Genomic DNA, 144,179 nt, shown 5'->3' on the forward strand with positions numbered 1-144,179 from the left:
CAACTTCAGCGTTTATTGTTTGTAGTATTTTCGCTGATGTTTATTCTGACTAGTGTGAGCTGATACCACTTTGTGGTTGGATTTGCATGCGTCTCATAATTCCTTGAAATTGAACTTTCTGGCATGTCCTTTTTTTCTTCAAACTGTGAGTACAGCTTACCTCTTCAAATAGTTTTCGTGAAGTATGTTTGACATTTAGAAATATTTTGGCCATTACCTCCCTCAAGACATTTTGAAGGCAGGTTTCATTCACAGCCCTCCAGTACTGGTGCATATGAAGTGACCCTTAGCACAGGTTTTAAAGCTGCTGTTGCAAGTAACGGCCAGAGGGCGGCAGCATTTCTCCTTTTCCCAATCTGGTAACTAGGGAAACAGACCATCCTGGCAGTGGTGTTCCTCGGTGATATATTAGAGTGGAATGTGCCCCCGAAAGCTGATGTCTCCTTACTTATGTTTGTTTTATAAATTGAATTTATATATTTTTTAATTGGAGTCATATTCCATTGTGTACATGGACCACTTCTTCTTTGTGCATGCCTCTGTTGATGGACATTTTCGTAGCTTCCAAGTGTTGGCTATGGTAAATATTGCTGGAGTGTAGGATTGCCAGCCTGTGTCTTTTTTTTTTGTGGTATGTGGGCCTCTCACTGCTGTGGAACCTCCCATTGCAGAGCACACGCTCCGGACGCGCAGGCCCAGCAGCCATAGCTCACGGGACCAGCCGCTCCGCGGCATGTGGGATCTTCCTGAACCGGGGCATGAACCCGTGTCCCCTGCATTGGCAGGTGGACTCTCAAACACTGCGCCACCAGTGAAGCCCAGCCTGTGTCTTTTTGATTCTCATGCCCTCAGGTGATACACCCAGCAGTGGGTATGTTTGATTGAATGGTAGCTCAGTATTTACCTTTACAAGGCACCTGATTTTTTTTGCTTTCATTACTGGCTCTTACCATGTCCCACGTTGAACCAAGGGTAGGCATTTCTCCAAAACCCCTTCAGCATTTACTGTTTGCAGAATTTTTGTTGATGACCATTCTGACTGGTGTGAGCTGATAGGTTTTTGTAATTTGGATTTGCATATCTTTAATTATTCCTAATGTTCAGCATTTTTCCATGCCTTTTTCCATTTCTGGTACAGAAAAACAGAAAAAAACGGAGAGTACAATTAACCTCTTGAAATTGTTTTCTTGGATGGTTGCCCTCTTTTGAATTTTTGGGTCAATGTTCGACCCCAGGATTGTTTTTGAGGGCAGGTGTCATTCACAGGCCTGCAATGAGTGCGAATACTTTGTGACCCTTAGCACTGGGTTTAAAGCTGCTGCTGTGGGAAATGGCCACAAGGCGGCAGCATTTCTCCATTGCCAAACCTGGTTACTAGGGCAGCAGAGCCTTTCTGGGGCCAATGGAATACAGAAGAAGGCATCGTTGAAGTCTAATACAGAATACCATGTCCTGGTGGATGGTAGAATGACCAGCAGGGTGTAGGAATTAGGAACTACTGGATGTATATCCTCGGTGGCTTCACTGAGTGTCCTGACATCCTTTACCAGGTCCCCAGCAGCCCACGGGGCTCTCGTGGTCAGGGCAATGCCAGGTTATGGAGCTCCCCTGTGCAACTTCCCATCAGCCCACGGGGCTCTCATGGTCACGCCACTCCCAGGTTATGGAGCTCACCTGTGCAACTACCCATCAGCCCACGGGGCTCTCATGGTCACGCCACTCCCAGGTTATGGAGCTCACCTGTGCAACTACCCAGCAGCCCATGGGGTCTCATGATCAGGCCCCTCCCAGGATATGGAGCTCCCCTGAGCAGATACCACGGCAGGGCTGGGCACACAGGCACCGTGCACATAGCCCTCATTGCAGAGCACCCCAGATCGCCTGTCACTCAGAGCTGACACAGAGCACCTCAGAGCAGGACTTGAGCTAACAAACAGCAGCTCCGAAAGGTCTGTGACCCTGGGCATCACTCTGTGCGGCCTCCCTCTGCCTGGTCTTCCAGAGACTTCCACTGCAGCCGGGACACCAGGCCTCTATCTCCAACCATCACCCCTCCTCTCCCTGACTCCTCGGTTCCTCTCATTAGGAGAGGGTCTTCTTGAAGTTGTCTCCCACTCATGGGCCAGATAAAATGATTAGAAAACAAGCCAGAGCTGCAGCTCCTTATGTATCCTGACTCTCAGGAGCCCACACCTGTTCCTTGGACCTGGCCGGTTCAGCGAGGTCCATTTTCTGCAATGTGAGCCCCTGAGGGGTGAGGATTGGCTGACCTGGGCAGCCTGACCATGCCGGCCAGCCCTCCCCAGGTGTTCCTGTGTTGAGGTCAATATGAACACCACTCCAGGCAGCAAGAGCCCCTGCAGCTGTGCCTGATGCCATATTCTCTGCCCCGTCATCAGTCTCGGGGCTGTGCTGGTGGGAGGGAGTGAGGGGCCACAGCTTTGTGGGTGGCCCGGTGTGAGTGGGGCTCTGCTGGACTTTCTGCAGGAATTGCCAGGCTGCCAACTGCTAAAGAAGAGGATGTGTCACCCATACCTTACACTGGAATTTCTCCCCGGGCAGAGGTGAGGAAGGAAAAAAGCAGTGGGGGCCGGGACAGGAGGTGTATCTCAGGCAGGGAAATGGAAAGCATCCAGAAGAGCGCCCTGGCTGGGACCAACCTGGCTGGCCTCCAGGCACCAAGTCAGCCTGCGTGCTCTCGCTGGTGTGGCCCAACGGCCCTTCGTCTAGGCTTTCAGGTCAATGTACATATTCAGGTGTTTTACCTGGGAAGGGTGGGAACAGTTCAGCAGCAGCTGGCCTGGGGCTCAGCTCACGTTTACTCACAGACGCCTCGGCACGGTCCCCCAGCTTTGCAATGAGGACGCTCCTTGCGTGGGGGCTGCTGGCTGCATGGGAGGTGATTCCCCACCTGTAACCAACTTCAGATTTGTTTACCGCTGGAGCAAGTGCCCTGATAGGGTTTTCCTCTCTATAACTGGTGGGTTCTGTGTTTTGTTTTTTTTTTTGGTTCAAGGTAGATTTCATTCGTCTTTTATGTATTTATAGATATAAGCATGGAAATAATTCATTCATATAAATACATCTGTGTGAAGGGAAGAACTTTTTCTGTTTTATTTTAAAAATTTATTTATTTTTAAAAATTTTGAAATTTTATTTATTTATTTACACAGCAGGTTATTATTAGTTATCTATTTTATACATATACATGTATACAGGTCAATCCCAATCTCCCAACTCATCCCACCACCACCACCACATGGCTTCCTCCCCTTGGTGTCCATACGTTTGTTCTCTGCCTCTGTGTCTCTATTTCTGCCCTGCAAACCGGTTCATCTGTACCATTTTTCTAGGTTCCACATATATGCATTAATATACAATAGTTGTTTTTCTCTTTCTGACTTCCTTCACTCTGTATGACAGTCTCTAGATCCATCGACGTCTCTACAAATGACCCAGTTTCATTCCTTTGTATGGCTGAGTAATATTCCATTTTATATATGTACCACATGTTTATCCATTCGACTATCTGTGGGCATTTAGGTTGCTTCCATTACCTGGCTATGGTGAATAGTGCTGCAACGAACATTGTGGTGAATGTGTCTTTTTGATTTATGGTTTTCTCTGGGTATATGCCCAGAAGTGGGATTGCTGGATCATATGGTAATTCTATTTTTACTTTTTTAAGGAACCTCCATACTGTTCTCCATAGTGACTGTATCAATTTACATTCCCACCAATAGTGGAAGAGGGTTCCTTTTGTCCACACCCTCCCCAGCATTTGTTGTTTGTAGAATTTCTGATGATGCCCATTCTAACAGGTGTGAGGTGATAGCTCATTGTAGTTTTGATTTGCATTACTTTAATAATTAGTGATGTTGAGCAGCTTTTCATGTGCATCTTGGCCATGTCTGTGTGTTCTTTGAAGAAATATCTATTTAGATCGTCTACCCATTTTTATATTGGTTTGTTGGTTTTTTTTACTATGAAGCTGCATGAGCTGTTTATATATACTGGAGATTAAACGTTTGTCCATTGATTCGTTTGCAAATATTTCCTCCCATTCTGAGGGTTGCCTTTTTCCATTCCCGTTTTTTAACAAAAGAAAGAAAGAAAGAAAAAGAAGCAGAACACAAATGTGTGTAAAATATGCCTCTTGAAACTGTCGTTTTGAAATATGGAAGTCTGTTGAATATTTTGGTCGATATACGACTCCAGGATTTGTTTTCAGGGCAGGTGTCATTTACAGGCCTGCAATTATCTTGAATATCAACTGACCATTAGCCCTGGGATGAAAGCTGCTGTTGTGTGAAACGGCCACAAGGTGGCAGCAGTTCTCCTTTACCAAACCTGGTTACTAGGGCAACAGAGCCTCAATGGAAGTCGTGTTCTAGGTTGTAATTTAGAATGGAATGTGCCAGGAAGAAGCCCCTTAAGTTTGTCTCACTACTTCTTGTTCGCTTTCTTAATTTGATTTTTATTTTTTTATCACAGCAAGTTTGATTACAATGTTTGGCTTGTTGTAGGTGTGCAAGATGTGGTTCTTTTACACATATGTCTGTTCTTCCTGGGGTCCTTTCCCCATGTATGTTATGACAGGATGTTGAGTAGTCTTCTCTTGGTATTCCGTGGGTGTTTGGTGATTATATATTTCACCTGTGTTTGTATATGTCTGTTAACCCCAATATCCTAATGTATCCAATCCTCACACTTTCCCATTGGTGATCCATAAGTTTGTTTAATGAATCTGTGATTGCCCTTCTCCGTGGAAATATCTTCACTGGTATCAATTTTTCGGTAACACCTATAAGTGATATCAATAGATATGTGTCTTTCTCTTTCTGACTTACTACAAGTCACGTGATTAGCTCTAGACTCATCTACGGTGCAGCAGATGGCATTGTGTCCTTTTTTTCCTTGGCTAATATTCTGTCTGTACATGTACCAGTTCTTCTTTGTCCACTCATCTGTTGATGGACTTTTTGGCTGCTTCCATGTCATGGCTATTGTAATGCTGCGGCAATGCACATTTGCCTGCCTGTGTCTTTCCAATTCTGTCTTCTTAGGTTATAGGCCCAGGAGTGGGCCTGCTGGATCATATGGTAGCAAAATGTTTACCTTGTAGAGGCACCTCCATTCTGTTCTCAGTAGTGGCTCTTACCAGGTCACGTCCCACTTAAAGTTGAGGTTATGCTCTTCTCCCCAACAACTTCAGCGTTTATTGTTTGTAGTATTTTCGCTGATGTTTATTCTGACTAGTGTGAGCTGATACCACTTTGTGGTTGGATTTGCATGCGTCTCATAATTCCTTGAAATTGAACTTTCTGGCATGTCCTTTTTTTCTTCAAACTGTGAGTACAGCTTACCTCTTCAAATAGTTTTCGTGAAGTATGTTTGACATTTAGAAATATTTTGGCCATTACCTCCCTCAAGACATTTTGAAGGCAGGTTTCATTCACAGCCCTCCAGTACTGGTGCATATGAAGTGACCCTTAGCACAGGTTTTAAAGCTGCTGTTGCAAGTAACGGCCAGAGGGCGGCAGCATTTCTCCTTTTCCCAATCTGGTAACTAGGGAAACAGACCATCCTGGCAGTGGTGTTCCTCGGTGATATATTAGAGTGGAATGTGCCCCCGAAAGCTGATGTCTCCTTACTTATGTTTGTTTTATAAATTGAATTTATATATTTTTTAATTGGAGTCATATTCCATTGTGTACATGGACCACTTCTTCTTTGTGCATGCCTCTGTTGATGGACATTTTCGTAGCTTCCAAGTGTTGGCTATGGTAAATATTGCTGGAGTGTAGGATTGCCAGCCTGTGTCTTTTTTTTTTGTGGTATGTGGGCCTCTCACTGCCGTGGAACCTCCCATTGCAGAGCACACGCTCCGGACGCGCAGGCCCAGCAGCCATAGCTCACGGGACCAGCCGCTCCGCGGCATGTGGGATCTTCCTGAACCGGGGCATGAACCCGTGTCCCCTGCATTGGCAGGTGGACTCTCAAACACTGCGCCACCAGTGAAGCCCAGCCTGTGTCTTTTTGATTCTCATGCCCTCAGGTGATACACCCAGCAGTGGGTATGTTTGATTGAATGGTAGCTCAGTATTTACCTTTACAAGGCACCTGATTTTTTTTGCTTTCATTACTGGCTCTTACCATGTCCCACGTTGAACCAAGGGTAGGCATTTCTCCAAAACCCCTTCAGCATTTACTGTTTGCAGAATTTTTGTTGATGACCATTCTGACTGGTGTGAGCTGATAGGTTTTTGTAATTTGGATTTGCATATCTTTAATTATTCCTAATGTTCAGCATTTTTCCATGCCTTTTTCCATTTCTGGTACAGAAAAACAGAAAAAAACGGAGAGTACAATTAACCTCTTGAAATTGTTTTCTTGGATGGTTGCCCTCTTTTGAATTTTTGGGTCAATGTTCGACCCCAGGATTGTTTTCGAGGGCAGGTGTCATTCATAGGCCTGCAATGAGTGCGAATACTTTGTGACCCTTAGCACTGGGTTTAAAGCTGCTGCTGTGGGAAATGGCCACAAGGCGGCAGCATTTCTCCATTGCCAAACCTGGTTACTAGGGCAGCAGAGCCTTTCTGGGGCCAATGGAATACAGAAGAAGGCATCGTTGAAGTCTAATACAGAATACCATGTCCTGGTGGATGGTAGAATGACCAGCAGGGTGTAGGAATTAGGAACTACTGGATGTATATCCTCGGTGGCTTCACTGAGTGTCCTGACCTCCTTTACCAGGTCCCCAGCAGCCCACGGGGCTCTCGTGGTCAGGGCAATGCCAGGTTATGGAGCTCCCCTGTGCAACTTCCCATCAGCCCACGGGGCTCTCATGGTCACGCCACTCCCAGGTTATGGAGCTCACCTGTGCAACTACCCATCAGCCCACGGGGCTCTCATGGTCACGCCACTCCCAGGTTATGGAGCTCACCTGTGCAACTACCCAGCAGCCCATGGGGTCTCATGATCAGGCCCCTCCCAGGATATGGAGCTCCCCTGAGCAGATACCACGGCAGGGCTGGGCACACAGGCACCGTGCACATAGCCCTCATTGCAGAGCACCCCAGATCGCCTGTCACTCAGAGCTGACACAGAGCACCTCAGAGCAGGACTTGAGCTAACAAACAGCAGCTCCGAAAGGTCTGTGACCCTGGGCATCACTCTGTGCGGCCTCCCTCTGCCTGGTCTTCCAGAGACTTCCACTGCAGCCGGGACACCAGGCCTCTATCTCCAACCATCACCCCTCCTCTCCCTGACTCCTCGGTTCCTCTCATTAGGAGAGGGTCTTCTTGAAGTTGTCTCCCACTCATGGGCCAGATAAAATGATTAGAAAACAAGCCAGAGCTGCAGCTCCTTATGTATCCTGACTCTCAGGAGCCCACACCTGTTCCTTGGACCTGGCCGGTTCAGCGAGGTCCATTTTCTGCAATGTGAGCCCCTGAGGGGTGAGGATTGGCTGACCTGGGCAGCCTGACCATGCCGGCCAGCCCTCCCCAGGTGTTCCTGTGTTGAGGTCAATATGAACACCACTCCAGGCAGCAAGAGCCCCTGCAGCTGTGCCTGATGCCATATTCTCTGCCCCGTCATCAGTCTCGGGGCTGTGCTGGTGGGAGGGAGTGAGGGGCCACAGCTTTGTGGGTGGCCCGGTGTGAGTGGGGCTCTGCTGGACTTTCTGCAGGAATTGCCAGGCTGCCAACTGCTAAAGAAGAGGATGTGTCACCCATACCTTACACTGGAATTTCTCCCCGGGCAGAGGTGAGGAAGGAAAAAAGCAGTGGGGGCCGGGACAGGAGGTGTATCTCAGGCAGGGAAATGGAAAGCATCCAGAAGAGCGCCCTGGCTGGGACCAACCTGGCTGGCCTCCAGGCACCAAGTCAGCCTGCGTGCTGTCGCTGGTGTGGCCCAACGGCCCTTCGTCTAGGCTTTCAGGTCAATGTACATATTCAGGTGTTTTACCTGGGAAGGGTGGGAACAGTTCAGCAGCAGCTGGCCTGGGGCTCAGCTCACGTTTACTCACAGACGCCTCGGCACGGTCCCCCAGCTTTGCAATGAGGACGCTCCTTGCGTGGGGGCTGCTGGCTGCATGGGAGGTGATTCCCCACCTGTAACCAACTTCAGATTTGTTTACCGCTGGAGCAAGTGCCCTGATAGGGTTTTCCTCTCTATAACTGGTGGGTTCTGTGTTTTGTTTTTTTTTTTGGTTCAAGGTAGATTTCATTCGTCTTTTATGTATTTATAGATATAAGCATGGAAATAATTCATTCATATAAATACATCTGTGTGAAGGGAAGAACTTTTTCTGTTTTATTTTAAAAATTTATTTATTTTTAAAAATTTTGAAATTTTATTTATTTATTTACACAGCAGGTTATTATTAGTTATCTATTTTATACATATACATGTATACAGGTCAATCCCAATCTCCCAACTCATCCCACCACCACCACCACATGGCTTCCTCCCCTTGGTGTCCATACGTTTGTTCTCTGCCTCTGTGTCTCTATTTCTGCCCTGCAAACCGGTTCATCTGTACCATTTTTCTAGGTTCCACATATATGCATTAATATACAATAGTTGTTTTTCTCTTTCTGACTTCCTTCACTCTGTATGACAGTCTCTAGATCCATCGACGTCTCTACAAATGACCCAGTTTCATTCCTTTGTATGGCTGAGTAATATTCCATTTTATATATGTACCACATGTTTATCCATTCGACTATCTGTGGGCATTTAGGTTGCTTCCATTACCTGGCTATGGTGAATAGTGCTGCAACGAACTTTGTGGTGAATGTGTCTTTTTGATTTATGGTTTTCTCTGGGTATATGCCCAGAAGTGGGATTGCTGGATCATATGGTAATTCTATTTTTACTTTTTTAAGGAACCTCCATACTGTTCTCCATAGTGACTGTATCAATTTACATTCCCACCAATAGTGGAAGAGGGTTCCTTTTGTCCACACCCTCCCCAGCATTTGTTGTTTGTAGAATTTCTGATGATGCCCATTCTAACAGGTGTGAGGTGATAGCTCATTGTAGTTTTGATTTGCATTACTTTAATAATTAGTGATGTTGAGCAGCTTTTCATGTGCATCTTGGCCATGTCTGTGTGTTCTTTGAAGAAATATCTATTTAGATCGTCTACCCATTTTTATATTGGTTTGTTGTTTTTTTTTACTATGAAGCTGCATGAGCTGTTTATATATACTGGAGATTAAACGTTTGTCCATTGATTCGTTTGCAAATATTTCCTCCCATTCGGAGGGTTGCCTTTTTCCATTCCCGTTTTTTAACAAAAGAAAGAAAGAAAGAAAAAGAAGCAGAACACAAATGTGTGTAAAATATGCCTCTTGAAACTGTCGTTTTGAAATATGGAAGTCTGTTGAATATTTTGGTCGATATACGACTCCAGGATTTGTTTTCAGGGCAGGTGTCATTTACAGGCCTGCAATTATCTTGAATATCAACTGACCATTAGCCCTGGGATGAAAGCTGCTGTTGTGTGAAACGGCCACAAGGTGGCAGCAGTTCTCCTTTACCAAACCTGGTTACTAGGGCAACAGAGCCTCAATGGAAGTCGTGTTCTAGGTTGTAATTTAGAATGGAATGTGCCAGGAAAAAGCCCCTTAAGTTTGTCTCACTACTTCTTGTTCGCTTTTTTAATTTGATTTTTATTTTTTTATCACGGCAAGTTTGATTACAATGTTTGGCTTGTTGTAGGTGTGCAAGATGTGGTTCTTTTACACATATACATATGTCTGTTCTTCCTGGGGTCCTTTCCCCATGTATGTTATGACAGGATGTTGAGTAGTCTTCTCTTGGTATTCCGTGGGTGTTTGGTGATTATATATTTCACCTGTGTTTGTATATGTCTGTTAACCCCAATATCCTAATGTATCCAATCCTCACACTTTCCCTTTGGTGATCCATAAGTTTGTTTAATGAATCTGTGATTGCCCTTCTCCGTGGAAATATCTTCACTGGTATCAATTTTTCGGTAACACCTATAAGTGATATCAATAGATATGTGTCTTTCTCTTTCTGACTTACTACAAGTCACGTGATTAGCTCTAGACTCATCTACGGTGCAGCAGATGGCATTGTGTCCTTTTTTTCCTTGGCTAATATTCTGTCTGTACATGTACCAGTTCTTCTTTGTCCACTCATCTGTTGATGGACTTTTTGGCTGCTTCCATGTCATGGCTATTGTAATGCTGCGGCAATGCACATTTGCCTGCCTGTGTCTTTCCAATTCTGTCTTCTTAGGTTATAGGCCCAGGAGTGGGCCTGCTGGATCATATGGTAGCAAAATGTTTACCTTGTAGAGGCACCTCCATTCTGTTCTCAGTAGTGGCTCTTACCAGGTCACGTCCCACTTAAAGTTGAGGTTATGCTCTTCTCCCCAACAACTTCAGCGTTTATTGTTTGTAGTATTTTCGCTGATGTTTATTCTGACTAGTGTGAGCTGATACCACTTTGTGGTTGGACTTGCATGCGTCTCATAATTCCTTGAAATTGAACTTTCTGGCATGTCCTTTTTTTCTTCAAACTGTGAGTACAGCTTACCTCTTCAAATAGTTTTCGTGAAGTATGTTTGACATTTAGAAATATTTTGGCCATTACCTCCCTCAAGACATTTTGAGGGCAGGTTTCATTCACAGCCCTCCAGTACTGGTGCATATGAAGTGACCCTTAGCACAGGTTTTAAAGCTGCTGTTGCAAGTAACGGCCAGAGGGCGGCAGCATTTTTCCTTTTCCCAATCTGGTAACTAGGGAAACAGACCATCCTGGCAGTGGTGTTCCTCGGTGATATATTAGAGTGGAATGTGCCCCCAAAAGCTGATGTCTCCTTACTTATGTTTGTTTTATAAATTGAATTTATGTATTTTTTAATTGGAGTCATATTCCATTGTGTACATGGACCACTTCTTCTTTGTGCATTCCTCTGTTGATGGACATTTTCGTAGCTTCCAAGTGTTGGCTATGGTAAATATTGCTGGAGTGCAGGATTGCCAGGCTGTGTCTTTTTTTGTGGTATGTGGGCCTCTCACTGCCGTGGAACCTCCCATTGCAGTGCACACGCTCCGGACGCGCAGGCCCAGCAGCCATAGCTCACGGGACAAGCCGCTCCGCGGCATGTGGGATCTTCCTGAACCGGGGCATGAACCCGTGTCCCCTGCATTGGCAGGTGGACTCTCAAACACTGCGCCACCAGTGAAGCCCAGCCTGTGTCTTTTTGATTCTCATGCCCTCAGGTGATAGGCCCAGCAGTGGGTATGTTTGATTGAATGGTAGCTCAGTATTTACCTTTACAAGGCACCTGATTTTTTTGCTTTCATTACTGGCTCTTACCATGTCCCACGTTGAACCAAGGGTAGGCATTTCTCCAAAACCCCTTCAGCATTTATTGTTTGCAGAATTTTTGTCGATGACCATTCTGACTGGTGTGAGCTGATAGGTTTTTGTAATTTGGATTTGCATATCTTTAATTATTCCTAATGTTCAGCATTTTTCCATGCCTTTTTCCATTTCTGGTACAGAAAAACAGAAAAAAACGGAGAGTACAATTAACCTCTTGAAATTGTCTTCTTGGATGGTTGCCCTCTTTTGAATTTTTGGGTCAATGTTCGACCCCAGGATTGTTTTTGAGGGCAGGTGTCATTCACAGGCCTGCAATGAGTGCGAATACTTTGTGACCCTTAGCACTGGGTTTAAAGCTGCTGTTGTGGGAAATGGCCACAAGGCGGCAGCATTTCTCCATTGCCAAACCTGGTTACTAGGGCAGCAGAGCCTTTCTGGGGCCAATGGAATACAGAAGAAGGCATCGTTGAAGTCTAATACAGAATACCATGTCCTGGTGGATGGTAGAATGACCAGCAGGGTGTAGGAATTAGGAACTACTGGATGTATATCCTCGGTGGCTTCACTGAGTGTCCTGACCTCCTTTACCAGGTCCCCAGCAGCCCACGGGGCTCTCGTGGTCAGGGCAATGCCAGGTTATGGAGCTCCCCTGTGCAACTTCCCATCAGCCCACGGGGCTCTCATGGTCACGCCACTCCCAGGTTATGGAGCTCACCTGTGCAACTACCCATCAGCCCACGAGGCTCTCATGGTCACGCCACTCCCAGGTTATGGAGCTCACCTGTGCAACTACCCAGCAGCCCATGGGGTCTCGTGATCAGGCCCCTCCCAGGATATGGAGCTCCCCTGAGCAGATACCACGGCAGGGCTGGGCACACAGGCACCGTGCACATAGCCCTCATTGCAGAGCACCCCAGATGGCCTGTCACTCAGAGCTGACACAGAGCACCTCAGAGCAGGACTTGATGTAACAAACAGCAGCTCCGAAAGGTCTGTGACCCTGGGCATCACTCTGTGCGGCCTCCCTCTGCCTGGTCTTCCAGAGACTTCCACTGCAGCCGGGACACCAGGCCTCTATCTCCAACCATCACCCCTCCTCTCCCTGACTCCTCGGTTCCTCTCATTAGGAGAGGGTCTTCTTGAAGTTGTCTCCCACTCATGGGCCAGATAAAATGATTAGAAAACAAGCCAGAGCTGCAGCCCCTTATGTATCCTGACTCTCAGGAGCCCACACCTGTTCCTTGGACCTGGCCGGTTCAGCGAGGTCCATTTTCTGCAATGTGAGCCCCTGAGGGGTGAGGATTGGCTGACCTGGGCAGCCTGACCATGCCGGCCAGCCCTCCCCAGGTGTTCCTGTGTTGAGGTCAATATGAACATCACTCCAGGCAGCAAGAACCCCTGCAGCTGTGCCTGATGCCATATTCTCTGCCCCGTCATCAGTCTCGGGGCTGTGCTGGTGGGAGGGAGTGAGGGGCCACAGCTTTGTGGGTGGCCCGGTGTGAGTGGGGCTCTGCTGGACTTTCTGCAGGAATTGCCAGGCTGCCAACTGCTAAAGAAGAGGATGTGTCACCCATACCTTACACTGGAATTTCTCCCCGGGCAGAGGTGAGGAAGGAAAAAAGCAGTGGGGGCCGGGACAGGAGGTGTATCTCAGGCAGGGAAATGGAAAGCATCCAGAAGAGCGCCCTGGCTGGGACCAACCTGGCTGGCCTCCAGGCACCAAGTCAGCCTGCGTGCTGTCGCTGGTGTGGCCCAACGGCCCTTCGTCTAGGCTTTCAGGTCCTTGTACATATTCAGGTGTTTTACCTGGGAAGGGTGGGAACAGTTCAGCAGCAGCTGGCCTGGGGCTCAGCTCACGTTTACTCACAGACGCCTCGGCACGGTCCCCCAGCTTTGCAATGAGGACGCTCCTTGCGTGGGGGCTGCTGGCTGCATGGGAGGTGATTCCCCACCTGTAACCAACTTCAGATTTGTTTACCGCTGGAGCAAGTGCCCTGATAGGGTTTTCCTCTCTATAACTGGTGGGTTCTGTGTTTTGTTTTTTTTTTTTGGTTCAAGGTAGATTTCATTCGTCTTTTATGTATTTATAGATATAAGCATGGAAATAATTCATTCATATAAATACATCTGTGTGAAGGGAAGAACTTTTTCTGTTTTATTTTAAAAATTTATTTATTTTTAAAAATTTTGAAATTTTATTTATTTATTTACACAGCAGGTTATTATTAGTTATCTATTTTATACATATACATGTATACAGGTCAATCCCAATCTCCCAACTCATCCCACCACCACCACCACATGGCTTCCTCCCCTTGGTGTCCATACGTTTGTTCTCTGCCTCTGTGTCTCTATTTCTGCCCTGCAAACCGGTTCATCTGTACCATTTTTCTAGGTTCCACATATATGCATTAATATACAATAGTTGTTTTTCTCTTTCTGACTTCCTTCACTCTGTATGACAGTCTCTAGATCCATCGACGTCTCTACAAATGACCCAGTTTCATTCCTTTGTATGGCTGAGTAATATTCCATTTTATATATGTACCACATGTTTATCCATTCGACTATCTGTGGGCATTTAGGTTGCTTCCATTACCTGGCTATGGTGAATAGTGCTGCAACGAACTTTGTGGTGAATGTGTCTTTTTGATTTATGGTTTTCTCTGGGTATATGCCCAGAAGTGGGATTGCTGGATCATATGGTAATTCTATTTTTACTTTTTTAAGGAACCTCCATACTGTTCTCCATAGTGACTGTATCAATTTACATTCCCACCAATAGTGGAAGAGGGTTCCTTTTGTCCACACCCTCCCCAGCATTTGTTGTTTGTAGAATTTCTGATGATGCCCATTCTAACAGGTGTGAGGTGATAGCTCATTGTAGTTTTGATTTGCATTACTTTAATAATTAGTGATGTTGAGCAGCTTTTCATGTGCATCTTGGCCATGTCTGTGTGTTCTTTGAAGAAATATCTATTTAGATCGTCTACCCATTTTTATATTGGTTTGTTGGTTTTTTTTACTATGAAGCTGCATGAGCTGTTTATATATACTGGAGATTAAACGTTTGTCCATTGATTCGTTTGCAAATATTTCCTCCCATTCGGAGGGTTGCCTTTTTCCATTCCCGTTTTTTAACAAAAGAAAGAAAGAAAGAAAAAGAAGCAGAACACAAATGTGTGTAAAATATGCCTCTTGAAACTGTCGTTTTGAAATATGGAAGTCTGTTGAATATTTTGGTCGATATACGACTCCAGGATTTGTTTTCAGGGCAGGTGTCATTTACAGGCCTGCAATTATCTTGAATATCAACTGACCATTAGCCCTGGGATGAAAGCTGCTGTTGTGTGAAACGGCCACAAGGTGGCAGCAGTTCTCCTTTACCAAACCTGGTTACTAGGGCAACAGAGCCTCAATGGAAGTCGTGTTCTAGGTTGTAATTTAGAATGGAATGTGCCAGGAAAAAGCCCCTTAAGTTTGTCTCACTACTTCTTGTTCGCTTTTTTAATTTGATTTTTATTTTTTTATCACGGCAAGTTTGATTACAATGTTTGGCTTGTTGTAGGTGTGCAAGATGTGGTTCTTTTACACATATACATATGTCTGTTCTTCCTGGGGTCCTTTCCCCATGTATGTTATGACAGGATGTTGAGTAGTCTTCTCTTGGTATTCCGTGGGTGTTTGGTGATTATATATTTCACCTGTGTTTGTATATGTCTGTTAACCCCAATATCCTAATGTATCCAATCCTCACACTTTCCCTTTGGTGATCCATAAGTTTGTTTAATGAATCTGTGATTGCCCTTCTCCGTGGAAATATCTTCACTGGTATCAATTTTTCGGTAACACCTATAAGTGATATCAATAGATATGTGTCTTTCTCTTTCTGACTTACTACAAGTCACGTGATTAGCTCTAGACTCATCTACGGTGCAGCAGATGGCATTGTGTCCTTTTTTTCCTTGGCTAATATTCTGTCTGTACATGTACCAGTTCTTCTTTGTCCACTCATCTGTTGATGGACTTTTTGGCTGCTTCCATGTCATGGCTATTGTAATGCTGCGGCAATGCACATTTGCCTGCCTGTGTCTTTCCAATTCTGTCTTCTTAGGTTATAGGCCCAGGAGTGGGCCTGCTGGATCATATGGTAGCAAAATGTTTACCTTGTAGAGGCACCTCCATTCTGTTCTCAGTAGTGGCTCTTACCAGGTCACGTCCCACTTAAAGTTGAGGTTATGCTCTTCTCCCCAACAACTTCAGCGTTTATTGTTTGTAGTATTTTCGCTGATGTTTATTCTGACTAGTGTGAGCTGATACCACTTTGTGGTTGGACTTGCATGCGTCTCATAATTCCTTGAAATTGAACTTTCTGGCATGTCCTTTTTTTCTTCAAACTGTGAGTACAGCTTACCTCTTCAAATAGTTTTCGTGAAGTATGTTTGACATTTAGAAATATTTTGGCCATTACCTCCCTCAAGACATTTTGAGGGCAGGTTTCATTCACAGCCCTCCAGTACTGGTGCATATGAAGTGACCCTTAGCACAGGTTTTAAAGCTGCTGTTGCAAGTAACGGCCAGAGGGCGGCAGCATTTTTCCTTTTCCCAATCTGGTAACTAGGGAAACAGACCATCCTGGCAGTGGTGTTCCTCGGTGATATATTAGAGTGGAATGTGCCCCCAAAAGCTGATGTCTCCTTACTTATGTTTGTTTTATAAATTGAATTTATGTATTTTTTAATTGGAGTCATATTCCATTGTGTACATGGACCACTTCTTCTTTGTGCATTCCTCTGTTGATGGACATTTTCGTAGCTTCCAAGTGTTGGCTATGGTAAATATTGCTGGAGTGCAGGATTGCCAGGCTGTGTCTTTTTTTGTGGTATGTGGGCCTCTCACTGCCGTGGAACCTCCCATTGCAGTGCACACGCTCCGGACGCGCAGGCCCAGCAGCCATAGCTCACGGGACAAGCCGCTCCGCGGCATGTGGGATCTTCCTGAACCGGGGCATGAACCCGTGTCCCCTGCATTGGCAGGTGGACTCTCAAACACTGCGCCACCAGTGAAGCCCAGCCTGTGTCTTTTTGATTCTCATGCCCTCAGGTGATAGGCCCAGCAGTGGGTATGTTTGATTGAATGGTAGCTCAGTATTTACCTTTACAAGGCACCTGATTTTTTTGCTTTCATTACTGGCTCTTACCATGTCCCACGTTGAACCAAGGGTAGGCATTTCTCCAAAACCCCTTCAGCATTTATTGTTTGCAGAATTTTTGTCGATGACCATTCTGACTGGTGTGAGCTGATAGGTTTTTGTAATTTGGATTTGCATATCTTTAATTATTCCTAATGTTCAGCATTTTTCCATGCCTTTTTCCATTTCTGGTACAGAAAAACAGAAAAAAACGGAGAGTACAATTAACCTCTTGAAATTGTCTTCTTGGATGGTTGCCCTCTTTTGAATTTTTGGGTCAATGTTCGACCCCAGGATTGTTTTTGAGGGCAGGTGTCATTCACAGGCCTGCAATGAGTGCGAATACTTTGTGACCCTTAGCACTGGGTTTAAAGCTGCTGTTGTGGGAAATGGCCACAAGGCGGCAGCATTTCTCCATTGCCAAACCTGGTTACTAGGGCAGCAGAGCCTTTCTGGGGCCAATGGAATACAGAAGAAGGCATCGTTGAAGTCTAATACAGAATACCATGTCCTGGTGGATGGTAGAATGACCAGCAGGGTGTAGGAATTAGGAACTACTGGATGTATATCCTCGGTGGCTTCACTGAGTGTCCTGACCTCCTTTACCAGGTCCCCAGCAGCCCACGGGGCTCTCGTGGTCAGGGCAATGCCAGGTTATGGAGCTCCCCTGTGCAACTTCCCATCAGCCCACGGGGCTCTCATGGTCACGCCACTCCCAGGTTATGGAGCTCACCTGTGCAACTACCCATCAGCCCACGAGGCTCTCATGGTCACGCCACTCCCAGGTTATGGAGCTCACCTGTGCAACTACCCAGCAGCCCATGGGGTCTCGTGATCAGGCCCCTCCCAGGATATGGAGCTCCCCTGAGCAGATACCACGGCAGGGCTGGGCACACAGGCACCGTGCACATAGCCCTCATTGCAGAGCACCCCAGATCGCCTGTCACTCAGAGCTGACACAGAGCACCTCAGAGCAGGACTTGAGCTAACAAACAGCAGCTCCGAAAGGTCTGTGACCCTGGGCATCACTCTGTGCGGCCTCCCTCTGCCTGGTCTTCCAGAGACTTCCACTGCAGCCGGGACACCAGGCCTCTATCTCCAACCATCACCCCTCCTCTCCCTGACTCCTCGGTTCCTCTCATTAGGAGAGGGTCTTCTTGAAGTTGTCTCCCACTCATGGGCCAGATAAAATGATTAGAAAACAAGCCAGAGCTGCAGCCCCTTATGTATCCTGACTCTCAGGAGCCCACACCTGTTCCTTGGACCTGGCCGGTTCAGCGAGGTCCATTTTCTGCAATGTGAGCCCCTGAGGGGTGAGGATTGGCTGACCTGGGCAGCCTGACCATGCCGGCCAGCCCTCCCCAGGTGTTCCTGTGTTGAGGTCAATATGAACATCACTCCAGGCAGCAAGAACCCCTGCAGCTGTGCCTGATGCCATATTCTCTGCCCCGTCATCAGTCTCGGGGCTGTGCTGGTGGGAGGGAGTGAGGGGCCACAGCTTTGTGGGTGGCCCGGTGTGAGTGGGGCTCTGCTGGACTTTCTGCAGGAATTGCCAGGCTGCCAACTGCTAAAGAAGAGGATGTGTCACCCATACCTTACACTGGAATTTCTCCCCGGGCAGAGGTGAGGAAGGAAAAAAGCAGTGGGGGCTGGGACAGGAGGTGTATCTCAGGCAGGGAAATGGAAAGCATCCAGAAGAGCGCCCTGGCTGGGACCAACCTGGCTGGCCTCCAGGCACCAAGTCAGCCTGCGTGCTGTCGCTGGTGTGGCCCAACGGCCCTTCGTCTAGGCTTTCAGGTCCTTGTACATATTCAGGTGTTTTACCTGGGAAGGGTGGGAACAGTTCAGCAGCAGCTGGCCTGGGGCTCAGCTCACGTTTACTCACAGACGCCTCGGCACGGTCCCCCAGCTTTGCAATGAGGACGCTCCTTGCGTGGGGGCTGCTGGCTGCATGGGAGGTGATTCCCCACCTGTAACCAACTTCAGATTTGTTTACCGCTGGAGCAAGTGCCCTGATAGGGTTTTCCTCTCTATAACTGGTGGGTTCTGTGTTTTGTTTTTTTTTTTTTGGTTCAAGGTAGATTTCATTCGTCTTTTATGTATTTATAGATATAAGCATGGAAATAATTCATTCATATAAATACATCTGTGTGAAGGGAAGAACTTTTTCTGTTTTATTTTAAAAATTTATTTATTTTTAAAAATTTTGAAATTTTATTTATTTATTTACACAGCAGGTTATTATTAGTTATCTATTTTATACATATACATGTATACAGGTCAATCCCAATCTCCCAACTCATCCCACCACCACCACCACATGGCTTCCTCCCCTTGGTGTCCATACGTTTGTTCTCTGCCTCTGTGTCTCTATTTCTGCCCTGCAAACCGGTTCATCTGTACCATTTTTCTAGGTTCCACATATATGCATTAATATACAATAGTTGTTTTTCTCTTTCTGACTTCCTTCACTCTGTATGACAGTCTCTAGATCCATCGACGTCTCTACAAATGACCCAGTTTCATTCCTTTGTATGGCTGAGTAATATTCCATTTTATATATGTACCACATGTTTATCCATTCGACTATCTGTGGGCATTTAGGTTGCTTCCATTACCTGGCTATGGTGAATAGTGCTGCAACGAACATTGTGGTGAATGTGTCTTTTTGATTTATGGTTTTCTCTGGGTATATGCCCAGAAGTGGGATTGCTGGATCATATGGTAATTCTATTTTTACTTTTTTAAGGAACCTCCATACTGTTCTCCATAGTGACTGTATCAATTTACATTCCCACCAATAGTGGAAGAGGGTTCCTTTTGTCCACACCCTCCCCAGCATTTGTTGTTTGTAGAATTTCTGATGATGCCCATTCTAACAGGTGTGAGGTGATAGCTCATTGTAGTTTTGATTTGCATTACTTTAATAATTAGTGATGTTGAGCAGCTTTTCATGTGCATCTTGGCCATGTCTGTGTGTTCTTTGAAGAAATATCTATTTAGATCGTCTACCCATTTTTATATTGGTTTGTTGTTTTTTTTTACTATGAAGCTGCATGAGCTGTTTATATATACTGGAGATTAAACGTTTGTCCATTGATTCGTTTGCAAATATTTCCTCCCATTCGGAGGGTTGCCTTTTTCCATTCCCGTTTTTTAACAAAAGAAAGAAAGAAAGAAAAAGAAGCAGAACACAAATGTGTGTAAAATATGCCTCTTGAAACTGTCGTTTTGAAATATGGAAGTCTGTTGAATATTTTGGTCGATATACGACTCCAGGATTTGTTTTCAGGGCAGGTGTCATTTACAGGCCTGCAATTATCTTGAATATCAACTGACCATTAGCCCTGGGATGAAAGCTGCTGTTGTGTGAAACGGCCACAAGGTGGCAGCAGTTCTCCTTTACCAAACCTGGTTACTAGGGCAACAGAGCCTCAATGGAAGTCGTGTTCTAGGTTGTAATTTAGAATGGAATGTGCCAGGAAAAAGCCCCTTAAGTTTGTCTCACTACTTCTTGTTCGCTTTTTTAATTTGATTTTTATTTTTTTATCACGGCAAGTTTGATTACAATGTTTGGCTTGTTGTAGGTGTGCAAGATGTGGTTCTTTTACACATATACATATGTCTGTTCTTCCTGGGGTCCTTTCCCCATGTATGTTATGACAGGATGTTGAGTAGTCTTCTCTTGGTATTCCGTGGGTGTTTGGTGATTATATATTTCACCTGTGTTTGTATATGTCTGTTAACCCCAATATCCTAATGTATCCAATCCTCACACTTTCCCTTTGGTGATCCATAAGTTTGTTTAATGAATCTGTGATTGCCCTTCTCCGTGGAAATATCTTCACTGGTATCAATTTTTCGGTAACACCTATAAGTGATATCAATAGATATGTGTCTTTCTCTTTCTGACTTACTACAAGTCACGTGATTAGCTCTAGACTCATCTACGGTGCAGCAGATGGCATTGTGTCCTTTTTTTCCTTGGCTAATATTCTGTCTGTACATGTACCAGTTCTTCTTTGTCCACTCATCTGTTGATGGACTTTTTGGCTGCTTCCATGTCATGGCTATTGTAATGCTGCGGCAATGCACATTTGCCTGCCTGTGTCTTTCCAATTCTGTCTTCTTAGGTTATAGGCCCAGGAGTGGGCCTGCTGGATCATATGGTAGCAAAATGTTTACCTTGTAGAGGCACCTCCATTCTGTTCTCAGTAGTGGCTCTTACCAGGTCACGTCCCACTTAAAGTTGAGGTTATGCTCTTCTCCCCAACAACTTCAGCGTTTATTGTTTGTAGTATTTTCGCTGATGTTTATTCTGACTAGTGTGAGCTGATACCACTTTGTGGTTGGACTTGCATGCGTCTCATAATTCCTTGAAATTGAACTTTCTGGCATGTCCTTTTTTTCTTCAAACTGTGAGTACAGCTTACCTCTTCAAATAGTTTTCGTGAAGTATGTTTGACATTTAGAAATATTTTGGCCATTACCTCCCTCAAGACATTTTGAGGGCAGGTTTCATTCACAGCCCTCCAGTACTGGTGCATATGAAGTGACCCTTAGCACAGGTTTTAAAGCTGCTGTTGCAAGTAACGGCCAGAGGGCGGCAGCATTTTTCCTTTTCCCAATCTGGTAACTAGGGAAACAGACCATCCTGGCAGTGGTGTTCCTCGGTGATATATTAGAGTGGAATGTGCCCCCAAAAGCTGATGTCTCCTTACTTATGTTTGTTTTATAAATTGAATTTATGTATTTTTTAATTGGAGTCATATTCCATTGTGTACATGGACCACTTCTTCTTTGTGCATTCCTCTGTTGATGGACATTTTCGTAGCTTCCAAGTGTTGGCTATGGTAAATATTGCTGGAGTGCAGGATTGCCAGGCTGTGTCTTTTTTTGTGGTATGTGGGCCTCTCACTGCCGTGGAACCTCCCATTGCAGTGCACACGCTCCGGACGCGCAGGCCCAGCAGCCATAGCTCACGGGACAAGCCGCTCCGCGGCATGTGGGATCTTCCTGAACCGGGGCATGAACCCGTGTCCCCTGCATTGGCAGGTGGACTCTCAAACACTGCGCCACCAGTGAAGCCCAGCCTGTGTCTTTTTGATTCTCATGCCCTCAGGTGATAGGCCCAGCAGTGGGTATGTTTGATTGAATGGTAGCTCAGTATTTACCTTTACAAGGCACCTGATTTTTTTGCTTTCATTACTGGCTCTTACCATGTCCCACGTTGAACCAAGGGTAGGCATTTCTCCAAAACCCCTTCAGCATTTATTGTTTGCAGAATTTTTGTCGATGACCATTCTGACTGGTGTGAGCTGATAGGTTTTTGTAATTTGGATTTGCATATCTTTAATTATTCCTAATGTTCAGCATTTTTCCATGCCTTTTTCCATTTCTGGTACAGAAAAACAGAAAAAAACGGAGAGTACAATTAACCTCTTGAAATTGTCTTCTTGGATGGTTGCCCTCTTTTGAATTTTTGGGTCAATGTTCGACCCCAGGATTGTTTTTGAGGGCAGGTGTCATTCACAGGCCTGCAATGAGTGCGAATACTTTGTGACCCTTAGCACTGGGTTTAAAGCTGCTGTTGTGGGAAATGGCCACAAGGCGGCAGCATTTCTCCATTGCCAAACCTGGTTACTAGGGCAGCAGAGCCTTTCTGGGGCCAATGGAATACAGAAGAAGGCATCGTTGAAGTCTAATACAGAATACCATGTCCTGGTGGATGGTAGAATGACCAGCAGGGTGTAGGAATTAGGAACTACTGGATGTATATCCTCGGTGGCTTCACTGAGTGTCCTGACCTCCTTTACCAGGTCCCCAGCAGCCCACGGGGCTCTCGTGGTCAGGGCAATGCCAGGTTATGGAGCTCCCCTGTGCAACTTCCCATCAGCCCACGGGGCTCTCATGGTCACGCCACTCCCAGGTTATGGAGCTCACCTGTGCAACTACCCATCAGCCCACGAGGCTCTCATGGTCACGCCACTCCCAGGTTATGGAGCTCACCTGTGCAACTACCCAGCAGCCCATGGGGTCTCGTGATCAGGCCCCTCCCAGGATATGGAGCTCCCCTGATCAGATACCACGGCAGGGCTGGGCACACAGGCACCGTGCACATAGCCCTCATTGCAGAGCACCCCAGATGGCCTGTCACTCAGAGCTGACACAGAGCACCTCAGAGCAGGACTTGAGCTAACAAACAGCAGCTCCGAAAGGTCTGTGACCCTGGGCATCACTCTGTGCGGCCTCCCTCTGCCTGGTCTTCCAGAGACTTCCACTGCAGCCGGGACACCAGGCCTCTATCTCCAACCATCACCCCTCCTCTCCCTGACTCCTCGGTTCCTCTCATTAGGAGAGGGTCTTCTTGAAGTTGTCTCCCACTCATGGGCCAGATAAAATGATTAGAAAACAAGCCAGAGCTGCAGCCCCTTATGTATCCTGACTCTCAGGAGCCCACACCTGTTCCTTGGACCTGGCCGGTTCAGCGAGGTCCATTTTCTGCAATGTGAGCCCCTGAGGGGTGAGGATTGGCTGACCTGGGCAGCCTGACCATGCCGGCCAGCCCTCCCCAGGTGTTCCTGTGTTGAGGTCAATATGAACATCACTCCAGGCAGCAAGAACCCCTGCAGCTGTGCCTGATGCCATATTCTCTGCCCCGTCATCAGTCTCGGGGCTGTGCTGGTGGGAGGGAGTGAGGGGCCACAGCTTTGTGGGTGGCCCGGTGTGAGTGGGGCTCTGCTGGACTTTCTGCAGGAATTGCCAGGCTGCCAACTGCTAAAGAAGAGGATGTGTCACCCATACCTTACACTGGAATTTCTCCCCGGGCAGAGGTGAGGAAGGAAAAAAGCAGTGGGGGCTGGGACAGGAGGTGTATCTCAGGCAGGGAAATGGAAAGCATCCAGAAGAGCGCCCTGGCTGGGACCAACCTGGCTGGCCTCCAGGCACCAAGTCAGCCTGCGTGCTGTCGCTGGTGTGGCCCAACGGCCCTTCGTCTAGGCTTTCAGGTCCTTGTACATATTCAGGTGTTTTACCTGGGAAGGGTGGGAACAGTTCAGCAGCAGCTGGCCTGGGGCTCAGCTCACGTTTACTCACAGACGCCTCGGCACGGTCCCCCAGCTTTGCAATGAGGACGCTCCTTGCGTGGGGGCTGCTGGCTGCATGGGAGGTGATTCCCCACCTGTAACCAACTTCAGATTTGTTTACCGCTGGAGCAAGTGCCCTGATAGGGTTTTCCTCTCTATAACTGGTGGGTTCTGTGTTTTGTTTTTTTTTTTTGGTTCAAGGTAGATTTCATTCGTCTTTTATGTATTTATAGATATAAGCATGGAAATAATTCATTCATATAAATACATCTGTGTGAAGGGAAGAACTTTTTCTGTTTTATTTTAAAAATTTATTTATTTTTAAAAATTTTGAAATTTTATTTATTTATTTACACAGCAGGTTATTATTAGTTATCTATTTTATACATATACATGTATACAGGTCAATCCCAATCTCCCAACTCATCCCACCACCACCACCACATGGCTTCCTCCCCTTGGTGTCCATACGTTTGTTCTCTGCCTCTGTGTCTCTATTTCTGCCCTGCAAACCGGTTCATCTGTACCATTTTTCTAGGTTCCACATATATGCATTAATATACAATAGTTGTTTTTCTCTTTCTGACTTCCTTCACTCTGTATGACAGTCTCTAGATCCATCGACGTCTCTACAAATGACCCAGTTTCATTCCTTTGTATGGCTGAGTAATATTCCATTTTATATATGTACCACATGTTTATCCATTCGACTATCTGTGGGCATTTAGGTTGCTTCCATTACCTGGCTATGGTGAATAGTGCTGCAACGAACATTGTGGTGAATGTGTCTTTTTGATTTATGGTTTTCTCTGGGTATATGCCCAGAAGTGGGATTGCTGGATCATATGGTAATTCTATTTTTACTTTTTTAAGGAACCTCCATACTGTTCTCCATAGTGACTGTATCAATTTACATTCCCACCAATAGTGGAAGAGGGTTCCTTTTGTCCACACCCTCCCCAGCATTTGTTGTTTGTAGAATTTCTGATGATGCCCATTCTAACAGGTGTGAGGTGATAGCTCATTGTAGTTTTGATTTGCATTACTTTAATAATTAGTGATGTTGAGCAGCTTTTCATGTGCATCTTGGCCATGTCTGTGTGTTCTTTGAAGAAATATCTATTTAGATCGTCTACCCATTTTTATATTGGTTTGTTGTTTTTTTTTACTATGAAGCTGCATGAGCTGTTTATATATACTGGAGATTAAACGTTTGTCCATTGATTCGTTTGCAAATATTTCCTCCCATTCGGAGGGTTGCCTTTTTCCATTCCCGTTTTTTAACAAAAGAAAGAAAGAAAGAAAAAGAAGCAGAACACAAATGTGTGTAAAATATGCCTCTTGAAACTGTCGTTTTGAAATATGGAAGTCTGTTGAATATTTTGGTCGATATACGACTCCAGGATTTGTTTTCAGGGCAGGTGTCATTTACAGGCCTGCAATTATCTTGAATATCAACTGACCATTAGCCCTGGGATGAAAGCTGCTGTTGTGTGAAACGGCCACAAGGTGGCAGCAGTTCTCCTTTACCAAACCTGGTTACTAGGGCAACAGAGCCTCAATGGAAGTCGTGTTCTAGGTTGTAATTTAGAATGGAATGTGCCAGGAAAAAGCCCCTTAAGTTTGTCTCACTACTTCTTGTTCGCTTTCTGAATTTGATTTTTATTTTTTTATCACGGCAAGTTTGATTACAATGTTTGGCTTGTTGTAGGTGTGCAAGATGTGGTTCTTTTACACATATACATATGTCTGTTCTTCCTGGGGTCCTTTCCCCATGTATGTTATGACAGGATGTTGAGTAGTCTTCTCTTGGTATTCCGTGGGTGTTTGGTGATTATATATTTCACCTGTGTTTGTATATGTCTGTTAACCCCAATATCCTAATGTATCCAATCCTCACACTTTCCCTTTGGTGATCCATAAGTTTGTTTAATGAATCTGTGATTGCCCTTCTCCGTGGAAATATCTTCACTGGTATCAATTTTTCGGTAACACCTATAAGTGATATCAATAGATATGTGTCTTTCTCTTTCTGACTTACTACAAGTCACGTGATTAGCTCTAGACTCATCTACGGTGCAGCAGATGGCATTGTGTCCTTTTTTTCCTTGGCTAATATTCTGTCTGTACATGTACCAGTTCTTCTTTGTCCACTCATCTGTTGATGGACTTTTTGGCTGCTTCCATGTCATGGCTATTGTAATGCTGCGGCAATGCACATTTGCCTGCCTGTGTCTTTCCAATTCTGTCTTCTTAGGTTATAGGCCCAGGAGTGGGCCTGCTGGATCATATGGTAGCAAAATGTTTACCTTGTAGAGGCACCTCCATTCTGTTCTCAGTAGTGGCTCTTACCAGGTCACGTCCCACTTAAAGTTGAGGTTATGCTCTTCTCCCCAACAACTTCAGCGTTTATTGTTTGTAGTATTTTCGCTGATGTTTATTCTGACTAGTGTGAGCTGATACCACTTTGTGGTTGGACTTGCATGCGTCTCATAATTCCTTGAAATTGAACTTTCTGGCATGTCCTTTTTTTCTTCAAACTGTGAGTACAGCTTACCTCTTCAAATAGTTTTCGTGAAGTATGTTTGACATTTAGAAATATTTTGGCCATTACCTCCCTCAAGACATTTTGAGGGCAGGTTTCATTCACAGCCCTCCAGTACTGGTGCATATGAAGTGACCCTTAGCACAGGTTTTAAAGCTGCTGTTGCAAGTAACGGCCAGAGGGCGGCAGCATTTTTCCTTTTCCCAATCTGGTAACTAGGGAAACAGACCATCCTGGCAGTGGTGTTCCTCGGTGATATATTAGAGTGGAATGTGCCCCCAAAAGCTGATGTCTCCTTACTTATGTTTGTTTTATAAATTGAATTTATGTATTTTTTAATTGGAGTCATATTCCATTGTGTACATGGACCACTTCTTCTTTGTGCATGCCTCTGTTGATGGACATTTTCGTAGCTTCCAAGTGTTGGCTATGGTAAATATTGCTGGAGTGCAGGATTGCCAGGCTGTGTCTTTTTTTGTGGTATGTGGGCCTCTCACTGCCGTGGAACCTCCCATTGCAGTGCACACGCTCCGGACGCGCAGGCCCAGCAGCCATAGCTCACGGGACAAGCCGCTCCGCGGCATGTGGGATCTTCCTGAACCGGGGCATGAACCCGTGTCCCCTGCATTGGCAGGTGGACTCTCAAACACTGCGCCACCAGTGAAGCCCAGCCTGTGTCTTTTTGATTCTCATGCCCTCAGGTGATAGGCCCAGCAGTGGGTATGTTTGATTGAATGGTAGCTCAGTATTTACCTTTACAAGGCACCTGATTTTTTTGCTTTCATTACTGGCTCTTACCATGTCCCACGTTGAACCAAGGGTAGGCATTTCTCCAAAACCCCTTCAGCATTTATTGTTTGCAGAATTTTTGTCGATGACCATTCTGACTGGTGTGAGCTGATAGGTTTTTGTAATTTGGATTTGCATATCTTTAATTATTCCTAATGTTCAGCATTTTTCCATGCCTTTTTCCATTTCTGGTACAGAAAAACAGAAAAAAACGGAGAGTACAATTAACCTCTTGAAATTGTCTTCTTGGATGGTTGCCCTCTTTTGAATTTTTGGGTCAATGTTCGACCCCAGGATTGTTTTTGAGGGCAGGTGTCATTCACAGGCCTGCAATGAGTGCGAATACTTTGTGACCCTTAGCACTGGGTTTAAAGCTGCTGTTGTGGGAAATGGCCACAAGGCGGCAGCATTTCTCCATTGCCAAACCTGGTTACTAGGGCAGCAGAGCCTTTCTGGGGCCAATGGAATACAGAAGAAGGCATCGTTGAAGTCTAATACAGAATACCATGTCCTGGTGGATGGTAGAATGACCAGCAGGGTGTAGGAATTAGGAACTACTGGATGTATATCCTCGGTGGCTTCACTGAGTGTCCTGACCTCCTTTACCAGGTCCCCAGCAGCCCACGGGGCTCTCGTGGTCAGGGCAATGCCAGGTTATGGAGCTCCCCTGTGCAACTTCCCATCAGCCCACGGGGCTCTCATGGTCACGCCACTCCCAGGTTATGGAGCTCACCTGTGCAACTACCCATCAGCCCACGAGGCTCTCATGGTCACGCCACTCCCAGGTTATGGAGCTCACCTGTGCAACTACCCAGCAGCCCATGGGGTCTCGTGATCAGGCCCCTCCCAGGATATGGAGCTCCCCTGAGCAGATACCACGGCAGGGCTGGGCACACAGGCACCGTGCACATAGCCCTCATTGCAGAGCACCCCAGATGGCCTGTCACTCAGAGCTGACACAGAGCACCTCAGAGCAGGACTTGATGTAACAAACAGCAGCTCCGAAAGGTCTGTGACCCTGGGCATCACTCTGTGCGGCCTCCCTCTGCCTGGTCTTCCAGAGACTTCCACTGCAGCCGGGACACCAGGCCTCTATCTCCAACCATCACCCCTCCTCTCCCTGACTCCTCGGTTCCTCTCATTAGGAGAGGGTCTTCTTGAAGTTGTCTCCCACTCATGGGCCAGATAAAATGATTAGAAAACAAGCCAGAGCTGCAGCCCCTTATGTATCCTGACTCTCAGGAGCCCACACCTGTTCCTTGGACCTGGCCGGTTCAGCGAGGTCCATTTTCTGCAATGTGAGCCCCTGAGGGGTGAGGATTGGCTGACCTGGGCAGCCTGACCATGCCGGCCAGCCCTCCCCAGGTGTTCCTGTGTTGAGGTCAATATGAACATCACTCCAGGCAGCAAGAACCCCTGCAGCTGTGCCTGATGCCATATTCTCTGCCCCGTCATCAGTCTCGGGGCTGTGCTGGTGGGAGGGAGTGAGGGGCCACAGCTTTGTGGGTGGCCCGGTGTGAGTGGGGCTCTGCTGGACTTTCTGCAGGAATTGCCAGGCTGCCAACTGCTAAAGAAGAGGATGTGTCACCCATACCTTACACTGGAATTTCTCCCCGGGCAGAGGTGAGGAAGGAAAAAAGCAGTGGGGGCCGGGACAGGAGGTGTATCTCAGGCAGGGAAATGGAAAGCATCCAGAAGAGCGCCCTGGCTGGGACCAACCTGGCTGGCCTCCAGGCACCAAGTCAGCCTGCGTGCTGTCGCTGGTGTGGCCCAACGGCCCTTCGTCTAGGCTTTCAGGTCCTTGTACATATTCAGGTGTTTTACCTGGGAAGGGTGGGAACAGTTCAGCAGCAGCTGGCCTGGGGCTCAGCTCACGTTTACTCACAGACGCCTCGGCACGGTCCCCCAGCTTTGCAATGAGGACGCTCCTTGCGTGGGGGCTGCTGGCTGCATGGGAGGTGATTCCCCACCTGTAACCAACTTCAGATTTGTTTACCGCTGGAGCAAGTGCCCTGATAGGGTTTTCCTCTCTATAACTGGTGGGTTCTGTGTTTTGTTTTTTTTTTTTGGTTCAAGGTAGATTTCATTCGTCTTTTATGTATTTATAGATATAAGCATGGAAATAATTCATTCATATAAATACATCTGTGTGAAGGGAAGAACTTTTTCTGTTTTATTTTAAAAATTTATTTATTTTTAAAAATTTTGAAATTTTATTTATTTATTTACACAGCAGGTTATTATTAGTTATCTATTTTATACATATACATGTATACAGGTCAATCCCAATCTCCCAACTCATCCCACCACCACCACCACATGGCTTCCTCCCCTTGGTGTCCATACGTTTGTTCTCTGCCTCTGTGTCTCTATTTCTGCCCTGCAAACCGGTTCATCTGTACCATTTTTCTAGGTTCCACATATATGCATTAATATACAATAGTTGTTTTTCTCTTTCTGACTTCCTTCACTCTGTATGACAGTCTCTAGATCCATCGACGTCTCTACAAATGACCCAGTTTCATTCCTTTGTATGGCTGAGTAATATTCCATTTTATATATGTACCACATGTTTATCCATTCGACTATCTGTGGGCATTTAGGTTGCTTCCATTACCTGGCTATGGTGAATAGTGCTGCAACGAACTTTGTGGTGAATGTGTCTTTTTGATTTATGGTTTTCTCTGGGTATATGCCCAGAAGTGGGATTGCTGGATCATATGGTAATTCTATTTTTACTTTTTTAAGGAACCTCCATACTGTTCTCCATAGTGACTGTATCAATTTACATTCCCACCAATAGTGGAAGAGGGTTCCTTTTGTCCACACCCTCCCCAGCATTTGTTGTTTGTAGAATTTCTGATGATGCCCATTCTAACAGGTGTGAGGTGATAGCTCATTGTAGTTTTGATTTGCATTACTTTAATAATTAGTGATGTTGAGCAGCTTTTCATGTGCATCTTGGCCATGTCTGTGTGTTCTTTGAAGAAATATCTATTTAGATCGTCTACCCATTTTTATATTGGTTTGTTGGTTTTTTTTACTATGAAGCTGCATGAGCTGTTTATATATACTGGAGATTAAACGTTTGTCCATTGATTCGTTTGCAAATATTTCCTCCCATTCGGAGGGTTGCCTTTTTCCATTCCCGTTTTTTAACAAAAGAAAGAAAGAAAGAAAAAGAAGCAGAACACAAATGTGTGTAAAATATGCCTCTTGAAACTGTCGTTTTGAAATATGGAAGTCTGTTGAATATTTTGGTCGATATACGACTCCAGGATTTGTTTTCAGGGCAGGTGTCATTTACAGGCCTGCAATTATCTTGAATATCAACTGACCATTAGCCCTGGGATGAAAGCTGCTGTTGTGTGAAACGGCCACAAGGTGGCAGCAGTTCTCCTTTACCAAACCTGGTTACTAGGGCAACAGAGCCTCAATGGAAGTCGTGTTCTAGGTTGTAATTTAGAATGGAATGTGCCAGGAAGAAGCCCCTTAAGTTTGTCTCACTACTTCTTGTTCGCTTTCTTAATTTGATTTTTATTTTTTTATCACGGCAAGTTTGATTACAATGTTTGGCTTGTTGTAGGTGTGCAAGATGTGGTTCTTTTACACATATGTCTGTTCTTCCTGGGGTCCTTTCCCCATGTACGTTATGACAGGATGTTGAGTAGTCTTCTCTTGGTATTCCGTGGGTGTTTGGTGATTATATATTTCACCTGTGTTTGTATATGTCTGTTAACCCCAATATCCTAATGTATCCAATCCTCACACTTTCCCATTGGTGATCCATAAGTTTGTTTAATGAACCTGTGATTGCCCTTCTCCGTGGAAATATCTTCACTGGTATCAATTTTTCGGTAACACCTATAAGTGATATCAATAGATATGTGTCTTTCTCTTTCTGACTTACTACAAGTCACGTGATTAGCTCTAGACTCATCTACGGTGCAGCAGATGGCATTGTGTCCTTTTTTTCCTTGGCTAATATTCTGTCTGTACATGTACCAGTTCTTCTTTGTCCACTCATCTGTTGATGGACTTTTTGGCTGCTTCCATGTCATGGCTATTGTAATGCTGCGGCAATGCACATTTGCCTGCCTGTGTCTTTCCAATTCTGTCTTCTTAGGTTATAGGCCCAGGAGTGGGCCTGCTGGATCATATGGTAGCAAAATGTTTACCTTGTAGAGGCACCTCCATTCTGTTCTCAGTAGTGGCTCTTACCAGGTCACGTCCCACTTAAAGTTGAGGTTATGCTCTTCTCCCCAACAACTTCAGCGTTTATTGTTTGTAGTATTTTCGCTGATGTTTATTCTGACTAGTGTGAGCTGATACCACTTTGTGGTTGGACTTGCATGCGTCTCATAATTCCTTGAAATTGAACTTTCTGGCATGTCCTTTTTTTCTTCAAACTGTGAGTACAGCTTACCTCTTCAAATAGTTTTCGTGAAGTATGTTTGACATTTAGAAATATTTTGGCCATTACCTCCCTCAAGACATTTTGAGGGCAGGTTTCATTCACAGCCCTCCAGTACTGGTGCATATGAAGTGACCCTTAGCACAGGTTTTAAAGCTGCTGTTGCAAGTAGCGGCCAGAGGGCGGCAGCATTTTTCCTTTTCCCAATCTGGTAACTAGGGAAACAGACCATCCTGGCAGTGGTGTTCCTCGGTGATATATTAGAGTGGAATGTGCCCCCAAAAGCTGATGTCTCCTTACTTATGTTTGTTTTATAAATTGAATTTATGTATTTTTTAATTGGAGTCATATTCCATTGTGTACATGGACCACTTCTTCTTTGTGCATTCCTCTGTTGATGGACATTTTCGTAGCTTCCAAGTGTTGGCTATGGTAAATATTGCTGGAGTGCAGGATTGCCAGGCTGTGTCTTTTTTTGTGGTATGTGGGCCTCTCACTGCCGTGGAACCTCCCATTGCAGTGCACACGCTCCGGACGCGCAGGCCCAGCAGCCATAGCTCACGGGACAAGCCGCTCCGCGGCATGTGGGATCTTCCTGAACCGGGGCATGAACCCGTGTCCCCTGCATTGGCAGGTGGACTCTCAAACACTGCGCCACCAGTGAAGCCCAGCCTGTGTCTTTTTGATTCTCATGCCCTCAGGTGATAGGCCCAGCAGTGGGTATGTTTGATTGAATGGTAGCTCAGTATTTACCTTTACAAGGCACCTGATTTTTTTGCTTTCATTACTGGCTCTTACCATGTCCCACGTTGAACCAAGGGTAGGCATTTCTCCAAAACCCCTTCAGCATTTATTGTTTGCAGAATTTTTGTCGATGACCATTCTGACTGGTGTGAGCTGATAGGTTTTTGTAATTTGGATTTGCATATCTTTAATTATTCCTAATGTTCAGCATTTTTCCATGCCTTTTTCCATTTCTGGTACAGAAAAACAGAAAAAAACGGAGAGTACAATTAACCTCTTGAAATTGTCTTCTTGGATGGTTGCCCTCTTTTGAATTTTTGGGTCAATGTTCGACCCCAGGATTGTTTTTGAGGGCAGGTGTCATTCACAGGCCTGCAATGAGTGCGAATACTTTGTGACCCTTAGCACTGGGTTTAAAGCTGCTGTTGTGGGAAATGGCCACAAGGCGGCAGCATTTCTCCATTGCCAAACCTGGTTACTAGGGCAGCAGAGCCTTTCTGGGGCCAATGGAATACAGAAGAAGGCATCGTTGAAGTCTAATACAGAATACCATGTCCTGGTGGATGGTAGAATGACCAGCAGGGTGTAGGAATTAGGAACTACTGGATGTATATCCTCGGTGGCTTCACTGAGTGTCCTGACCTCCTTTACCAGGTCCCCAGCAGCCCACGGGGCTCTCGTGGTCAGGGCAATGCCAGGTTATGGAGCTCCCCTGTGCAACTTCCCATCAGCCCACGGGGCTCTCATGGTCACGCCACTCCCAGGTTATGGAGCTCACCTGTGCAACTACCCATCAGCCCACGAGGCTCTCATGGTCACGCCACTCCCAGGTTATGGAGCTCACCTGTGCAACTACCCAGCAGCCCATGGGGTCTCGTGATCAGGCCCCTCCCAGGATATGGAGCTCCCCTGAGCAGATACCACGGCAGGGCTGGGCACACAGGCACCGTGCACATAGCCCTCATTGCAGAGCACCCCAGATGGCCTGTCACTCAGAGCTGACACAGAGCACCTCAGAGCAGGACTTGATGTAACAAACAGCAGCTCCGAAAGGTCTGTGACCCTGGGCATCACTCTGTGCGGCCTCCCTCTGCCTGGTCTTCCAGAGACTTCCACTGCAGCCGGGACACCAGGCCTCTATCTCCAACCATCACCCCTCCTCTCCCTGACTCCTCGGTTCCTCTCATTAGGAGAGGGTCTTCTTGAAGTTGTCTCCCACTCATGGGCCAGATAAAATGATTAGAAAACAAGCCAGAGCTGCAGCCCCTTATGTATCCTGACTCTCAGGAGCCCACACCTGTTCCTTGGACCTGGCCGGTTCAGCGAGGTCCATTTTCTGCAATGTGAGCCCCTGAGGGGTGAGGATTGGCTGACCTGGGCAGCCTGACCATGCCGGCCAGCCCTCCCCAGGTGTTCCTGTGTTGAGGTCAATATGAACATCACTCCAGGCAGCAAGAACCCCTGCAGCTGTGCCTGATGCCATATTCTCTGCCCCGTCATCAGTCTCGGGGCTGTGCTGGTGGGAGGGAGTGAGGGGCCACAGCTTTGTGGGTGGCCCGGTGTGAGTGGGGCTCTGCTGGACTTTCTGCAGGAATTGCCAGGCTGCCAACTGCTAAAGAAGAGGATGTGTCACCCATACCTTACACTGGAATTTCTCCCCGGGCAGAGGTGAGGAAGGAAAAAAGCAGTGGGGGCCGGGACAGGAGGTGTATCTCAGGCAGGGAAATGGAAAGCATCCAGAAGAGCGCCCTGGCTGGGACCAACCTGGCTGGCCTCCAGGCACCAAGTCAGCCTGCGTGCTGTCGCTGGTGTGGCCCAACGGCCCTTCGTCTAGGCTTTCAGGTCCTTGTACATATTCAGGTGTTTTACCTGGGAAGGGTGGGAACAGTTCAGCAGCAGCTGGCCTGGGGCTCAGCTCACGTTTACTCACAGACGCCTCGGCACGGTCCCCCAGCTTTGCAATGAGGACGCTCCTTGCGTGGGGGCTGCTGGCTGCATGGGAGGTGATTCCCCACCTGTAACCAACTTCAGATTTGTTTACCGCTGGAGCAAGTGCCCTGATAGGGTTTTCCTCTCTATAACTGGTGGGTTCTGTGTTTTGTTTTTTTTTTTTGGTTCAAGGTAGATTTCATTCGTCTTTTATGTATTTATAGATATAAGCATGGAAATAATTCATTCATATAAATACATCTGTGTGAAGGGAAGAACTTTTTCTGTTTTATTTTAAAAATTTATTTATTTTTAAAAATTTTGAAATTTTATTTATTTATTTACACAGCAGGTTATTATTAGTTATCTATTTTATACATATACATGTATACAGGTCAATCCCAATCTCCCAACTCATCCCACCACCACCACCACATGGCTTCCTCCCCTTGGTGTCCATACGTTTGTTCTCTGCCTCTGTGTCTCTATTTCTGCCCTGCAAACCGGTTCATCTGTACCATTTTTCTAGGTTCCACATATATGCATTAATATACAATAGTTGTTTTTCTCTTTCTGACTTCCTTCACTCTGTATGACAGTCTCTAGATCCATCGACGTCTCTACAAATGACCCAGTTTCATTCCTTTGTATGGCTGAGTAATATTCCATTTTATATATGTACCACATGTTTATCCATTCGACTATCTGTGGGCATTTAGGTTGCTTCCATTACCTGGCTATGGTGAATAGTGCTGCAACGAACTTTGTGGTGAATGTGTCTTTTTGATTTATGGTTTTCTCTGGGTATATGCCCAGAAGTGGGATTGCTGGATCATATGGTAATTCTATTTTTACTTTTTTAAGGAACCTCCATACTGTTCTCCATAGTGACTGTATCAATTTACATTCCCACCAATAGTGGAAGAGGGTTCCTTTTGTCCACACCCTCCCCAGCATTTGTTGTTTGTAGAATTTCTGATGATGCCCATTCTAACAGGTGTGAGGTGATAGCTCATTGTAGTTTTGATTTGCATTACTTTAATAATTAGTGATGTTGAGCAGCTTTTCATGTGCATCTTGGCCATGTCTGTGTGTTCTTTGAAGAAATATCTATTTAGATCGTCTACCCATTTTTATATTGGTTTGTTGGTTTTTTTTACTATGAAGCTGCATGAGCTGTTTATATATACTGGAGATTAAACGTTTGTCCATTGATTCGTTTGCAAATATTTCCTCCCATTCGGAGGGTTGCCTTTTTCCATTCCCGTTTTTTAACAAAAGAAAGAAAGAAAGAAAAAGAAGCAGAACACAAATGTGTGTAAAATATGCCTCTTGAAACTGTCGTTTTGAAATATGGAAGTCTGTTGAATATTTTGGTCGATATACGACTCCAGGATTTGTTTTCAGGGCAGGTGTCATTTACAGGCCTGCAATTATCTTGAATATCAACTGACCATTAGCCCTGGGATGAAAGCTGCTGTTGTGTGAAACGGCCACAAGGTGGCAGCAGTTCTCCTTTACCAAACCTGGTTACTAGGGCAACAGAGCCTCAATGGAAGTCGTGTTCTAGGTTGTAATTTAGAATGGAATGTGCCAGGAAGAAGCCCCTTAAGTTTGTCTCACTACTTCTTGTTCGCTTTCTTAATTTGATTTTTATTTTTTTATCACGGCAAGTTTGATTACAATGTTTGGCTTGTTGTAGGTGTGCAAGATGTGGTTCTTTTACACATATGTCTGTTCTTCCTGGGGTCCTTTCCCCATGTACGTTATGACAGGATGTTGAGTAGTCTTCTCTTGGTATTCCGTGGGTGTTTGGTGATTATATATTTCACCTGTGTTTGTATATGTCTGTTAACCCCAATATCCTAATGTATCCAATCCTCACACTTTCCCATTGGTGATCCATAAGTTTGTTTAATGAATCTGTGATTGCCCTTCTCCGTGGAAATATCTTCACTGGTATCAATTTTTCGGTAACACCTATAAGTGATATCAATAGATATGTGTCTTTCTCTTTCTGACTTACTACAAGTCACGTGATTAGCTCTAGACTCATCTACGGTGCAGCAGATGGCATTGTGTCCTTTTTTTCCTTGGCTAATATTCTGTCTGTACATGTACCAGTTCTTCTTTGTCCACTCATCTGTTGATGGACTTTTTGGCTGCTTCCATGTCATGGCTATTGTAATGCTGCGGCAATGCACATTTGCCTGCCTGTGTCTTTCCAATTCTGTCTTCTTAGGTTATAGGCCCAGGAGTGGGCCTGCTGGATCATATGGTAGCAAAATGTTTACCTTGTAGAGGCACCTCCATTCTGTTCTCAGTAGTGGCTCTTACCAGGTCACGTCCCACTTAAAGTTGAGGTTATGCTCTTCTCCCCAACAACTTCAGCGTTTATTGTTTGTAGTATTTTCGCTGATGTTTATTCTGACTAGTGTGAGCTGATACCACTTTGTGGTTGGACTTGCATGCGTCTCATAATTCCTTGAAATTGAACTTTCTGGCATGTCCTTTTTTTCTTCAAACTGTGAGTACAGCTTACCTCTTCAAATAGTTTTCGTGAAGTATGTTTGACATTTAGAAATATTTTGGCCATTACCTCCCTCAAGACATTTTGAGGGCAGGTTTCATTCACAGCCCTCCAGTACTGGTGCATATGAAGTGACCCTTAGCACAGGTTTTAAAGCTGCTGTTGCAAGTAACGGCCAGAGGGCGGCAGCATTTTTCCTTTTCCCAATCTGGTAACTAGGGAAACAGACCATCCTGGCAGTGGTGTTCCTCGGTGATATATTAGAGTGGAATGTGCCCCCAAAAGCTGATGTCTCCTTACTTATGTTTGTTTTATAAATTGAATTTATGTATTTTTTAATTGGAGTCATATTCCATTGTGTACATGGACCACTTCTTCTTTGTGCATTCCTCTGTTGATGGACATTTTCGTAGCTTCCAAGTGTTGGCTATGGTAAATATTGCTGGAGTGCAGGATTGCCAGGCTGTGTCTTTTTTTGTGGTATGTGGGCCTCTCACTGCCGTGGAACCTCCCATTGCAGTGCACACGCTCCGGACGCGCAGGCCCAGCAGCCATAGCTCACGGGACAAGCCGCTCCGCGGCATGTGGGATCTTCCTGAACCGGGGCATGAACCCGTGTCCCCTGCATTGGCAGGTGGACTCTCAAACACTGCGCCACCAGTGAAGCCCAGCCTGTGTCTTTTTGATTCTCATGCCCTCAGGTGATAGGCCCAGCAGTGGGTATGTTTGATTGAATGGTAGCTCAGTATTTACCTTTACAAGGCACCTGATTTTTTTGCTTTCATTACTGGCTCTTACCATGTCCCACGTTGAACCAAGGGTAGGCATTTCTCCAAAACCCCTTCAGCATTTATTGTTTGCAGAATTTTTGTCGATGACCATTCTGACTGGTGTGAGCTGATAGGTTTTTGTAATTTGGATTTGCATATCTTTAATTATTCCTAATGTTCAGCATTTTTCCATGCCTTTTTCCATTTCTGGTACAGAAAAACAGAAAAAAACGGAGAGTACAATTAACCTCTTGAAATTGTCTTCTTGGATGGTTGCCCTCTTTTGAATTTTTGGGTCAATGTTCGACCCCAGGATTGTTTTTGAGGGCAGGTGTCATTCACAGGCCTGCAATGAGTGCGAATACTTTGTGACCCTTAGCACTGGGTTTAAAGCTGCTGTTGTGGGAAATGGCCACAAGGCGGCAGCATTTCTCCATTGCCAAACCTGGTTACTAGGGCAGCAGAGCCTTTCTGGGGCCAATGGAATACAGAAGAAGGCATCGTTGAAGTCTAATACAGAATACCATGTCCTGGTGGATGGTAGAATGACCAGCAGGGTGTAGGAATTAGGAACTACTGGATGTATATCCTCGGTGGCTTCACTGAGTGTCCTGACCTCCTTTACCAGGTCCCCAGCAGCCCACGGGGCTCTCGTGGTCAGGGCAATGCCAGGTTATGGAGCTCCCCTGTGCAACTTCCCATCAGCCCACGGGGCTCTCATGGTCACGCCACTCCCAGGTTATGGAGCTCACCTGTGCAACTACCCATCAGCCCACGAGGCTCTCATGGTCACGCCACTCCCAGGTTATGGAGCTCACCTGTGCAACTACCCAGCAGCCCATGGGGTCTCGTGATCAGGCCCCTCCCAGGATATGGAGCTCCCCTGAGCAGATACCACGGCAGGGCTGGGCACACAGGCACCGTGCACATAGCCCTCATTGCAGAGCACCCCAGATGGCCTGTCACTCAGAGCTGACACAGAGCACCTCAGAGCAGGACTTGATGTAACAAACAGCAGCTCCGAAAGGTCTGTGACCCTGGGCATCACTCTGTGCGGCCTCCCTCTGCCTGGTCTTCCAGAGACTTCCACTGCAGCCGGGACACCAGGCCTCTATCTCCAACCATCACCCCTCCTCTCCCTGACTCCTCGGTTCCTCTCATTAGGAGAGGGTCTTCTTGAAGTTGTCTCCCACTCATGGGCCAGATAAAATGATTAGAAAACAAGCCAGAGCTGCAGCCCCTTATGTATCCTGACTCTCAGGAGCCCACACCTGTTCCTTGGACCTGGCCGGTTCAGCGAGGTCCATTTTCTGCAATGTGAGCCCCTGAGGGGTGAGGATTGGCTGACCTGGGCAGCCTGACCATGCCGGCCAGCCCTCCCCAGGTGTTCCTGTGTTGAGGTCAATATGAACATCACTCCAGGCAGCAAGAACCCCTGCAGCTGTGCCTGATGCCATATTCTCTGCCCCGTCATCAGTCTCGGGGCTGTGCTGGTGGGAGGGAGTGAGGGGCCACAGCTTTGTGGGTGGCCCGGTGTGAGTGGGGCTCTGCTGGACTTTCTGCAGGAATTGCCAGGCTGCCAACTGCTAAAGAAGAGGATGTGTCACCCATACCTTACACTGGAATTTCTCCCCGGGCAGAGGTGAGGAAGGAAAAAAGCAGTGGGGGCCGGGACAGGAGGTGTATCTCAGGCAGGGAAATGGAAAGCATCCAGAAGAGCGCCCTGGCTGGGACCAACCTGGCTGGCCTCCAGGCACCAAGTCAGCCTGCGTGCTGTCGCTGGTGTGGCCCAACGGCCCTTCGTCTAGGCTTTCAGGTCCTTGTACATATTCAGGTGTTTTACCTGGGAAGGGTGGGAACAGTTCAGCAGCAGCTGGCCTGGGGCTCAGCTCACGTTTACTCACAGACGCCTCGGCACGGTCCCCCAGCTTTGCAATGAGGACGCTCCTTGCGTGGGGGCTGCTGGCTGCATGGGAGGTGATTCCCCACCTGTAACCAACTTCAGATTTGTTTACCGCTGGAGCAAGTGCCCTGATAGGGTTTTCCTCTCTATAACTGGTGGGTTCTGTGTTTTGTTTTTTTTTTTTGGTTCAAGGTAGATTTCATTCGTCTTTTATGTATTTATAGATATAAGCATGGAAATAATTCATTCATATAAATACATCTGTGTGAAGGGAAGAACTTTTTCTGTTTTATTTTAAAAATTTATTTATTTTTAAAAATTTTGAAATTTTATTTATTTATTTACACAGCAGGTTATTATTAGTTATCTATTTTATACATATACATGTATACAGGTCAATCCCAATCTCCCAACTCATCCCACCACCACCACCACATGGCTTCCTCCCCTTGGTGTCCATACGTTTGTTCTCTGCCTCTGTGTCTCTATTTCTGCCCTGCAAACCGGTTCATCTGTACCATTTTTCTAGGTTCCACATATATGCATTAATATACAATAGTTGTTTTTCTCTTTCTGACTTCCTTCACTCTGTATGACAGTCTCTAGATCCATCGACGTCTCTACAAATGACCCAGTTTCATTCCTTTGTATGGCTGAGTAATATTCCATTTTATATATGTACCACATGTTTATCCATTCGACTATCTGTGGGCATTTAGGTTGCTTCCATTACCTGGCTATGGTGAATAGTGCTGCAACGAACTTTGTGGTGAATGTGTCTTTTTGATTTATGGTTTTCTCTGGGTATATGCCCAGAAGTGGGATTGCTGGATCATATGGTAATTCTATTTTTACTTTTTTAAGGAACCTCCATACTGTTCTCCATAGTGACTGTATCAATTTACATTCCCACCAATAGTGGAAGAGGGTTCCTTTTGTCCACACCCTCCCCAGCATTTGTTGTTTGTAGAATTTCTGATGATGCCCATTCTAACAGGTGTGAGGTGATAGCTCATTGTAGTTTTGATTTGCATTACTTTAATAATTAGTGATGTTGAGCAGCTTTTCATGTGCATCTTGGCCATGTCTGTGTGTTCTTTGAAGAAATATCTATTTAGATCGTCTACCCATTTTTATATTGGTTTGTTGGTTTTTTTTACTATGAAGCTGCATGAGCTGTTTATATATACTGGAGATTAAACGTTTGTCCATTGATTCGTTTGCAAATATTTCCTCCCATTCGGAGGGTTGCCTTTTTCCATTCCCGTTTTTTAACAAAAGAAAGAAAGAAAGAAAAAGAAGCAGAACACAAATGTGTGTAAAATATGCCTCTTGAAACTGTCGTTTTGAAATATGGAAGTCTGTTGAATATTTTGGTCGATATACGACTCCAGGATTTGTTTTCAGGGCAGGTGTCATTTACAGGCCTGCAATTATCTTGAATATCAACTGACCATTAGCCCTGGGATGAAAGCTGCTGTTGTGTGAAACGGCCACAAGGTGGCAGCAGTTCTCCTTTACCAAACCTGGTTACTAGGGCAACAGAGCCTCAATGGAAGTCGTGTTCTAGGTTGTAATTTAGAATGGAATGTGCCAGGAAGAAGCCCCTTAAGTTTGTCTCACTACTTCTTGTTCGCTTTCTTAATTTGATTTTTATTTTTTTATCACGGCAAGTTTGATTACAATGTTTGGCTTGTTGTAGGTGTGCAAGATGTGGTTCTTTTACACATATGTCTGTTCTTCCTGGGGTCCTTTCCCCATGTACGTTATGACAGGATGTTGAGTAGTCTTCTCTTGGTATTCCGTGGGTGTTTGGTGATTATATATTTCACCTGTGTTTGTATATGTCTGTTAACCCCAATATCCTAATGTATCCAATCCTCACACTTTCCCATTGGTGATCCATAAGTTTGTTTAATGAATCTGTGATTGCCCTTCTCCGTGGAAATATCTTCACTGGTATCAATTTTTCGGTAACACCTATAAGTGATATCAATAGATATGTGTCTTTCTCTTTCTGACTTACTACAAGTCACGTGATTAGCTCTAGACTCATCTACGGTGCAGCAGATGGCATTGTGTCCTTTTTTTCCTTGGCTAATATTCTGTCTGTACATGTACCAGTTCTTCTTTGTCCACTCATCTGTTGATGGACTTTTTGGCTGCTTCCATGTCATGGCTATTGTAATGCTGCGGCAATGCACATTTGCCTGCCTGTGTCTTTCCAATTCTGTCTTCTTAGGTTATAGGCCCAGGAGTGGGCCTGCTGGATCATATGGTAGCAAAATGTTTACCTTGTAGAGGCACCTCCATTCTGTTCTCAGTAGTGGCTCTTACCAGGTCACGTCCCACTTAAAGTTGAGGTTATGCTCTTCTCCCCAACAACTTCAGCGTTTATTGTTTGTAGTATTTTCGCTGATGTTTATTCTGACTAGTGTGAGCTGATACCACTTTGTGGTTGGACTTGCATGCGTCTCATAATTCCTTGAAATTGAACTTTCTGGCATGTCCTTTTTTTCTTCAAACTGTGAGTACAGCTTACCTCTTCAAATAGTTTTCGTGAAGTATGTTTGACATTTAGAAATATTTTGGCCATTACCTCCCTCAAGACATTTTGAGGGCAGGTTTCATTCACAGCCCTCCAGTACTGGTGCATATGAAGTGACCCTTAGCACAGGTTTTAAAGCTGCTGTTGCAAGTAACGGCCAGAGGGCGGCAGCATTTTTCCTTTTCCCAATCTGGTAACTAGGGAAACAGACCATCCTGGCAGTGGTGTTCCTCGGTGATATATTAGAGTGGAATGTGCCCCCAAAAGCTGATGTCTCCTTACTTATGTTTGTTTTATAAATTGAATTTATGTATTTTTTAATTGGAGTCATATTCCATTGTGTACATGGACCACTTCTTCTTTGTGCATTCCTCTGTTGATGGACATTTTCGTAGCTTCCAAGTGTTGGCTATGGTAAATATTGCTGGAGTGCAGGATTGCCAGGCTGTGTCTTTTTTTGTGGTATGTGGGCCTCTCACTGCCGTGGAACCTCCCATTGCAGTGCACACGCTCCGGACGCGCAGGCCCAGCAGCCATAGCTCACGGGACAAGCCGCTCCGCGGCATGTGGGATCTTCCTGAACCGGGGCATGAACCCGTGTCCCCTGCATTGGCAGGTGGACTCTCAAACACTGCGCCACCAGTGAAGCCCAGCCTGTGTCTTTTTGATTCTCATGCCCTCAGGTGATAGGCCCAGCAGTGGGTATGTTTGATTGAATGGTAGCTCAGTATTTACCTTTACAAGGCACCTGATTTTTTTGCTTTCATTACTGGCTCTTACCATGTCCCACGTTGAACCAAGGGTAGGCATTTCTCCAAAACCCCTTCAGCATTTATTGTTTGCAGAATTTTTGTCGATGACCATTCTGACTGGTGTGAGCTGATAGGTTTTTGTAATTTGGATTTGCATATCTTTAATTATTCCTAATGTTCAGCATTTTTCCATGCCTTTTTCCATTTCTGGTACAGAAAAACAGAAAAAAACGGAGAGTACAATTAACCTCTTGAAATTGTCTTCTTGGATGGTTGCCCTCTTTTGAATTTTTGGGTCAATGTTCGACCCCAGGATTGTTTTTGAGGGCAGGTGTCATTCACAGGCCTGCAATGAGTGCGAATACTTTGTGACCCTTAGCACTGGGTTTAAAGCTGCTGTTGTGGGAAATGGCCACAAGGCGGCAGCATTTCTCCATTGCCAAACCTGGTTACTAGGGCAGCAGAGCCTTTCTGGGGCCAATGGAATACAGAAGAAGGCATCGTTGAAGTCTAATACAGAATACCATGTCCTGGTGGATGGTAGAATGACCAGCAGGGTGTAGGAATTAGGAACTACTGGATGTATATCCTCGGTGGCTTCACTGAGTGTCCTGACCTCCTTTACCAGGTCCCCAGCAGCCCACGGGGCTCTCGTGGTCAGGGCAATGCCAGGTTATGGAGCTCCCCTGTGCAACTTCCCATCAGCCCACGGGGCTCTCATGGTCACGCCACTCCCAGGTTATGGAGCTCACCTGTGCAACTACCCATCAGCCCACGAGGCTCTCATGGTCACGCCACTCCCAGGTTATGGAGCTCACCTGTGCAACTACCCAGCAGCCCATGGGGTCTCGTGATCAGGCCCCTCCCAGGATATGGAGCTCCCCTGAGAAGATACCACGGCAGGGCTGGGCACACAGGCACCGTGCACATAGCCCTCATTGCAGAGCACCCCAGATGGCCTGTCACTCAGAGCTGACACAGAGCACCTCAGAGCAGGACTTGATGTAACAAACAGCAGCTCCGAAAGGTCTGTGACCCTGGGCATCACTCTGTGCGGCCTCCCTCTGCCTGGTCTTCCAGAGACTTCCACTGCAGCCGGGACACCAGGCCTCTATCTCCAACCATCACCCCTCCTCTCCCTGACTCCTCGGTTCCTCTCATTAGGAGAGGGTCTTCTTGAAGTTGTCTCCCACTCATGGGCCAGATAAAATGATTAGAAAACAAGCCAGAGCTGCAGCCCCTTATGTATCCTGACTCTCAGGAGCCCACACCTGTTCCTTGGACCTGGCCGGTTCAGCGAGGTCCATTTTCTGCAATGTGAGCCCCTGAGGGGTGAGGATTGGCTGACCTGGGCAGCCTGACCATGCCGGCCAGCCCTCCCCAGGTGTTCCTGTGTTGAGGTCAATATGAACATCACTCCAGGCAGCAAGAACCCCTGCAGCTGTGCCTGATGCCATATTCTCTGCCCCGTCATCAGTCTCGGGGCTGTGCTGGTGGGAGGGAGTGAGGGGCCACAGCTTTGTGGGTGGCCCGGTGTGAGTGGGGCTCTGCTGGACTTTCTGCAGGAATTGCCAGGCTGCCAACTGCTAAAGAAGAGGATGTGTCACCCATACCTTACACTGGAATTTCTCCCCGGGCAGAGGTGAGGAAGGAAAAAAGCAGTGGGGGCCGGGACAGGAGGTGTATCTCAGGCAGGGAAATGGAAAGCATCCAGAAGAGCGCCCTGGCTGGGACCAACCTGGCTGGCCTCCAGGCACCAAGTCAGCCTGCGTGCTGTCGCTGGTGTGGCCCAACGGCCCTTCGTCTAGGCTTTCAGGTCCTTGTACATATTCAGGTGTTTTACCTGGGAAGGGTGGGAACAGTTCAGCAGCAGCTGGCCTGGGGCTCAGCTCACGTTTACTCACAGACGCCTCGGCACGGTCCCCCAGCTTTGCAATGAGGACGCTCCTTGCGTGGGGGCTGCTGGCTGCATGGGAGGTGATTCCCCACCTGTAACCAACTTCAGATTTGTTTACCGCTGGAGCAAGTGCCCTGATAGGGTTTTCCTCTCTATAACTGGTGGGTTCTGTGTTTTGTTTTTTTTTTTTGGTTCAAGGTAGATTTCATTCGTCTTTTATGTATTTATAGATATAAGCATGGAAATAATTCATTCATATAAATACATCTGTGTGAAGGGAAGAACTTTTTCTGTTTTATTTTAAAAATTTATTTATTTTTAAAAATTTTGAAATTTTATTTATTTATTTACACAGCAGGTTATTATTAGTTATCTATTTTATACATATACATGTATACAGGTCAATCCCAATCTCCCAACTCATCCCACCACCACCACCACATGGCTTCCTCCCCTTGGTGTCCATACGTTTGTTCTCTGCCTCTGTGTCTCTATTTCTGCCCTGCAAACCGGTTCATCTGTACCATTTTTCTAGGTTCCACATATATGCATTAATATACAATAGTTGTTTTTCTCTTTCTGACTTCCTTCACTCTGTATGACAGTCTCTAGATCCATCGACGTCTCTACAAATGACCCAGTTTCATTCCTTTGTATGGCTGAGTAATATTCCATTTTATATATGTACCACATGTTTATCCATTCGACTATCTGTGGGCATTTAGGTTGCTTCCATTACCTGGCTATGGTGAATAGTGCTGCAACGAACTTTGTGGTGAATGTGTCTTTTTGATTTATGGTTTTCTCTGGGTATATGCCCAGAAGTGGGATTGCTGGATCATATGGTAATTCTATTTTTACTTTTTTAAGGAACCTCCATACTGTTCTCCATAGTGACTGTATCAATTTACATTCCCACCAATAGTGGAAGAGGGTTCCTTTTGTCCACACCCTCCCCAGCATTTGTTGTTTGTAGAATTTCTGATGATGCCCATTCTAACAGGTGTGAGGTGATAGCTCATTGTAGTTTTGATTTGCATTACTTTAATAATTAGTGATGTTGAGCAGCTTTTCATGTGCATCTTGGCCATGTCTGTGTGTTCTTTGAAGAAATATCTATTTAGATCGTCTACCCATTTTTATATTGGTTTGTTGGTTTTTTTTACTATGAAGCTGCATGAGCTGTTTATATATACTGGAGATTAAACGTTTGTCCATTGATTCGTTTGCAAATATTTCCTCCCATTCGGAGGGTTGCCTTTTTCCATTCCCGTTTTTTAACAAAAGAAAGAAAGAAAGAAAAAGAAGCAGAACACAAATGTGTGTAAAATATGCCTCTTGAAACTGTCGTTTTGAAATATGGAAGTCTGTTGAATATTTTGGTCGATATACGACTCCAGGATTTGTTTTCAGGGCAGGTGTCATTTACAGGCCTGCAATTATCTTGAATATCAACTGACCATTAGCCCTGGGATGAAAGCTGCTGTTGTGTGAAACGGCCACAAGGTGGCAGCAGTTCTCCTTTACCAAACCTGGTTACTAGGGCAACAGAGCCTCAATGGAAGTCGTGTTCTAGGTTGTAATTTAGAATGGAATGTGCCAGGAAGAAGCCCCTTAAGTTTGTCTCACTACTTCTTGTTCGCTTTCTTAATTTGATTTTTATTTTTTTATCACGGCAAGTTTGATTACAATGTTTGGCTTGTTGTAGGTGTGCAAGATGTGGTTCTTTTACACATATGTCTGTTCTTCCTGGGGTCCTTTCCCCATGTACGTTATGACAGGATGTTGAGTAGTCTTCTCTTGGTATTCCGTGGGTGTTTGGTGATTATATATTTCACCTGTGTTTGTATATGTCTGTTAACCCCAATATCCTAATGTATCCAATCCTCACACTTTCCCATTGGTGATCCATAAGTTTGTTTAATGAACCTGTGATTGCCCTTCTCCGTGGAAATATCTTCACTGGTATCAATTTTTCGGTAACACCTATAAGTGATATCAATAGATATGTGTCTTTCTCTTTCTGACTTACTACAAGTCACGTGATTAGCTCTAGACTCATCTACGGTGCAGCAGATGGCATTGTGTCCTTTTTTTCCTTGGCTAATATTCTGTCTGTACATGTACCAGTTCTTCTTTGTCCACTCATCTGTTGATGGACTTTTTGGCTGCTTCCATGTCATGGCTATTGTAATGCTGCGGCAATGCACATTTGCCTGCCTGTGTCTTTCCAATTCTGTCTTCTTAGGTTATAGGCCCAGGAGTGGGCCTGCTGGATCATATGGTAGCAAAATGTTTACCTTGTAGAGGCACCTCCATTCTGTTCTCAGTAGTGGCTCTTACCAGGTCACGTCCCACTTAAAGTTGAGGTTATGCTCTTCTCCCCAACAACTTCAGCGTTTATTGTTTGTAGTATTTTCGCTGATGTTTATTCTGACTAGTGTGAGCTGATACCACTTTGTGGTTGGACTTGCATGCGTCTCATAATTCCTTGAAATTGAACTTTCTGGCATGTCCTTTTTTTCTTCAAACTGTGAGTACAGCTTACCTCTTCAAATAGTTTTCGTGAAGTATGTTTGACATTTAGAAATATTTTGGCCATTACCTCCCTCAAGACATTTTGAGGGCAGGTTTCATTCACAGCCCTCCAGTACTGGTGCATATGAAGTGACCCTTAGCACAGGTTTTAAAGCTGCTGTTGCAAGTAGCGGCCAGAGGGCGGCAGCATTTTTCCTTTTCCCAATCTGGTAACTAGGGAAACAGACCATCCTGGCAGTGGTGTTCCTCGGTGATATATTAGAGTGGAATGTGCCCCCAAAAGCTGATGTCTCCTTACTTATGTTTGTTTTATAAATTGAATTTATGTATTTTTTAATTGGAGTCATATTCCATTGTGTACATGGACCACTTCTTCTTTGTGCATTCCTCTGTTGATGGACATTTTCGTAGCTTCCAAGTGTTGGCTATGGTAAATATTGCTGGAGTGCAGGATTGCCAGGCTGTGTCTTTTTTTGTGGTATGTGGGCCTCTCACTGCCGTGGAACCTCCCATTGCAGTGCACACGCTCCGGACGCGCAGGCCCAGCAGCCATAGCTCACGGGACAAGCCGCTCCGCGGCATGTGGGATCTTCCTGAACCGGGGCATGAACCCGTGTCCCCTGCATTGGCAGGTGGACTCTCAAACACTGCGCCACCAGTGAAGCCCAGCCTGTGTCTTTTTGATTCTCATGCCCTCAGGTGATAGGCCCAGCAGTGGGTATGTTTGATTGAATGGTAGCTCAGTATTTACCTTTACAAGGCACCTGATTTTTTTGCTTTCATTACTGGCTCTTACCATGTCCCACGTTGAACCAAGGGTAGGCATTTCTCCAAAACCCCTTCAGCATTTATTGTTTGCAGAATTTTTGTCGATGACCATTCTGACTGGTGTGAGCTGATAGGTTTTTGTAATTTGGATTTGCATATCTTTAATTATTCCTAATGTTCAGCATTTTTCCATGCCTTTTTCCATTTCTGGTACAGAAAAACAGAAAAAAACGGAGAGTACAATTAACCTCTTGAAATTGTCTTCTTGGATGGTTGCCCTCTTTTGAATTTTTGGGTCAATGTTCGACCCCAGGATTGTTTTTGAGGGCAGGTGTCATTCACAGGCCTGCAATGAGTGCGAATACTTTGTGACCCTTAGCACTGGGTTTAAAGCTGCTGTTGTGGGAAATGGCCACAAGGCGGCAGCATTTCTCCATTGCCAAACCTGGTTACTAGGGCAGCAGAGCCTTTCTGGGGCCAATGGAATACAGAAGAAGGCATCGTTGAAGTCTAATACAGAATACCATGTCCTGGTGGATGGTAGAATGACCAGCAGGGTGTAGGAATTAGGAACTACTGGATGTATATCCTCGGTGGCTTCACTGAGTGTCCTGACCTCCTTTACCAGGTCCCCAGCAGCCCACGGGGCTCTCGTGGTCAGGGCAATGCCAGGTTATGGAGCTCCCCTGTGCAACTTCCCATCAGCCCACGGGGCTCTCATGGTCACGCCACTCCCAGGTTATGGAGCTCACCTGTGCAACTACCCATCAGCCCACGAGGCTCTCATGGTCACGCCACTCCCAGGTTATGGAGCTCACCTGTGCAACTACCCAGCAGCCCATGGGGTCTCGTGATCAGGCCCCTCCCAGGATATGGAGCTCCCCTGAGCAGATACCACGGCAGGGCTGGGCACACAGGCACCGTGCACATAGCCCTCATTGCAGAGCACCCCAGATGGCCTGTCACTCAGAGCTGACACAGAGCACCTCAGAGCAGGACTTGATGTAACAAACAGCAGCTCCGAAAGGTCTGTGACCCTGGGCATCACTCTGTGCGGCCTCCCTCTGCCTGGTCTTCCAGAGACTTCCACTGCAGCCGGGACACCAGGCCTCTATCTCCAACCATCACCCCTCCTCTCCCTGACTCCTCGGTTCCTCTCATTAGGAGAGGGTCTTCTTGAAGTTGTCTCCCACTCATGGGCCAGATAAAATGATTAGAAAACAAGCCAGAGCTGCAGCCCCTTATGTATCCTGACTCTCAGGAGCCCACACCTGTTCCTTGGACCTGGCCGGTTCAGCGAGGTCCATTTTCTGCAATGTGAGCCCCTGAGGGGTGAGGATTGGCTGACCTGGGCAGCCTGACCATGCCGGCCAGCCCTCCCCAGGTGTTCCTGTGTTGAGGTCAATATGAACATCACTCCAGGCAGCAAGAACCCCTGCAGCTGTGCCTGATGCCATATTCTCTGCCCCGTCATCAGTCTCGGGGCTGTGCTGGTGGGAGGGAGTGAGGGGCCACAGCTTTGTGGGTGGCCCGGTGTGAGTGGGGCTCTGCTGGACTTTCTGCAGGAATTGCCAGGCTGCCAACTGCTAAAGAAGAGGATGTGTCACCCATACCTTACACTGGAATTTCTCCCCGGGCAGAGGTGAGGAAGGAAAAAAGCAGTGGGGGCCGGGACAGGAGGTGTATCTCAGGCAGGGAAATGGAAAGCATCCAGAAGAGCGCCCTGGCTGGGACCAACCTGGCTGGCCTCCAGGCACCAAGTCAGCCTGCGTGCTGTCGCTGGTGTGGCCCAACGGCCCTTCGTCTAAGCTTTCAGGTCCTTGTACATATTCAGGTGTTTTACCTGGGAAGGGTGGGAACAGTTCAGCAGCAGCTGGCCTGGGGCTCAGCTCACGTTTACTCACAGACGCCTCGGCACGGTCCCCCAGCTTTGCAATGAGGACGCTCCTTGCGTGGGGGCTGCTGGCTGCATGGGAGGTGATTCCCCACCTGTAACCAACTTCAGATTTGTTTACCGCTGGAGCAAGTGCCCTGATAGGGTTTTCCTCTCTATAACTGGTGGGTTCTGTGTTTTGTTTTTTTTTTTTTGGTTCAAGGTAGATTTCATTCGTCTTTTATGTATTTATAGATATAAGCATGGAAATAATTCATTCATATAAATACATCTGTGTGAAGGGAAGAACTTTTTCTGTTTTATTTTAAAAATTTATTTATTTTTAAAAATTTTGAAATTTTATTTATTTATTTACACAGCAGGTTATTATTAGTTATCTATTTTATACATATACATGTATACAGGTCAATCCCAATCTCCCAACTCATCCCACCACCACCACCACATGGCTTCCTCCCCTTGGTGTCCATACGTTTGTTCTCTGCCTCTGTGTCTCTATTTCTGCCCTGCAAACCGGTTCATCTGTACCATTTTTCTAGGTTCCACATATATGCATTAATATACAATAGTTGTTTTTCTCTTTCTGACTTCCTTCACTCTGTATGACAGTCTCTAGATCCATCGACGTCTCTACAAATGACCCAGTTTCATTCCTTTGTATGGCTGAGTAATATTCCATTTTATATATGTACCACATGTTTATCCATTCGACTATCTGTGGGCATTTAGGTTGCTTCCATTACCTGGCTATGGTGAATAGTGCTGCAACGAACATTGTGGTGAATGTGTCTTTTTGATTTATGGTTTTCTCTGGGTATATGCCCAGAAGTGGGATTGCTGGATCATATGGTAATTCTATTTTTACTTTTTTAAGGAACCTCCATACTGTTCTCCATAGTGACTGTATCAATTTACATTCCCACCAATAGTGGAAGAGGGTTCCTTTTGTCCACACCCTCCCCAGCATTTGTTGTTTGTAGAATTTCTGATGATGCCCATTCTAACAGGTGTGAGGTGATAGCTCATTGTAGTTTTGATTTGCATTACTTTAATAATTAGTGATGTTGAGCAGCTTTTCATGTGCATCTTGGCCATGTCTGTGTGTTCTTTGAAGAAATATCTATTTAGATCGTCTACCCATTTTTATATTGGTTTGTTGGTTTTTTTTACTATGAAGCTGCATGAGCTGTTTATATATACTGGAGATTAAACGTTTGTCCATTGATTCGTTTGCAAATATTTCCTCCCATTCGGAGGGTTGCCTTTTTCCATTCCCGTTTTTTAACAAAAGAAAGAAAGAAAGAAAAAGAAGCAGAACACAAATGTGTGTAAAATATGCCTCTTGAAACTGTCGTTTTGAAATATGGAAGTCTGTTGAATATTTTGGTCGATATACGACTCCAGGATTTGTTTTCAGGGCAGGTGTCATTTACAGGCCTGCAATTATCTTGAATATCAACTGACCATTAGCCCTGGGATGAAAGCTGCTGTTGTGTGAAACGGCCACAAGGTGGCAGCAGTTCTCCTTTACCAAACCTGGTTACTAGGGCAACAGAGCCTCAATGGAAGTCGTGTTCTAGGTTGTAATTTAGAATGGAATGTGCCAGGAAGAAGCCCCTTAAGTTTGTCTCACTACTTCTTGTTCGCTTTCTTAATTTGATTTTTATTTTTTTATCACGGCAAGTTTGATTACAATGTTTGGCTTGTTGTAGGTGTGCAAGATGTGGTTCTTTTACACATATGTCTGTTCTTCCTGGGGTCCTTTCCCCATGTACGTTATGACAGGATGTTGAGTAGTCTTCTCTTGGTATTCCGTGGGTGTTTGGTGATTATATATTTCACCTGTGTTTGTATATGTCTGTTAACCCCAATATCCTAATGTATCCAATCCTCACACTTTCCCATTGGTGATCCATAAGTTTGTTTAATGAACCTGTGATTGCCCTTCTCCGTGGAAATATCTTCACTGGTATCAATTTTTCGGTAACACCTATAAGTGATATCAATAGATATGTGTCTTTCTCTTTCTGACTTACTACAAGTCACGTGATTAGCTCTAGACTCATCTACGGTGCAGCAGATGGCATTGTGTCCTTTTTTTCCTTGGCTAATATTCTGTCTGTACATGTACCAGTTCTTCTTTGTCCACTCATCTGTTGATGGACTTTTTGGCTGCTTCCATGTCATGGCTATTGTAATGCTGCGGCAATGCACATTTGCCTGCCTGTGTCTTTCCAATTCTGTCTTCTTAGGTTATAGGCCCAGGAGTGGGCCTGCTGGATCATATGGTAGCAAAATGTTTACCTTGTAGAGGCACCTCCATTCTGTTCTCAGTAGTGGCTCTTACCAGGTCACGTCCCACTTAAAGTTGAGGTTATGCTCTTCTCCCCAACAACTTCAGCGTTTATTGTTTGTAGTATTTTCGCTGATGTTTATTCTGACTAGTGTGAGCTGATACCACTTTGTGGTTGGACTTGCATGCGTCTCATAATTCCTTGAAATTGAACTTTCTGGCATGTCCTTTTTTTCTTCAAACTGTGAGTACAGCTTACCTCTTCAAATAGTTTTCGTGAAGTATGTTTGACATTTAGAAATATTTTGGCCATTACCTCCCTCAAGACATTTTGAGGGCAGGTTTCATTCACAGCCCTCCAGTACTGGTGCATATGAAGTGACCCTTAGCACAGGTTTTAAAGCTGCTGTTGCAAGTAACGGCCAGAGGGCGGCAGCATTTTTCCTTTTCCCAATCTGGTAACTAGGGAAACAGACCATCCTGGCAGCGGTGTTCCTCGGTGATATATTAGAGTGGAATGTGCCCCCAAAAGCTGATGTCTCCTTACTTATGTTTGTTTTATAAATTGAATTTATGTATTTTTTAATTGGAGTCATATTCCATTGTGTACATGGACCACTTCTTCTTTGTGCATGCCTCTGTTGATGGACATTTTCGTAGCTTCCAAGTGTTGGCTATGGTAAATATTGCTGGAGTGCAGGATTGCCAGGCTGTGTCTTTTTTTGTGGTATGTGGGCCTCTCACTGCCGTGGAACCTCCCATTGCAGTGCACACGCTCCGGACGCGCAGGCCCAGCAGCCATAGCTCACGGGACAAGCCGCTCCGCGGCATGTGGGATCTTCCTGAACCGGGGCATGAACCCGTGTCCCCTGCATTGGCAGGTGGACTCTCAAACACTGCGCCACCAGTGAAGCCCAGCCTGTGTCTTTTTGATTCTCATGCCCTCAGGTGATAGGCCCAGCAGTGGGTATGTTTGATTGAATGGTAGCTCAGTATTTACCTTTACAAGGCACCTGATTTTTTTGCTTTCATTACTGGCTCTTACCATGTCCCACGTTGAACCAAGGGTAGGCATTTCTCCAAAACCCCTTCAGCATTTATTGTTTGCAGAATTTTTGTCGATGACCATTCTGACTGGTGTGAGCTGATAGGTTTTTGTAATTTGGATTTGCATATCTTTAATTATTCCTAATGTTCAGCATTTTTCCATGCCTTTTTCCATTTCTGGTACAGAAAAACAGAAAAAAACGGAGAGTACAATTAACCTCTTGAAATTGTCTTCTTGGATGGTTGCCCTCTTTTGAATTTTTGGGTCAATGTTCGACCCCAGGATTGTTTTTGAGGGCAGGTGTCATTCACAGGCCTGCAATGAGTGCGAATACTTTGTGACCCTTAGCACTGGGTTTAAAGCTGCTGTTGTGGGAAATGGCCACAAGGCGGCAGCATTTCTCCATTGCCAAACCTGGTTACTAGGGCAGCAGAGCCTTTCTGGGGCCAATGGAATACAGAAGAAGGCATCGTTGAAGTCTAATACAGAATACCATGTCCTGGTGGATGGTAGAATGACCAGCAGGGTGTAGGAATTAGGAACTACTGGATGTATATCCTCGGTGGCTTCACTGAGTGTCCTGACCTCCTTTACCAGGTCCCCAGCAGCCCACGGGGCTCTCGTGGTCAGGGCAATGCCAGGTTATGGAGCTCCCCTGTGCAACTTCCCATCAGCCCACGGGGCTCTCATGGTCACGCCACTCCCAGGTTATGGAGCTCACCTGTGCAACTACCCATCAGCCCACGAGGCTCTCATGGTCACGCCACTCCCAGGTTATGGAGCTCACCTGTGCAACTACCCAGCAGCCCATGGGGTCTCGTGATCAGGCCCCTCCCAGGATATGGAGCTCCCCTGAGCAGATACCACGGCAGGGCTGGGCACACAGGCACCGTGCACATAGCCCTCATTGCAGAGCACCCCAGATGGCCTGTCACTCAGAGCTGACACAGAGCACCTCAGAGCAGGACTTGATGTAACAAACAGCAGCTCCGAAAGGTCTGTGACCCTGGGCATCACTCTGTGCGGCCTCCCTCTGCCTGGTCTTCCAGAGACTTCCACTGCAGCCGGGACACCAGGCCTCTATCTCCAACCATCACCCCTCCTCTCCCTGACTCCTCGGTTCCTCTCATTAGGAGAGGGTCTTCTTGAAGTTGTCTCCCACTCATGGGCCAGATAAAATGATTAGAAAACAAGCCAGAGCTGCAGCCCCTTATGTATCCTGACTCTCAGGAGCCCACACCTGTTCCTTGGACCTGGCCGGTTCAGCGAGGTCCATTTTCTGCAATGTGAGCCCCTGAGGGGTGAGGATTGGCTGACCTGGGCAGCCTGACCATGCCGGCCAGCCCTCCCCAGGTGTTCCTGTGTTGAGGTCAATATGAACATCACTCCAGGCAGCAAGAACCCCTGCAGCTGTGCCTGATGCCATATTCTCTGCCCCGTCATCAGTCTCGGGGCTGTGCTGGTGGGAGGGAGTGAGGGGCCACAGCTTTGTGGGTGGCCCGGTGTGAGTGGGGCTCTGCTGGACTTTCTGCAGGAATTGCCAGGCTGCCAACTGCTAAAGAAGAGGATGTGTCACCCATACCTTACACTGGAATTTCTCCCCGGGCAGAGGTGAGGAAGGAAAAAAGCAGTGGGGGCCGGGACAGGAGGTGTATCTCAGGCAGGGAAATGGAAAGCATCCAGAAGAGCGCCCTGGCTGGGACCAACCTGGCTGGCCTCCAGGCACCAAGTCAGCCTGCGTGCTGTCGCTGGTGTGGCCCAACGGCCCTTCGTCTAAGCTTTCAGGTCCTTGTACATATTCAGGTGTTTTACCTGGGAAGGGTGGGAACAGTTCAGCAGCAGCTGGCCTGGGGCTCAGCTCACGTTTACTCACAGACGCCTCGGCACGGTCCCCCAGCTTTGCAATGAGGACGCTCCTTGCGTGGGGGCTGCTGGCTGCATGGGAGGTGATTCCCCACCTGTAACCAACTTCAGATTTGTTTACCGCTGGAGCAAGTGCCCTGATAGGGTTTTCCTCTCTATAACTGGTGGGTTCTGTGTTTTGTTTTTTTTTTTTTTGGTTCAAGGTAGATTTCATTCGTCTTTTATGTATTTATAGATATAAGCATGGAAATAATTCATTCATATAAATACATCTGTGTGAAGGGAAGAACTTTTTCTGTTTTATTTTAAAAATTTATTTATTTTTAAAAATTTTGAAATTTTATTTATTTATTTACACAGCAGGTTATTATTAGTTATCTATTTTATACATATACATGTATACAGGTCAATCCCAATCTCCCAACTCATCCCACCACCACCACCACATGGCTTCCTCCCCTTGGTGTCCATACGTTTGTTCTCTGCCTCTGTGTCTCTATTTCTGCCCTGCAAACCGGTTCATCTGTACCATTTTTCTAGGTTCCACATATATGCATTAATATACAATAGTTGTTTTTCTCTTTCTGACTTCCTTCACTCTGTATGACAGTCTCTAGATCCATCGACGTCTCTACAAATGACCCAGTTTCATTCCTTTGTATGGCTGAGTAATATTCCATTTTATATATGTACCACATGTTTATCCATTCGACTATCTGTGGGCATTTAGGTTGCTTCCATTACCTGGCTATGGTGAATAGTGCTGCAACGAACATTGTGGTGAATGTGTCTTTTTGATTTATGGTTTTCTCTGGGTATATGCCCAGAAGTGGGATTGCTGGATCATATGGTAATTCTATTTTTACTTTTTTAAGGAACCTCCATACTGTTCTCCATAGTGACTGTATCAATTTACATTCCCACCAATAGTGGAAGAGGGTTCCTTTTGTCCACACCCTCCCCAGCATTTGTTGTTTGTAGAATTTCTGATGATGCCCATTCTAACAGGTGTGAGGTGATAGCTCATTGTAGTTTTGATTTGCATTACTTTAATAATTAGTGATGTTGAGCAGCTTTTCATGTGCATCTTGGCCATGTCTGTGTGTTCTTTGAAGAAATATCTATTTAGATCGTCTACCCATTTTTATATTGGTTTGTTGGTTTTTTTTACTATGAAGCTGCATGAGCTGTTTATATATACTGGAGATTAAACGTTTGTCCATTGATTCGTTTGCAAATATTTCCTCCCATTCGGAGGGTTGCCTTTTTCCATTCCCGTTTTTTAACAAAAGAAAGAAAGAAAGAAAAAGAAGCAGAACACAAATGTGTGTAAAATATGCCTCTTGAAACTGTCGTTTTGAAATATGGAAGTCTGTTGAATATTTTGGTCGATATACGACTCCAGGATTTGTTTTCAGGGCAGGTGTCATTTACAGGCCTGCAATTATCTTGAATATCAACTGACCATTAGCCCTGGGATGAAAGCTGCTGTTGTGTGAAACGGCCACAAGGTGGCAGCAGTTCTCCTTTACCAAACCTGGTTACTAGGGCAACAGAGCCTCAATGGAAGTCGTGTTCTAGGTTGTAATTTAGAATGGAATGTGCCAGGAAGAAGCCCCTTAAGTTTGTCTCACTACTTCTTGTTCGCTTTCTTAATTTGATTTTTATTTTTTTATCACGGCAAGTTTGATTACAATGTTTGGCTTGTTGTAGGTGTGCAAGATGTGGTTCTTTTACACATATGTCTGTTCTTCCTGGGGTCCTTTCCCCATGTACGTTATGACAGGATGTTGAGTAGTCTTCTCTTGGTATTCCGTGGGTGTTTGGTGATTATATATTTCACCTGTGTTTGTATATGTCTGTTAACCCCAATATCCTAATGTATCCAATCCTCACACTTTCCCATTGGTGATCCATAAGTTTGTTTAATGAACCTGTGATTGCCCTTCTCCGTGGAAATATCTTCACTGGTATCAATTTTTCGGTAACACCTATAAGTGATATCAATAGATATGTGTCTTTCTCTTTCTGACTTACTACAAGTCACGTGATTAGCTCTAGACTCATCTACGGTGCAGCAGATGGCATTGTGTCCTTTTTTTCCTTGGCTAATATTCTGTCTGTACATGTACCAGTTCTTCTTTGTCCACTCATCTGTTGATGGACTTTTTGGCTGCTTCCATGTCATGGCTATTGTAATGCTGCGGCAATGCACATTTGCCTGCCTGTGTCTTTCCAATTCTGTCTTCTTAGGTTATAGGCCCAGGAGTGGGCCTGCTGGATCATATGGTAGCAAAATGTTTACCTTGTAGAGGCACCTCCATTCTGTTCTCAGTAGTGGCTCTTACCAGGTCACGTCCCACTTAAAGTTGAGGTTATGCTCTTCTCCCCAACAACTTCAGCGTTTATTGTTTGTAGTATTTTCGCTGATGTTTATTCTGACTAGTGTGAGCTGATACCACTTTGTGGTTGGACTTGCATGCGTCTCATAATTCCTTGAAATTGAACTTTCTGGCATGTCCTTTTTTTCTTCAAACTGTGAGTACAGCTTACCTCTTCAAATAGTTTTCGTGAAGTATGTTTGACATTTAGAAATATTTTGGCCATTACCTCCCTCAAGACATTTTGAGGGCAGGTTTCATTCACAGCCCTCCAGTACTGGTGCATATGAAGTGACCCTTAGCACAGGTTTTAAAGCTGCTGTTGCAAGTAGCGGCCAGAGGGCGGCAGCATTTTTCCTTTTCCCAATCTGGTAACTAGGGAAACAGACCATCCTGGCAGTGGTGTTCCTCGGTGATATATTAGAGTGGAATGTGCCCCCAAAAGCTGATGTCTCCTTACTTATGTTTGTTTTATAAATTGAATTTATGTATTTTTTAATTGGAGTCATATTCCATTGTGTACATGGACCACTTCTTCTTTGTGCATGCCTCTGTTGATGGACATTTTCGTAGCTTCCAAGTGTTGGCTATGGTAAATATTGCTGGAGTGCAGGATTGCCAGGCTGTGTCTTTTTTTGTGGTATGTGGGCCTCTCACTGCCGTGGAACCTCCCATTGCAGTGCACACGCTCCGGACGCGCAGGCCCAGCAGCCATAGCTCACGGGACAAGCCGCTCCGCGGCATGTGGGATCTTCCTGAACCGGGGCATGAACCCGTGTCCCCTGCATTGGCAGGTGGACTCTCAAACACTGCGCCACCAGTGAAGCCCAGCCTGTGTCTTTTTGATTCTCATGCCCTCAGGTGATAGGCCCAGCAGTGGGTATGTTTGATTGAATGGTAGCTCAGTATTTACCTTTACAAGGCACCTGATTTTTTTGCTTTCATTACTGGCTCTTACCATGTCCCACGTTGAACCAAGGGTAGGCATTTCTCCAAAACCCCTTCAGCATTTATTGTTTGCAGAATTTTTGTCGATGACCATTCTGACTGGTGTGAGCTGATAGGTTTTTGTAATTTGGATTTGCATATCTTTAATTATTCCTAATGTTCAGCATTTTTCCATGCCTTTTTCCATTTCTGGTACAGAAAAACAGAAAAAAACGGAGAGTACAATTAACCTCTTGAAATTGTCTTCTTGGATGGTTGCCCTCTTTTGAATTTTTGGGTCAATGTTCGACCCCAGGATTGTTTTTGAGGGCAGGTGTCATTCACAGGCCTGCAATGAGTGCGAATACTTTGTGACCCTTAGCACTGGGTTTAAAGCTGCTGTTGTGGGAAATGGCCACGAGGCGGCAGCATTTCTCCATTGCCAAACCTGGTTACTAGGGCAGCAGAGCCTTTCTGGGGCCAATGGAATACAGAAGAAGGCATCGTTGAAGTCTAATACAGAATACCATGTCCTGGTGGATGGTAGAATGACCAGCAGGGTGTAGGAATTAGGAACTACTGGATGTATATCCTCGGTGGCTTCACTGAGTGTCCTGACCTCCTTTACCAGGTCCCCAGCAGCCCACGGGGCTCTCGTGGTCAGGGCAATGCCAGGTTATGGAGCTCCCCTGTGCAACTTCCCATCAGCCCACGGGGCTCTCATGGTCACGCCACTCCCAGGTTATGGAGCTCACCTGTGCAACTACCCATCAGCCCACGAGGCTCTCATGGTCACGCCACTCCCAGGTTATGGAGCTCACCTGTGCAACTACCCAGCAGCCCATGGGGTCTCGTGATCAGGCCCCTCCCAGGATATGGAGCTCCCCTGAGCAGATACCACGGCAGGGCTGGGCACACAGGCACCGTGCACATAGCCCTCATTGCAGAGCACCCCAGATGGCCTGTCACTCAGAGCTGACACAGAGCACCTCAGAGCAGGACTTGATGTAACAAACAGCAGCTCCGAAAGGTCTGTGACCCTGGGCATCACTCTGTGCGGCCTCCCTCTGCCTGGTCTTCCAGAGACTTCCACTGCAGCCGGGACACCAGGCCTCTATCTCCAACCATCACCCCTCCTCTCCCTGACTCCTCGGTTCCTCTCATTAGGAGAGGGTCTTCTTGAAGTTGTCTCCCACTCATGGGCCAGATAAAATGATTAGAAAACAAGCCAGAGCTGCAGCCCCTTATGTATCCTGACTCTCAGGAGCCCACACCTGTTCCTTGGACCTGGCCGGTTCAGCGAGGTCCATTTTCTGCAATGTGAGCCCCTGAGGGGTGAGGATTGGCTGACCTGGGCAGCCTGACCATGCCGGCCAGCCCTCCCCAGGTGTTCCTGTGTTGAGGTCAATATGAACATCACTCCAGGCAGCAAGAACCCCTGCAGCTGTGCCTGATGCCATATTCTCTGCCCCGTCATCAGTCTCGGGGCTGTGCTGGTGGGAGGGAGTGAGGGGCCACAGCTTTGTGGGTGGCCCGGTGTGAGTGGGGCTCTGCTGGACTTTCTGCAGGAATTGCCAGGCTGCCAACTGCTAAAGAAGAGGATGTGTCACCCATACCTTACACTGGAATTTCTCCCCGGGCAGAGGTGAGGAAGGAAAAAAGCAGTGGGGGCCGGGACAGGAGGTGTATCTCAGGCAGGGAAATGGAAAGCATCCAGAAGAGCGCCCTGGCTGGGACCAACCTGGCTGGCCTCCAGGCACCAAGTCAGCCTGCGTGCTGTCGCTGGTGTGGCCCAACGGCCCTTCGTCTAAGCTTTCAGGTCCTTGTACATATTCAGGTGTTTTACCTGGGAAGGGTGGGAACAGTTCAGCAGCAGCTGGCCTGGGGCTCAGCTCACGTTTACTCACAGACGCCTCGGCACGGTCCCCCAGCTTTGCAATGAGGACGCTCCTTGCGTGGGGGCTGCTGGCTGCATGGGAGGTGATTCCCCACCTGTAACCAACTTCAGATTTGTTTACCGCTGGAGCAAGTGCCCTGATAGGGTTTTCCTCTCTATAACTGGTGGGTTCTGTGTTTTGTTTTTTTTTTTTTTGGTTCAAGGTAGATTTCATTCGTCTTTTATGTATTTATAGATATAAGCATGGAAATAATTCATTCATATAAATACATCTGTGTGAAGGGAAGAACTTTTTCTGTTTTATTTTAAAAATTTATTTATTTTTAAAAATTTTGAAATTTTATTTATTTATTTACACAGCAGGTTATTATTAGTTATCTATTTTATACATATACATGTATACAGGTCAATCCCAATCTCCCAACTCATCCCACCACCACCACCACATGGCTTCCTCCCCTTGGTGTCCATACGTTTGTTCTCTGCCTCTGTGTCTCTATTTCTGCCCTGCAAACCGGTTCATCTGTACCATTTTTCTAGGTTCCACATATATGCATTAATATACAATAGTTGTTTTTCTCTTTCTGACTTCCTTCACTCTGTATGACAGTCTCTAGATCCATCGACGTCTCTACAAATGACCCAGTTTCATTCCTTTGTATGGCTGAGTAATATTCCATTTTATATATGTACCACATGTTTATCCATTCGACTATCTGTGGGCATTTAGGTTGCTTCCATTACCTGGCTATGGTGAATAGTGCTGCAACGAACATTGTGGTGAATGTGTCTTTTTGATTTATGGTTTTCTCTGGGTATATGCCCAGAAGTGGGATTGCTGGATCATATGGTAATTCTATTTTTACTTTTTTAAGGAACCTCCATACTGTTCTCCATAGTGACTGTATCAATTTACATTCCCACCAATAGTGGAAGAGGGTTCCTTTTGTCCACACCCTCCCCAGCATTTGTTGTTTGTAGAATTTCTGATGATGCCCATTCTAACAGGTGTGAGGTGATAGCTCATTGTAGTTTTGATTTGCATTACTTTAATAATTAGTGATGTTGAGCAGCTTTTCATGTGCATCTTGGCCATGTCTGTGTGTTCTTTGAAGAAATATCTATTTAGATCGTCTACCCATTTTTATATTGGTTTGTTGGTTTTTTTTACTATGAAGCTGCATGAGCTGTTTATATATACTGGAGATTAAACGTTTGTCCATTGATTCGTTTGCAAATATTTCCTCCCATTCGGAGGGTTGCCTTTTTCCATTCCCGTTTTTTAACAAAAGAAAGAAAGAAAGAAAAAGAAGCAGAACACAAATGTGTGTAAAATATGCCTCTTGAAACTGTCGTTTTGAAATATGGAAGTCTGTTGAATATTTTGGTCGATATACGACTCCAGGATTTGTTTTCAGGGCAGGTGTCATTTACAGGCCTGCAATTATCTTGAATATCAACTGACCATTAGCCCTGGGATGAAAGCTGCTGTTGTGTGAAACGGCCACAAGGTGGCAGCAGTTCTCCTTTACCAAACCTGGTTACTAGGGCAACAGAGCCTCAATGGAAGTCGTGTTCTAGGTTGTAATTTAGAATGGAATGTGCCAGGAAGAAGCCCCTTAAGTTTGTCTCACTACTTCTTGTTCGCTTTCTTAATTTGATTTTTATTTTTTTATCACGGCAAGTTTGATTACAATGTTTGGCTTGTTGTAGGTGTGCAAGATGTGGTTCTTTTACACATATGTCTGTTCTTCCTGGGGTCCTTTCCCCATGTACGTTATGACAGGATGTTGAGTAGTCTTCTCTTGGTATTCCGTGGGTGTTTGGTGATTATATATTTCACCTGTGTTTGTATATGTCTGTTAACCCCAATATCCTAATGTATCCAATCCTCACACTTTCCCATTGGTGATCCATAAGTTTGTTTAATGAACCTGTGATTGCCCTTCTCCGTGGAAATATCTTCACTGGTATCAATTTTTCGGTAACACCTATAAGTGATATCAATAGATATGTGTCTTTCTCTTTCTGACTTACTACAAGTCACGTGATTAGCTCTAGACTCATCTACGGTGCAGCAGATGGCATTGTGTCCTTTTTTTCCTTGGCTAATATTCTGTCTGTACATGTACCAGTTCTTCTTTGTCCACTCATCTGTTGATGGACTTTTTGGCTGCTTCCATGTCATGGCTATTGTAATGCTGCGGCAATGCACATTTGCCTGCCTGTGTCTTTCCAATTCTGTCTTCTTAGGTTATAGGCCCAGGAGTGGGCCTGCTGGATCATATGGTAGCAAAATGTTTACCTTGTAGAGGCACCTCCATTCTGTTCTCAGTAGTGGCTCTTACCAGGTCACGTCCCACTTAAAGTTGAGGTTATGCTCTTCTCCCCAACAACTTCAGCGTTTATTGTTTGTAGTATTTTCGCTGATGTTTATTCTGACTAGTGTGAGCTGATACCACTTTGTGGTTGGACTTGCATGCGTCTCATAATTCCTTGAAATTGAACTTTCTGGCATGTCCTTTTTTTCTTCAAACTGTGAGTACAGCTTACCTCTTCAAATAGTTTTCGTGAAGTATGTTTGACATTTAGAAATATTTTGGCCATTACCTCCCTCAAGACATTTTGAGGGCAGGTTTCATTCACAGCCCTCCAGTACTGGTGCATATGAAGTGACCCTTAGCACAGGTTTTAAAGCTGCTGTTGCAAGTAGCGGCCAGAGGGCGGCAGCATTTTTCCTTTTCCCAATCTGGTAACTAGGGAAACAGACCATCCTGGCAGCGGTGTTCCTCGGTGATATATTAGAGTGGAATGTGCCCCCAAAAGCTGATGTCTCCTTACTTATGTTTGTTTTATAAATTGAATTTATGTATTTTTTAATTGGAGTCATATTCCATTGTGTACATGGACCACTTCTTCTTTGTGCATGCCTCTGTTGATGGACATTTTCGTAGCTTCCAAGTGTTGGCTATGGTAAATATTGCTGGAGTGCAGGATTGCCAGGCTGTGTCTTTTTTTGTGGTATGTGGGCCTCTCACTGCCGTGGAACCTCCCATTGCAGTGCACACGCTCCGGACGCGCAGGCCCAGCAGCCATAGCTCACGGGACAAGCCGCTCCGCGGCATGTGGGATCTTCCTGAACCGGGGCATGAACCCGTGTCCCCTGCATTGGCAGGTGGACTCTCAAACACTGCGCCACCAGTGAAGCCCAGCCTGTGTCTTTTTGATTCTCATGCCCTCAGGTGATAGGCCCAGCAGTGGGTATGTTTGATTGAATGGTAGCTCAGTATTTACCTTTACAAGGCACCTGATTTTTTTGCTTTCATTACTGGCTCTTACCATGTCCCACGTTGAACCAAGGGTAGGCATTTCTCCAAAACCCCTTCAGCATTTATTGTTTGCAGAATTTTTGTCGATGACCATTCTGACTGGTGTGAGCTGATAGGTTTTTGTAATTTGGATTTGCATATCTTTAATTATTCCTAATGTTCAGCATTTTTCCATGCCTTTTTCCATTTCTGGTACAGAAAAACAGAAAAAAACGGAGAGTACAATTAACCTCTTGAAATTGTCTTCTTGGATGGTTGCCCTCTTTTGAATTTTTGGGTCAATGTTCGACCCCAGGATTGTTTTTGAGGGCAGGTGTCATTCACAGGCCTGCAATGAGTGCGAATACTTTGTGACCCTTAGCACTGGGTTTAAAGCTGCTGTTGTGGGAAATGGCCACGAGGCGGCAGCATTTCTCCATTGCCAAACCTGGTTACTAGGGCAGCAGAGCCTTTCTGGGGCCAATGGAATACAGAAGAAGGCATCGTTGAAGTCTAATACAGAATACCATGTCCTGGTGGATGGTAGAATGACCAGCAGGGTGTAGGAATTAGGAACTACTGGATGTATATCCTCGGTGGCTTCACTGAGTGTCCTGACCTCCTTTACCAGGTCCCCAGCAGCCCACGGGGCTCTCGTGGTCAGGGCAATGCCAGGTTATGGAGCTCCCCTGTGCAACTTCCCATCAGCCCACGGGGCTCTCATGGTCACGCCACTCCCAGGTTATGGAGCTCACCTGTGCAACTACCCATCAGCCCACGAGGCTCTCATGGTCACGCCACTCCCAGGTTATGGAGCTCACCTGTGCAACTACCCAGCAGCCCATGGGGTCTCGTGATCAGGCCCCTCCCAGGATATGGAGCTCCCCTGAGCAGATACCACGGCAGGGCTGGGCACACAGGCACCGTGCACATAGCCCTCATTGCAGAGCACCCCAGATGGCCTGTCACTCAGAGCTGACACAGAGCACCTCAGAGCAGGACTTGATGTAACAAACAGCAGCTCCGAAAGGTCTGTGACCCTGGGCATCACTCTGTGCGGCCTCCCTCTGCCTGGTCTTCCAGAGACTTCCACTGCAGCCGGGACACCAGGCCTCTATCTCCAACCATCACCCCTCCTCTCCCTGACTCCTCGGTTCCTCTCATTAGGAGAGGGTCTTCTTGAAGTTGTCTCCCACTCATGGGCCAGATAAAATGATTAGAAAACAAGCCAGAGCTGCAGCCCCTTATGTATCCTGACTCTCAGGAGCCCACACCTGTTCCTTGGACCTGGCCGGTTCAGCGAGGTCCATTTTCTGCAATGTGAGCCCCTGAGGGGTGAGGATTGGCTGACCTGGGCAGCCTGACCATGCCGGCCAGCCCTCCCCAGGTGTTCCTGTGTTGAGGTCAATATGAACATCACTCCAGGCAGCAAGAACCCGTGCAGCTGTGCCTGATGCCATATTCTCTGCCCCGTCATCAGTCTCGGGGCTGTGCTGGTGGGAGGGAGTGAGGGGCCACAGCTTTGTGGGTGGCCCGGTGTGAGTGGGGCTCTGCTGGACTTTCTGCAGGAATTGCCAGGCTGCCAACTGCTAAAGAAGAGGATGTGTCACCCATACCTTACACTGGAATTTCTCCCCGGGCAGAGGTGAGGAAGGAAAAAAGCAGTGGGGGCCGGGACAGGAGGTGTATCTCAGGCAGGGAAATGGAAAGCATCCAGAAGAGCGCCCTGGCTGGGACCAACCTGGCTGGCCTCCAGGCACCAAGTCAGCCTGCGTGCTGTCGCTGGTGTGGCCCAACGGCCCTTCGTCTAGGCTTTCAGGTCCTTGTACATATTCAGGTGTTTTACCTGGGAAGGGTGGGAACAGTTCAGCAGCAGCTGGCCTGGGGCTCAGCTCACGTTTACTCACAGACGCCTCGGCACGGTCCCCCAGCTTTGCAATGAGGACGCTCCTTGCGTGGGGGCTGCTGGCTGCATGGGAGGTGATTCCCCACCTGTAACCAACTTCAGATTTGTTTACCGCTGGAGCAAGTGCCCTGATAGGGTTTTCCTCTCTATAACTGGTGGGTTCTGTGTTTTGTTTTTTTTTTTTTGGTTCAAGGTAGATTTCATTCGTCTTTTATGTATTTATAGATATAAGCATGGAAATAATTCATTCATATAAATACATCTGTGTGAAGGGAAGAACTTTTTCTGTTTTATTTTAAAAATTTATTTATTTTTAAAAATTTTGAAATTTTATTTATTTATTTACACAGCAGGTTATTATTAGTTATCTATTTTATACATATACATGTATACAGGTCAATCCCAATCTCCCAACTCATCCCACCACCACCACCACATGGCTTCCTCCCCTTGGTGTCCATACGTTTGTTCTCTGCCTCTGTGTCTCTATTTCTGCCCTGCAAACCGGTTCATCTGTACCATTTTTCTAGGTTCCACATATATGCATTAATATACAATAGTTGTTTTTCTCTTTCTGACTTCCTTCACTCTGTATGACAGTCTCTAGATCCATCGACGTCTCTACAAATGACCCAGTTTCATTCCTTTGTATGGCTGAGTAATATTCCATTTTATATATGTACCACATGTTTATCCATTCGACTATCTGTGGGCATTTAGGTTGCTTCCATTACCTGGCTATGGTGAATAGTGCTGCAACGAACATTGTGGTGAATGTGTCTTTTTGATTTATGGTTTTCTCTGGGTATATGCCCAGAAGTGGGATTGCTGGATCATATGGTAATTCTATTTTTACTTTTTTAAGGAACCTCCATACTGTTCTCCATAGTGACTGTATCAATTTACATTCCCACCAATAGTGGAAGAGGGTTCCTTTTGTCCACACCCTCCCCAGCATTTGTTGTTTGTAGAATTTCTGATGATGCCCATTCTAACAGGTGTGAGGTGATAGCTCATTGTAGTTTTGATTTGCATTACTTTAATAATTAGTGATGTTGAGCAGCTTTTCATGTGCATCTTGGCCATGTCTGTGTGTTCTTTGAAGAAATATCTATTTAGATCGTCTACCCATTTTTATATTGGTTTGTTGGTTTTTTTTACTATGAAGCTGCATGAGCTGTTTATATATACTGGAGATTAAACGTTTGTCCATTGATTCGTTTGCAAATATTTCCTCCCATTCGGAGGGTTGCCTTTTTCCATTCCCGTTTTTTAACAAAAGAAAGAAAGAAAGAAAAAGAAGCAGAACACAAATGTGTGTAAAATATGCCTCTTGAAACTGTCGTTTTGAAATATGGAAGTCTGTTGAATATTTTGGTCGATATACGACTCCAGGATTTGTTTTCAGGGCAGGTGTCATTTACAGGCCTGCAATTATCTTGAATATCAACTGACCATTAGCCCTGGGATGAAAGCTGCTGTTGTGTGAAACGGCCACAAGGTGGCAGCAGTTCTCCTTTACCAAACCTGGTTACTAGGGCAACAGAGCCTCAATGGAAGTCGTGTTCTAGGTTGTAATTTAGAATGGAATGTGCCAGGAAGAAGCCCCTTAAGTTTGTCTCACTACTTCTTGTTCGCTTTCTTAATTTGATTTTTATTTTTTTATCACGGCAAGTTTGATTACAATGTTTGGCTTGTTGTAGGTGTGCAAGATGTGGTTCTTTTACACATATGTCTGTTCTTCCTGGGGTCCTTTCCCCATGTACGTTATGACAGGATGTTGAGTAGTCTTCTCTTGGTATTCCGTGGGTGTTTGGTGATTATATATTTCACCTGTGTTTGTATATGTCTGTTAACCCCAATATCCTAATGTATCCAATCCTCACACTTTCCCATTGGTGATCCATAAGTTTGTTTAATGAACCTGTGATTGCCCTTCTCCGTGGAAATATCTTCACTGGTATCAATTTTTCGGTAACACCTATAAGTGATATCAATAGATATGTGTCTTTCTCTTTCTGACTTACTACAAGTCACGTGATTAGCTCTAGACTCATCTACGGTGCAGCAGATGGCATTGTGTCCTTTTTTTCCTTGGCTAATATTCTGTCTGTACATGTACCAGTTCTTCTTTGTCCACTCATCTGTTGATGGACTTTTTGGCTGCTTCCATGTCATGGCTATTGTAATGCTGCGGCAATGCACATTTGCCTGCCTGTGTCTTTCCAATTCTGTCTTCTTAGGTTATAGGCCCAGGAGTGGGCCTGCTGGATCATATGGTAGCAAAATGTTTACCTTGTAGAGGCACCTCCATTCTGTTCTCAGTAGTGGCTCTTACCAGGTCACGTCCCACTTAAAGTTGAGGTTATGCTCTTCTCCCCAACAACTTCAGCGTTTATTGTTTGTAGTATTTTCGCTGATGTTTATTCTGACTAGTGTGAGCTGATACCACTTTGTGGTTGGACTTGCATGCGTCTCATAATTCCTTGAAATTGAACTTTCTGGCATGTCCTTTTTTTCTTCAAACTGTGAGTACAGCTTACCTCTTCAAATAGTTTTCGTGAAGTATGTTTGACATTTAGAAATATTTTGGCCATTACCTCCCTCAAGACATTTTGAGGGCAGGTTTCATTCACAGCCCTCCAGTACTGGTGCATATGAAGTGACCCTTAGCACAGGTTTTAAAGCTGCTGTTGCAAGTAGCGGCCAGAGGGCGGCAGCATTTTTCCTTTTCCCAATCTGGTAACTAGGGAAACAGACCATCCTGGCAGCGGTGTTCCTCGGTGATATATTAGAGTGGAATGTGCCCCCAAAAGCTGATGTCTCCTTACTTATGTTTGTTTTATAAATTGAATTTATGTATTTTTTAATTGGAGTCATATTCCATTGTGTACATGGACCACTTCTTCTTTGTGCATGCCTCTGTTGATGGACATTTTCGTAGCTTCCAAGTGTTGGCTATGGTAAATATTGCTGGAGTGCAGGATTGCCAGGCTGTGTCTTTTTTTGTGGTATGTGGGCCTCTCACTGCCGTGGAACCTCCCATTGCAGTGCACACGCTCCGGACGCGCAGGCCCAGCAGCCATAGCTCACGGGACAAGCCGCTCCGCGGCATGTGGGATCTTCCTGAACCGGGGCATGAACCCGTGTCCCCTGCATTGGCAGGTGGACTCTCAAACACTGTGCCACCAGTGAAGCCCAGCCTGTGTCTTTTTGATTCTCATGCCCTCAGGTGATAGGCCCAGCAGTGGGTATGTTTGATTGAATGGTAGCTCAGTATTTACCTTTACAAGGCACCTGATTTTTTTGCTTTCATTACTGGCTCTTACCATGTCCCACGTTGAACCAAGGGTAGGCATTTCTCCAAAACCCCTTCAGCATTTATTGTTTGCAGAATTTTTGTCGATGACCATTCTGACTGGTGTGAGCTGATAGGTTTTTGTAATTTGGATTTGCATATCTTTAATTATTCCTAATGTTCAGCATTTTTCCATGCCTTTTTCCATTTCTGGTACAGAAAAACAGAAAAAAACGGAGAGTACAATTAACCTCTTGAAATTGTCTTCTTGGATGGTTGCCCTCTTTTGAATTTTTGGGTCAATGTTCGACCCCAGGATTGTTTTTGAGGGCAGGTGTCATTCACAGGCCTGCAATGAGTGCGAATACTTTGTGACCCTTAGCACTGGGTTTAAAGCTGCTGTTGTGGGAAATGGCCACGAGGCGGCAGCATTTCTCCATTGCCAAACCTGGTTACTAGGGCAGCAGAGCCTTTCTGGGGCCAATGGAATACAGAAGAAGGCATCGTTGAAGTCTAATACAGAATACCATGTCCTGGTGGATGGTAGAATGACCAGCAGGGTGTAGGAATTAGGAACTACTGGATGTATATCCTCGGTGGCTTCACTGAGTGTCCTGACCTCCTTTACCAGGTCCCCAGCAGCCCACGGGGCTCTCGTGGTCAGGGCAATGCCAGGTTATGGAGCTCCCCTGTGCAACTTCCCATCAGCCCACGGGGCTCTCATGGTCACGCCACTCCCAGGTTATGGAGCTCACCTGTGCAACTACCCATCAGCCCACGAGGCTCTCATGGTCACGCCACTCCCAGGTTATGGAGCTCACCTGTGCAACTACCCAGCAGCCCATGGGGTCTCGTGATCAGGCCCCTCCCAGGATATGGAGCTCCCCTGAGCAGATACCACGGCAGGGCTGGGCACACAGGCACCGTGCACATAGCCCTCATTGCAGAGCACCCCAGATGGCCTGTCACTCAGAGCTGACACAGAGCACCTCAGAGCAGGACTTGATGTAACAAACAGCAGCTCCGAAAGGTCTGTGACCCTGGGCATCACTCTGTGCGGCCTCCCTCTGCCTGGTCTTCCAGAGACTTCCACTGCAGCCGGGACACCAGGCCTCTATCTCCAACCATCACCCCTCCTCTCCCTGACTCCTCGGTTCCTCTCATTAGGAGAGGGTCTTCTTGAAGTTGTCTCCCACTCATGGGCCAGATAAAATGATTAGAAAACAAGCCAGAGCTGCAGCCCCTTATGTATCCTGACTCTCAGGAGCCCACACCTGTTCCTTGGACCTGGCCGGTTCAGCGAGGTCCATTTTCTGCAATGTGAGCCCCTGAGGGGTGAGGATTGGCTGACCTGGGCAGCCTGACCATGCCGGCCAGCCCTCCCCAGGTGTTCCTGTGTTGAGGTCAATATGAACATCACTCCAGGCAGCAAGAACCCCTGCAGCTGTGCCTGATGCCATATTCTCTGCCCCGTCATCAGTCTCGGGGCTGTGCTGGTGGGAGGGAGTGAGGGGCCACAGCTTTGTGGGTGGCCCGGTGTGAGTGGGGCTCTGCTGGACTTTCTGCAGGAATTGCCAGGCTGCCAACTGCTAAAGAAGAGGATGTGTCACCCATACCTTACACTGGAATTTCTCCCCGGGCAGAGGTGAGGAAGGAAAAAAGCAGTGGGGGCCGGGACAGGAGGTGTATCTCAGGCAGGGAAATGGAAAGCATCCAGAAGAGCGCCCTGGCTGGGACCAACCTGGCTGGCCTCCAGGCACCAAGTCAGCCTGCGTGCTGTCGCTGGTGTGGCCCAACGGCCCTTCGTCTAGGCTTTCAGGTCCTTGTACATATTCAGGTGTTTTACCTGGGAAGGGTGGGAACAGTTCAGCAGCAGCTGGCCTGGGGCTCAGCTCACGTTTACTCACAGACGCCTCGGCACGGTCCCCCAGCTTTGCAATGAGGACGCTCCTTGCGTGGGGGCTGCTGGCTGCATGGGAGGTGATTCCCCACCTGTAACCAACTTCAGATTTGTTTACCGCTGGAGCAAGTGCCCTGATAGGGTTTTCCTCTCTATAACTGGTGGGTTCTGTGTTTTGTTTTTTTTTTTTTGGTTCAAGGTAGATTTCATTCGTCTTTTATGTATTTATAGATATAAGCATGGAAATAATTCATTCATATAAATACATCTGTGTGAAGGGAAGAACTTTTTCTGTTTTATTTTAAAAATTTATTTTTAAAAATTTTGAAATTTTATTTATTTATTTACACAGCAGGTTATTATTAGTTATCTATTTTATACATATACATGTATACAGGTCAATCCCAATCTCCCAACTCATCCCACCACCACCACCACATGGCTTCCTCCCCTTGGTGTCCATACGTTTGTTCTCTGCCTCTGTGTCTCTATTTCTGCCCTGCAAACCGGTTCATCTGTACCATTTTTCTAGGTTCCACATATATGCATTAATATACAATAGTTGTTTTTCTCTTTCTGACTTCCTTCACTCTGTATGACAGTCTCTAGATCCATCGACGTCTCTACAAATGACCCAGTTTCATTCCTTTGTATGGCTGAGTAATATTCCATTTTATATATGTACCACATGTTTATCCATTCGACTATCTGTGGGCATTTAGGTTGCTTCCATTACCTGGCTATGGTGAATAGTGCTGCAACGAACATTGTGGTGAATGTGTCTTTTTGATTTATGGTTTTCTCTGGGTATATGCCCAGAAGTGGGATTGCTGGATCATATGGTAATTCTATTTTTACTTTTTTAAGGAACCTCCATACTGTTCTCCATAGTGACTGTATCAATTTACATTCCCACCAATAGTGGAAGAGGGTTCCTTTTGTCCACACCCTCCCCAGCATTTGTTGTTTGTAGAATTTCTGATGATGCCCATTCTAACAGGTGTGAGGTGATAGCTCATTGTAGTTTTGATTTGCATTACTTTAATAATTAGTGATGTTGAGCAGCTTTTCATGTGCATCTTGGCCATGTCTGTGTGTTCTTTGAAGAAATATCTATTTAGATCGTCTACCCATTTTTATATTGGTTTGTTGGTTTTTTTTACTATGAAGCTGCATGAGCTGTTTATATATACTGGAGATTAAACGTTTGTCCATTGATTCGTTTGCAAATATTTCCTCCCATTCGGAGGGTTGCCTTTTTCCATTCCCGTTTTTTAACAAAAGAAAGAAAGAAAGAAAAAGAAGCAGAACACAAATGTGTGTAAAATATGCCTCTTGAAACTGTCGTTTTGAAATATGGAAGTCTGTTGAATATTTTGGTCGATATACGACTCCAGGATTTGTTTTCAGGGCAGGTGTCATTTACAGGCCTGCAATTATCTTGAATATCAACTGACCATTAGCCCTGGGATGAAAGCTGCTGTTGTGTGAAACGGCCACAAGGTGGCAGCAGTTCTCCTTTACCAAACCTGGTTACTAGGGCAACAGAGCCTCAATGGAAGTCGTGTTCTAGGTTGTAATTTAGAATGGAATGTGCCAGGAAGAAGCCCCTTAAGTTTGTCTCACTACTTCTTGTTCGCTTTCTTAATTTGATTTTTATTTTTTTATCACGGCAAGTTTGATTACAATGTTTGGCTTGTTGTAGGTGTGCAAGATGTGGTTCTTTTACACATATGTCTGTTCTTCCTGGGGTCCTTTCCCCATGTACGTTATGACAGGATGTTGAGTAGTCTTCTCTTGGTATTCCGTGGGTGTTTGGTGATTATATATTTCACCTGTGTTTGTATATGTCTGTTAACCCCAATATCCTAATGTATCCAATCCTCACACTTTCCCATTGGTGATCCATAAGTTTGTTTAATGAACCTGTGATTGCCCTTCTCCGTGGAAATATCTTCACTGGTATCAATTTTTCGGTAACACCTATAAGTGATATCAATAGATATGTGTCTTTCTCTTTCTGACTTACTACAAGTCACGTGATTAGCTCTAGACTCATCTACGGTGCAGCAGATGGCATTGTGTCCTTTTTTTCCTTGGCTAATATTCTGTCTGTACATGTACCAGTTCTTCTTTGTCCACTCATCTGTTGATGGACTTTTTGGCTGCTTCCATGTCATGGCTATTGTAATGCTGCGGCAATGCACATTTGCCTGCCTGTGTCTTTCCAATTCTGTCTTCTTAGGTTATAGGCCCAGGAGTGGGCCTGCTGGATCATATGGTAGCAAAATGTTTACCTTGTAGAGGCACCTCCATTCTGTTCTCAGTAGTGGCTCTTACCAGGTCACGTCCCACTTAAAGTTGAGGTTATGCTCTTCTCCCCAACAACTTCAGCGTTTATTGTTTGTAGTATTTTCGCTGATGTTTATTCTGACTAGTGTGAGCTGATACCACTTTGTGGTTGGACTTGCATGCGTCTCATAATTCCTTGAAATTGAACTTTCTGGCATGTCCTTTTTTTCTTCAAACTGTGAGTACAGCTTACCTCTTCAAATAGTTTTCGTGAAGTATGTTTGACATTTAGAAATATTTTGGCCATTACCTCCCTCAAGACATTTTGAGGGCAGGTTTCATTCACAGCCCTCCAGTACTGGTGCATATGAAGTGACCCTTAGCACAGGTTTTAAAGCTGCTGTTGCAAGTAGCGGCCAGAGGGCGGCAGCATTTTTCCTTTTCCCAATCTGGTAACTAGGGAAACAGACCATCCTGGCAGCGGTGTTCCTCGGTGATATATTAGAGTGGAATGTGCCCCCAAAAGCTGATGTCTCCTTACTTATGTTTGTTTTATAAATTGAATTTATGTATTTTTTAATTGGAGTCATATTCCATTGTGTACATGGACCACTTCTTCTTTGTGCATGCCTCTGTTGATGGACATTTTCGTAGCTTCCAAGTGTTGGCTATGGTAAATATTGCTGGAGTGCAGGATTGCCAGGCTGTGTCTTTTTTTGTGGTATGTGGGCCTCTCACTGCCGTGGAACCTCCCATTGCAGTGCACACGCTCCGGACGCGCAGGCCCAGCAGCCATAGCTCACGGGACAAGCCGCTCCGCGGCATGTGGGATCTTCCTGAACCGGGGCATGAACCCGTGTCCCCTGCATTGGCAGGTGGACTCTCAAACACTGTGCCACCAGTGAAGCCCAGCCTGTGTCTTTTTGATTCTCATGCCCTCAGGTGATAGGCCCAGCAGTGGGTATGTTTGATTGAATGGTAGCTCAGTATTTACCTTTACAAGGCACCTGATTTTTTTGCTTTCATTACTGGCTCTTACCATGTCCCACGTTGAACCAAGGGTAGGCATTTCTCCAAAACCCCTTCAGCATTTATTGTTTGCAGAATTTTTGTCGATGACCATTCTGACTGGTGTGAGCTGATAGGTTTTTGTAATTTGGATTTGCATATCTTTAATTATTCCTAATGTTCAGCATTTTTCCATGCCTTTTTCCATTTCTGGTACAGAAAAACAGAAAAAAACGGAGAGTACAATTAACCTCTTGAAATTGTCTTCTTGGATGGTTGCCCTCTTTTGAATTTTTGGGTCAATGTTCGACCCCAGGATTGTTTTTGAGGGCAGGTGTCATTCACAGGCCTGCAATGAGTGCGAATACTTTGTGACCCTTAGCACTGGGTTTAAAGCTGCTGTTGTGGGAAATGGCCACGAGGCGGCAGCATTTCTCCATTGCCAAACCTGGTTACTAGGGCAGCAGAGCCTTTCTGGGGCCAATGGAATACAGAAGAAGGCATCGTTGAAGTCTAATACAGAATACCATGTCCTGGTGGATGGTAGAATGACCAGCAGGGTGTAGGAATTAGGAACTACTGGATGTATATCCTCGGTGGCTTCACTGAGTGTCCTGACCTCCTTTACCAGGTCCCCAGCAGCCCACGGGGCTCTCGTGGTCAGGGCAATGCCAGGTTATGGAGCTCCCCTGTGCAACTTCCCATCAGCCCACGGGGCTCTCATGGTCACGCCACTCCCAGGTTATGGAGCTCACCTGTGCAACTACCCATCAGCCCACGAGGCTCTCATGGTCACGCCACTCCCAGGTTATGGAGCTCACCTGTGCAACTACCCAGCAGCCCATGGGGTCTCGTGATCAGGCCCCTCCCAGGATATGGAGCTCCCCTGAGCAGATACCACGGCAGGGCTGGGCACACAGGCACCGTGCACATAGCCCTCATTGCAGAGCACCCCAGATGGCCTGTCACTCAGAGCTGACACAGAGCACCTCAGAGCAGGACTTGATGTAACAAACAGCAGCTCCGAAAGGTCTGTGACCCTGGGCATCACTCTGTGCGGCCTCCCTCTGCCTGGTCTTCCAGAGACTTCCACTGCAGCCGGGACACCAGGCCTCTATCTCCAACCATCACCCCTCCTCTCCCTGACTCCTCGGTTCCTCTCATTAGGAGAGGGTCTTCTTGAAGTTGTCTCCCACTCATGGGCCAGATAAAATGATTAGAAAACAAGCCAGAGCTGCAGCCCCTTATGTATCCTGACTCTCAGGAGCCCACACCTGTTCCTTGGACCTGGCCGGTTCAGCGAGGTCCATTTTCTGCAATGTGAGCCCCTGAGGGGTGAGGATTGGCTGACCTGGGCAGCCTGACCATGCCGGCCAGCCCTCCCCAGGTGTTCCTGTGTTGAGGTCAATATGAACATCACTCCAGGCAGCAAGAACCCCTGCAGCTGTGCCTGATGCCATATTCTCTGCCCCGTCATCAGTCTCGGGGCTGTGCTGGTGGGAGGGAGTGAGGGGCCACAGCTTTGTGGGTGGCCCGGTGTGAGTGGGGCTCTGCTGGACTTTCTGCAGGAATTGCCAGGCTGCCAACTGCTAAAGAAGAGGATGTGTCACCCATACCTTACACTGGAATTTCTCCCCGGGCAGAGGTGAGGAAGGAAAAAAGCAGTGGGGGCCGGGACAGGAGGTGTATCTCAGGCAGGGAAATGGAAAGCATCCAGAAGAGCGCCCTGGCTGGGACCAACCTGGCTGGCCTCCAGGCACCAAGTCAGCCTGCGTGCTGTCGCTGGTGTGGCCCAACGGCCCTTCGTCTAGGCTTTCAGGTCCTTGTACATATTCAGGTGTTTTACCTGGGAAGGGTGGGAACAGTTCAGCAGCAGCTGGCCTGGGGCTCAGCTCACGTTTACTCACAGACGCCTCGGCACGGTCCCCCAGCTTTGCAATGAGGACGCTCCTTGCGTGGGGGCTGCTGGCTGCATGGGAGGTGATTCCCCACCTGTAACCAACTTCAGATTTGTTTACCGCTGGAGCAAGTGCCCTGATAGGGTTTTCCTCTCTATAACTGGTGGGTTCTGTGTTTTGTTTTTTTTTTTTTGGTTCAAGGTAGATTTCATTCGTCTTTTATGTATTTATAGATATAAGCATGGAAATAATTCATTCATATAAATACATCTGTGTGAAGGGAAGAACTTTTTCTGTTTTATTTTAAAAATTTATTTTTAAAAATTTTGAAATTTTATTTATTTATTTACACAGCAGGTTATTATTAGTTATCTATTTTATACATATACATGTATACAGGTCAATCCCAATCTCCCAACTCATCCCACCACCACCACCACATGGCTTCCTCCCCTTGGTGTCCATACGTTTGTTCTCTGCCTCTGTGTCTCTATTTCTGCCCTGCAAACCGGTTCATCTGTACCATTTTTCTAGGTTCCACATATATGCATTAATATACAATAGTTGTTTTTCTCTTTCTGACTTCCTTCACTCTGTATGACAGTCTCTAGATCCATCGACGTCTCTACAAATGACCCAGTTTCATTCCTTTGTATGGCTGAGTAATATTCCATTTTATATATGTACCACATGTTTATCCATTCGACTATCTGTGGGCATTTAGGTTGCTTCCATTACCTGGCTATGGTGAATAGTGCTGCAACGAACTTTGTGGTGAATGTGTCTTTTTGATTTATGGTTTTCTCTGGGTATATGCCCAGAAGTGGGATTGCTGGATCATATGGTAATTCTATTTTTACTTTTTTAAGGAACCTCCATACTGTTCTCCATAGTGACTGTATCAATTTACATTCCCACCAATAGTGGAAGAGGGTTCCTTTTGTCCACACCCTCCCCAGCATTTGTTGTTTGTAGAATTTCTGATGATGCCCATTCTAACAGGTGTGAGGTGATAGCTCATTGTAGTTTTGATTTGCATTACTTTAATAATTAGTGATGTTGAGCAGCTTTTCATGTGCATCTTGGCCATGTCTGTGTGTTCTTTGAAGAAATATCTATTTAGATCGTCTACCCATTTTTATATTGGTTTGTTGGTTTTTTTTACTATGAAGCTGCATGAGCTGTTTATATATACTGGAGATTAAACGTTTGTCCATTGATTCGTTTGCAAATATTTCCTCCCATTCGGAGGGTTGCCTTTTTCCATTCCCGTTTTTTAACAAAAGAAAGAAAGAAAGAAAAAGAAGCAGAACACAAATGTGTGTAAAATATGCCTCTTGAAACTGTCGTTTTGAAATATGGAAGTCTGTTGAATATTTTGGTCGATATACGACTCCAGGATTTGTTTTCAGGGCAGGTGTCATTTACAGGCCTGCAATTATCTTGAATATCAACTGACCATTAGCCCTGGGATGAAAGCTGCTGTTGTGTGAAACGGCCACAAGGTGGCAGCAGTTCTCCTTTACCAAACCTGGTTACTAGGGCAACAGAGCCTCAATGGAAGTCGTGTTCTAGGTTGTAATTTAGAATGGAATGTGCCAGGAAAAAGCCCCTTAAGTTTGTCTCACTACTTCTTGTTCGCTTTCTTAATTTGATTTTTATTTTTTTATCACGGCAAGTTTGATTACAATGTTTGGCTTGTTGTAGGTGTGCAAGATGTGGTTCTTTTACACATATGTCTGTTCTTCCTGGGGTCCTTTCCCCATGTACGTTATGACAGGATGTTGAGTAGTCTTCTCTTGGTATTCCGTGGGTGTTTGGTGATTATATATTTCACCTGTGTTTGTATATGTCTGTTAACCCCAATATCCTAATGTATCCAATCCTCACACTTTCCCATTGGTGATCCATAAGTTTGTTTAATGAATCTGTGATTGCCCTTCTCCGTGGAAATATCTTCACTGGTATCAATTTTTCGGTAACACCTATAAGTGATATCAATAGATATGTGTCTTTCTCTTTCTGACTTACTACAAGTCACGTGATTAGCTCTAGACTCATCTACGGTGCAGCAGATGGCATTGTGTCCTTTTTTTCCTTGGCTAATATTCTGTCTGTACATGTACCAGTTCTTCTTTGTCCACTCATCTGTTGATGGACTTTTTGGCTGCTTCCATGTCATGGCTATTGTAATGCTGCGGCAATGCACATTTGCCTGCCTGTGTCTTTCCAATTCTGTCTTCTTAGGTTATAGGCCCAGGAGTGGGCCTGCTGGATCATATGGTAGCAAAATGTTTACCTTGTAGAGGCACCTCCATTCTGTTCTCAGTAGTGGCTCTTACCAGGTCACGTCCCACTTAAAGTTGAGGTTATGCTCTTCTCCCCAACAACTTCAGCGTTTATTGTTTGTAGTATTTTCGCTGATGTTTATTCTGACTAGTGTGAGCTGATACCACTTTGTGGTTGGACTTGCATGCGTCTCATAATTCCTTGAAATTGAACTTTCTGGCATGTCCTTTTTTTCTTCAAACTGTGAGTACAGCTTACCTCTTCAAATAGTTTTCGTGAAGTATGTTTGACATTTAGAAATATTTTGGCCATTACCTCCCTCAAGACATTTTGAGGGCAGGTTTCATTCACAGCCCTCCAGTACTGGTGCATATGAAGTGACCCTTAGCACAGGTTTTAAAGCTGCTGTTGCAAGTAGCGGCCAGAGGGCGGCAGCATTTTTCCTTTTCCCAATCTGGTAACTAGGGAAACAGACCATCCTGGCAGTGGTGTTCCTCGGTGATATATTAGAGTGGAATGTGCCCCCAAAAGCTGATGTCTCCTTACTTATGTTTGTTTTATAAATTGAATTTATGTATTTTTTAATTGGAGTCATATTCCATTGTGTACATGGACCACTTCTTCTTTGTGCATGCCTCTGTTGATGGACATTTTCGTAGCTTCCAAGTGTTGGCTATGGTAAATATTGCTGGAGTGCAGGATTGCCAGGCTGTGTCTTTTTTTGTGGTATGTGGGCCTCTCACTGCCGTGGAACCTCCCATTGCAGTGCACACGCTCCGGACGCGCAGGCCCAGCAGCCATAGCTCACGGGACAAGCCGCTCCGCGGCATGTGGGATCTTCCTGAACCGGGGCATGAACCCGTGTCCCCTGCATTGGCAGGTGGACTCTCAAACACTGCGCCACCAGTGAAGCCCAGCCTGTGTCTTTTTGATTCTCATGCCCTCAGGTGATAGGCCCAGCAGTGGGTATGTTTGATTGAATGGTAGCTCAGTATTTACCTTTACAAGGCACCTGATTTTTTTGCTTTCATTACTGGCTCTTACCATGTCCCACGTTGAACCAAGGGTAGGCATTTCTCCAAAACCCCTTCAGCATTTATTGTTTGCAGAATTTTTGTCGATGACCATTCTGACTGGTGTGAGCTGATAGGTTTTTGTAATTTGGATTTGCATATCTTTAATTATTCCTAATGTTCAGCATTTTTCCATGCCTTTTTCCATTTCTGGTACAGAAAAACAGAAAAAAACGGAGAGTACAATTAACCTCTTGAAATTGTCTTCTTGGATGGTTGCCCTCTTTTGAATTTTTGGGTCAATGTTCGACCCCAGGATTGTTTTTGAGGGCAGGTGTCATTCACAGGCCTGCAATGAGTGCGAATACTTTGTGACCCTTAGCACTGGGTTTAAAGCTGCTGTTGTGGGAAATGGCCACAAGGCGGCAGCATTTCTCCATTGCCAAACCTGGTTACTAGGGCAGCAGAGCCTTTCTGGGGCCAATGGAATACAGAAGAAGGCATCGTTGAAGTCTAATACAGAATACCATGTCCTGGTGGATGGTAGAATGACCAGCAGGGTGTAGGAATTAGGAACTACTGGATGTATATCCTCGGTGGCTTCACTGAGTGTCCTGACCTCCTTTACCAGGTCCCCAGCAGCCCACGGGGCTCTCGTGGTCAGGGCAATGCCAGGTTATGGAGCTCCCCTGTGCAACTTCCCATCAGCCCACGGGGCTCTCATGGTCACGCCACTCCCAGGTTATGGAGCTCACCTGTGCAACTACCCATCAGCCCACGAGGCTCTCATGGTCACGCCACTCCCAGGTTATGGAGCTCACCTGTGCAACTACCCAGCAGCCCATGGGGTCTCGTGATCAGGCCCCTCCCAGGATATGGAGCTCCCCTGAGCAGATACCACGGCAGGGCTGGGCACACAGGCACCGTGCACATAGCCCTCATTGCAGAGCACCCCAGATGGCCTGTCACTCAGAGCTGACACAGAGCACCTCAGAGCAGGACTTGATGTAACAAACAGCAGCTCCGAAAGGTCTGTGACCCTGGGCATCACTCTGTGCGGCCTCCCTCTGCCTGGTCTTCCAGAGACTTCCACTGCAGCCGGGACACCAGGCCTCTATCTCCAACCATCACCCCTCCTCTCCCTGACTCCTCGGTTCCTCTCATTAGGAGAGGGTCTTCTTGAAGTTGTCTCCCACTCATGGGCCAGATAAAATGATTAGAAAACAAGCCAGAGCTGCAGCCCCTTATGTATCCTGACTCTCAGGAGCCCACACCTGTTCCTTGGACCTGGCCGGTTCAGCGAGGTCCATTTTCTGCAATGTGAGCCCCTGAGGGGTGAGGATTGGCTGACCTGGGCAGCCTGACCATGCCGGCCAGCCCTCCCCAGGTGTTCCTGTGTTGAGGTCAATATGAACATCACTCCAGGCAGCAAGAACCCCTGCAGCTGTGCCTGATGCCATATTCTCTGCCCCGTCATCAGTCTCGGGGCTGTGCTGGTGGGAGGGAGTGAGGGGCCACAGCTTTGTGGGTGGCCCGGTGTGAGTGGGGCTCTGCTGGACTTTCTGCAGGAATTGCCAGGCTGCCAACTGCTAAAGAAGAGGATGTGTCACCCATACCTTACACTGGAATTTCTCCCCGGGCAGAGGTGAGGAAGGAAAAAAGCAGTGGGGGCCGGGACAGGAGGTGTATCTCAGGCAGGGAAATGGAAAGCATCCAGAAGAGCGCCCTGGCTGGGACCAACCTGGCTGGCCTCCAGGCACCAAGTCAGCCTGCGTGCTGTCGCTGGTGTGGCCCAACGGCCCTTCGTCTAGGCTTTCAGGTCCTTGTACATATTCAGGTGTTTTACCTGGGAAGGGTGGGAACAGTTCAGCAGCAGCTGGCCTGGGGCTCAGCTCACGTTTACTCACAGACGCCTCGGCACGGTCCCCCAGCTTTGCAATGAGGACGCTCCTTGCGTGGGGGCTGCTGGCTGCATGGGAGGTGATTCCCCACCTGTAACCAACTTCAGATTTGTTTACCGCTGGAGCAAGTGCCCTGATAGGGTTTTCCTCTCTATAACTGGTGGGTTCTGTGTTTTGTTTTTTTTTTTTTTGGTTCAAGGTAGATTTCATTCGTCTTTTATGTATTTATAGATATAAGCATGGAAATAATTCATTCATATAAATACATCTGTGTGAAGGGAAGAACTTTTTCTGTTTTATTTTAAAAATTTATTTATTTTTAAAAATTTTGAAATTTTATTTATTTATTTACACAGCAGGTTATTATTAGTTATCTATTTTATACATATACATGTATACAGGTCAATCCCAATCTCCCAACTCATCCCACCACCACCACCACATGGCTTCCTCCCCTTGGTGTCCATACGTTTGTTCTCTGCCTCTGTGTCTCTATTTCTGCCCTGCAAACCGGTTCATCTGTACCATTTTTCTAGGTTCCACATATATGCATTAATATACAATAGTTGTTTTTCTCTTTCTGACTTCCTTCACTCTGTATGACAGTCTCTAGATCCATCGACGTCTCTACAAATGACCCAGTTTCATTCCTTTGTATGGCTGAGTAATATTCCATTTTATATATGTACCACATGTTTATCCATTCGACTATCTGTGGGCATTTAGGTTGCTTCCATTACCTGGCTATGGTGAATAGTGCTGCAACGAACATTGTGGTGAATGTGTCTTTTTGATTTATGGTTTTCTCTGGGTATATGCCCAGAAGTGGGATTGCTGGATCATATGGTAATTCTATTTTTACTTTTTTAAGGAACCTCCATACTGTTCTCCATAGTGACTGTATCAATTTACATTCCCACCAATAGTGGAAGAGGGTTCCTTTTGTCCACACCCTCCCCAGCATTTGTTGTTTGTAGAATTTCTGATGATGCCCATTCTAACAGGTGTGAGGTGATAGCTCATTGTAGTTTTGATTTGCATTACTTTAATAATTAGTGATGTTGAGCAGCTTTTCATGTGCATCTTGGCCATGTCTGTGTGTTCTTTGAAGAAATATCTATTTAGATCGTCTACCCATTTTTATATTGGTTTGTTGTTTTTTTTTACTATGAAGCTGCATGAGCTGTTTATATATACTGGAGATTAAACGTTTGTCCATTGATTCGTTTGCAAATATTTCCTCCCATTCGGAGGGTTGCCTTTTTCCATTCCCGTTTTTTAACAAAAGAAAGAAAGAAAGAAAAAGAAGCAGAACACAAATGTGTGTAAAATATGCCTCTTGAAACTGTCGTTTTGAAATATGGAAGTCTGTTGAATATTTTGGTCGATATACGACTCCAGGATTTGTTTTCAGGGCAGGTGTCATTTACAGGCCTGCAATTATCTTGAATATCAACTGACCATTAGCCCTGGGATGAAAGCTGCTGTTGTGTGAAACGGCCACAAGGTGGCAGCAGTTCTCCTTTACCAAACCTGGTTACTAGGGCAACAGAGCCTCAATGGAAGTCGTGTTCTAGGTTGTAATTTAGAATGGAATGTGCCAGGAAGAAGCCCCTTAAGTTTGTCTCACTACTTCTTGTTCGCTTTCTTAATTTGATTTTTATTTTTTTATCACGGCAAGTTTGATTACAATGTTTGGCTTGTTGTAGGTGTGCAAGATGTGGTTCTTTTACACATATGTCTGTTCTTCCTGGGGTCCTTTCCCCATGTACGTTATGACAGGATGTTGAGTAGTCTTCTCTTGGTATTCCGTGGGTGTTTGGTGATTATATATTTCACCTGTGTTTGTATATGTCTGTTAACCCCAATATCCTAATGTATCCAATCCTCACACTTTCCCATTGGTGATCCATAAGTTTGTTTAATGAATCTGTGATTGCCCTTCTCCGTGGAAATATCTTCACTGGTATCAATTTTTCGGTAACACCTATAAGTGATATCAATAGATATGTGTCTTTCTCTTTCTGACTTACTACAAGTCACGTGATTAGCTCTAGACTCATCTACGGTGCAGCAGATGGCATTGTGTCCTTTTTTTCCTTGGCTAATATTCTGTCTGTACATGTACCAGTTCTTCTTTGTCCACTCATCTGTTGATGGACTTTTTGGCTGCTTCCATGTCATGGCTATTGTAATGCTGCGGCAATGCACATTTGCCTGCCTGTGTCTTTCCAATTCTGTCTTCTTAGGTTATAGGCCCAGGAGTGGGCCTGCTGGATCATATGGTAGCAAAATGTTTACCTTGTAGAGGCACCTCCATTCTGTTCTCAGTAGTGGCTCTTACCAGGTCACGTCCCACTTAAAGTTGAGGTTATGCTCTTCTCCCCAACAACTTCAGCGTTTATTGTTTGTAGTATTTTCGCTGATGTTTATTCTGACTAGTGTGAGCTGATACCACTTTGTGGTTGGACTTGCATGCGTCTCATAATTCCTTGAAATTGAACTTTCTGGCATGTCCTTTTTTTCTTCAAACTGTGAGTACAGCTTACCTCTTCAAATAGTTTTCGTGAAGTATGTTTGACATTTAGAAATATTTTGGCCATTACCTCCCTCAAGACATTTTGAGGGCAGGTTTCATTCACAGCCCTCCAGTACTGGTGCATATGAAGTGACCCTTAGCACAGGTTTTAAAGCTGCTGTTGCAAGTAACGGCCAGAGGGCGGCAGCATTTTTCCTTTTCCCAATCTGGTAACTAGGGAAACAGACCATCCTGGCAGTGGTGTTCCTCGGTGATATATTAGAGTGGAATGTGCCCCCAAAAGCTGATGTCTCCTTACTTATGTTTGTTTTATAAATTGAATTTATGTATTTTTTAATTGGAGTCATATTCCATTGTGTACATGGACCACTTCTTCTTTGTGCATTCCTCTGTTGATGGACATTTTCGTAGCTTCCAAGTGTTGGCTATGGTAAATATTGCTGGAGTGCAGGATTGCCAGGCTGTGTCTTTTTTTGTGGTATGTGGGCCTCTCACTGCCGTGGAACCTCCCATTGCAGTGCACACGCTCCGGACGCGCAGGCCCAGCAGCCATAGCTCACGGGACAAGCCGCTCCGCGGCATGTGGGATCTTCCTGAACCGGGGCATGAACCCGTGTCCCCTGCATTGGCAGGTGGACTCTCAAACACTGCGCCACCAGTGAAGCCCAGCCTGTGTCTTTTTGATTCTCATGCCCTCAGGTGATAGGCCCAGCAGTGGGTATGTTTGATTGAATGGTAGCTCAGTATTTACCTTTACAAGGCACCTGATTTTTTTGCTTTCATTACTGGCTCTTACCATGTCCCACGTTGAACCAAGGGTAGGCATTTCTCCAAAACCCCTTCAGCATTTATTGTTTGCAGAATTTTTGTCGATGACCATTCTGACTGGTGTGAGCTGATAGGTTTTTGTAATTTGGATTTGCATATCTTTAATTATTCCTAATGTTCAGCATTTTTCCATGCCTTTTTCCATTTCTGGTACAGAAAAACAGAAAAAAACGGAGAGTACAATTAACCTCTTGAAATTGTCTTCTTGGATGGTTGCCCTCTTTTGAATTTTTGGGTCAATGTTCGACCCCAGGATTGTTTTTGAGGGCAGGTGTCATTCACAGGCCTGCAATGAGTGCGAATACTTTGTGACCCTTAGCACTGGGTTTAAAGCTGCTGTTGTGGGAAATGGCCACGAGGCGGCAGCATTTCTCCATTGCCAAACCTGGTTACTAGGGCAGCAGAGCCTTTCTGGGGCCAATGGAATACAGAAGAAGGCATCGTTGAAGTCTAATACAGAATACCATGTCCTGGTGGATGGTAGAATGACCAGCAGGGTGTAGGAATTAGGAACTACTGGATGTATATCCTCGGTGGCTTCACTGAGTGTCCTGACCTCCTTTACCAGGTCCCCAGCAGCCCACGGGGCTCTCGTGGTCAGGGCAATGCCAGGTTATGGAGCTCCCCTGTGCAACTTCCCATCAGCCCACGGGGCTCTCATGGTCACGCCACTCCCAGGTTATGGAGCTCACCTGTGCAACTACCCATCAGCCCACGAGGCTCTCATGGTCACGCCACTCCCAGGTTATGGAGCTCACCTGTGCAACTACCCAGCAGCCCATGGGGTCTCGTGATCAGGCCCCTCCCAGGATATGGAGCTCCCCTGAGCAGATACCACGGCAGGGCTGGGCACACAGGCACCGTGCACATAGCCCTCATTGCAGAGCACCCCAGATGGCCTGTCACTCAGAGCTGACACAGAGCACCTCAGAGCAGGACTTGATGTAACAAACAGCAGCTCCGAAAGGTCTGTGACCCTGGGCATCACTCTGTGCGGCCTCCCTCTGCCTGGTCTTCCAGAGACTTCCACTGCAGCCGGGACACCAGGCCTCTATCTCCAACCATCACCCCTCCTCTCCCTGACTCCTCGGTTCCTCTCATTAGGAGAGGGTCTTCTTGAAGTTGTCTCCCACTCATGGGCCAGATAAAATGATTAGAAAACAAGCCAGAGCTGCAGCCCCTTATGTATCCTGACTCTCAGGAGCCCACACCTGTTCCTTGGACCTGGCCGGTTCAGCGAGGTCCATTTTCTGCAATGTGAGCCCCTGAGGGGTGAGGATTGGCTGACCTGGGCAGCCTGACCATGCCGGCCAGCCCTCCCCAGGTGTTCCTGTGTTGAGGTCAATATGAACATCACTCCAGGCAGCAAGAACCCCTGCAGCTGTGCCTGATGCCATATTCTCTGCCCCGTCATCAGTCTCGGGGCTGTGCTGGTGGGAGGGAGTGAGGGGCCACAGCTTTGTGGGTGGCCCGGTGTGAGTGGGGCTCTGCTGGACTTTCTGCAGGAATTGCCAGGCTGCCAACTGCTAAAGAAGAGGATGTGTCACCCATACCTTACACTGGAATTTCTCCCCGGGCAGAGGTGAGGAAGGAAAAAAGCAGTGGGGGCCGGGACAGGAGGTATATCTCAGGCAGGGAAATGGAAAGCATCCAGAAGAGCGCCCTGGCTGGGACCAACCTGGCTGGCCTCCAGGCACCAAGTCAGCCTGCGTGCTGTCGCTGGTGTGGCCCAACGGCCCTTCGTCTAGGCTTTCAGGTCCTTGTACATATTCAGGTGTTTTACCTGGGAAGGGTGGGAACAGTTCAGCAGCAGCTGGCCTGGGGCTCAGCTCACGTTTACTCACAGACGCCTCGGCACGGTCCCCCAGCTTTGCAATGAGGACGCTCCTTGCGTGGGGGCTGCTGGCTGCATGGGAGGTGATTCCCCACCTGTAACCAACTTCAGATTTGTTTACCGCTGGAGCAAGTGCCCTGATAGGGTTTTCCTCTCTATAACTGGTGGGTTCTGTGTTTTTTTTTTTTTTTTTGGTTCAAGGTAGATTTCATTCGTCTTTTATGTATTTATAGATATAAGCATGGAAATAATTCATTCATATAAATACATCTGTGTGAAGGGAAGAACTTTTTCTGTTTTATTTTAAAAATTTATTTATTTTTAAAAATTTTGAAATTTTATTTATTTATTTACACAGCAGGTTATTATTAGTTATCTATTTTATACATATACATGTATACAGGTCAATCCCAATCTCCCAACTCATCCCACCGCCACCACCACATGGCTTCCTCCCCTTGGTGTCCATACGTTTGTTCTCTGCCTCTGTGTCTCTATTTCTGCCCTGAAAACCGGTTCATCTGTACCATTTTTCTAGGTTCCACATATATGCATTAATATACAATAGTTGTTTTTCTCTTTCTGACTTCCTTCACTCTGTATGACAGTCTCTAGATCCATCGACGTCTCTACAAATGACCCAGTTTCATTCCTTTGTATGGCTGAGTAATATTCCATTTTATATATGTACCACATGTTTATCCATTCGACTATCTGTGGGCATTTAGGTTGCTTCCATTACCTGGCTATGGTGAATAGTGCTGCAACGAACATTGTGGTGAATGTGTCTTTTTGATTTATGGTTTTCTCTGGGTATATGCCCAGAAGTGGGATTGCTGGATCATATGGTAATTCTATTTTTACTTTTTTAAGGAACCTCCATACTGTTCTCCATAGTGACTGTATCAATTTACATTCCCACCAATAGTGGAAGAGGGTTCCTTTTGTCCACACCCTCCCCAGCATTTGTTGTTTGTAGAATTTCTGATGATGCCCATTCTAACAGGTGTGAGGTGATAGCTCATTGTAGTTTTGATTTGCATTACTTTAATAATTAGTGATGTTGAGCAGCTTTTCATGTGCATCTTGGCCATGTCTGTGTGTTCTTTGAAGAAATATCTATTTAGATCGTCTACCCATTTTTATATTGGTTTGTTGGTTTTTTTTACTATGAAGCTGCATGAGCTGTTTATATATACTGGAGATTAAACGTTTGTCCATTGATTCGTTTGCAAATATTTCCTCCCATTCGGAGGGTTGCCTTTTTCCATTCCCGTTTTTTAACAAAAGAAAGAAAGAAAGAAAAAGAAGCAGAACACAAATGTGTGTAAAATATGCCTCTTGAAACTGTCGTTTTGAAATATGGAAGTCTGTTGAATATTTTGGTCGATATACGACTCCAGGATTTGTTTTCAGGGCAGGTGTCATTTACAGGCCTGCAATTATCTTGAATATCAACTGACCATTAGCCCTGGGATGAAAGCTGCTGTTGTGTGAAACGGCCACAAGGTGGCAGCAGTTCTCCTTTACCAAACCTGGTTACTAGGGCAACAGAGCCTCAATGGAAGTCGTGTTCTAGGTTGTAATTTAGAATGGAATGTGCCAGGAAGAAGCCCCTTAAGTTTGTCTCACTACTTCTTGTTCGCTTTCTTAATTTGATTTTTATTTTTTTATCACGGCAAGTTTGATTACAATGTTTGGCTTGTTGTAGGTGTGCAAGATGTGGTTCTTTTACACATATGTCTGTTCTTCCTGGGGTCCTTTCCCCATGTACGTTATGACAGGATGTTGAGTAGTCTTCTCTTGGTATTCCGTGGGTGTTTGGTGATTATATATTTCACCTGTGTTTGTATATGTCTGTTAACCCCAATATCCTAATGTATCCAATCCTCACACTTTCCCATTGGTGATCCATAAGTTTGTTTAATGAATCTGTGATTGCCCTTCTCCGTGGAAATATCTTCACTGGTATCAATTTTTCGGTAACACCTATAAGTGATATCAATAGATATGTGTCTTTCTCTTTCTGACTTACTACAAGTCACGTGATTAGCTCTAGACTCATCTACGGTGCAGCAGATGGCATTGTGTCCTTTTTTTCCTTGGCTAATATTCTGTCTGTACATGTACCAGTTCTTCTTTGTCCACTCATCTGTTGATGGACTTTTTGGCTGCTTCCATGTCATGGCTATTGTAATGCTGTGGCAATGCACATTTGCCTGCCTGTGTCTTTCCAATTCTGTCTTCTTAGGTTATAGGCCCAGGAGTGGGCCTGCTGGATCATATGGTAGCAAAATGTTTACCTTGTAGAGGCACCTCCATTCTGTTCTCAGTAGTGGCTCTTACCAGGTCACGTCCCACTTAAAGTTGAGGTTATGCTCTTCTCCCCAACAACTTCAGCGTTTATTGTTTGTAGTATTTTCGCTGATGTTTATTCTGACTAGTGTGAGCTGATACCACTTTGTGGTTGGACTTGCATGCGTCTCATAATTCCTTGAAATTGAACTTTCTGGCATGTCCTTTTTTTCTTCAAACTGTGAGTACAGCTTACCTCTTCAAATAGTTTTCGTGAAGTATGTTTGACATTTAGAAATATTTTGGCCATTACCTCCCTCAAGACATTTTGAGGGCAGGTTTCATTCACAGCCCTCCAGTACTGGTGCATATGAAGTGACCCTTAGCACAGGTTTTAAAGCTGCTGTTGCAAGTAGCGGCCAGAGGGCGGCAGCATTTTTCCTTTTCCCAATCTGGTAACTAGGGAAACAGACCATCCTGGCAGTGGTGTTCCTCGGTGATATATTAGAGTGGAATGTGCCCCCAAAAGCTGATGTCTCCTTACTTATGTTTGTTTTATAAATTGAATTTATGTATTTTTTAATTGGAGTCATATTCCATTGTGTACATGGACCACTTCTTCTTTGTGCATTCCTCTGTTGATGGACATTTTCGTAGCTTCCAAGTGTTGGCTATGGTAAATATTGCTGGAGTGCAGGATTGCCAGGCTGTGTCTTTTTTTGTGGTATGTGGGCCTCTCACTGCCGTGGAACCTCCCATTGCAGTGCACACGCTCCGGACGCGCAGGCCCAGCAGCCATAGCTCACGGGACAAGCCGCTCCGCGGCATGTGGGATCTTCCTGAACCGGGGCATGAACCCGTGTCCCCTGCATTGGCAGGTGGACTCTCAAACACTGCGCCACCAGTGAAGCCCAGCCTGTGTCTTTTTGATTCTCATGCCCTCAGGTGATAGGCCCAGCAGTGGGTATGTTTGATTGAATGGTAGCTCAGTATTTACCTTTACAAGGCACCTGATTTTTTTGCTTTCATTACTGGCTCTTACCATGTCCCACGTTGAACCAAGGGTAGGCATTTCTCCAAAACCCCTTCAGCATTTATTGTTTGCAGAATTTTTGTCGATGACCATTCTGACTGGTGTGAGCTGATAGGTTTTTGTAATTTGGATTTGCATATCTTTAATTATTCCTAATGTTCAGCATTTTTCCATGCCTTTTTCCATTTCTGGTACAGAAAAACAGAAAAAAACGGAGAGTACAATTAACCTCTTGAAATTGTCTTCTTGGATGGTTGCCCTCTTTTGAATTTTTGGGTCAATGTTCGACCCCAGGATTGTTTTTGAGGGCAGGTGTCATTCACAGGCCTGCAATGAGTGCGAATACTTTGTGACCCTTAGCACTGGGTTTAAAGCTGCTGTTGTGGGAAATGGCCACAAGGCGGCAGCATTTCTCCATTGCCAAACCTGGTTACTAGGGCAGCAGAGCCTTTCTGGGGCCAATGGAATACAGAAGAAGGCATCGTTGAAGTCTAATACAGAATACCATGTCCTGGTGGATGGTAGAATGACCAGCAGGGTGTAGGAATTAGGAACTACTGGATGTATATCCTCGGTGGCTTCACTGAGTGTCCTGACCTCCTTTACCAGGTCCCCAGCAGCCCACGGGGCTCTCGTGGTCAGGGCAATGCCAGGTTATGGAGCTCCCCTGTGCAACTTCCCATCAGCCCACGGGGCTCTCATGGTCACGCCACTCCCAGGTTATGGAGCTCACCTGTGCAACTACCCATCAGCCCACGAGGCTCTCATGGTCACGCCACTCCCAGGTTATGGAGCTCACCTGTGCAACTACCCAGCAGCCCATGGGGTCTCGTGATCAGGCCCCTCCCAGGATATGGAGCTCCCCTGAGCAGATACCACGGCAGGGCTGGGCACACAGGCACCGTGCACATAGCCCTCATTGCAGAGCACCCCAGATGGCCTGTCACTCAGAGCTGACACAGAGCACCTCAGAGCAGGACTTGATGTAACAAACAGCAGCTCCGAAAGGTCTGTGACCCTGGGCATCACTCTGTGCGGCCTCCCTCTGCCTGGTCTTCCAGAGACTTCCACTGCAGCCGGGACACCAGGCCTCTATCTCCAACCATCACCCCTCCTCTCCCTGACTCCTCGGTTCCTCTCATTAGGAGAGGGTCTTCTTGAAGTTGTCTCCCACTCATGGGCCAGATAAAATGATTAGAAAACAAGCCAGAGCTGCAGCCCCTTATGTATCCTGACTCTCAGGAGCCCACACCTGTTCCTTGGACCTGGCCGGTTCAGCGAGGTCCATTTTCTGCAATGTGAGCCCCTGAGGGGTGAGGATTGGCTGACCTGGGCAGCCTGACCATGCCGGCCAGCCCTCCCCAGGTGTTCCTGTGTTGAGGTCAATATGAACATCACTCCAGGCAGCAAGAACCCCTGCAGCTGTGCCTGATGCCATATTCTCTGCCCCGTCATCAGTCTCGGGGCTGTGCTGGTGGGAGGGAGTGAGGGGCCACAGCTTTGTGGGTGGCCCGGTGTGAGTGGGGCTCTGCTGGACTTTCTGCAGGAATTGCCAGGCTGCCAACTGCTAAAGAAGAGGATGTGTCACCCATACCTTACACTGGAATTTCTCCCCGGGCAGAGGTGAGGAAGGAAAAAAGCAGTGGGGGCCGGGACAGGAGGTGTATCTCAGGCAGGGAAATGGAAAGCATCCAGAAGAGCGCCCTGGCTGGGACCAACCTGGCTGGCCTCCAGGCACCAAGTCAGCCTGCGTGCTGTCGCTGGTGTGGCCCAACGGCCCTTCGTCTAGGCTTTCAGGTCCTTGTACATATTCAGGTGTTTTACCTGGGAAGGGTGGGAACAGTTCAGCAGCAGCTGGCCTGGGGCTCAGCTCACGTTTACTCACAGACGCCTCGGCACGGTCCCCCAGCTTTGCAATGAGGACGCTCCTTGCGTGGGGGCTGCTGGCTGCATGGGAGGTGATTCCCCACCTGTAACCAACTTCAGATTTGTTTACCGCTGGAGCAAGTGCCCTGATAGGGTTTTCCTCTCTATAACTGGTGGGTTCTGTGTTTTGTTTTTTTTTTTTGGTTCAAGGTAGATTTCATTCGTCTTTTATGTATTTATAGATATAAGCATGGAAATAATTCATTCATATAAATACATCTGTGTGAAGGGAAGAACTTTTTCTGTTTTATTTTAAAAATTTATTTATTTTTAAAAATTTTGAAATTTTATTTATTTATTTACACAGCAGGTTATTATTAGTTATCTATTTTATACATATACATGTATACAGGTCAATCCCAATCTCCCAACTCATCCCACCACCACCACCACATGGCTTCCTCCCCTTGGTGTCCATACGTTTGTTCTCTGCCTCTGTGTCTCTATTTCTGCCCTGCAAACCGGTTCATCTGTACCATTTTTCTAGGTTCCACATATATGCATTAATATACAATAGTTGTTTTTCTCTTTCTGACTTCCTTCACTCTGTATGACAGTCTCTAGATCCATCGACGTCTCTACAAATGACCCAGTTTCATTCCTTTGTATGGCTGAGTAATATTCCATTTTATATATGTACCACATGTTTATCCATTCGACTATCTGTGGGCATTTAGGTTGCTTCCATTACCTGGCTATGGTGAATAGTGCTGCAACGAACTTTGTGGTGAATGTGTCTTTTTGATTTATGGTTTTCTCTGGGTATATGCCCAGAAGTGGGATTGCTGGATCATATGGTAATTCTATTTTTACTTTTTTAAGGAACCTCCATACTGTTCTCCATAGTGACTGTATCAATTTACATTCCCACCAATAGTGGAAGAGGGTTCCTTTTGTCCACACCCTCCCCAGCATTTGTTGTTTGTAGAATTTCTGATGATGCCCATTCTAACAGGTGTGAGGTGATAGCTCATTGTAGTTTTGATTTGCATTACTTTAATAATTAGTGATGTTGAGCAGCTTTTCATGTGCATCTTGGCCATGTCTGTGTGTTCTTTGAAGAAATATCTATTTAGATCGTCTACCCATTTTTATATTGGTTTGTTGTTTTTTTTTACTATGAAGCTGCATGAGCTGTTTATATATACTGGAGATTAAACGTTTGTCCATTGATTCGTTTGCAAATATTTCCTCCCATTCGGAGGGTTGCCTTTTTCCATTCCCGTTTTTTAACAAAAGAAAGAAAGAAAGAAAAAGAAGCAGAACACAAATGTGTGTAAAATATGCCTCTTGAAACTGTCGTTTTGAAATATGGAAGTCTGTTGAATATTTTGGTCGATATACGACTCCAGGATTTGTTTTCAGGGCAGGTGTCATTTACAGGCCTGCAATTATCTTGAATATCAACTGACCATTAGCCCTGGGATGAAAGCTGCTGTTGTGTGAAACGGCCACAAGGTGGCAGCAGTTCTCCTTTACCAAACCTGGTTACTAGGGCAACAGAGCCTCAATGGAAGTCGTGTTCTAGGTTGTAATTTAGAATGGAATGTGCCAGGAAGAAGCCCCTTAAGTTTGTCTCACTACTTCTTGTTCGCTTTCTTAATTTGATTTTTATTTTTTTATCACGGCAAGTTTGATTACAATGTTTGGCTTGTTGTAGGTGTGCAAGATGTGGTTCTTTTACACATATGTCTGTTCTTCCTGGGGTCCTTTCCCCATGTACGTTATGACAGGATGTTGAGTAGTCTTCTCTTGGTATTCCGTGGGTGTTTGGTGATTATATATTTCACCTGTGTTTGTATATGTCTGTTAACCCCAATATCCTAATGTATCCAATCCTCACACTTTCCCATTGGTGATCCATAAGTTTGTTTAATGAATCTGTGATTGCCCTTCTCCGTGGAAATATCTTCACTGGTATCAATTTTTCGGTAACACCTATAAGTGATATCAATAGATATGTGTCTTTCTCTTTCTGACTTACTACAAGTCACGTGATTAGCTCTAGACTCATCTACGGTGCAGCAGATGGCATTGTGTCCTTTTTTTCCTTGGCTAATATTCTGTCTGTACATGTACCAGTTCTTCTTTGTCCACTCATCTGTTGATGGACTTTTTGGCTGCTTCCATGTCATGGCTATTGTAATGCTGCGGCAATGCACATTTGCCTGCCTGTGTCTTTCCAATTCTGTCTTCTTAGGTTATAGGCCCAGGAGTGGGCCTGCTGGATCATATGGTAGCAAAATGTTTACCTTGTAGAGGCACCTCCATTCTGTTCTCAGTAGTGGCTCTTACCAGGTCACGTCCCACTTAAAGTTGAGGTTATGCTCTTCTCCCCAACAACTTCAGCGTTTATTGTTTGTAGTATTTTCGCTGATGTTTATTCTGACTAGTGTGAGCTGATACCACTTTGTGGTTGGACTTGCATGCGTCTCATAATTCCTTGAAATTGAACTTTCTGGCATGTCCTTTTTTTCTTCAAACTGTGAGTACAGCTTACCTCTTCAAATAGTTTTCGTGAAGTATGTTTGACATTTAGAAATATTTTGGCCATTACCTCCCTCAAGACATTTTGAGGGCAGGTTTCATTCACAGCCCTCCAGTACTGGTGCATATGAAGTGACCCTTAGCACAGGTTTTAAAGCTGCTGTTGCAAGTAACGGCCAGAGGGCGGCAGCATTTTTCCTTTTCCCAATCTGGTAACTAGGGAAACAGACCATCCTGGCAGTGGTGTTCCTCGGTGATATATTAGAGTGGAATGTGCCCCCAAAAGCTGATGTCTCCTTACTTATGTTTGTTTTATAAATTGAATTTATGTATTTTTTAATTGGAGTCATATTCCATTGTGTACATGGACCACTTCTTCTTTGTGCATTCCTCTGTTGATGGACATTTTCGTAGCTTCCAAGTGTTGGCTATGGTAAATATTGCTGGAGTGCAGGATTGCCAGGCTGTGTCTTTTTTTGTGGTATGTGGGCCTCTCACTGCCGTGGAACCTCCCATTGCAGTGCACACGCTCCGGACGCGCAGGCCCAGCAGCCATAGCTCACGGGACAAGCCGCTCTGCGGCATGTGGGATCTTCCTGAACCGGGGCATGAACCCGTGTCCCCTGCATTGGCAGGTGGACTCTCAAACACTGCGCCACCAGTGAAGCCCAGCCTGTGTCTTTTTGATTCTCATGCCCTCAGGTGATAGGCCCAGCAGTGGGTATGTTTGATTGAATGGTAGCTCAGTATTTACCTTTACAAGGCACCTGATTTTTTTGCTTTCATTACTGGCTCTTACCATGTCCCACGTTGAACCAAGGGTAGGCATTTCTCCAAAACCCCTTCAGCATTTATTGTTTGCAGAATTTTTGTCGATGACCATTCTGACTGGTGTGAGCTGATAGGTTTTTGTAATTTGGATTTGCATATCTTTAATTATTCCTAATGTTCAGCATTTTTCCATGCCTTTTTCCATTTCTGGTACAGAAAAACAGAAAAAAACGGAGAGTACAATTAACCTCTTGAAATTGTCTTCTTGGATGGTTGCCCTCTTTTGAATTTTTGGGTCAATGTTCGACCCCAGGATTGTTTTTGAGGGCAGGTGTCATTCACAGGCCTGCAATGAGTGCGAATACTTTGTGACCCTTAGCACTGGGTTTAAAGCTGCTGTTGTGGGAAATGGCCACGAGGCGGCAGCATTTCTCCATTGCCAAACCTGGTTACTAGGGCAGCAGAGCCTTTCTGGGGCCAATGGAATACAGAAGAAGGCATCGTTGAAGTCTAATACAGAATACCATGTCCTGGTGGATGGTAGAATGACCAGCAGGGTGTAGGAATTAGGAACTACTGGATGTATATCCTCGGTGGCTTCACTGAGTGTCCTGACCTCCTTTACCAGGTCCCCAGCAGCCCACGGGGCTCTCGTGGTCAGGGCAATGCCAGGTTATGGAGCTCCCCTGTGCAACTTCCCATCAGCCCACGGGGCTCTCATGGTCACGCCACTCCCAGGTTATGGAGCTCACCTGTGCAACTACCCATCAGCCCACGAGGCTCTCATGGTCACGCCACTCCCAGGTTATGGAGCTCACCTGTGCAACTACCCAGCAGCCCATGGGGTCTCGTGATCAGGCCCCTCCCAGGATATGGAGCTCCCCTGAGCAGATACCACGGCAGGGCTGGGCACACAGGCACCGTGCACATAGCCCTCATTGCAGAGCACCCCAGATGGCCTGTCACTCAGAGCTGACACAGAGCACCTCAGAGCAGGACTTGATGTAACAAACAGCAGCTCCGAAAGGTCTGTGACCCTGGGCATCACTCTGTGCGGCCTCCCTCTGCCTGGTCTTCCAGAGACTTCCACTGCAGCCGGGACACCAGGCCTCTATCTCCAACCATCACCCCTCCTCTCCCTGACTCCTCGGTTCCTCTCATTAGGAGAGGGTCTTCTTGAAGTTGTCTCCCACTCATGGGCCAGATAAAATGATTAGAAAACAAGCCAGAGCTGCAGCCCCTTATGTATCCTGACTCTCAGGAGCCCACACCTGTTCCTTGGACCTGGCCGGTTCAGCGAGGTCCATTTTCTGCAATGTGAGCCCCTGAGGGGTGAGGATTGGCTGACCTGGGCAGCCTGACCATGCCGGCCAGCCCTCCCCAGGTGTTCCTGTGTTGAGGTCAATATGAACATCACTCCAGGCAGCAAGAACCCCTGCAGCTGTGCCTGATGCCATATTCTCTGCCCCGTCATCAGTCTCGGGGCTGTGCTGGTGGGAGGGAGTGAGGGGCCACAGCTTTGTGGGTGGCCCGGTGTGAGTGGGGCTCTGCTGGACTTTCTGCAGGAATTGCCAGGCTGCCAACTGCTAAAGAAGAGGATGTGTCACCCATACCTTACACTGGAATTTCTCCCCGGGCAGAGGTGAGGAAGGAAAAAAGCAGTGGGGGCCGGGACAGGAGGTATATCTCAGGCAGGGAAATGGAAAGCATCCAGAAGAGCGCCCTGGCTGGGACCAACCTGGCTGGCCTCCAGGCACCAAGTCAGCCTGCGTGCTGTCGCTGGTGTGGCCCAACGGCCCTTCGTCTAGGCTTTCAGGTCCTTGTACATATTCAGGTGTTTTACCTGGGAAGGGTGGGAACAGTTCAGCAGCAGCTGGCCTGGGGCTCAGCTCACGTTTACTCACAGACGCCTCGGCACGGTCCCCCAGCTTTGCAATGAGGACGCTCCTTGCGTGGGGGCTGCTGGCTGCATGGGAGGTGATTCCCCACCTGTAACCAACTTCAGATTTGTTTACCGCTGGAGCAAGTGCCCTGATAGGGTTTTCCTCTCTATAACTGGTGGGTTCTGTGTTTTGTTTTTTTTTTTTGGTTCAAGGTAGATTTCATTCGTCTTTTATGTATTTATAGATATAAGCATGGAAATAATTCATTCATATAAATACATCTGTGTGAAGGGAAGAACTTTTTCTGTTTTATTTTAAAAATTTATTTATTTTTAAAAATTTTGAAATTTTATTTATTTATTTACACAGCAGGTTATTATTAGTTATCTATTTTATACATATACATGTATACAGGTCAATCCCAATCTCCCAACTCATCCCACCGCCACCACCACATGGCTTCCTCCCCTTGGTGTCCATACGTTTGTTCTCTGCCTCTGTGTCTCTATTTCTGCCCTGCAAACCGGTTCATCTGTACCATTTTTCTAGGTTCCACATATATGCATTAATATACAATAGTTGTTTTTCTCTTTCTGACTTCCTTCACTCTGTATGACAGTCTCTAGATCCATCGACGTCTCTACAAATGACCCAGTTTCATTCCTTTGTATGGCTGAGTAATATTCCATTTTATATATGTACCACATGTTTATCCATTCGACTATCTGTGGGCATTTAGGTTGCTTCCATTACCTGGCTATGGTGAATAGTGCTGCAACGAACATTGTGGTGAATGTGTCTTTTTGATTTATGGTTTTCTCTGGGTATATGCCCAGAAGTGGGATTGCTGGATCATATGGTAATTGTATTTTTACTTTTTTAAGGAACCTCCATACTGTTCTCCATAGTGACTGTATCAATTTACATTCCCACCAATAGTGGAAGAGGGTTCCTTTTGTCCACACCCTCCCCAGCATTTGTTGTTTGTAGAATTTCTGATGATGCCCATTCTAACAGGTGTGAGGTGATAGCTCATTGTAGTTTTGATTTGCATTACTTTAATAATTAGTGATGTTGAGCAGCTTTTCATGTGCATCTTGGCCATGTCTGTGTGTTCTTTGAAGAAATATCTATTTAGATCGTCTACCCATTTTTATATTGGTTTGTTGGTTTTTTTTACTATGAAGCTGCATGAGCTGTTTATATATACTGGAGATTAAACGTTTGTCCATTGATTCGTTTGCAAATATTTCCTCCCATTCGGAGGGTTGCCTTTTTCCATTCCCGTTTTTTAACAAAAGAAAGAAAGAAAGAAAAAGAAGCAGAACACAAATGTGTGTAAAATATGCCTCTTGAAACTGTCGTTTTGAAATATGGAAGTCTGTTGAATATTTTGGTCGATATACGACTCCAGGATTTGTTTTCAGGGCAGGTGTCATTTACAGGCCTGCAATTATCTTGAATATCAACTGACCATTAGCCCTGGGATGAAAGCTGCTGTTGTGTGAAACGGCCACAAGGTGGCAGCAGTTCTCCTTTACCAAACCTGGTTACTAGGGCAACAGAGCCTCAATGGAAGTCGTGTTCTAGGTTGTAATTTAGAATGGAATGTGCCAGGAAGAAGCCCCTTAAGTTTGTCTCACTACTTCTTGTTCGCTTTCTTAATTTGATTTTTATTTTTTTATCACGGCAAGTTTGATTACAATGTTTGGCTTGTTGTAGGTGTGCAAGATGTGGTTCTTTTACACATATGTCTGTTCTTCCTGGGGTCCTTTCCCCATGTACGTTATGACAGGATGTTGAGTAGTCTTCTCTTGGTATTCCGTGGGTGTTTGGTGATTATATATTTCACCTGTGTTTGTATATGTCTGTTAACCCCAATATCCTAATGTATCCAATCCTCACACTTTCCCATTGGTGATCCATAAGTTTGTTTAATGAATCTGTGATTGCCCTTCTCCGTGGAAATATCTTCACTGGTATCAATTTTTCGGTAACACCTATAAGTGATATCAATAGATATGTGTCTTTCTCTTTCTGACTTACTACAAGTCACGTGATTAGCTCTAGACTCATCTACGGTGCAGCAGATGGCATTGTGTCCTTTTTTTCCTTGGCTAATATTCTGTCTGTACATGTACCAGTTCTTCTTTGTCCACTCATCTGTTGATGGACTTTTTGGCTGCTTCCATGTCATGGCTATTGTAATGCTGCGGCAATGCACATTTGCCTGCCTGTGTCTTTCCAATTCTGTCTTCTTAGGTTATAGGCCCAGGAGTGGGCCTGCTGGATCATATGGTAGCAAAATGTTTACCTTGTAGAGGCACCTCCATTCTGTTCTCAGTAGTGGCTCTTACCAGGTCACGTCCCACTTAAAGTTGAGGTTATGCTCTTCTCCCCAACAACTTCAGCGTTTATTGTTTGTAGTATTTTCGCTGATGTTTATTCTGACTAGTGTGAGCTGATACCACTTTGTGGTTGGACTTGCATGCGTCTCATAATTCCTTGAAATTGAACTTTCTGGCATGTCCTTTTTTTCTTCAAACTGTGAGTACAGCTTACCTCTTCAAATAGTTTTCGTGAAGTATGTTTGACATTTAGAAATATTTTGGCCATTACCTCCCTCAAGACATTTTGAGGGCAGGTTTCATTCACAGCCCTCCAGTACTGGTGCATATGAAGTGACCCTTAGCACAGGTTTTAAAGCTGCTGTTGCAAGTAACGGCCAGAGGGCGGCAGCATTTTTCCTTTTCCCAATCTGGTAACTAGGGAAACAGACCATCCTGGCAGTGGTGTTCCTCGGTGATATATTAGAGTGGAATGTGCCCCCAAAAGCTGATGTCTCCTTACTTATGTTTGTTTTATAAATTGAATTTATGTATTTTTTAATTGGAGTCATATTCCATTGTGTACATGGACCACTTCTTCTTTGTGCATTCCTCTGTTGATGGACATTTTCGTAGCTTCCAAGTGTTGGCTATGGTAAATATTGCTGGAGTGCAGGATTGCCAGGCTGTGTCTTTTTTTGTGGTATGTGGGCCTCTCACTGCCGTGGAACCTCCCATTGCAGTGCACACGCTCCGGACGCGCAGGCCCAGCAGCCATAGCTCACGGGACAAGCCGCTCCGCGGCATGTGGGATCTTCCTGAACCGGGGCATGAACCCGTGTCCCCTGCATTGGCAGGTGGACTCTCAAACACTGCGCCACCAGTGAAGCCCAGCCTGTGTCTTTTTGATTCTCATGCCCTCAGGTGATAGGCCCAGCAGTGGGTATGTTTGATTGAATGGTAGCTCAGTATTTACCTTTACAAGGCACCTGATTTTTTTGCTTTCATTACTGGCTCTTACCATGTCCCACGTTGAACCAAGGGTAGGCATTTCTCCAAAACCCCTTCAGCATTTATTGTTTGCAGAATTTTTGTCGATGACCATTCTGACTGGTGTGAGCTGATAGGTTTTTGTAATTTGGATTTGCATATCTTTAATTATTCCTAATGTTCAGCATTTTTCCATGCCTTTTTCCATTTCTGGTACAGAAAAACAGAAAAAAACGGAGAGTACAATTAACCTCTTGAAATTGTCTTCTTGGATGGTTGCCCTCTTTTGAATTTTTGGGTCAATGTTCGACCCCAGGATTGTTTTTGAGGGCAGGTGTCATTCACAGGCCTGCAATGAGTGCGAATACTTTGTGACCCTTAGCACTGGGTTTAAAGCTGCTGTTGTGGGAAATGGCCACAAGGCGGCAGCATTTCTCCATTGCCAAACCTGGTTACTAGGGCAGCAGAGCCTTTCTGGGGCCAATGGAATACAGAAGAAGGCATCGTTGAAGTCTAATACAGAATACCATGTCCTGGTGGATGGTAGAATGACCAGCAGGGTGTAGGAATTAGGAACTACTGGATGTATATCCTCGGTGGCTTCACTGAGTGTCCTGACCTCCTTTACCAGGTCCCCAGCAGCCCACGGGGCTCTCGTGGTCAGGGCAATGCCAGGTTATGGAGCTCCCCTGTGCAACTTCCCATCAGCCCACGGGGCTCTCATGGTCACGCCACTCCCAGGTTATGGAGCTCACCTGTGCAACTACCCATCAGCCCACGAGGCTCTCATGGTCACGCCACTCCCAGGTTATGGAGCTCACCTGTGCAACTACCCAGCAGCCCATGGGGTCTCGTGATCAGGCCCCTCCCAGGATATGGAGCTCCCCTGAGCAGATACCACGGCAGGGCTGGGCACACAGGCACCGTGCACATAGCCCTCATTGCAGAGCACCCCAGATGGCCTGTCACTCAGAGCTGACACAGAGCACCTCAGAGCAGGACTTGATGTAACAAACAGCAGCTCCGAAAGGTCTGTGACCCTGGGCATCACTCTGTGCGGCCTCCCTCTGCCTGGTCTTCCAGAGACTTCCACTGCAGCCGGGACACCAGGCCTCTATCTCCAACCATCACCCCTCCTCTCCCTGACTCCTCGGTTCCTCTCATTAGGAGAGGGTCTTCTTGAAGTTGTCTCCCACTCATGGGCCAGATAAAATGATTAGAAAACAAGCCAGAGCTGCAGCCCCTTATGTATCCTGACTCTCAGGAGCCCACACCTGTTCCTTGGACCTGGCCGGTTCAGCGAGGTCCATTTTCTGCAATGTGAGCCCCTGAGGGGTGAGGATTGGCTGACCTGGGCAGCCTGACCATGCCGGCCAGCCCTCCCCAGGTGTTCCTGTGTTGAGGTCAATATGAACATCACTCCAGGCAGCAAGAACCCCTGCAGCTGTGCCTGATGCCATATTCTCTGCCCCGTCATCAGTCTCGGGGCTGTGCTGGTGGGAGGGAGTGAGGGGCCACAGCTTTGTGGGTGGCCCGGTGTGAGTGGGGCTCTGCTGGACTTTCTGCAGGAATTGCCAGGCTGCCAACTGCTAAAGAAGAGGATGTGTCACCCATACCTTACACTGGAATTTCTCCCCGGGCAGAGGTGAGGAAGGAAAAAAGCAGTGGGGGCCGGGACAGGAGGTGTATCTCAGGCAGGGAAATGGAAAGCATCCAGAAGAGCGCCCTGGCTGGGACCAACCTGGCTGGCCTCCAGGCACCAAGTCAGCCTGCGTGCTGTCGCTGGTGTGGCCCAACGGCCCTTCGTCTAGGCTTTCAGGTCCTTGTACATATTCAGGTGTTTTACCTGGGAAGGGTGGGAACAGTTCAGCAGCAGCTGGCCTGGGGCTCAGCTCACGTTTACTCACAGACGCCTCGGCACGGTCCCCCAGCTTTGCAATGAGGACGCTCCTTGCGTGGGGGCTGCTGGCTGCATGGGAGGTGATTCCCCACCTGTAACCAACTTCAGATTTGTTTACCGCTGGAGCAAGTGCCCTGATAGGGTTTTCCTCTCTATAACTGGTGGGTTCTGTGTTTTGTTTTTTTTTTTTGGTTCAAGGTAGATTTCATTCGTCTTTTATGTATTTATAGATATAAGCATGGAAATAATTCATTCATATAAATACATCTGTGTGAAGGGAAGAACTTTTTCTGTTTTATTTTAAAAATTTATTTATTTTTAAAAATTTTGAAATTTTATTTATTTATTTACACAGCAGGTTATTATTAGTTATCTATTTTATACATATACATGTATACAGGTCAATCCCAATCTCCCAACTCATCCCACCACCACCACCACATGGCTTCCTCCCCTTGGTGTCCATACGTTTGTTCTCTGCCTCTGTGTCTCTATTTCTGCCCTGCAAACCGGTTCATCTGTACCATTTTTCTAGGTTCCACATATATGCATTAATATACAATAGTTGTTTTTCTCTTTCTGACTTCCTTCACTCTGTATGACAGTCTCTAGATCCATCGACGTCTCTACAAATGACCCAGTTTCATTCCTTTGTATGGCTGAGTAATATTCCATTTTATATATGTACCACATGTTTATCCATTCGACTATCTGTGGGCATTTAGGTTGCTTCCATTACCTGGCTATGGTGAATAGTGCTGCAACGAACTTTGTGGTGAATGTGTCTTTTTGATTTATGGTTTTCTCTGGGTATATGCCCAGAAGTGGGATTGCTGGATCATATGGTAATTCTATTTTTACTTTTTTAAGGAACCTCCATACTGTTCTCCATAGTGACTGTATCAATTTACATTCCCACCAATAGTGGAAGAGGGTTCCTTTTGTCCACACCCTCCCCAGCATTTGTTGTTTGTAGAATTTCTGATGATGCCCATTCTAACAGGTGTGAGGTGATAGCTCATTGTAGTTTTGATTTGCATTACTTTAATAATTAGTGATGTTGAGCAGCTTTTCATGTGCATCTTGGCCATGTCTGTGTGTTCTTTGAAGAAATATCTATTTAGATCGTCTACCCATTTTTATATTGGTTTGTTGTTTTTTTTTACTATGAAGCTGCATGAGCTGTTTATATATACTGGAGATTAAACGTTTGTCCATTGATTCGTTTGCAAATATTTCCTCCCATTCGGAGGGTTGCCTTTTTCCATTCCCGTTTTTTAACAAAAGAAAGAAAGAAAGAAAAAGAAGCAGAACACAAATGTGTGTAAAATATGCCTCTTGAAACTGTCGTTTTGAAATATGGAAGTCTGTTGAATATTTTGGTCGATATACGACTCCAGGATTTGTTTTCAGGGCAGGTGTCATTTACAGGCCTGCAATTATCTTGAATATCAACTGACCATTAGCCCTGGGATGAAAGCTGCTGTTGTGTGAAACGGCCACAAGGTGGCAGCAGTTCTCCTTTACCAAACCTGGTTACTAGGGCAACAGAGCCTCAATGGAAGTCGTGTTCTAGGTTGTAATTTAGAATGGAATGTGCCAGGAAAAAGCCCCTTAAGTTTGTCTCACTACTTCTTGTTCGCTTTCTTAATTTGATTTTTATTTTTTTATCACGGCAAGTTTGATTACAATGTTTGGCTTGTTGTAGGTGTGCAAGATGTGGTTCTTTTACACATATGTCTGTTCTTCCTGGGGTCCTTTCCCCATGTACGTTATGACAGGATGTTGAGTAGTCTTCTCTTGGTATTCCGTGGGTGTTTGGTGATTATATATTTCACCTGTGTTTGTATATGTCTGTTAACCCCAATATCCTAATGTATCCAATCCTCACACTTTCCCATTGGTGATCCATAAGTTTGTTTAATGAATCTGTGATTGCCCTTCTCCGTGGAAATATCTTCACTGGTATCAATTTTTCGGTAACACCTATAAGTGATATCAATAGATATGTGTCTTTCTCTTTCTGACTTACTACAAGTCACGTGATTAGCTCTAGACTCATCTACGGTGCAGCAGATGGCATTGTGTCCTTTTTTTCCTTGGCTAATATTCTGTCTGTACATGTACCAGTTCTTCTTTGTCCACTCATCTGTTGATGGACTTTTTGGCTGCTTCCATGTCATGGCTATTGTAATGCTGCGGCAATGCACATTTGCCTGCCTGTGTCTTTCCAATTCTGTCTTCTTAGGTTATAGGCCCAGGAGTGGGCCTGCTGGATCATATGGTAGCAAAATGTTTACCTTGTAGAGGCACCTCCATTCTGTTCTCAGTAGTGGCTCTTACCAGGTCACGTCCCACTTAAAGTTGAGGTTATGCTCTTCTCCCCAACAACTTCAGCGTTTATTGTTTGTAGTATTTTCGCTGATGTTTATTCTGACTAGTGTGAGCTGATACCACTTTGTGGTTGGACTTGCATGCGTCTCATAATTCCTTGAAATTGAACTTTCTGGCATGTCCTTTTTTTCTTCAAACTGTGAGTACAGCTTACCTCTTCAAATAGTTTTCGTGAAGTATGTTTGACATTTAGAAATATTTTGGCCATTACCTCCCTCAAGACATTTTGAGGGCAGGTTTCATTCACAGCCCTCCAGTACTGGTGCATATGAAGTGACCCTTAGCACAGGTTTTAAAGCTGCTGTTGCAAGTAACGGCCAGAGGGCGGCAGCATTTTTCCTTTTCCCAATCTGGTAACTAGGGAAACAGACCATCCTGGCAGTGGTGTTCCTCGGTGATATATTAGAGTGGAATGTGCCCCCAAAAGCTGATGTCTCCTTACTTATGTTTGTTTTATAAATTGAATTTATGTATTTTTTAATTGGAGTCATATTCCATTGTGTACATGGACCACTTCTTCTTTGTGCATTCCTCTGTTGATGGACATTTTCGTAGCTTCCAAGTGTTGGCTATGGTAAATATTGCTGGAGTGCAGGATTGCCAGGCTGTGTCTTTTTTTGTGGTATGTGGGCCTCTCACTGCCGTGGAACCTCCCATTGCAGTGCACACGCTCCGGACGCGCAGGCCCAGCAGCCATAGCTCACGGGACAAGCCGCTCCGCGGCATGTGGGATCTTCCTGAACCGGGGCATGAACCCGTGTCCCCTGCATTGGCAGGTGGACTCTCAAACACTGCGCCACCAGTGAAGCCCAGCCTGTGTCTTTTTGATTCTCATGCCCTCAGGTGATAGGCCCAGCAGTGGGTATGTTTGATTGAATGGTAGCTCAGTATTTACCTTTACAAGGCACCTGATTTTTTTGCTTTCATTACTGGCTCTTACCATGTCCCACGTTGAACCAAGGGTAGGCATTTCTCCAAAACCCCTTCAGCATTTATTGTTTGCAGAATTTTTGTCGATGACCATTCTGACTGGTGTGAGCTGATAGGTTTTTGTAATTTGGATTTGCATATCTTTAATTATTCCTAATGTTCAGCATTTTTCCATGCCTTTTTCCATTTCTGGTACAGAAAAACAGAAAAAAACGGAGAGTACAATTAACCTCTTGAAATTGTCTTCTTGGATGGTTGCCCTCTTTTGAATTTTTGGGTCAATGTTCGACCCCAGGATTGTTTTTGAGGGCAGGTGTCATTCACAGGCCTGCAATGAGTGCGAATACTTTGTGACCCTTAGCACTGGGTTTAAAGCTGCTGTTGTGGGAAATGGCCACGAGGCGGCAGCATTTCTCCATTGCCAAACCTGGTTACTAGGGCAGCAGAGCCTTTCTGGGGCCAATGGAATACAGAAGAAGGCATCGTTGAAGTCTAATACAGAATACCATGTCCTGGTGGATGGTAGAATGACCAGCAGGGTGTAGGAATTAGGAACTACTGGATGTATATCCTCGGTGGCTTCACTGAGTGTCCTGACCTCCTTTACCAGGTCCCCAGCAGCCCACGGGGCTCTCGTGGTCAGGGCAATGCCAGGTTATGGAGCTCCCCTGTGCAACTTCCCATCAGCCCACGGGGCTCTCATGGTCACGCCACTCCCAGGTTATGGAGCTCACCTGTGCAACTACCCATCAGCCCACGAGGCTCTCATGGTCACGCCACTCCCAGGTTATGGAGCTCACCTGTGCAACTACCCAGCAGCCCATGGGGTCTCGTGATCAGGCCCCTCCCAGGATATGGAGCTCCCCTGAGCAGATACCACGGCAGGGCTGGGCACACAGGCACCGTGCACATAGCCCTCATTGCAGAGCACCCCAGATGGCCTGTCACTCAGAGCTGACACAGAGCACCTCAGAGCAGGACTTGATGTAACAAACAGCAGCTCCGAAAGGTCTGTGACCCTGGGCATCACTCTGTGCGGCCTCCCTCTGCCTGGTCTTCCAGAGACTTCCACTGCAGCCGGGACACCAGGCCTCTATCTCCAACCATCACCCCTCCTCTCCCTGACTCCTCGGTTCCTCTCATTAGGAGAGGGTCTTCTTGAAGTTGTCTCCCACTCATGGGCCAGATAAAATGATTAGAAAACAAGCCAGAGCTGCAGCCCCTTATGTATCCTGACTCTCAGGAGCCCACACCTGTTCCTTGGACCTGGCCGGTTCAGCGAGGTCCATTTTCTGCAATGTGAGCCCCTGAGGGGTGAGGATTGGCTGACCTGGGCAGCCTGACCATGCCGGCCAGCCCTCCCCAGGTGTTCCTGTGTTGAGGTCAATATGAACATCACTCCAGGCAGCAAGAACCCCTGCAGCTGTGCCTGATGCCATATTCTCTGCCCCGTCATCAGTCTCGGGGCTGTGCTGGTGGGAGGGAGTGAGGGGCCACAGCTTTGTGGGTGGCCCGGTGTGAGTGGGGCTCTGCTGGACTTTCTGCAGGAATTGCCAGGCTGCCAACTGCTAAAGAAGAGGATGTGTCACCCATACCTTACACTGGAATTTCTCCCCGGGCAGAGGTGAGGAAGGAAAAAAGCAGTGGGGGCCGGGACAGGAGGTGTATCTCAGGCAGGGAAATGGAAAGCATCCAGAAGAGCGCCCTGGCTGGGACCAACCTGGCTGGCCTCCAGGCACCAAGTCAGCCTGCGTGCTGTCGCTGGTGTGGCCCAACGGCCCTTCGTCTAGGCTTTCAGGTCCTTGTACATATTCAGGTGTTTTACCTGGGAAGGGTGGGAACAGTTCAGCAGCAGCTGGCCTGGGGCTCAGCTCACGTTTACTCACAGACGCCTCGGCACGGTCCCCCAGCTTTGCAATGAGGACGCTCCTTGCGTGGGGGCTGCTGGCTGCATGGGAGGTGATTCCCCACCTGTAACCAACTTCAGATTTGTTTACCGCTGGAGCAAGTGCCCTGATAGGGTTTTCCTCTCTATAACTGGTGGGTTCTGTGTTTTGTTTTTTTTTTTTGGTTCAAGGTAGATTTCATTCGTCTTTTATGTATTTATAGATATAAGCATGGAAATAATTCATTCATATAAATACATCTGTGTGAAGGGAAGAACTTTTTCTGTTTTATTTTAAAAATTTATTTATTTTTAAAAATTTTGAAATTTTATTTATTTATTTACACAGCAGGTTATTATTAGTTATCTATTTTATACATATACATGTATACAGGTCAATCCCAATCTCCCAACTCATCCCACCACCACCACCACATGGCTTCCTCCCCTTGGTGTCCATACGTTTGTTCTCTGCCTCTGTGTCTCTATTTCTGCCCTGCAAACCGGTTCATCTGTACCATTTTTCTAGGTTCCACATATATGCATTAATATACAATAGTTGTTTTTCTCTTTCTGACTTCCTTCACTCTGTATGACAGTCTCTAGATCCATCGACGTCTCTACAAATGACCCAGTTTCATTCCTTTGTATGGCTGAGTAATATTCCATTTTATATATGTACCACATGTTTATCCATTCGACTATCTGTGGGCATTTAGGTTGCTTCCATTACCTGGCTATGGTGAATAGTGCTGCAACGAACTTTGTGGTGAATGTGTCTTTTTGATTTATGGTTTTCTCTGGGTATATGCCCAGAAGTGGGATTGCTGGATCATATGGTAATTCTATTTTTACTTTTTTAAGGAACCTCCATACTGTTCTCCATAGTGACTGTATCAATTTACATTCCCACCAATAGTGGAAGAGGGTTCCTTTTGTCCACACCCTCCCCAGCATTTGTTGTTTGTAGAATTTCTGATGATGCCCATTCTAACAGGTGTGAGGTGATAGCTCATTGTAGTTTTGATTTGCATTACTTTAATAATTAGTGATGTTGAGCAGCTTTTCATGTGCATCTTGGCCATGTCTGTGTGTTCTTTGAAGAAATATCTATTTAGATCGTCTACCCATTTTTATATTGGTTTGTTGGTTTTTTTTACTATGAAGCTGCATGAGCTGTTTATATATACTGGAGATTAAACGTTTGTCCATTGATTCGTTTGCAAATATTTCCTCCCATTCGGAGGGTTGCCTTTTTCCATTCCCGTTTTTTAACAAAAGAAAGAAAGAAAGAAAAAGAAGCAGAACACAAATGTGTGTAAAATATGCCTCTTGAAACTGTCGTTTTGAAATATGGAAGTCTGTTGAATATTTTGGTCGATATACGACTCCAGGATTTGTTTTCAGGGCAGGTGTCATTTACAGGCCTGCAATTATCTTGAATATCAACTGACCATTAGCCCTGGGATGAAAGCTGCTGTTGTGTGAAACGGCCACAAGGTGGCAGCAGTTCTCCTTTACCAAACCTGGTTACTAGGGCAACAGAGCCTCAATGGAAGTCGTGTTCTAGGTTGTAATTTAGAATGGAATGTGCCAGGAAGAAGCCCCTTAAGTTTGTCTCACTACTTCTTGTTCGCTTTCTTAATTTGATTTTTATTTTTTTATCACGGCAAGTTTGATTACAATGTTTGGCTTGTTGTAGGTGTGCAAGATGTGGTTCTTTTACACATATGTCTGTTCTTCCTGGGGTCCTTTCCCCATGTACGTTATGACAGGATGTTGAGTAGTCTTCTCTTGGTATTCCGTGGGTGTTTGGTGATTATATATTTCACCTGTGTTTGTATATGTCTGTTAACCCCAATATCCTAATGTATCCAATCCTCACACTTTCCCATTGGTGATCCATAAGTTTGTTTAATGAATCTGTGATTGCCCTTCTCCGTGGAAATATCTTCACTGGTATCAATTTTTCGGTAACACCTATAAGTGATATCAATAGATATGTGTCTTTCTCTTTCTGACTTACTACAAGTCACGTGATTAGCTCTAGACTCATCTACGGTGCAGCAGATGGCATTGTGTCCTTTTTTTCCTTGGCTAATATTCTGTCTGTACATGTACCAGTTCTTCTTTGTCCACTCATCTGTTGATGGACTTTTTGGCTGCTTCCATGTCATGGCTATTGTAATGCTGCGGCAATGCACATTTGCCTGCCTGTGTCTTTCCAATTCTGTCTTCTTAGGTTATAGGCCCAGGAGTGGGCCTGCTGGATCATATGGTAGCAAAATGTTTACCTTGTAGAGGCACCTCCATTCTGTTCTCAGTAGTGGCTCTTACCAGGTCACGTCCCACTTAAAGTTGAGGTTATGCTCTTCTCCCCAACAACTTCAGCGTTTATTGTTTGTAGTATTTTCGCTGATGTTTATTCTGACTAGTGTGAGCTGATACCACTTTGTGGTTGGACTTGCATGCGTCTCATAATTCCTTGAAATTGAACTTTCTGGCATGTCCTTTTTTTCTTCAAACTGTGAGTACAGCTTACCTCTTCAAATAGTTTTCGTGAAGTATGTTTGACATTTAGAAATATTTTGGCCATTACCTCCCTCAAGACATTTTGAGGGCAGGTTTCATTCACAGCCCTCCAGTACTGGTGCATATGAAGTGACCCTTAGCACAGGTTTTAAAGCTGCTGTTGCAAGTAGCGGCCAGAGGGCGGCAGCATTTTTCCTTTTCCCAATCTGGTAACTAGGGAAACAGACCATCCTGGCAGTGGTGTTCCTCGGTGATATATTAGAGTGGAATGTGCCCCCAAAAGCTGATGTCTCCTTACTTATGTTTGTTTTATAAATTGAATTTATGTATTTTTTAATTGGAGTCATATTCCATTGTGTACATGGACCACTTCTTCTTTGTGCATGCCTCTGTTGATGGACATTTTCGTAGCTTCCAAGTGTTGGCTATGGTAAATATTGCTGGAGTGCAGGATTGCCAGGCTGTGTCTTTTTTTGTGGTATGTGGGCCTCTCACTGCCGTGGAACCTCCCATTGCAGTGCACACGCTCCGGACGCGCAGGCCCAGCAGCCATAGCTCACGGGACAAGCCGCTCCGCGGCATGTGGGATCTTCCTGAACCGGGGCATGAACCCGTGTCCCCTGCATTGGCAGGTGGACTCTCAAACACTGCGCCACCAGTGAAGCCCAGCCTGTGTCTTTTTGATTCTCATGCCCTCAGGTGATAGGCCCAGCAGTGGGTATGTTTGATTGAATGGTAGCTCAGTATTTACCTTTACAAGGCACCTGATTTTTTTGCTTTCATTACTGGCTCTTACCATGTCCCACGTTGAACCAAGGGTAGGCATTTCTCCAAAACCCCTTCAGCATTTATTGTTTGCAGAATTTTTGTCGATGACCATTCTGACTGGTGTGAGCTGATAGGTTTTTGTAATTTGGATTTGCATATCTTTAATTATTCCTAATGTTCAGCATTTTTCCATGCCTTTTTCCATTTCTGGTACAGAAAAACAGAAAAAAACGGAGAGTACAATTAACCTCTTGAAATTGTCTTCTTGGATGGTTGCCCTCTTTTGAATTTTTGGGTCAATGTTCGACCCCAGGATTGTTTTTGAGGGCAGGTGTCATTCACAGGCCTGCAATGAGTGCGAATACTTTGTGACCCTTAGCACTGGGTTTAAAGCTGCTGTTGTGGGAAATGGCCACAAGGCGGCAGCATTTCTCCATTGCCAAACCTGGTTACTAGGGCAGCAGAGCCTTTCTGGGGCCAATGGAATACAGAAGAAGGCATCGTTGAAGTCTAATACAGAATACCATGTCCTGGTGGATGGTAGAATGACCAGCAGGGTGTAGGAATTAGGAACTACTGGATGTATATCCTCGGTGGCTTCACTGAGTGTCCTGACCTCCTTTACCAGGTCCCCAGCAGCCCACGGGGCTCTCGTGGTCAGGGCAATGCCAGGTTATGGAGCTCCCCTGTGCAACTTCCCATCAGCCCACGGGGCTCTCATGGTCACGCCACTCCCAGGTTATGGAGCTCACCTGTGCAACTACCCATCAGCCCACGAGGCTCTCATGGTCACGCCACTCCCAGGTTATGGAGCTCACCTGTGCAACTACCCAGCAGCCCATGGGGTCTCGTGATCAGGCCCCTCCCAGGATATGGAGCTCCCCTGAGCAGATACCACGGCAGGGCTGGGCACACAGGCACCGTGCACATAGCCCTCATTGCAGAGCACCCCAGATGGCCTGTCACTCAGAGCTGACACAGAGCACCTCAGAGCAGGACTTGATGTAACAAACAGCAGCTCCGAAAGGTCTGTGACCCTGGGCATCACTCTGTGCGGCCTCCCTCTGCCTGGTCTTCCAGAGACTTCCACTGCAGCCGGGACACCAGGCCTCTATCTCCAACCATCACCCCTCCTCTCCCTGACTCCTCGGTTCCTCTCATTAGGAGAGGGTCTTCTTGAAGTTGTCTCCCACTCATGGGCCAGATAAAATGATTAGAAAACAAGCCAGAGCTGCAGCCCCTTATGTATCCTGACTCTCAGGAGCCCACACCTGTTCCTTGGACCTGGCCGGTTCAGCGAGGTCCATTTTCTGCAATGTGAGCCCCTGAGGGGTGAGGATTGGCTGACCTGGGCAGCCTGACCATGCCGGCCAGCCCTCCCCAGGTGTTCCTGTGTTGAGGTCAATATGAACATCACTCCAGGCAGCAAGAACCCCTGCAGCTGTGCCTGATGCCATATTCTCTGCCCCGTCATCAGTCTCGGGGCTGTGCTGGTGGGAGGGAGTGAGGGGCCACAGCTTTGTGGGTGGCCCGGTGTGAGTGGGGCTCTGCTGGACTTTCTGCAGGAATTGCCAGGCTGCCAACTGCTAAAGAAGAGGATGTGTCACCCATACCTTACACTGGAATTTCTCCCCGGGCAGAGGTGAGGAAGGAAAAAAGCAGTGGGGGCCGGGACAGGAGGTGTATCTCAGGCAGGGAAATGGAAAGCATCCAGAAGAGCGCCCTGGCTGGGACCAACCTGGCTGGCCTCCAGGCACCAAGTCAGCCTGCGTGCTGTCGCTGGTGTGGCCCAACGGCCCTTCGTCTAGGCTTTCAGGTCCTTGTACATATTCAGGTGTTTTACCTGGGAAGGGTGGGAACAGTTCAGCAGCAGCTGGCCTGGGGCTCAGCTCACGTTTACTCACAGACGCCTCGGCACGGTCCCCCAGCTTTGCAATGAGGACGCTCCTTGCGTGGGGGCTGCTGGCTGCATGGGAGGTGATTCCCCACCTGTAACCAACTTCAGATTTGTTTACCGCTGGAGCAAGTGCCCTGATAGGGTTTTCCTCTCTATAACTGGTGGGTTCTGTGTTTTGTTTTTTTTTTTTGGTTCAAGGTAGATTTCATTCGTCTTTTATGTATTTATAGATATAAGCATGGAAATAATTCATTCATATAAATACATCTGTGTGAAGGGAAGAACTTTTTCTGTTTTATTTTAAAAATTTATTTATTTTTAAAAATTTTGAAATTTTATTTATTTATTTACACAGCAGGTTATTATTAGTTATCTATTTTATACATATACATGTATACAGGTCAATCCCAATCTCCCAACTCATCCCACCACCACCACCACATGGCTTCCTCCCCTTGGTGTCCATACGTTTGTTCTCTGCCTCTGTGTCTCTATTTCTGCCCTGCAAACCGGTTCATCTGTACCATTTTTCTAGGTTCCACATATATGCATTAATATACAATAGTTGTTTTTCTCTTTCTGACTTCCTTCACTCTGTATGACAGTCTCTAGATCCATCGACGTCTCTACAAATGACCCAGTTTCATTCCTTTGTATGGCTGAGTAATATTCCATTTTATATATGTACCACATGTTTATCCATTCGACTATCTGTGGGCATTTAGGTTGCTTCCATTACCTGGCTATGGTGAATAGTGCTGCAACGAACTTTGTGGTGAATGTGTCTTTTTGATTTATGGTTTTCTCTGGGTATATGCCCAGAAGTGGGATTGCTGGATCATATGGTAATTCTATTTTTACTTTTTTAAGGAACCTCCATACTGTTCTCCATAGTGACTGTATCAATTTACATTCCCACCAATAGTGGAAGAGGGTTCCTTTTGTCCACACCCTCCCCAGCATTTGTTGTTTGTAGAATTTCTGATGATGCCCATTCTAACAGGTGTGAGGTGATAGCTCATTGTAGTTTTGATTTGCATTACTTTAATAATTAGTGATGTTGAGCAGCTTTTCATGTGCATCTTGGCCATGTCTGTGTGTTCTTTGAAGAAATATCTATTTAGATCGTCTACCCATTTTTATATTGGTTTGTTGGTTTTTTTTACTATGAAGCTGCATGAGCTGTTTATATATACTGGAGATTAAACGTTTGTCCATTGATTCGTTTGCAAATATTTCCTCCCATTCGGAGGGTTGCCTTTTTCCATTCCCGTTTTTTAACAAAAGAAAGAAAGAAAGAAAAAGAAGCAGAACACAAATGTGTGTAAAATATGCCTCTTGAAACTGTCGTTTTGAAATATGGAAGTCTGTTGAATATTTTGGTCGATATACGACTCCAGGATTTGTTTTCAGGGCAGGTGTCATTTACAGGCCTGCAATTATCTTGAATATCAACTGACCATTAGCCCTGGGATGAAAGCTGCTGTTGTGTGAAACGGCCACAAGGTGGCAGCAGTTCTCCTTTACCAAACCTGGTTACTAGGGCAACAGAGCCTCAATGGAAGTCGTGTTCTAGGTTGTAATTTAGAATGGAATGTGCCAGGAAGAAGCCCCTTAAGTTTGTCTCACTACTTCTTGTTCGCTTTCTTAATTTGATTTTTATTTTTTTATCACGGCAAGTTTGATTACAATGTTTGGCTTGTTGTAGGTGTGCAAGATGTGGTTCTTTTACACATATGTCTGTTCTTCCTGGGGTCCTTTCCCCATGTACGTTATGACAGGATGTTGAGTAGTCTTCTCTTGGTATTCCGTGGGTGTTTGGTGATTATATATTTCACCTGTGTTTGTATATGTCTGTTAACCCCAATATCCTAATGTATCCAATCCTCACACTTTCCCATTGGTGATCCATAAGTTTGTTTAATGAATCTGTGATTGCCCTTCTCCGTGGAAATATCTTCACTGGTATCAATTTTTCGGTAACACCTATAAGTGATATCAATAGATATGTGTCTTTCTCTTTCTGACTTACTACAAGTCACGTGATTAGCTCTAGACTCATCTACGGTGCAGCAGATGGCATTGTGTCCTTTTTTTCCTTGGCTAATATTCTGTCTGTACATGTACCAGTTCTTCTTTGTCCACTCATCTGTTGATGGACTTTTTGGCTGCTTCCATGTCATGGCTATTGTAATGCTGCGGCAATGCACATTTGCCTGCCTGTGTCTTTCCAATTCTGTCTTCTTAGGTTATAGGCCCAGGAGTGGGCCTGCTGGATCATATGGTAGCAAAATGTTTACCTTGTAGAGGCACCTCCATTCTGTTCTCAGTAGTGGCTCTTACCAGGTCACGTCCCACTTAAAGTTGAGGTTATGCTCTTCTCCCCAACAACTTCAGCGTTTATTGTTTGTAGTATTTTCGCTGATGTTTATTCTGACTAGTGTGAGCTGATACCACTTTGTGGTTGGACTTGCATGCGTCTCATAATTCCTTGAAATTGAACTTTCTGGCATGTCCTTTTTTTCTTCAAACTGTGAGTACAGCTTACCTCTTCAAATAGTTTTCGTGAAGTATGTTTGACATTTAGAAATATTTTGGCCATTACCTCCCTCAAGACATTTTGAGGGCAGGTTTCATTCACAGCCCTCCAGTACTGGTGCATATGAAGTGACCCTTAGCACAGGTTTTAAAGCTGCTGTTGCAAGTAGCGGCCAGAGGGCGGCAGCATTTTTCCTTTTCCCAATCTGGTAACTAGGGAAACAGACCATCCTGGCAGTGGTGTTCCTCGGTGATATATTAGAGTGGAATGTGCCCCCAAAAGCTGATGTCTCCTTACTTATGTTTGTTTTATAAATTGAATTTATGTATTTTTTAATTGGAGTCATATTCCATTGTGTACATGGACCACTTCTTCTTTGTGCATGCCTCTGTTGATGGACATTTTCGTAGCTTCCAAGTGTTGGCTATGGTAAATATTGCTGGAGTGCAGGATTGCCAGGCTGTGTCTTTTTTTGTGGTATGTGGGCCTCTCACTGCCGTGGAACCTCCCATTGCAGTGCACACGCTCCGGACGCGCAGGCCCAGCAGCCATAGCTCACGGGACAAGCCGCTCCGCGGCATGTGGGATCTTCCTGAACCGGGGCATGAACCCGTGTCCCCTGCATTGGCAGGTGGACTCTCAAACACTGCGCCACCAGTGAAGCCCAGCCTGTGTCTTTTTGATTCTCATGCCCTCAGGTGATAGGCCCAGCAGTGGGTATGTTTGATTGAATGGTAGCTCAGTATTTACCTTTACAAGGCACCTGATTTTTTTGCTTTCATTACTGGCTCTTACCATGTCCCACGTTGAACCAAGGGTAGGCATTTCTCCAAAACCCCTTCAGCATTTATTGTTTGCAGAATTTTTGTCGATGACCATTCTGACTGGTGTGAGCTGATAGGTTTTTGTAATTTGGATTTGCATATCTTTAATTATTCCTAATGTTCAGCATTTTTCCATGCCTTTTTCCATTTCTGGTACAGAAAAACAGAAAAAAACGGAGAGTACAATTAACCTCTTGAAATTGTCTTCTTGGATGGTTGCCCTCTTTTGAATTTTTGGGTCAATGTTCGACCCCAGGATTGTTTTTGAGGGCAGGTGTCATTCACAGGCCTGCAATGAGTGCGAATACTTTGTGACCCTTAGCACTGGGTTTAAAGCTGCTGTTGTGGGAAATGGCCACAAGGCGGCAGCATTTCTCCATTGCCAAACCTGGTTACTAGGGCAGCAGAGCCTTTCTGGGGCCAATGGAATACAGAAGAAGGCATCGTTGAAGTCTAATACAGAATACCATGTCCTGGTGGATGGTAGAATGACCAGCAGGGTGTAGGAATTAGGAACTACTGGATGTATATCCTCGGTGGCTTCACTGAGTGTCCTGACCTCCTTTACCAGGTCCCCAGCAGCCCACGGGGCTCTCGTGGTCAGGGCAATGCCAGGTTATGGAGCTCCCCTGTGCAACTTCCCATCAGCCCACGGGGCTCTCATGGTCACGCCACTCCCAGGTTATGGAGCTCACCTGTGCAACTACCCATCAGCCCACGAGGCTCTCATGGTCACGCCACTCCCAGGTTATGGAGCTCACCTGTGCAACTACCCAGCAGCCCATGGGGTCTCGTGATCAGGCCCCTCCCAGGATATGGAGCTCCCCTGAGCAGATACCACGGCAGGGCTGGGCACACAGGCACCGTGCACATAGCCCTCATTGCAGAGCACCCCAGATGGCCTGTCACTCAGAGCTGACACAGAGCACCTCAGAGCAGGACTTGATGTAACAAACAGCAGCTCCGAAAGGTCTGTGACCCTGGGCATCACTCTGTGCGGCCTCCCTCTGCCTGGTCTTCCAGAGACTTCCACTGCAGCCGGGACACCAGGCCTCTATCTCCAACCATCACCCCTCCTCTCCCTGACTCCTCGGTTCCTCTCATTAGGAGAGGGTCTTCTTGAAGTTGTCTCCCACTCATGGGCCAGATAAAATGATTAGAAAACAAGCCAGAGCTGCAGCCCCTTATGTATCCTGACTCTCAGGAGCCCACACCTGTTCCTTGGACCTGGCCGGTTCAGCGAGGTCCATTTTCTGCAATGTGAGCCCCTGAGGGGTGAGGATTGGCTGACCTGGGCAGCCTGACCATGCCGGCCAGCCCTCCCCAGGTGTTCCTGTGTTGAGGTCAATATGAACATCACTCCAGGCAGCAAGAACCCCTGCAGCTGTGCCTGATGCCATATTCTCTGCCCCGTCATCAGTCTCGGGGCTGTGCTGGTGGGAGGGAGTGAGGGGCCACAGCTTTGTGGGTGGCCCGGTGTGAGTGGGGCTCTGCTGGACTTTCTGCAGGAATTGCCAGGCTGCCAACTGCTAAAGAAGAGGATGTGTCACCCATACCTTACACTGGAATTTCTCCCCGGGCAGAGGTGAGGAAGGAAAAAAGCAGTGGGGGCCGGGACAGGAGGTGTATCTCAGGCAGGGAAATGGAAAGCATCCAGAAGAGCGCCCTGGCTGGGACCAACCTGGCTGGCCTCCAGGCACCAAGTCAGCCTGCGTGCTGTCGCTGGTGTGGCCCAACGGCCCTTCGTCTAGGCTTTCAGGTCCTTGTACATATTCAGGTGTTTTACCTGGGAAGGGTGGGAACAGTTCAGCAGCAGCTGGCCTGGGGCTCAGCTCACGTTTACTCACAGACGCCTCGGCACGGTCCCCCAGCTTTGCAATGAGGACGCTCCTTGCGTGGGGGCTGCTGGCTGCATGGGAGGTGATTCCCCACCTGTAACCAACTTCAGATTTGTTTACCGCTGGAGCAAGTGCCCTGATAGGGTTTTCCTCTCTATAACTGGTGGGTTCTGTGTTTTGTTTTTTTTTTTTTGGTTCAAGGTAGATTTCATTCGTCTTTTATGTATTTATAGATATAAGCATGGAAATAATTCATTCATATAAATACATCTGTGTGAAGGGAAGAACTTTTTCTGTTTTATTTTAAAAATTTATTTATTTTTAAAAATTTTGAAATTTTATTTATTTATTTACACAGCAGGTTATTATTAGTTATCTATTTTATACATATACATGTATACAGGTCAATCCCAATCTCCCAACTCATCCCACCACCACCACCACATGGCTTCCTCCCCTTGGTGTCCATACGTTTGTTCTCTGCCTCTGTGTCTCTATTTCTGCCCTGCAAACCGGTTCATCTGTACCATTTTTCTAGGTTCCACATATATGCATTAATATACAATAGTTGTTTTTCTCTTTCTGACTTCCTTCACTCTGTATGACAGTCTCTAGATCCATCGACGTCTCTACAAATGACCCAGTTTCATTCCTTTGTATGGCTGAGTAATATTCCATTTTATATATGTACCACATGTTTATCCATTCGACTATCTGTGGGCATTTAGGTTGCTTCCATTACCTGGCTATGGTGAATAGTGCTGCAACGAACATTGTGGTGAATGTGTCTTTTTGATTTATGGTTTTCTCTGGGTATATGCCCAGAAGTGGGATTGCTGGATCATATGGTAATTCTATTTTTACTTTTTTAAGGAACCTCCATACTGTTCTCCATAGTGACTGTATCAATTTACATTCCCACCAATAGTGGAAGAGGGTTCCTTTTGTCCACACCCTCCCCAGCATTTGTTGTTTGTAGAATTTCTGATGATGCCCATTCTAACAGGTGTGAGGTGATAGCTCATTGTAGTTTTGATTTGCATTACTTTAATAATTAGTGATGTTGAGCAGCTTTTCATGTGCATCTTGGCCATGTCTGTGTGTTCTTTGAAGAAATATCTATTTAGATCGTCTACCCATTTTTATATTGGTTTGTTGGTTTTTTTTACTATGAAGCTGCATGAGCTGTTTATATATACTGGAGATTAAACGTTTGTCCATTGATTCGTTTGCAAATATTTCCTCCCATTCGGAGGGTTGCCTTTTTCCATTCCCGTTTTTTAACAAAAGAAAGAAAGAAAGAAAAAGAAGCAGAACACAAATGTGTGTAAAATATGCCTCTTGAAACTGTCGTTTTGAAATATGGAAGTCTGTTGAATATTTTGGTCGATATACGACTCCAGGATTTGTTTTCAGGGCAGGTGTCATTTACAGGCCTGCAATTATCTTGAATATCAACTGACCATTAGCCCTGGGATGAAAGCTGCTGTTGTGTGAAACGGCCACAAGGTGGCAGCAGTTCTCCTTTACCAAACCTGGTTACTAGGGCAACAGAGCCTCAATGGAAGTCGTGTTCTAGGTTGTAATTTAGAATGGAATGTGCCAGGAAGAAGCCCCTTAAGTTTGTCTCACTACTTCTTGTTCGCTTTCTTAATTTGATTTTTATTTTTTTATCACGGCAAGTTTGATTACAATGTTTGGCTTGTTGTAGGTGTGCAAGATGTGGTTCTTTTACACATATGTCTGTTCTTCCTGGGGTCCTTTCCCCATGTACGTTATGACAGGATGTTGAGTAGTCTTCTCTTGGTATTCCGTGGGTGTTTGGTGATTATATATTTCACCTGTGTTTGTATATGTCTGTTAACCCCAATATCCTAATGTATCCAATCCTCACACTTTCCCATTGGTGATCCATAAGTTTGTTTAATGAATCTGTGATTGCCCTTCTCCGTGGAAATATCTTCACTGGTATCAATTTTTCGGTAACACCTATAAGTGATATCAATAGATATGTGTCTTTCTCTTTCTGACTTACTACAAGTCACGTGATTAGCTCTAGACTCATCTACGGTGCAGCAGATGGCATTGTGTCCTTTTTTTCCTTGGCTAATATTCTGTCTGTACATGTACCAGTTCTTCTTTGTCCACTCATCTGTTGATGGACTTTTTGGCTGCTTCCATGTCATGGCTATTGTAATGCTGCGGCAATGCACATTTGCCTGCCTGTGTCTTTCCAATTCTGTCTTCTTAGGTTATAGGCCCAGGAGTGGGCCTGCTGGATCATATGGTAGCAAAATGTTTACCTTGTAGAGGCACCTCCATTCTGTTCTCAGTAGTGGCTCTTACCAGGTCACGTCCCACTTAAAGTTGAGGTTATGCTCTTCTCCCCAACAACTTCAGCGTTTATTGTTTGTAGTATTTTCGCTGATGTTTATTCTGACTAGTGTGAGCTGATACCACTTTGTGGTTGGACTTGCATGCGTCTCATAATTCCTTGAAATTGAACTTTCTGGCATGTCCTTTTTTTCTTCAAACTGTGAGTACAGCTTACCTCTTCAAATAGTTTTCGTGAAGTATGTTTGACATTTAGAAATATTTTGGCCATTACCTCCCTCAAGACATTTTGAGGGCAGGTTTCATTCACAGCCCTCCAGTACTGGTGCATATGAAGTGACCCTTAGCACAGGTTTTAAAGCTGCTGTTGCAAGTAACGGCCAGAGGGCGGCAGCATTTTTCCTTTTCCCAATCTGGTAACTAGGGAAACAGACCATCCTGGCAGTGGTGTTCCTCGGTGATATATTAGAGTGGAATGTGCCCCCAAAAGCTGATGTCTCCTTACTTATGTTTGTTTTATAAATTGAATTTATGTATTTTTTAATTGGAGTCATATTCCATTGTGTACATGGACCACTTCTTCTTTGTGCATTCCTCTGTTGATGGACATTTTCGTAGCTTCCAAGTGTTGGCTATGGTAAATATTGCTGGAGTGCAGGATTGCCAGGCTGTGTCTTTTTTTGTGGTATGTGGGCCTCTCACTGCCGTGGAACCTCCCATTGCAGTGCACACGCTCCGGACGCGCAGGCCCAGCAGCCATAGCTCACGGGACAAGCCGCTCCGCGGCATGTGGGATCTTCCTGAACCGGGGCATGAACCCGTGTCCCCTGCATTGGCAGGTGGACTCTCAAACACTGCGCCACCAGTGAAGCCCAGCCTGTGTCTTTTTGATTCTCATGCCCTCAGGTGATAGGCCCAGCAGTGGGTATGTTTGATTGAATGGTAGCTCAGTATTTACCTTTACAAGGCACCTGATTTTTTTGCTTTCATTACTGGCTCTTACCATGTCCCACGTTGAACCAAGGGTAGGCATTTCTCCAAAACCCCTTCAGCATTTATTGTTTGCAGAATTTTTGTCGATGACCATTCTGACTGGTGTGAGCTGATAGGTTTTTGTAATTTGGATTTGCATATCTTTAATTATTCCTAATGTTCAGCATTTTTCCATGCCTTTTTCCATTTCTGGTACAGAAAAACAGAAAAAAACGGAGAGTACAATTAACCTCTTGAAATTGTCTTCTTGGATGGTTGCCCTCTTTTGAATTTTTGGGTCAATGTTCGACCCCAGGATTGTTTTTGAGGGCAGGTGTCATTCACAGGCCTGCAATGAGTGCGAATACTTTGTGACCCTTAGCACTGGGTTTAAAGCTGCTGTTGTGGGAAATGGCCACAAGGCGGCAGCATTTCTCCATTGCCAAACCTGGTTACTAGGGCAGCAGAGCCTTTCTGGGGCCAATGGAATACAGAAGAAGGCATCGTTGAAGTCTAATACAGAATACCATGTCCTGGTGGATGGTAGAATGACCAGCAGGGTGTAGGAATTAGGAACTACTGGATGTATATCCTCGGTGGCTTCACTGAGTGTCCTGACCTCCTTTACCAGGTCCCCAGCAGCCCACGGGGCTCTCGTGGTCAGGGCAATGCCAGGTTATGGAGCTCCCCTGTGCAACTTCCCATCAGCCCACGGGGCTCTCATGGTCACGCCACTCCCAGGTTATGGAGCTCACCTGTGCAACTACCCATCAGCCCACGAGGCTCTCATGGTCACGCCACTCCCAGGTTATGGAGCTCACCTGTGCAACTACCCAGCAGCCCATGGGGTCTCGTGATCAGGCCCCTCCCAGGATATGGAGCTCCCCTGAGCAGATACCACGGCAGGGCTGGGCACACAGGCACCGTGCACATAGCCCTCATTGCAGAGCACCCCAGATGGCCTGTCACTCAGAGCTGACACAGAGCACCTCAGAGCAGGACTTGATGTAACAAACAGCAGCTCCGAAAGGTCTGTGACCCTGGGCATCACTCTGTGCGGCCTCCCTCTGCCTGGTCTTCCAGAGACTTCCACTGCAGCCGGGACACCAGGCCTCTATCTCCAACCATCACCCCTCCTCTCCCTGACTCCTCGGTTCCTCTCATTAGGAGAGGGTCTTCTTGAAGTTGTCTCCCACTCATGGGCCAGATAAAATGATTAGAAAACAAGCCAGAGCTGCAGCCCCTTATGTATCCTGACTCTCAGGAGCCCACACCTGTTCCTTGGACCTGGCCGGTTCAGCGAGGTCCATTTTCTGCAATGTGAGCCCCTGAGGGGTGAGGATTGGCTGACCTGGGCAGCCTGACCATGCCGGCCAGCCCTCCCCAGGTGTTCCTGTGTTGAGGTCAATATGAACATCACTCCAGGCAGCAAGAACCCCTGCAGCTGTGCCTGATGCCATATTCTCTGCCCCGTCATCAGTCTCGGGGCTGTGCTGGTGGGAGGGAGTGAGGGGCCACAGCTTTGTGGGTGGCCCGGTGTGAGTGGGGCTCTGCTGGACTTTCTGCAGGAATTGCCAGGCTGCCAACTGCTAAAGAAGAGGATGTGTCACCCATACCTTACACTGGAATTTCTCCCCGGGCAGAGGTGAGGAAGGAAAAAAGCAGTGGGGGCCGGGACAGGAGGTGTATCTCAGGCAGGGAAATGGAAAGCATCCAGAAGAGCGCCCTGGCTGGGACCAACCTGGCTGGCCTCCAGGCACCAAGTCAGCCTGCGTGCTGTCGCTGGTGTGGCCCAACGGCCCTTCGTCTAGGCTTTCAGGTCCTTGTACATATTCAGGTGTTTTACCTGGGAAGGGTGGGAACAGTTCAGCAGCAGCTGGCCTGGGGCTCAGCTCACGTTTACTCACAGACGCCTCGGCACGGTCCCCCAGCTTTGCAATGAGGACGCTCCTTGCGTGGGGGCTGCTGGCTGCATGGGAGGTGATTCCCCACCTGTAACCAACTTCAGATTTGTTTACCGCTGGAGCAAGTGCCCTGATAGGGTTTTCCTCTCTATAACTGGTGGGTTCTGTGTTTTGTTTTTTTTTTTTTGGTTCAAGGTAGATTTCATTCGTCTTTTATGTATTTATAGATATAAGCATGGAAATAATTCATTCATATAAATACATCTGTGTGAAGGGAAGAACTTTTTCTGTTTTATTTTAAAAATTTATTTATTTTTAAAAATTTTGAAATTTTATTTATTTATTTACACAGCAGGTTATTATTAGTTATCTATTTTATACATATACATGTATACAGGTCAATCCCAATCTCCCAACTCATCCCACCACCACCACCACATGGCTTCCTCCCCTTGGTGTCCATACGTTTGTTCTCTGCCTCTGTGTCTCTATTTCTGCCCTGCAAACCGGTTCATCTGTACCATTTTTCTAGGTTCCACATATATGCATTAATATACAATAGTTGTTTTTCTCTTTCTGACTTCCTTCACTCTGTATGACAGTCTCTAGATCCATCGACGTCTCTACAAATGACCCAGTTTCATTCCTTTGTATGGCTGAGTAATATTCCATTTTATATATGTACCACATGTTTATCCATTCGACTATCTGTGGGCATTTAGGTTGCTTCCATTACCTGGCTATGGTGAATAGTGCTGCAACGAACATTGTGGTGAATGTGTCTTTTTGATTTATGGTTTTCTCTGGGTATATGCCCAGAAGTGGGATTGCTGGATCATATGGTAATTCTATTTTTACTTTTTTAAGGAACCTCCATACTGTTCTCCATAGTGACTGTATCAATTTACATTCCCACCAATAGTGGAAGAGGGTTCCTTTTGTCCACACCCTCCCCAGCATTTGTTGTTTGTAGAATTTCTGATGATGCCCATTCTAACAGGTGTGAGGTGATAGCTCATTGTAGTTTTGATTTGCATTACTTTAATAATTAGTGATGTTGAGCAGCTTTTCATGTGCATCTTGGCCATGTCTGTGTGTTCTTTGAAGAAATATCTATTTAGATCGTCTACCCATTTTTATATTGGTTTGTTGGTTTTTTTTACTATGAAGCTGCATGAGCTGTTTATATATACTGGAGATTAAACGTTTGTCCATTGATTCGTTTGCAAATATTTCCTCCCATTCGGAGGGTTGCCTTTTTCCATTCCCGTTTTTTAACAAAAGAAAGAAAGAAAGAAAAAGAAGCAGAACACAAATGTGTGTAAAATATGCCTCTTGAAACTGTCGTTTTGAAATATGGAAGTCTGTTGAATATTTTGGTCGATATACGACTCCAGGATTTGTTTTCAGGGCAGGTGTCATTTACAGGCCTGCAATTATCTTGAATATCAACTGACCATTAGCCCTGGGATGAAAGCTGCTGTTGTGTGAAACGGCCACAAGGTGGCAGCAGTTCTCCTTTACCAAACCTGGTTACTAGGGCAACAGAGCCTCAATGGAAGTCGTGTTCTAGGTTGTAATTTAGAATGGAATGTGCCAGGAAGAAGCCCCTTAAGTTTGTCTCACTACTTCTTGTTCGCTTTCTTAATTTGATTTTTATTTTTTTATCACGGCAAGTTTGATTACAATGTTTGGCTTGTTGTAGGTGTGCAAGATGTGGTTCTTTTACACATATGTCTGTTCTTCCTGGGGTCCTTTCCCCATGTACGTTATGACAGGATGTTGAGTAGTCTTCTCTTGGTATTCCGTGGGTGTTTGGTGATTATATATTTCACCTGTGTTTGTATATGTCTGTTAACCCCAATATCCTAATGTATCCAATCCTCACACTTTCCCATTGGTGATCCATAAGTTTGTTTAATGAATCTGTGATTGCCCTTCTCCGTGGAAATATCTTCACTGGTATCAATTTTTCGGTAACACCTATAAGTGATATCAATAGATATGTGTCTTTCTCTTTCTGACTTACTACAAGTCACGTGATTAGCTCTAGACTCATCTACGGTGCAGCAGATGGCATTGTGTCCTTTTTTTCCTTGGCTAATATTCTGTCTGTACATGTACCAGTTCTTCTTTGTCCACTCATCTGTTGATGGACTTTTTGGCTGCTTCCATGTCATGGCTATTGTAATGCTGCGGCAATGCACATTTGCCTGCCTGTGTCTTTCCAATTCTGTCTTCTTAGGTTATAGGCCCAGGAGTGGGCCTGCTGGATCATATGGTAGCAAAATGTTTACCTTGTAGAGGCACCTCCATTCTGTTCTCAGTAGTGGCTCTTACCAGGTCACGTCCCACTTAAAGTTGAGGTTATGCTCTTCTCCCCAACAACTTCAGCGTTTATTGTTTGTAGTATTTTCGCTGATGTTTATTCTGACTAGTGTGAGCTGATACCACTTTGTGGTTGGACTTGCATGCGTCTCATAATTCCTTGAAATTGAACTTTCTGGCATGTCCTTTTTTTCTTCAAACTGTGAGTACAGCTTACCTCTTCAAATAGTTTTCGTGAAGTATGTTTGACATTTAGAAATATTTTGGCCATTACCTCCCTCAAGACATTTTGAGGGCAGGTTTCATTCACAGCCCTCCAGTACTGGTGCATATGAAGTGACCCTTAGCACAGGTTTTAAAGCTGCTGTTGCAAGTAACGGCCAGAGGGCGGCAGCATTTTTCCTTTTCCCAATCTGGTAACTAGGGAAACAGACCATCCTGGCAGTGGTGTTCCTCGGTGATATATTAGAGTGGAATGTGCCCCCAAAAGCTGATGTCTCCTTACTTATGTTTGTTTTATAAATTGAATTTATGTATTTTTTAATTGGAGTCATATTCCATTGTGTACATGGACCACTTCTTCTTTGTGCATTCCTCTGTTGATGGACATTTTCGTAGCTTCCAAGTGTTGGCTATGGTAAATATTGCTGGAGTGCAGGATTGCCAGGCTGTGTCTTTTTTTGTGGTATGTGGGCCTCTCACTGCCGTGGAACCTCCCATTGCAGTGCACACGCTCCGGACGCGCAGGCCCAGCAGCCATAGCTCACGGGACAAGCCGCTCCGCGGCATGTGGGATCTTCCTGAACCGGGGCATGAACCCGTGTCCCCTGCATTGGCAGGTGGACTCTCAAACACTGCGCCACCAGTGAAGCCCAGCCTGTGTCTTTTTGATTCTCATGCCCTCAGGTGATAGGCCCAGCAGTGGGTATGTTTGATTGAATGGTAGCTCAGTATTTACCTTTACAAGGCACCTGATTTTTTTGCTTTCATTACTGGCTCTTACCATGTCCCACGTTGAACCAAGGGTAGGCATTTCTCCAAAACCCCTTCAGCATTTATTGTTTGCAGAATTTTTGTCGATGACCATTCTGACTGGTGTGAGCTGATAGGTTTTTGTAATTTGGATTTGCATATCTTTAATTATTCCTAATGTTCAGCATTTTTCCATGCCTTTTTCCATTTCTGGTACAGAAAAACAGAAAAAAACGGAGAGTACAATTAACCTCTTGAAATTGTCTTCTTGGATGGTTGCCCTCTTTTGAATTTTTGGGTCAATGGTCGACCCCAGGATTGTTTTTGAGGGCAGGTGTCATTCACAGGCCTGCAATGAGTGCGAATACTTTGTGACCCTTAGCACTGGGTTTAAAGCTGCTGTTGTGGGAAATGGCCACGAGGCGGCAGCATTTCTCCATTGCCAAACCTGGTTACTAGGGCAGCAGAGCCTTTCTGGGGCCAATGGAATACAGAAGAAGGCATCGTTGAAGTCTAATACAGAATACCATGTCCTGGTGGATGGTAGAATGACCAGCAGGGTGTAGGAATTAGGAACTACTGGATGTATATCCTCGGTGGCTTCACTGAGTGTCCTGACCTCCTTTACCAGGTCCCCAGCAGCCCACGGGGCTCTCGTGGTCAGGGCAATGCCAGGTTATGGAGCTCCCCTGTGCAACTTCCCATCAGCCCACGGGGCTCTCATGGTCACGCCACTCCCAGGTTATGGAGCTCACCTGTGCAACTACCCATCAGCCCACGAGGCTCTCATGGTCACGCCACTCCCAGGTTATGGAGCTCACCTGTGCAACTACCCAGCAGCCCATGGGGTCTCGTGATCAGGCCCCTCCCAGGATATGGAGCTCCCCTGAGCAGATACCACGGCAGGGCTGGGCACACAGGCACCGTGCACATAGCCCTCATTGCAGAGCACCCCAGATGGCCTGTCACTCAGAGCTGACACAGAGCACCTCAGAGCAGGACTTGATGTAACAAACAGCAGCTCCGAAAGGTCTGTGACCCTGGGCATCACTCTGTGCGGCCTCCCTCTGCCTGGTCTTCCAGAGACTTCCACTGCAGCCGGGACACCAGGCCTCTATCTCCAACCATCACCCCTCCTCTCCCTGACTCCTCGGTTCCTCTCATTAGGAGAGGGTCTTCTTGAAGTTGTCTCCCACTCATGGGCCAGATAAAATGATTAGAAAACAAGCCAGAGCTGCAGCCCCTTATGTATCCTGACTCTCAGGAGCCCACACCTGTTCCTTGGACCTGGCCGGTTCAGCGAGGTCCATTTTCTGCAATGTGAGCCCCTGAGGGGTGAGGATTGGCTGACCTGGGCAGCCTGACCATGCCGGCCAGCCCTCCCCAGGTGTTCCTGTGTTGAGGTCAATATGAACATCACTCCAGGCAGCAAGAACCCCTGCAGCTGTGCCTGATGCCATATTCTCTGCCCCGTCATCAGTCTCGGGGCTGTGCTGGTGGGAGGGAGTGAGGGGCCACAGCTTTGTGGGTGGCCCGGTGTGAGTGGGGCTCTGCTGGACTTTCTGCAGGAATTGCCAGGCTGCCAACTGCTAAAGAAGAGGATGTGTCACCCATACCTTACACTGGAATTTCTCCCCGGGCAGAGGTGAGGAAGGAAAAAAGCAGTGGGGGCCGGGACAGGAGGTATATCTCAGGCAGGGAAATGGAAAGCATCCAGAAGAGCGCCCTGGCTGGGACCAACCTGGCTGGCCTCCAGGCACCAAGTCAGCCTGCGTGCTGTCGCTGGTGTGGCCCAACGGCCCTTCGTCTAGGCTTTCAGGTCCTTGTACATATTCAGGTGTTTTACCTGGGAAGGGTGGGAACAGTTCAGCAGCAGCTGGCCTGGGGCTCAGCTCACGTTTACTCACAGACGCCTCGGCACGGTCCCCCAGCTTTGCAATGAGGACGCTCCTTGCGTGGGGGCTGCTGGCTGCATGGGAGGTGATTCCCCACCTGTAACCAACTTCAGATTTGTTTACCGCTGGAGCAAGTGCCCTGATAGGGTTTTCCTCTCTATAACTGGTGGGTTCTGTGTTTTGTTTTTTTTTTTTGGTTCAAGGTAGATTTCATTCGTCTTTTATGTATTTATAGATATAAGCATGGAAATAATTCATTCATATAAATACATCTGTGTGAAGGGAAGAACTTTTTCTGTTTTATTTTAAAAATTTATTTATTTTTAAAAATTTTGAAATTTTATTTATTTATTTACACAGCAGGTTATTATTAGTTATCTATTTTATACATATACATGTATACAGGTCAATCCCAATCTCCCAACTCATCCCACCGCCACCACCACATGGCTTCCTCCCCTTGGTGTCCATACGTTTGTTCTCTGCCTCTGTGTCTCTATTTCTGCCCTGAAAACCGGTTCATCTGTACCATTTTTCTAGGTTCCACATATATGCATTAATATACAATAGTTGTTTTTCTCTTTCTGACTTCCTTCACTCTGTATGACAGTCTCTAGATCCATCGACGTCTCTACAAATGACCCAGTTTCATTCCTTTGTATGGCTGAGTAATATTCCATTTTATATATGTACCACATGTTTATCCATTCGACTATCTGTGGGCATTTAGGTTGCTTCCATTACCTGGCTATGGTGAATAGTGCTGCAACGAACATTGTGGTGAATGTGTCTTTTTGATTTATGGTTTTCTCTGGGTATATGCCCAGAAGTGGGATTGCTGGATCATATGGTAATTCTATTTTTACTTTTTTAAGGAACCTCCATACTGTTCTCCATAGTGACTGTATCAATTTACATTCCCACCAATAGTGGAAGAGGGTTCCTTTTGTCCACACCCTCCCCAGCATTTGTTGTTTGTAGAATTTCTGATGATGCCCATTCTAACAGGTGTGAGGTGATAGCTCATTGTAGTTTTGATTTGCATTACTTTAATAATTAGTGATGTTGAGCAGCTTTTCATGTGCATCTTGGCCATGTCTGTGTGTTCTTTGAAGAAATATCTATTTAGATCGTCTACCCATTTTTATATTGGTTTGTTGGTTTTTTTTACTATGAAGCTGCATGAGCTGTTTATATATACTGGAGATTAAACGTTTGTCCATTGATTCGTTTGCAAATATTTCCTCCCATTCGGAGGGTTGCCTTTTTCCATTCCCGTTTTTTAACAAAAGAAAGAAAGAAAGAAAAAGAAGCAGAACACAAATGTGTGTAAAATATGCCTCTTGAAACTGTCGTTTTGAAATATGGAAGTCTGTTGAATATTTTGGTCGATATACGACTCCAGGATTTGTTTTCAGGGCAGGTGTCATTTACAGGCCTGCAATTATCTTGAATATCAACTGACCATTAGCCCTGGGATGAAAGCTGCTGTTGTGTGAAACGGCCACAAGGTGGCAGCAGTTCTCCTTTACCAAACCTGGTTACTAGGGCAACAGAGCCTCAATGGAAGTCGTGTTCTAGGTTGTAATTTAGAATGGAATGTGCCAGGAAGAAGCCCCTTAAGTTTGTCTCACTACTTCTTGTTCGCTTTCTTAATTTGATTTTTATTTTTTTATCACGGCAAGTTTGATTACAATGTTTGGCTTGTTGTAGGTGTGCAAGATGTGGTTCTTTTACACATATGTCTGTTCTTCCTGGGGTCCTTTCCCCATGTACGTTATGACAGGATGTTGAGTAGTCTTCTCTTGGTATTCCGTGGGTGTTTGGTGATTATATATTTCACCTGTGTTTGTATATGTCTGTTAACCCCAATATCCTAATGTATCCAATCCTCACACTTTCCCATTGGTGATCCATAAGTTTGTTTAATGAATCTGTGATTGCCCTTCTCCGTGGAAATATCTTCACTGGTATCAATTTTTCGGTAACACCTATAAGTGATATCAATAGATATGTGTCTTTCTCTTTCTGACTTACTACAAGTCACGTGATTAGCTCTAGACTCATCTACGGTGCAGCAGATGGCATTGTGTCCTTTTTTTCCTTGGCTAATATTCTGTCTGTACATGTACCAGTTCTTCTTTGTCCACTCATCTGTTGATGGACTTTTTGGCTGCTTCCATGTCATGGCTATTGTAATGCTGCGGCAATGCACATTTGCCTGCCTGTGTCTTTCCAATTCTGTCTTCTTAGGTTATAGGCCCAGGAGTGGGCCTGCTGGATCATATGGTAGCAAAATGTTTACCTTGTAGAGGCACCTCCATTCTGTTCTCAGTAGTGGCTCTTACCAGGTCACGTCCCACTTAAAGTTGAGGTTATGCTCTTCTCCCCAACAACTTCAGCGTTTATTGTTTGTAGTATTTTCGCTGATGTTTATTCTGACTAGTGTGAGCTGATACCACTTTGTGGTTGGACTTGCATGCGTCTCATAATTCCTTGAAATTGAACTTTCTGGCATGTCCTTTTTTTCTTCAAACTGTGAGTACAGCTTACCTCTTCAAATAGTTTTCGTGAAGTATGTTTGACATTTAGAAATATTTTGGCCATTACCTCCCTCAAGACATTTTGAGGGCAGGTTTCATTCACAGCCCTCCAGTACTGGTGCATATGAAGTGACCCTTAGCACAGGTTTTAAAGCTGCTGTTGCAAGTAACGGCCAGAGGGCGGCAGCATTTTTCCTTTTCCCAATCTGGTAACTAGGGAAACAGACCATCCTGGCAGTGGTGTTCCTCGGTGATATATTAGAGTGGAATGTGCCCCCAAAAGCTGATGTCTCCTTACTTATGTTTGTTTTATAAATTGAGTTTATGTATTTTTTAATTGGAGTCATATTCCATTGTGTACATGGACCACTTCTTCTTTGTGCATTCCTCTGTTGATGGACATTTTCGTAGCTTCCAAGTGTTGGCTATGGTAAATATTGCTGGAGTGCAGGATTGCCAGGCTGTGTCTTTTTTTGTGGTATGTGGGCCTCTCACTGCCGTGGAACCTCCCATTGCAGTGCACACGCTCCGGACGCGCAGGCCCAGCAGCCATAGCTCACGGGACAAGCCGCTCCGCGGCATGTGGGATCTTCCTGAACCGGGGCATGAACCCGTGTCCCCTGCATTGGCAGGTGGACTCTCAAACACTGCGCCACCAGTGAAGCCCAGCCTGTGTCTTTTTGATTCTCATGCCCTCAGGTGATAGGCCCAGCAGTGGGTATGTTTGATTGAATGGTAGCTCAGTATTTACCTTTACAAGGCACCTGATTTTTTTGCTTTCATTACTGGCTCTTACCATGTCCCACGTTGAACCAAGGGTAGGCATTTCTCCAAAACCCCTTCAGCATTTATTGTTTGCAGAATTTTTGTCGATGACCATTCTGACTGGTGTGAGCTGATAGGTTTTTGTAATTTGGATTTGCATATCTTTAATTATTCCTAATGTTCAGCATTTTTCCATGCCTTTTTCCATTTCTGGTACAGAAAAACAGAAAAAAACGGAGAGTACAATTAACCTCTTGAAATTGTCTTCTTGGATGGTTGCCCTCTTTTGAATTTTTGGGTCAATGTTCGACCCCAGGATTGTTTTTGAGGGCAGGTGTCATTCACAGGCCTGCAATGAGTGCGAATACTTTGTGACCCTTAGCACTGGGTTTAAAGCTGCTGTTGTGGGAAATGGCCACAAGGCGGCAGCATTTCTCCATTGCCAAACCTGGTTACTAGGGCAGCAGAGCCTTTCTGGGGCCAATGGAATACAGAAGAAGGCATCGTTGAAGTCTAATACAGAATACCATGTCCTGGTGGATGGTAGAATGACCAGCAGGGTGTAGGAATTAGGAACTACTGGATGTATATCCTCGGTGGCTTCACTGAGTGTCCTGACCTCCTTTACCAGGTCCCCAGCAGCCCACGGGGCTCTCGTGGTCAGGGCAATGCCAGGTTATGGAGCTCCCCTGTGCAACTTCCCATCAGCCCACGGGGCTCTCATGGTCACGCCACTCCCAGGTTATGGAGCTCACCTGTGCAACTACCCATCAGCCCACGAGGCTCTCATGGTCACGCCACTCCCAGGTTATGGAGCTCACCTGTGCAACTACCCAGCAGCCCATGGGGTCTCGTGATCAGGCCCCTCCCAGGATATGGAGCTCCCCTGAGCAGATACCACGGCAGGGCTGGGCACACAGGCACCGTGCACATAGCCCTCATTGCAGAGCACCCCAGATGGCCTGTCACTCAGAGCTGACACAGAGCACCTCAGAGCAGGACTTGATGTAACAAACAGCAGCTCCGAAAGGTCTGTGACCCTGGGCATCACTCTGTGCGGCCTCCCTCTGCCTGGTCTTCCAGAGACTTCCACTGCAGCCGGGACACCAGGCCTCTATCTCCAACCATCACCCCTCCTCTCCCTGACTCCTCGGTTCCTCTCATTAGGAGAGGGTCTTCTTGAAGTTGTCTCCCACTCATGGGCCAGATAAAATGATTAGAAAACAAGCCAGAGCTGCAGCCCCTTATGTATCCTGACTCTCAGGAGCCCACACCTGTTCCTTGGACCTGGCCGGTTCAGCGAGGTCCATTTTCTGCAATGTGAGCCCCTGAGGGGTGAGGATTGGCTGACCTGGGCAGCCTGACCATGCCGGCCAGCCCTCCCCAGGTGTTCCTGTGTTGAGGTCAATATGAACATCACTCCAGGCAGCAAGAACCCCTGCAGCTGTGCCTGATGCCATATTCTCTGCCCCGTCATCAGTCTCGGGGCTGTGCTGGTGGGAGGGAGTGAGGGGCCACAGCTTTGTGGGTGGCCCGGTGTGAGTGGGGCTCTGCTGGACTTTCTGCAGGAATTGCCAGGCTGCCAACTGCTAAAGAAGAGGATGTGTCACCCATACCTTACACTGGAATTTCTCCCCGGGCAGAGGTGAGGAAGGAAAAAAGCAGTGGGGGCCGGGACAGGAGGTGTATCTCAGGCAGGGAAATGGAAAGCATCCAGAAGAGCGCCCTGGCTGGGACCAACCTGGCTGGCCTCCAGGCACCAAGTCAGCCTGCGTGCTGTCGCTGGTGTGGCCCAACGGCCCTTCGTCTAGGCTTTCAGGTCCTTGTACATATTCAGGTGTTTTACCTGGGAAGGGTGGGAACAGTTCAGCAGCAGCTGGCCTGGGGCTCAGCTCACGTTTACTCACAGACGCCTCGGCACGGTCCCCCAGCTTTGCAATGAGGACGCTCCTTGCGTGGGGGCTGCTGGCTGCATGGGAGGTGATTCCCCACCTGTAACCAACTTCAGATTTGTTTACCGCTGGAGCAAGTGCCCTGATAGGGTTTTCCTCTCTATAACTGGTGGGTTCTGTGTTTTGTTTTTTTTTTTTTGGTTCAAGGTAGATTTCATTCGTCTTTTATGTATTTATAGATATAAGCATGGAAATAATTCATTCATATAAATACATCTGTGTGAAGGGAAGAACTTTTTCTGTTTTATTTTAAAAATTTATTTATTTTTAAAAATTTTGAAATTTTATTTATTTATTTACACAGCAGGTTATTATTAGTTATCTATTTTATACATATACATGTATACAGGTCAATCCCAATCTCCCAACTCATCCCACCACCACCACCACATGGCTTCCTCCCCTTGGTGTCCATACGTTTGTTCTCTGCCTCTGTGTCTCTATTTCTGCCCTGCAAACCGGTTCATCTGTACCATTTTTCTAGGTTCCACATATATGCATTAATATACAATAGTTGTTTTTCTCTTTCTGACTTCCTTCACTCTGTATGACAGTCTCTAGATCCATCGACGTCTCTACAAATGACCCAGTTTCATTCCTTTGTATGGCTGAGTAATATTCCATTTTATATATGTACCACATGTTTATCCATTCGACTATCTGTGGGCATTTAGGTTGCTTCCATTACCTGGCTATGGTGAATAGTGCTGCAACGAACATTGTGGTGAATGTGTCTTTTTGATTTATGGTTTTCTCTGGGTATATGCCCAGAAGTGGGATTGCTGGATCATATGGTAATTCTATTTTTACTTTTTTAAGGAACCTCCATACTGTTCTCCATAGTGACTGTATCAATTTACATTCCCACCAATAGTGGAAGAGGGTTCCTTTTGTCCACACCCTCCCCAGCATTTGTTGTTTGTAGAATTTCTGATGATGCCCATTCTAACAGGTGTGAGGTGATAGCTCATTGTAGTTTTGATTTGCATTACTTTAATAATTAGTGATGTTGAGCAGCTTTTCATGTGCATCTTGGCCATGTCTGTGTGTTCTTTGAAGAAATATCTATTTAGATCGTCTACCCATTTTTATATTGGTTTGTTGGTTTTTTTTACTATGAAGCTGCATGAGCTGTTTATATATACTGGAGATTAAACGTTTGTCCATTGATTCGTTTGCAAATATTTCCTCCCATTCGGAGGGTTGCCTTTTTCCATTCCCGTTTTTTAACAAAAGAAAGAAAGAAAGAAAAAGAAGCAGAACACAAATGTGTGTAAAATATGCCTCTTGAAACTGTCGTTTTGAAATATGGAAGTCTGTTGAATATTTTGGTCGATATACGACTCCAGGATTTGTTTTCAGGGCAGGTGTCATTTACAGGCCTGCAATTATCTTGAATATCAACTGACCATTAGCCCTGGGATGAAAGCTGCTGTTGTGTGAAACGGCCACAAGGTGGCAGCAGTTCTCCTTTACCAAACCTGGTTACTAGGGCAACAGAGCCTCAATGGAAGTCGTGTTCTAGGTTGTAATTTAGAATGGAATGTGCCAGGAAGAAGCCCCTTAAGTTTGTCTCACTACTTCTTGTTCGCTTTCTTAATTTGATTTTTATTTTTTTATCACGGCAAGTTTGATTACAATGTTTGGCTTGTTGTAGGTGTGCAAGATGTGGTTCTTTTACACATATGTCTGTTCTTCCTGGGGTCCTTTCCCCATGTACGTTATGACAGGATGTTGAGTAGTCTTCTCTTGGTATTCCGTGGGTGTTTGGTGATTATATATTTCACCTGTGTTTGTATATGTCTGTTAACCCCAATATCCTAATGTATCCAATCCTCACACTTTCCCATTGGTGATCCATAAGTTTGTTTAATGAATCTGTGATTGCCCTTCTCCGTGGAAATATCTTCACTGGTATCAATTTTTCGGTAACACCTATAAGTGATATCAATAGATATGTGTCTTTCTCTTTCTGACTTACTACAAGTCACGTGATTAGCTCTAGACTCATCTACGGTGCAGCAGATGGCATTGTGTCCTTTTTTTCCTTGGCTAATATTCTGTCTGTACATGTACCAGTTCTTCTTTGTCCACTCATCTGTTGATGGACTTTTTGGCTGCTTCCATGTCATGGCTATTGTAATGCTGCGGCAATGCACATTTGCCTGCCTGTGTCTTTCCAATTCTGTCTTCTTAGGTTATAGGCCCAGGAGTGGGCCTGCTGGATCATATGGTAGCAAAATGTTTACCTTGTAGAGGCACCTCCATTCTGTTCTCAGTAGTGGCTCTTACCAGGTCACGTCCCACTTAAAGTTGAGGTTATGCTCTTCTCCCCAACAACTTCAGCGTTTATTGTTTGTAGTATTTTCGCTGATGTTTATTCTGACTAGTGTGAGCTGATACCACTTTGTGGTTGGACTTGCATGCGTCTCATAATTCCTTGAAATTGAACTTTCTGGCATGTCCTTTTTTTCTTCAAACTGTGAGTACAGCTTACCTCTTCAAATAGTTTTCGTGAAGTATGTTTGACATTTAGAAATATTTTGGCCATTACCTCCCTCAAGACATTTTGAGGGCAGGTTTCATTCACAGCCCTCCAGTACTGGTGCATATGAAGTGACCCTTAGCACAGGTTTTAAAGCTGCTGTTGCAAGTAGCGGCCAGAGGGCGGCAGCATTTTTCCTTTTCCCAATCTGGTAACTAGGGAAACAGACCATCCTGGCAGTGGTGTTCCTCGGTGATATATTAGAGTGGAATGTGCCCCCAAAAGCTGATGTCTCCTTACTTATGTTTGTTTTATAAATTGAATTTATGTATTTTTTAATTGGAGTCATATTCCATTGTGTACATGGACCACTTCTTCTTTGTGCATTCCTCTGTTGATGGACATTTTCGTAGCTTCCAAGTGTTGGCTATGGTAAATATTGCTGGAGTGCAGGATTGCCAGGCTGTGTCTTTTTTTGTGGTATGTGGGCCTCTCACTGCCGTGGAACCTCCCATTGCAGTGCACACGCTCCGGACGCGCAGGCCCAGCAGCCATAGCTCACGGGACAAGCCGCTCCGCGGCATGTGGGATCTTCCTGAACCGGGGCATGAACCCGTGTCCCCTGCATTGGCAGGTGGACTCTCAAACACTGCGCCACCAGTGAAGCCCAGCCTGTGTCTTTTTGATTCTCATGCCCTCAGGTGATAGGCCCAGCAGTGGGTATGTTTGATTGAATGGTAGCTCAGTATTTACCTTTACAAGGCACCTGATTTTTTTGCTTTCATTACTGGCTCTTACCATGTCCCACGTTGAACCAAGGGTAGGCATTTCTCCAAAACCCCTTCAGCATTTATTGTTTGCAGAATTTTTGTCGATGACCATTCTGACTGGTGTGAGCTGATAGGTTTTTGTAATTTGGATTTGCATATCTTTAATTATTCCTAATGTTCAGCATTTTTCCATGCCTTTTTCCATTTCTGGTACAGAAAAACAGAAAAAAACGGAGAGTACAATTAACCTCTTGAAATTGTCTTCTTGGATGGTTGCCCTCTTTTGAATTTTTGGGTCAATGTTCGACCCCAGGATTGTTTTTGAGGGCAGGTGTCATTCACAGGCCTGCAATGAGTGCGAATACTTTGTGACCCTTAGCACTGGGTTTAAAGCTGCTGTTGTGGGAAATGGCCACAAGGCGGCAGCATTTCTCCATTGCCAAACCTGGTTACTAGGGCAGCAGAGCCTTTCTGGGGCCAATGGAATACAGAAGAAGGCATCGTTGAAGTCTAATACAGAATACCATGTCCTGGTGGATGGTAGAATGACCAGCAGGGTGTAGGAATTAGGAACTACTGGATGTATATCCTCGGTGGCTTCACTGAGTGTCCTGACCTCCTTTACCAGGTCCCCAGCAGCCCACGGGGCTCTCGTGGTCAGGGCAATGCCAGGTTATGGAGCTCCCCTGTGCAACTTCCCATCAGCCCACGGGGCTCTCATGGTCACGCCACTCCCAGGTTATGGAGCTCACCTGTGCAACTACCCAGCAGCCCATGGGGTCTCGTGATCAGGCCCCTCCCAGGATATGGAGCTCCCCTGAGCAGATACCACGGCAGGGCTGGGCACACAGGCACCGTGCACATAGCCCTCATTGCAGAGCACCCCAGATGGCCTGTCACTCAGAGCTGACACAGAGCACCTCAGAGCAGGACTTGATGTAACAAACAGCAGCTCCGAAAGGTCTGTGACCCTGGGCATCACTCTGTGCGGCCTCCCTCTGCCTGGTCTTCCAGAGACTTCCACTGCAGCCGGGACACCAGGCCTCTATCTCCAACCATCACCCCTCCTCTCCCTGACTCCTCGGTTCCTCTCATTAGGAGAGGGTCTTCTTGAAGTTGTCTCCCACTCATGGGCCAGATAAAATGATTAGAAAACAAGCCAGAGCTGCAGCCCCTTATGTATCCTGACTCTCAGGAGCCCACACCTGTTCCTTGGACCTGGCCGGTTCAGCGAGGTCCATTTTCTGCAATGTGAGCCCCTGAGGGGTGAGGATTGGCTGACCTGGGCAGCCTGACCATGCCGGCCAGCCCTCCCCAGGTGTTCCTGTGTTGAGGTCAATATGAACATCACTCCAGGCAGCAAGAACCCCTGCAGCTGTGCCTGATGCCATATTCTCTGCCCCGTCATCAGTCTCGGGGCTGTGCTGGTGGGAGGGAGTGAGGGGCCACAGCTTTGTGGGTGGCCCGGTGTGAGTGGGGCTCTGCTGGACTTTCTGCAGGAATTGCCAGGCTGCCAACTGCTAAAGAAGAGGATGTGTCACCCATACCTTACACTGGAATTTCTCCCCGGGCAGAGGTGAGGAAGGAAAAAAGCAGTGGGGGCCGGGACAGGAGGTGTATCTCAGGCAGGGAAATGGAAAGCATCCAGAAGAGCGCCCTGGCTGGGACCAACCTGGCTGGCCTCCAGGCACCAAGTCAGCCTGCGTGCTGTCGCTGGTGTGGCCCAACGGCCCTTCGTCTAGGCTTTCAGGTCCTTGTACATATTCAGGTGTTTTACCTGGGAAGGGTGGGAACAGTTCAGCAGCAGCTGGCCTGGGGCTCAGCTCACGTTTACTCACAGACGCCTCGGCACGGTCCCCCAGCTTTGCAATGAGGACGCTCCTTGCGTGGGGGCTGCTGGCTGCATGGGAGGTGATTCCCCACCTGTAACCAACTTCAGATTTGTTTACCGCTGGAGCAAGTGCCCTGATAGGGTTTTCCTCTCTATAACTGGTGGGTTCTGTGTTTTGTTTTTTTTTTTTGGTTCAAGGTAGATTTCATTCGTCTTTTATGTATTTATAGATATAAGCATGGAAATAATTCATTCATATAAATACATCTGTGTGAAGGGAAGAACTTTTTCTGTTTTATTTTAAAAATTTATTTATTTTTAAAAATTTTGAAATTTTATTTATTTATTTACACAGCAGGTTATTATTAGTTATCTATTTTATACATATACATGTATACAGGTCAATCCCAATCTCCCAACTCATCCCACCACCACCACCACATGGCTTCCTCCCCTTGGTGTCCATACGTTTGTTCTCTGCCTCTGTGTCTCTATTTCTGCCCTGCAAACCGGTTCATCTGTACCATTTTTCTAGGTTCCACATATATGCATTAATATACAATAGTTGTTTTTCTCTTTCTGACTTCCTTCACTCTGTATGACAGTCTCTAGATCCATCGACGTCTCTACAAATGACCCAGTTTCATTCCTTTGTATGGCTGAGTAATATTCCATTTTATATATGTACCACATGTTTATCCATTCGACTATCTGTGGGCATTTAGGTTGCTTCCATTACCTGGCTATGGTGAATAGTGCTGCAACGAACTTTGTGGTGAATGTGTCTTTTTGATTTATGGTTTTCTCTGGGTATATGCCCAGAAGTGGGATTGCTGGATCATATAGTAATTCTATTTTTACTTTTTTAAGGAACCTCCATACTGTTCTCCATAGTGACTGTATCAATTTACATTCCCACCAATAGTGGAAGAGGGTTCCTTTTGTCCACACCCTCCCCAGCATTTGTTGTTTGTAGAATTTCTGATGATGCCCATTCTAACAGGTGTGAGGTGATAGCTCATTGTAGTTTTGATTTGCATTACTTTAATAATTAGTGATGTTGAGCAGCTTTTCATGTGCATCTTGGCCATGTCTGTGTGTTCTTTGAAGAAATATCTATTTAGATCGTCTACCCATTTTTATATTGGTTTGTTGTTTTTTTTTACTATGAAGCTGCATGAGCTGTTTATATATACTGGAGATTAAACGTTTGTCCATTGATTCGTTTGCAAATATTTCCTCCCATTCGGAGGGTTGCCTTTTTCCATTCCCGTTTTTTAACAAAAGAAAGAAAGAAAGAAAAAGAAGCAGAACACAAATGTGTGTAAAATATGCCTCTTGAAACTGTCGTTTTGAAATATGGAAGTCTGTTGAATATTTTGGTCGATATACGACTCCAGGATTTGTTTTCAGGGCAGGTGTCATTTACAGGCCTGCAATTATCTTGAATATCAACTGACCATTAGCCCTGGGATGAAAGCTGCTGTTGTGTGAAACGGCCACAAGGTGGCAGCAGTTCTCCTTTACCAAACCTGGTTACTAGGGCAACAGAGCCTCAATGGAAGTCGTGTTCTAGGTTGTAATTTAGAATGGAATGTGCCAGGAAGAAGCCCCTTAAGTTTGTCTCACTACTTCTTGTTCGCTTTCTTAATTTGATTTTTATTTTTTTATCACGGCAAGTTTGATTACAATGTTTGGCTTGTTGTAGGTGTGCAAGATGTGGTTCTTTTACACATATGTCTGTTCTTCCTGGGGTCCTTTCCCCATGTACGTTATGACAGGATGTTGAGTAGTCTTCTCTTGGTATTCCGTGGGTGTTTGGTGATTATATATTTCACCTGTGTTTGTATATGTCTGTTAACCCCAATATCCTAATGTATCCAATCCTCACACTTTCCCATTGGTGATCCATAAGTTTGTTTAATGAATCTGTGATTGCCCTTCTCCGTGGAAATATCTTCACTGGTATCAATTTTTCGGTAACACCTATAAGTGATATCAATAGATATGTGTCTTTCTCTTTCTGACTTACTACAAGTCACGTGATTAGCTCTAGACTCATCTACGGTGCAGCAGATGGCATTGTGTCCTTTTTTTCCTTGGCTAATATTCTGTCTGTACATGTACCAGTTCTTCTTTGTCCACTCATCTGTTGATGGACTTTTTGGCTGCTTCCATGTCATGGCTATTGTAATGCTGCGGCAATGCACATTTGCCTGCCTGTGTCTTTCCAATTCTGTCTTCTTAGGTTATAGGCCCAGGAGTGGGCCTGCTGGATCATATGGTAGCAAAATGTTTACCTTGTAGAGGCACCTCCATTCTGTTCTCAGTAGTGGCTCTTACCAGGTCACGTCCCACTTAAAGTTGAGGTTATGCTCTTCTCCCCAACAACTTCAGCGTTTATTGTTTGTAGTATTTTCGCTGATGTTTATTCTGACTAGTGTGAGCTGATACCACTTTGTGGTTGGACTTGCATGCGTCTCATAATTCCTTGAAATTGAACTTTCTGGCATGTCCTTTTTTTCTTCAAACTGTGAGTACAGCTTACCTCTTCAAATAGTTTTCGTGAAGTATGTTTGACATTTAGAAATATTTTGGCCATTACCTCCCTCAAGACATTTTGAGGGCAGGTTTCATTCACAGCCCTCCAGTACTGGTGCATATGAAGTGACCCTTAGCACAGGTTTTAAAGCTGCTGTTGCAAGTAACGGCCAGAGGGCGGCAGCATTTTTCCTTTTCCCAATCTGGTAACTAGGGAAACAGACCATCCTGGCAGTGGTGTTCCTCGGTGATATATTAGAGTGGAATGTGCCCCCAAAAGCTGATGTCTCCTTACTTATGTTTGTTTTATAAATTGAATTTATGTATTTTTTAATTGGAGTCATATTCCATTGTGTACATGGACCACTTCTTCTTTGTGCATTCCTCTGTTGATGGACATTTTCGTAGCTTCCAAGTGTTGGCTATGGTAAATATTGCTGGAGTGCAGGATTGCCAGGCTGTGTCTTTTTTTGTGGTATGTGGGCCTCTCACTGCCGTGGAACCTCCCATTGCAGTGCACACGCTCCGGACGCGCAGGCCCAGCAGCCATAGCTCACGGGACAAGCCGCTCCGCGGCATGTGGGATCTTCCTGAACCGGGGCATGAACCCGTGTCCCCTGCATTGGCAGGTGGACTCTCAAACACTGCGCCACCAGTGAAGCCCAGCCTGTGTCTTTTTGATTCTCATGCCCTCAGGTGATAGGCCCAGCAGTGGGTATGTTTGATTGAATGGTAGCTCAGTATTTACCTTTACAAGGCACCTGATTTTTTTGCTTTCATTACTGGCTCTTACCATGTCCCACGTTGAACCAAGGGTAGGCATTTCTCCAAAACCCCTTCAGCATTTATTGTTTGCAGAATTTTTGTCGATGACCATTCTGACTGGTGTGAGCTGATAGGTTTTTGTAATTTGGATTTGCATATCTTTAATTATTCCTAATGTTCAGCATTTTTCCATGCCTTTTTCCATTTCTGGTACAGAAAAACAGAAAAAAACGGAGAGTACAATTAACCTCTTGAAATTGTCTTCTTGGATGGTTGCCCTCTTTTGAATTTTTGGGTCAATGTTCGACCCCAGGATTGTTTTTGAGGGCAGGTGTCATTCACAGGCCTGCAATGAGTGCGAATACTTTGTGACCCTTAGCACTGGGTTTAAAGCTGCTGTTGTGGGAAATGGCCACAAGGCGGCAGCATTTCTCCATTGCCAAACCTGGTTACTAGGGCAGCAGAGCCTTTCTGGGGCCAATGGAATACAGAAGAAGGCATCGTTGAAGTCTAATACAGAATACCATGTCCTGGTGGATGGTAGAATGACCAGCAGGGTGTAGGAATTAGGAACTACTGGATGTATATCCTCGGTGGCTTCACTGAGTGTCCTGACCTCCTTTACCAGGTCCCCAGCAGCCCACGGGGCTCTCGTGGTCAGGGCAATGCCAGGTTATGGAGCTCCCCTGTGCAACTTCCCATCAGCCCACGGGGCTCTCATGGTCACGCCACTCCCAGGTTATGGAGCTCACCTGTGCAACTACCCATCAGCCCACGAGGCTCTCATGGTCACGCCACTCCCAGGTTATGGAGCTCACCTGTGCAACTACCCAGCAGCCCATGGGGTCTCGTGATCAGGCCCCTCCCAGGATATGGAGCTCCCCTGAGCAGATACCACGGCAGGGCTGGGCACACAGGCACCGTGCACATAGCCCTCATTGCAGAGCACCCCAGATGGCCTGTCACTCAGAGCTGACACAGAGCACCTCAGAGCAGGACTTGATGTAACAAACAGCAGCTCCGAAAGGTCTGTGACCCTGGGCATCACTCTGTGCGGCCTCCCTCTGCCTGGTCTTCCAGAGACTTCCACTGCAGCCGGGACACCAGGCCTCTATCTCCAACCATCACCCCTCCTCTCCCTGACTCCTCGGTTCCTCTCATTAGGAGAGGGTCTTCTTGAAGTTGTCTCCCACTCATGGGCCAGATAAAATGATTAGAAAACAAGCCAGAGCTGCAGCCCCTTATGTATCCTGACTCTCAGGAGCCCACACCTGTTCCTTGGACCTGGCCGGTTCAGCGAGGTCCATTTTCTGCAATGTGAGCCCCTGAGGGGTGAGGATTGGCTGACCTGGGCAGCCTGACCATGCCGGCCAGCCCTCCCCAGGTGTTCCTGTGTTGAGGTCAATATGAACATCACTCCAGGCAGCAAGAACCCCTGCAGCTGTGCCTGATGCCATATTCTCTGCCCCGTCATCAGTCTCGGGGCTGTGCTGGTGGGAGGGAGTGAGGGGCCACAGCTTTGTGGGTGGCCCGGTGTGAGTGGGGCTCTGCTGGACTTTCTGCAGGAATTGCCAGGCTGCCAACTGCTAAAGAAGAGGATGTGTCACCCATACCTTACACTGGAATTTCTCCCCGGGCAGAGGTGAGGAAGGAAAAAAGCAGTGGGGGCCGGGACAGGAGGTGTATCTCAGGCAGGGAAATGGAAAGCATCCAGAAGAGCGCCCTGGCTGGGACCAACCTGGCTGGCCTCCAGGCACCAAGTCAGCCTGCGTGCTGTCGCTGGTGTGGCCCAACGGCCCTTCGTCTAGGCTTTCAGGTCCTTGTACATATTCAGGTGTTTTACCTGGGAAGGGTGGGAACAGTTCAGCAGCAGCTGGCCTGGGGCTCAGCTCACGTTTACTCACAGACGCCTCGGCACGGTCCCCCAGCTTTGCAATGAGGACGCTCCTTGCGTGGGGGCTGCTGGCTGCATGGGAGGTGATTCCCCACCTGTAACCAACTTCAGATTTGTTTACCGCTGGAGCAAGTGCCCTGATAGGGTTTTCCTCTCTATAACTGGTGGGTTCTGTGTTTTGTTTTTTTTTTTTGGTTCAAGGTAGATTTCATTCGTCTTTTATGTATTTATAGATATAAGCATGGAAATAATTCATTCATATAAATACATCTGTGTGAAGGGAAGAACTTTTTCTGTTTTATTTTAAAAATTTATTTATTTTTAAAAATTTTGAAATTTTATTTATTTATTTACACAGCAGGTTATTATTAGTTATCTATTTTATACATATACATGTATACAGGTCAATCCCAATCTCCCAACTCATCCCACCACCACCACCACATGGCTTCCTCCCCTTGGTGTCCATACGTTTGTTCTCTGCCTCTGTGTCTCTATTTCTGCCCTGCAAACCGGTTCATCTGTACCATTTTTCTAGGTTCCACATATATGCATTAATATACAATAGTTGTTTTTCTCTTTCTGACTTCCTTCACTCTGTATGACAGTCTCTAGATCCATCGACGTCTCTACAAATGACCCAGTTTCATTCCTTTGTATGGCTGAGTAATATTCCATTTTATATATGTACCACATGTTTATCCATTCGACTATCTGTGGGCATTTAGGTTGCTTCCATTACCTGGCTATGGTGAATAGTGCTGCAACGAACTTTGTGGTGAATGTGTCTTTTTGATTTATGGTTTTCTCTGGGTATATGCCCAGAAGTGGGATTGCTGGATCATATGGTAATTCTATTTTTACTTTTTTAAGGAACCTCCATACTGTTCTCCATAGTGACTGTATCAATTTACAT

The sequence above is a fragment of the Mesoplodon mirus genome, assembly GCF_964341445.2.
Source record: "Mesoplodon mirus genome assembly, chromosome: 2".
Taxonomy (NCBI): Eukaryota; Metazoa; Chordata; class Mammalia; order Artiodactyla; family Ziphiidae; genus Mesoplodon; species Mesoplodon mirus.